The sequence below is a fragment of the Nansenia antarctica genome, assembly GCF_963989245.1.
Source record: "Nansenia antarctica genome assembly, chromosome: 7".
Lineage (NCBI taxonomy): Eukaryota > Metazoa > Chordata > Actinopteri > Argentiniformes > Microstomatidae > Nansenia > Nansenia antarctica.
In genome coordinates, this window is record NC_137677.1 from 6547349 (window position 1) to 6669930 (window position 122582).

A 122582-nucleotide genomic window follows, 5' to 3' on the forward strand; every position below is an offset into this window, starting at 1 on the left:
GGTTTGGGACTTGTAGACTAATGTCATCTTGTAAGGACAAAGACAGGTGAAGGAGGATGTCAGATCTTATTGATAAAGTTTATTCTTGCGATTGTAACGTCCTCACTCTGTTCTTGCTAATGTAAATTATATTATTTGGTTTTCAAACAATTTCCATTGATTGCTCTAAGGCCATCGTCTCATTAAAACATGTGACTGCATATTACCGTTTTTAATATGAAGGATTTTTATCAATTTAAGAAAAAAACTTTAAAAAGGAAAAAATACTAAGAGAACCTCATTTTAAATTAAGAATAGATCAAAAGTAATACTTATGGGGAAAAACTGTGTCCTTGCTATTCACTCCTGAAATAGCGTTGTATAGATTGATGCTCACTGATCCTCTCTCAGTCCTCTGTGTATAACAATTGTTGGCCATCTCTGTACTTCTATCGTGATGTATAATACTGTAACATTAGGAAGATTTGGGGTGGGTGGGGGGGTTGTGTGGGGTGGGGGTGGGGGTGGGGGGCTGGGGGGGGTCAAGGGGAGGTGATATAAAGATTCTCCTGTTCATTGTCCTTTCTGACGACACGGCAGTATTCAGTATGAAGCAGTCTGTCTCTTGGGTTTGCTTTGTATTTCATGGTAGGATAGTTCAGATCTTGTCTTAGGGACTTAGGTGTCTTGTGTAGGTAATAAAGATGTCCTTTGTATGTTTCTTTATATTGTAAAGTTTCTTTAGACTGAAAGAAAAACAGATAATTTGCTTATCAAAAAAGAAACAACTGCATCAATAATAAATGTAATTTGATTTTTTCCCGTTGTTTGAGTCTTTTCCTATGTGCACTTTGATAATGCAAGAAATTAATTAGATCTGACAGCTTATTTAAAACATACAGCAAAGAGCTATAATCTCAAAAATATATTTTATACTCTAATATTCATAAAGCTGGTGGCGGCCTAGTTCCCTTTCTTATAGTAGTAGGCTACTTTGTCATACAGTGTATAATTGTATTAATGCACAGTAGCACTGCAGACAGGCATATGCAGCCATTCAGCTTTCATCATATTCACACAATAGACATTTGGGATGGTGATTACCACCCTCTAGATCAGGACATTGTAGTGTTATTGTATCATATTACTATGGATATGGATCTATTCCCCATCTAACTGCACTGAGCTGATTAGGAATAAACCACAGTGGAAGTAATGCTGCTGCCTTAATCTTATTTTATGTGATGGCATTTTATGAGATAGGCTTTCATACATGAGGCTGGAGCTTTTGGCTGTAAATCAAACATGGCAAAACCAAAATGTGCATTTGAAGATGTTTGTCACCACCTGACCTGAGACCTGTTGTTTCACCAAAAAAAGAAGTTAGATACACTTCTAAATTGGGTTACAGAAGGTGGTAATTTCTGTAGCAATCCCATAATTTAATTTTATTTAATTTTATTAATTTGTGTCTTACCCTCCCCTGCTGTTGGCGGCGGTATGCCCACATTTATAGAGGTCCAGCCTCGAGGCTAGAGAGCAAGACATACCGTTTTATATGTATTTCTTACAGCAAAATAAAATAAATATTCAACATGTTTTTTTTATACAAAAATAAGTATTTTATTTAGGGATTAATTTTGTGAGGACGTTGTGACCCGACCGTCACCGCTATCCTTAATCTACATTAAGGGTGGCTGCGTTCGTAAATTCGCTACGGAAATCTGAGCAGCACTCACGGAACGCCTCTTGTCCAATCAAATCACTCGGTCGCTTTATGACGTCGGACCCAGTGTGCGCTCCGGCGCTCTCAGGGCGTATTTACGAACGCGGGAGGAATGATCCAATAAGAAGACACGGATTTCCAAGGTGACCAGGAAACATTTGCGAGCTCTCAACTGTCATTTGTGACAGGACCAAAGCAAAGCTCACACTCTCTCTGTCTGTTTACCAAGCCTAGAACATTTCACGGTAAGCTCTTAATTTACGGTCTGAACCCCTTAGTTGTTTTCTTTCCTGGTTTTGTTGAATAACGCTGAAACTAGTAAAATCTGTGTTGTTGTGTAAGCTAGCCTAAAGCAATGACTTGGCTAGCTAAGTTGCTAGCAGGCTAGCATAGCCAGGCTAAGATAACAACAAACTTCTCAGAAAGTTCTCGAAACACCCGCTGAACTTTGAACAGTTACTGATTTACCTACCACAACGAAACCACAGATCTAACTAATATATTCCATAGTTTGCTTGCTGTTATGTTTCTGATTGGACAGTCATTATTTAGCTGCTAGCCAGCTAGTTAGTTAGCTGAAGATGATGGTGTGAAAGCCCTGAATCAGAACAAGGAGTACATGTGTGAGTACTTACTTACGTTACGCGTGATAAGCAAGTACCATTCGTTCTGATTCAGGGTTAGTTAAAGCCACACAACCTCTGTGTCTGTCTGTGCATCCCATTACATTTTGACCACTTGATTTTTACCTGTAATAAACAATATCTACAGCTCTCAAGGAATGGCATTCCACAAGAGCAGCATTATTTTATTAAAGATATTTAATATTTTAAAGATTTGAAACTGTAGATCATAGTATGATGATGCTGTCTGACAGGAATTGAATAGATATAGCCATGATCTATTTATTTTCTATGTCTATATTTTCTATGTCTGTCAATTGCAGTGTATAACGGCTCTCCATGCAGCTTACTGTATTGAACACACAATTCATTTCCAACAGATGACTGACGTGGAAAAGACCTTTGGGGTCAGCGATATCCAGGACACGGATCTGTCAGCCAAGAAGTCGGGACACGCCTCGCTGCTGGACAGCGGGGAAGACTTTGAGATGCTGGACGAGGATGACGTCGACGATGACCCTCCGCCTCTGGAAGACGCCGGTGGTGGGAAGAAGACCAAAACAGAGGAGCCCAGAGTGATCGAAAGAGAGGAGCCCAGAGTGGTCGAAACAGAGGAGCCGCCCAGAGTGATCGAAACAGAGGAGCCCAGTGTGGTCGAAACAGAGGAGCCGCCCAGAGTGATCGAAACAGAGGAGCCCAGAGTGGTCGAAACAGAGGAGCCGCCCAGAGTGGTCGAAACAGAGGAGCCGCCCAGAGTGGTCGAAACAGTGGGGAGTCTGGACCAAGCTCCAGTAGAAGAGTGGTTGGATGTATTAGGTACGATTGGTCCATAAGAGAGAAGATTGACGGTGGCTAGATCGCTTGTGGTTGTCTTGGATGTTTTTTTTAGGTGGAGATGCTCATTGGTGTAGAACAAATACAAAAGAGTATGAAAAGTGAGAAATCAGTGTGTGTGTGTGTGTGTGTGTGTGTGTGTGTGTGTATGCTCCTCTATGGATTTGCAGGAAATGGACAGCTAAAGAAGAAAGTCCTGCAGGCTGGTGACGGGCCAGACAGTCGGCCCCAGAAAGGCCAGGATGTCAAGATCCATCTGAAGACGTCCCTGGCTGATGGGACTACTGTAGAAGAGATACCTGAGCTCTCTTTGACCGTGGGAGATGGTGATGTCATCCAGGTAAACTCCTGAGGGTAAATCTGACCCTTCTGATTCAGTGAAGGTGAAGAAGGTAAATCTGATGCATAGTAATACTGTGCATATAGTGATGCTGGTGGACGTAATGACACGGTTGCAATGGGTACTGTTTTTATGATCAGTGATTTTAATTTAAGTTTTAATCAAAAAAACATGGAGGAGCATCAGCTTTTAACTCTGTTTCTTCCTCTCTCAGGCACTGGATCTCGCTGTAATGCTGATGGAAATGGGAGAGACGGCCCTCGTCCAAGCCCATGCTAAATATGCATACGGTGCCCTGGGGAGGTAGGGAGTCTGGCATGAGCCTGTTTCATACTGCTTCCTTTTTTTTTATTACAGATCAATCTTGTTGTTCAAGTTAATGTCCAGTGTACTCTGTTGTCCCAAGAGTGGCAAATAAATTTGGCAAGCTTCCCATTGGAAAAACCACAACATTAGAACAACACTTACAGTAGAGAAGCAAAGAGGAGGACATGTTGGTTTCCCCTGGCATGATATTGCTGTTTCCTTTTTCAACCCCTCCAACAAGCTATTCCGAAGTGGTCGTCTTGTCGCTGTAGTCTCATAATCCCCTGAAAACACCCCTGAAAACACAAGTCTTTAATGTTGCTATGTTATATAACGAAAAGTGTAGGAGTGCTACAGTACTTAGTCGTGACTCTGCTCTCTGACGGTGTCCCCTGCCAGCCTCGCCCCCGAGGTGCCCCCCGACGCTGAGCTGTCCATGGAGGTACGGCTGCTGGAGGCCACGAACGCCCCCGACCTGGAGCTCCTGACCCCCGCAGAGAGGATCGCCCTGGCCGGGCAGAAGAGGGAGCGGGGCAACTTCTACTACCAGCGCGGGGACTACGCCTTCGCCGTCAACTCCTACGGCATCGCCCTGCAGATCACAGAGTCTAGTTCTAAAGGTCAGAGGGAGAGAGAGACCCATGCTTTCTACCGTTCAATGACGTGACCCAGGATGATGATACTTCGGTATGGTGATGGTAGTGTGTGACGTTCCTGTGTCGTCATCTGCTGAAGTGACGATGTCGGTTTGGTTTCTGGTGGTTTCCTCTGTCCTGCTGTCGGTTGACTGTTCTGCAGCAGAACAGTTGTGGCGATGATGATGATGATGTTGCTGTTGCTGTTGTTCCAGTGGACATCAGTCCGGAGGAGGAGGAGGAGCTGATGGACGTGAAGGTGAAGTGTCTCAACAACATGGCCGCCTCTCAGCTGAAGCTGGATCACTACGACGCAGCTCTGCGGTCCTGTGTTTCCGTGCTCGCTCACCAGCCAGACAACATCAAAGCTTTGTTCCGCAAAGGCAAGGTGGGTCTCACATCGTACATGGTACATGTATGAAGAGTGTGTCTGTGTGTCTGTGTGTCTGTTTATTTATTGGTTTATTTATTGGAAGGATCCCCATTAGCTATACCCATAGGCATGAGTTACTTTTAGTGGGGTCCACATTTAAAACATACATTACAAATAACATTTAACATATAAAACATACTTCAATTACAAATATCAAACATTCAAATATATCGTACATCATACAATTTTCGATTTGGCCTAATATAAAACACTGATATATCTAGTTGGAGTCCACATTTAAAACATACATTACAAGTAACATTTAACATATAAAACATACTTTAAATTACAAATATCAAACATTAAAATATATCATACATTACACAATTGTACATTTGGCATAATATAAAACACTTAAATCTCTAGTTACATAAAAATAGAACAAATTAAAACCTGTCATCTGTCTGATGGTGTCCTCGTCTGTATCTCTAGGTGTTGGCGTTGCAAGGAGAATACGCTGAAGCTATCGGGATTTTGAAGAGAGCCCTGAAGTTGGAACCCAGCAACAAGGTACGCCCCCCTCTGCTTGAAATACTTTTCGATTGTAGAACGAACAAACACATACCCAGCAACTCTACAAGTGTCGTAGTTTTCCCCGAAGTCCAGCAGGTGGCGCCACACACTTCAAATGTCGTTGAAGTATTACGCCAGGTGGATTGCCGACTCATCATTTTTTTAGTAGATCTGATTTCGTGTTGTGTGCTGTAAATAGGTTGGCCCCTCCGTCACAGTGCACACAGCCCAGGCCTTATCTGAGGCGTAGCTCCAGCTCTGCGTACACAGGGTGAGACATGAGGTTCTGTACACAAGGCCATCTGACGGCGCAGCACTGCGCGTGGGCTTCTTGGATGAGCTGCTTGCGCTCGTGTCCAAAACTCCCCCCCCCCCCCCCCCCCCCCCACCCCCACACACTCTTGCCCACTCTCAGTTTTTTTGTTTTTTCTTCTTCCCAGTCCCACACACCAATCTGGGAAACCGTCCTCCGCCTGGATGCTTTTACGAGCGTCCTCCATAAAGGCCCAGCATGCAGCTGTGTGCACCGGTGCGCTGATCCGATACGGACAGTTGATGTTGTGGCGGTTTCTGTCTGTGTTCGCGGTGTTCATGTCTTCGATAGGCTATTCTTATCCTCTATATCTAGCGTTACACTGCCGCAGGGTGTACTGTACCATTGACAAGAATCGGTTGCATAATCATTGAAGTGTGGCTTCCCCCCCCCCCCCCCCCGCCCCCCCCACCTGTGCTTGTCTGTACTGCTGTTTTTCACCCCCAAGAGTTTTAGAGTAGGTTCAACACAACATTCAAAATAGGATTTACCGGTAGGTTGCATATTCAGAGGCTAACACGGTGGTACCCTTTTCAGTTCAGATCGATGTGACGTGGTTGTAGCTGACCAAACTCATTAATGTCACACAGCTTTAGACCCAACAGTGGGGGACAGCAGTTACTGTCCTTAAACATGACCGGTGTGTAGATGGTCAGAGGCTGCCTCCTTGCAACGTGGGAATGTCCTGTGGAAGTCTGGTACTGTGTAAGTGTTACGGTACATGTGGGAATACGGTACATGTGGGAAAACTAGGGTTAGGGTTAGGTGCTAGGGTGCTACGGTTAGGGTTAGGGTTAGGGTTAGGATTAGAGTTAGGGTTAGACATGCCAGCATGTACCAAGTCGACGTAGCACCTAACCCTAACCCTAGTTTTCCCACATGTACTGTGTTACCACATGTACCGTAACATAAGCACCTCTTTTCGCCTTAGCAGCAGGCAACTGAACAGGAGCAGAGACTTTCCGACACCAACCCCCGAACCTTCTTCTCCCTTTCCCTGTCTGTAAACACAGTTAAGTGTGTTGAAGTGGCTTCTCAGGGTGTGTTCTGTACATTAGATTTCTGCCAGTAACATATAGAAGTCACAATAGCTCCCACGTCACCACCCCACTAGAGGCATGAGTCAGAGACTTCAGATGAAGGGTTGGTTCACACAATGACAGACTGCCGCTGCTTTCACTGTTAGATCTGCTCGATCTCGGCTGATTGGCTGGTTAATGTTGACCTTCCAATTTCCAAGTGGTAAGACCAATCAGCAATAAAGCCCCCTGCAATTGTACGGTGTTCTTATAATTTTAAGCATTCAGCAGACCCTTTTATCCAAAGCGACTTACAATTAGAGATTACAGGGGACGGTCTCCCTGGAGTAATTTAGGGCTAAGTGCCTTACTCAAGGGCACACTAGTGGTGGTGTTCCCAGGTGGGGATTTGTATGAAGACTGTAAGCCTAACAGTGGAAAGTGAAACTCGACCTACGATAAACCTCCCCCCATCTGAAGGACAACCACACTTCACCAATAGACACTGTGGTTAGTCGCTGTGAAACAGAACAACAATACATAGTACTCGTCTTACTGCATTAACAAACTAGAATACTTGACTAGCACCATGCTTTAGATATGATACTATGACACATTCTAAACGTTGTTGTTGTTGTTGTTGTTGTTGTGAGTGAACGCTTATTATAAACAGAACAGAACAATACATAGTACTCATCTTACTGCATTAACAAACTAGAATAATTGACTACCACCATGCTTTAGATATGATACTATGACACATTCTAAACGTTGTTGTTGTTGTTGTTGTTGTTGTTGTTATGAGTGAACGCTTATTATAAACAGCCCACCACATTGAGCGTAGGCAGGAAGGGCAGTGTCAGAGTACAGCACGCCCGCGGCTCATCCTTACGCTCTGCTGTCTCCCGGGGGTAGACGATCCACGCAGAGCTGTCCAAGCTGGTGAAGAAGCACTCTGAGCAGAAGGGAGCAGAGCAGGCCATGTACAAGAAGATGCTGGGGAACCCTGCTGCCAGCAGCGGGAGCATGCAGCAGAAGCAACAGGCCAAGCCCTCATGGGTGAGACTGCTAACACACACACCTAGCTAACACACACACACCTAGCTAACACACACACACACCTAGCTAACATATACACACACACACACACACCTAGCTAACATACACACACACACACACACCTAGCTAACAGACACACACCTAGCTAACATATACCTGTACACACACACCTAGCTAACACACACACACCTAGCTAACATATACCTGTACACACACACGCACCTAGCTAACATATACACACACACACACCTAGCTAACATATACACACACACACACACACACACACACACACACCTAGCTAACATATACACACACACATATACACACACCTAGCTAACATATACACACACACACACACACACACACACACACACCTAGCTAACATATACACGCACACGCACACACCTAGCTAACATACACATGACAAACACTACAGACATTGAACTTCTAACATTCCCGACAAACTTTCTTTTCTTTTTTTATTTGGATACAGTCACGACTTACTGATTTGTATGTAACCTGTAACTGCTCGATGTTATCAAGCCCTTCCACTGATTTTCTAAAACAATGTTGTCTGTTTTTGTATGGTTTGACGAGTAACAGCATGGGGGCAGGGGGGGGGGGGGGGGGGGGGACATTGGATAAAGGTCAAAGAGTGTACAGTGAGTTGTTGTTCTCTGACTCACTTCATGGCAAAGTGATGATGAAGCCAAGTCAACTTGATTCTTTTATTCTTTTTTTTTCCTTTCCACAGGGTGTCAGCTGGAAATGGCTGTTCGGGGCCACTGCCGTAGCCATCGGCGGTGTAGCCCTGTCTGTTGTCATCGCTGCCAGGAATTAAACTAGACCCACACTCTCTGTAGTGGTCGCCTGAGCCCCTCCACAGTGGGAGCCGCCAAAAAAGCACCTGGACATTTGGCAGTGCCTTTTTGAATCTGGTGATGAAAAAAATGGTACAGAAATGGTTTATATCGGTCACCTTTCAGTGTGACTATCTGATGGATATCTCAAACTTCTGGCACTGCTTGAGAGACGGAGAGATTATATGTGACAAAATACTATACTATCACTATTTGTAAAATGAAAAGTACTCATCACTTTTTAAATGTAATCCAGTCCAGTCATATCGCTAGACACTAATTGCTTTATTTGTTTTTTGCTACCAATGTCTTGAGCCCCTCTTTGAATGATAATACTAATTGAATGAGCTCTCTGAACCGAAACTCCTCCTTCATATGAGTAATCCACCAAAGCTATTCCAAACTAGGTATATGTGATATGGTCCTATATTTTTTAAAGCGTAAGATTGTACAATTCTGTTAAATGCTGACCAATTTTCTCTCTCTTCCAGAGGATGTATTGTTCTTGTTCTTGTATCCCTGGGTAGTGCTGATGTCGATATGGGTACGAGAGTATTCTAGATGCTGTATTATTAACTGAGACTGTGATCCACGCTTAGAGTCTTGGTCAGTGAAAATGTGCATTCCTTCAGGATGGCAGAAAGAAGAAAACCCAAGCTCTAATGAATGTTAGGTTTATTTTATTCTTTAAAGGCTATTGATGAATACCTCATTTCTGATCATCCTGAGACCAAACATTGGAAGGTGAGCCTTCAAATACCATTTACTGTACATGTTCGGTCTGACTCTTTTCCTGATTATTTTAAGTTAGTTTATTATTATTTTTATGTCAACGATTACATGTGTAATTTGTGTTTGTTTATTTATTAGATTTTTCTATGAGTTCAATATTTTTGTCACAAACAACACAGTTGTCACTTAGACTCGTTCCTCTACAGAAGGCAGTACGGAGACTCAGATGTTGCTGTGCTCTTAGTGAGTCAGTGAATATAAATCCTATGATACACGGGCAACTTTTTGGGTCAATCAATATTGCCCCAAAAAGTTGCCTGTGTATCATAGGCTTAATGGTTGCTTTTTGAGTTTCTGACATTTCCTGTCATTGTTCAATTTGTATTTCTCAATAAAAGGTTGTTTATTCCGTTATCAGACAAATATGTTTTGGGTATAAGCAACATGCAACTGACATACTGTACTGTTGACTAATCAATGTCAACTATCTGTCTCACCCACACACTCAGTCAAAGTCAAAGTTTTCCATGCTGTGATTTATCATAACCAGGATTAGTTCTTTGTCTGAGGATAATTTGCGGTTACGAGCGATTAACATCTAAGGTTGTAGAATGGCACTAGAGAGAGTATTGATTTTTCTTGCTATCTATGCAACTGTCAGATTGACAGGTTGGAAGCAATATCCACTCCGGACCTGTTATTAGTTTAGGGTACATTTGGTCAACTGGGGGCTTTCCACAGTCAGTGACATTTTCAGAAGTTAATGGATGCTGAATGTCCACAGGAGACAAAAAAAACACTGTGTTCCATATGACCCCTAATAGATAAGGTGTGTCATACTATCTTCTCTGTGTGGTGTTATGTGAAAATAATGGTTGCGACACCCAAGTCACACAACAGAATTGTGGGAATGGGATGTAACTCAATATATTGTTATTTAAGCTGTGTGAGTGATTATCAATTTAATTGTGTCAGGTGCTGCTTTTGCATCCATTCATTTTTCTAAGACCAGTAGTGTTACAGCTCATTCTTCCTATTTCGTTTTTATTTTACCCATTTGTTTTTAACTGGACATTCCCAATTAACTCATGGGTTTTGCCAGACATCATTGACGTCTGGCTGACGTAGTCCAGTGACCTAATGTTTCCCTCTTCCTACGCACGTCTCTGCTTCCCCCCAGCCTTTCCCATGGACGTGCGAAGTGGACTCATATTTCGCATAATTTAACACAATATCTCTTCAGAACCTTGGGTATTTTTTTTTGCTACTGAACAGATTCTCATAGACACTGACTATTATATGAATATAATAAACGCAGGGCATACATAACATATGTTTATTTTTAAAAAGTCAGCGTGCTTCTTCTATTTATTATTATCGTGAGACTTCATAATTTAACACAATATCTCTTCAGAACCTTGGGTTATTTTACTACTGAACGGATTCTCATAGACACTTAATGTTTATGAATATAATAAATAATAATGTTTATTTAAAAAAGTCAGCGTGCTTCTTCTATTTATTATTATCGTGAGACGTCATCACGCACAGCGCGCTGCGTCATGAATATTCATGTAAATCTCTGTGAGGATTTCTGCGTTTACGACAGCAGCCAATATCTCTTCAGAACCTCCGGTATTTTTTACTACCAAACCGATTCTCATAGACACTTAATATTATGAATATAATAAAAAATATGTTTATAAAAAAAGTCAGCGTGCTTCTTCTATCTATTTATTATTATCGTGAGACGTCATCACGCACAGGCGGCGCTGCGTCATGAATATTCATTAGAAAATCTCTGTGAGGGATTTCTGCCGTTGACGACACAGAGGCAGCAGCGCGTGAGCGAGCGTGGAAGGAGAGACGCTAGGCAAGATGGCGGCGTTGAAGGAGGAACAGTGCTACGGACTGTCCTGTGGCCGTGTGAGCAACGGCAGTAATGTCTCTGTGTTCCACGTCAAACTCACTGACAGCGCCCTGAGAGCCTTCGAGGGTTACCAGAACAGCAAGGTAAGCGGAGAGACTCGTGTTTTTAGACATTTTACACTGCGAAATTTCAATTTGACCACCAACCAAGTCTTCTGTGGCTAGCTGGCTAGCTGACACTGACAGGGGCTGGTGCCTAGCCAAGCAGCTAGTTGCTATGCTACACTACTTTGCTGCCAAGCCAAAGCTATGCCATGGTTTGAACCAGCTGAGCTAACTAACTAGACAATGTTTGTCAATTACAATTTCCTTTATCTAGGTGTGAGTGTTTGTTTTGTAGCCAGCTTGAGTGCCCTGGCACCCCACACTAACCGCATAAAAGAAGATTGTTTGATGAACAATTGTATCCCAAGACAGACCAGACATGTCAGAGCTAACTAACTAGCTAACTAGCTATTGAGAGTAAGCTAATGAACTAGCCTGGGATTGTGTGTGTTTCAAGACAGAAAAACAGCTTAGCATAGCCCAACTAACTGTTAGCACAAACGGTGGCTACTAAAATATGCCATCAAAGTTGAAATATGCCATCAAAAATGCCATTCACCAGCTGAACTAAGAATTCAGAAATGATCTTACTCTGTGTCAGCTTGAGAATTGCAAGCCAAGCATAGCTAAAAAAATAAAATAAAAACTTGTAGTCAACCAGTCGATATGCTATAGCTAACATATGACTTGTCAACTCAGAAGCTATAGCAATTAGCTACCTCCTGGTACTAACCCTAACCCAATTTGTTATCTATATATAGGCTCATTGTTTTAGTGAACAAGTCACTTGATCGAAGAAGTTTGGGTAGTTATGGTTTAGCAACTGTGCTGAGTGGACAGTCCCTGATCAGCATGCCAAAGCCATTAGTTCAACGTTATCCAGTTAGCTGGGCCATACATACATAAGTCCTCGCCCTACCCCCCTATTTTTCAGGGTTGATGCCAGCTTTAAAACACCTTATTTATGTTCTAATAAAGCTATATTATTATTATTATAATAGTGGGTTTGAACGTTTTTTTTAAAGAGATTTGTTTACTCTGTTAAGCTGGTTAGGTCATCGAAATAGAATTTATGGGTGAACCACTTATGGGTTATGATGTCCCCCCAAACGTACTGGTGTTGCCGGATGGCCATCTCGTGTTTCATATTCTATAAATATTTGACTGGGTAGAGAGAGCCCTGTAAGCCACCGATGCATTTTTCAACTTTCAGAGCCATGGCCCAGCTGAGATGGCTAGCTACAGCTGAGCCTGATCACCTGGGAAAACACATGTTTGGAGAGAAAAAAAAAGAGAGAAAGATAGAAAAGTGGTCGTTGGCTAGAACTACTGATAGGAGATGGGCCAACAGCAATTGATTGAGTCAAAAAGAATGAAACCTCCTTTAATTGGGTTTAAAGAAGAGGAAGTGGTCGACACAGTCTGTCAGCATTGAGCTGAAGAACTTATGAGTAAACGGTTATCTACCTGTAACCGTAATAGTGTCATGATGTTGAGCTGTAATGGATGTCGGTCCATGAAAGGAGACATGGGTTAAAACAGATGAGAAAAACAATCATCTTTGCGATAGCATTGCCCCTTGTTTGATTAGGACTTTTTTGGGGTTGCCACATTTCAGTATAGGCTATTTCATTTAGCACGTGCTTTCATCAGGGATTCGGTGTGTAAATATTTACTGTGAATGATGATTGAAGTCACATAAATATCCAGAATGGAACTGTGCTTGGAAAATGGCTGTACACAGCTAAACCTAACTGTCAAGGGGAAAACTGCCCAATTCTGTTGAATGAGGCATAAAACGTGCAGTGGTACAGTCAGAGGGGTTGGACTGCTGTGTGCTGTGGTAGGAGGCAGGATAGATTGTCTCTTTTATTAGCCTGCCCCAAGCTTGGCACTGATTTCAGAGAATGCAGACATTACGCGGCCTCATAGCTGATAAATAGTGTCACTATATGCCTTTCATCCCCAGGCTCCTTTGTCCACTGTGCTGTTGGATAATAACCCATTTTTAATTGATTTATTTGGGCGACTGCACTTTTGGCTAATCCACACTGGGTAAATAGAATATTTTAGTATGATATTATATTTTCTTATTGTTGGGTAGTAGTTTACTACCCTAGGCTAATTGCTCAGGAAACTGTGCTGAAGAATGTTGTATTTTTAGTCTTGAGACGAGATGCACCCCTGGAAACCCTCCTGTACAAACTAGCCTTAGTAAGCACTCGTGTCATTGTATACTTCGCTCTATATTCTCTGGTGATTTAGAACAAACCCTTAGTCACAGTTTGGCCATGCAGCGAGACGGTGTTGTTTTCCTGGGAGAGAAGCAAGCCAAAGCCAGTAATCCCACTTTGACCCTTCACTGGAATGGAGCCCTGTGGGCTGGAAGTTGAAGCCGGGAGGGGTGAGAGGTCAATCTCCTGCATCATTAAGGAGGTGTTGTCCCTCTCCCCCCCAGCCGCAGCCTAGGAGACAGCTAGCCACAGCAAAAGAGCAGCAAAATAAGATCAGGACTTTTAAAAAAGAAGCTCAGACACCTCACAGAAGGGAGGGAGGGAGGGCAAGAGTTGACAAGCAATGCCTTGTGTTCTAGTTTTTGATTTCTGTGCCCAGGACAAACAGCTGTGAAAGGATTTCCCAACGTCTGGCTTGCTTCGTGACTTGTTTTCACTGTCTGAGAGAGGCTACGGTCTATTCCAAGCACACAGTAGAATTACTCAACTCTTATTTTGTGTTTTTGCTCTGGAAAGACAAGTAGGCCCCTGGCCTATTTGGTTTACTCACCAAACTCAGCGCTGAGCACTGACAGGTCTGTTCAGCCCTGTGTACCAAGAGAAAATCGATAACATATGACATTTAACAAGCCTCGTTTAACAGAACGGCCTTTTTCTTTTTTCTTTTTTTTGTTTACTCATTATGGTTCTCTTCTCCTTTGTGTAGGGGCTTTGTCCTACGTGGCTCGTAGTGTGACTAATGCAGCATTCAGAGCGGAGTGGTCTCCTAGGTGTATTGTGTAATAGACCTCTCAGGTAGCGCGTGGCAGCGAGCTCTTATCCACGTCGTCTGACACGAGCAGTGCAGACGTCAGCCCCCGTTCACTCATCTGTTTGCACATCTGAGCGGAAGGACAGAGCGAACTGGAGCCACATCCTGGGGATTGGCAGTCTGGGAGACGGAAGACTGACTGACAGCAGTGAGGGAAATGGGTGAGCTTGACCTTGCATCCCCAATCCTCTGTCCTTTTTCGTTGCAGTGTGTGTTTGTCCACTCCCCTACACAGATTAAAACGCACATGATTGGTGTAAGCAATAGGCTGTATGGGAGTAGACACGACGAGTGCACCTCAGGGAAAAAGGATGGAGAGTTGGGAGTCAGGGTCTCGACTTCACGATTATGACGACAAGCCTACAGTGTGAAACACGATTCAGCAGAATGGACTTAGGGCCTACAATTGGATAACTTAAACTCATTAGCCTAGATCTTAACTATGGGCTTATGGACTCGGTTCTGGCCAGGAGCCTTTTGGTGTCAATGGGCGAGGTAATGGCCAGGTTATTCTTGGATTCTGTGGATGCAGTGTGATCTTTATTTGTACATGACATTCTTTACACAGTACCTCAGGCTCCTGCATTGCTTAGCAGTGAGCTCTGTGTAACATATGGATGAAGTGGAGCCTATCTGTGGCGAAAGCTGATCGACCATTATACTGTATACAGTACCGCAGTATCGCTTTTTTTTTACCACAGTAGAATATCGAGAGAGTTTTTCAAACTAGCAAAAGAGGCCTACCTTTTGTCCTGTCTTTAGGGAGCCATCTGTCTATAGCTGGTTTTGTAGCTTAAGAACAGACCTTAGTGCTCCTGAATGACTTCCTTGACACCAGAGACGAGGGGCTACTTGAGCTTTAATGAGAGCTGTCCTCTATCCCTCTTAGTCTGCACTTTTGTCGCATCTTCTCCAGATGAATGAATGCCTTTCGATTGGCTGTCACTGGAATCGTGTCTTTTATAGGGATGGAACACGCAGTTTCCACAGGTCACTCAATCCACCCGTGGAATCGAGCCTGGGAATGTGTCTCTTCTTGCCAATTGTTTCTCTTGGCACTTTCTACTTGGAGTGAACCAGAAGTTCACATTTGATTCCCACTATTTCTCTGCCAATTTCCTACCTTGACAGACGAACACATCTATCTAAGTTAGCCTATTATGATGTCTGTTGTTATACAGGTTTCGTACCCAGTGGTGGGAAGTAATGGAAGCTGACCTGGGTTTTGTTGCTTCACGTTGGTCAGCCGGGCCACCGGGGGTGCCATGGGTATTTAAGGACTGCTGACTCCCCAGTATTGAGCAGAACAAATCGGGCACTGCTCGAGACCATCACCATGGCCAAATAGGACTCCAAAATGTCATGGTGTCCCTCTGTCCAGTCACGCTGGCCTACCCTGGTGGTACTAAGCGTACAGAGCAGCAGGCCTGACCTGCATTCTTGGGTAGGTCTCATGTGTCCCGTCGACTCGCAGTGAAAGGACCCCCATGTCCCCCCTGCCCCCCCGCCTGGAGTCTTTGCACTGGGAGCTGCCCCAGACCATGTCCTGTCCTGCTGATAGGGTGTCCTGAGTGTCACCACTGCTTGACCTGAGCAGCTAGTCCCAAGGCTACTGACCTCAGGTCACATCATGAAGTCCTGGAAAGTTCAGGGCGATGACACATAACAGCATCTGTCCCCTTACTCTCTCCCACCGTCAGAAACAGGCCTATGGATGGATGGGGTTAGGGTAATAATGGTATTTTAGGCTAGGTGTAATTTAATTTAAGTGCTGATATTTAATGCCATAAAGTTGGCTGGGCACGTGGAGAATGGAGTCTTCCTTCACAACTACCCCACCTATGAGTAATGCTAAGTACCAACAAGTAAGATGTATGAAGGCCCCTCTCTCTCAAAGACAGATCTCAGATCATTGTAGAGAAGTATTCATAGAAATATTGTAACCTTTTCTTTCCCCTTGACATCTAGTCATTCTTATATAGATTGTGTTTTGTTTGCTCGACCTCCCCACGGCCGTTATCAAGAACTAATAAAGTCATCACTTTCACATTACTGGTTTCAACAAGCTTGTTAGGGAATCTCTGGGGGAACCCCTTTGATGTTATCTGAAATGAGTAGGCTTAATGGAATGCTCTTCCCTGATTAGAGTCTGTAATCTTGTTACCCTAGGTTGAAGCTTGGGATAGTGTCTGAATAAGTGTGTAGTTTTTTATTTAGTATTTCCCTTTTTCTTTTATTTTTTCTTCTTATTTTTATTGTTCACTCTGCAGAGATGGATGAGAGAGAGAGAGGGCTCCACCACTGCAGTGTTGAGTATCCTTAGACATTTAAAAGTTTAGGCTTGCAGCGTTTGAGCAGTCCTAACCGTCCGCCTTGGACAGCCTAGTGAAATAGCCCTTTGACAGCGATACAGGGTTACTGGTAGCTTCCTAGTGACAGGGATTAGGCCTAGGTCTAGCTATTTCTGTCTGTTCTATTGCCGGACTGTAATCCAAATAGAAAAGACTACATTGGAATGAGCGACACCGGTGAAACAATCGCTGCTGTGCCAGTGCTTTGACTGGAAGGGATCTGTGCTAGGCCTTCTATCTCTTACACACACACACAACTTTAGACTTTACTAGACAGCTGGTCTTTTCACCTTCTAGATACGGTTCCGGCTTGTCAATATTTTCCGTTTCCAAATTTCCAACGACGTCAGAAGTTAATTGTATGCTATCTCACTCAGAGATTGGTCTAACCTAGCCTTATCACTGTGCAAAGGTGGCCTACTAAGTCAAGTTGCCCCCCTCCCCTCCCTCCCTCAGATTTTTTATCAGATTTGTGATTTGTCACTAGTACTTTGTAGCGTTGGCTGTGACCAGCTGGTCCCCATTCTCTGGTGTTGTGTGAACCTCCATGGCCCTGTCATTGAGCCTCGGTCAGGAGCCACACTCTGTCCTAAGGTTAGCTCTGTGGAACATTCTGGGCTCCAGTCCCAGAGAATAGTGACATGTCAGCAGCCCATTCAAATGAACAGGCTGAGTGTTGCACTCTGTCAGTAGGGGTGGGCGAGGGGGAGTCGAGGGGGCTGGGGGGAGCTAAATTCGGTGCTCTGTTTTACATTACGTTGGTGGCAGAGAACGTGCGGGCTCCATTAAAGGGCTGGTCTGGCTGGGCTGGTCCGGACCGAGCACACGACGGTGTCTGGGTACCCTCTGGTTCCATACTCCATACATACTCGGGGAATGAGGTATCTGACTGTTGAAGAACGTCTGTCAGGTCCCGGTTAAAGATCTGAACTCTTGAGCTTGTGGAAATGACACGTTTCAACAACTCTATATGGTATTCAGGCTTACTTGGACAAGTGAAATTCCGTAATTGCATCACACATTCCAGATCCATCCAGTCATCCATGTCTGAGGACACCAGTTGGGTTTGATTTCTCTGGCCTTGTGTCATTGTTTTTTATTTCCCATTACTTTTCATTCAAATATTTATGATAAAGGCATACCAGTTAGGTTGGCATGGGCCCATTCATTTGCACATCTAGGCCTACTAAACACCCATCAGTGGTCGTGTCACTTGGCTGTGTCACCTGGTAAAGCTTTATTTTAAGTTTATTTGAACTGATTTTACCTGAAGGTCACAACACACTGTGCAGGTAGGCTAATTAAATAAAAGTAGCTCACATACGAAACAACATACATTAGCCTACAAGAAGTTTGAAAACACAGATTGCATAGAATCAAATCTAGGGATAGGGATATACATTTTTGTTTTGCTTTCAAATGCATACAAATACAGGTACATTCCCAATACAGAACATACACATCCTGTGAATGGACAAGTGTGTTGTCTCTGACAGTGTCGTCTAGTGGGGTAGTGGTGGCTTAGCCTTAGTGGATAGTGAGTTAGACTGGTGATCATGAGTTCAAATCCCACCTGGGAACACCACCACTAGTGTACATTTGAGTAAGACACTTAGCCCTAAATTACTCCAGGGAGACTGTCCCTGTAATCTCTAATTGTAAGTCGAAAAAAATAAGTTAAAAGCGTCTGCTAAATCTAAAATGTAAACAAAAATAAAATAAAAATAAAAAAGCCGCTGCGTAGCTCCTACACCCAAACTATCATGACCCCCACCACAGAGTGAGTGTCAGTATTATGTGTTGGCAAGTGAGTAAGTGTTTGTGGGTTTAAAATATACAGTTTTAAGTACGTAATATAAGGGTTTAGATGGGGGCTTAAGCGTTTAAAACGGGGCAGAAAAAAAGTGGGTTTTTTAGCCTGGATTTGAAAGCTGAGTTTTAGCCTGGATTTGACAGCCTCCCTAACATTGATTGGCAGAATAAAGTAAAGGCCTTCCCATGACTGTCCCCTGTGGTTTTCCTGGTTCACATCCGATCTCCAAGAGCGTAGATGAGGAAGGAAACCGAGGGACTTCCTCTATTGCCTTTTAGAGAGATCTCCATGTTGTTCCCTTCCCTGAAGCTGTTGCTACTTCATTCCATTAGTGTGTTGGTCACTTATTGGCTCAGTGAAGAGGATTTCGGTCTCAGTTTTTTATCATACAAGCAGCATTTACTTATGGGTGGGATTTGCGTGTTACTGGCTAGGTTACCTTGATGTACACACACACTAGGGGTGCAACGGTTCTCGGTTTTATCTACAGTTCAATACGCACTAGTGAATATCGGTTTTTCGGTTTATGATGCGTTCCATTGAAGCTATTTATTATTTATTATTATTTATTTTAAAAAATAAACTTCAGCAGGTCATAGTTGACTTGTTCCTGCTGATTGCCCCCCCCCCCCCCACACACACACACACACACACCCCCCGCTCTCTTTTCACACATAGGTTAGTTGACTTTGTTTCTATTTGTTTTCATTTATTTATCTTCACTGTCTTTGCCGTTCTCATGTATTGTATTCTTCTATGTTGACGAGTATTTCTGTTTATATGTTTCTTTTTATTCTTGCTGGGGCCTCTTGGCCAGATCATCATTGAAAATGAGAATTAGTTATCAACTGATTTTATCTGGTTAAATAAAGGTCAAATAAATAAAATAAAAAAGTTGGAGGTCGAGCTTGTCTGGAACGCAGTTACTTCTGTAACTTGTTCAAATGTTTGTTCATGGCGAGCGGAGTTGAGAACATGGCAACAGTTTGAGGAAGCCTCGGATTGCTACAAATCTTTGTTGTGGAGTCATTTCGTTTTTTGCTACATGCGTGTCTTATTTTTTTATTTTATTTAACCTTTATTTATACAGGTAAAAAACACATTGAGCCCCAAGGGCTCATTTTCAAGTGTGACCTGTTCAATGCGCATAATATGACATAAAGTTCCATAAGTATAAGCAAAATACATTTAAGTAACAGTTTATTATATATAACTAGTAGCATTTTTCTTTTCTCCTTATGCACGAAACCGTGACCCAAAAACCGAGGTTCATACCGAACCGTGGGCCAACTGAACCGTTGCACCCCACACACACACACACACACACACACACCACATGTGTCCAGCTGTCTTCAAACTTCAGACTACGCTGCTCCCTTCACTGTAGCAGTGTAAACTGATGTGTAACAGGTTTAAAGGTTTACCTAGGTTAAAGGGGACACTTGTTTGAGTGTAATGCCAGTGACAGCGTTTGTTCTTAAACCAACTTATTTCCTCCCACACCGTCAAACACGGTCAGGCTGGTAGGTTGAACGATGATTACATGTCTGACGGCGCTACAAAGCCTCGCTCTACGAAAGGAAGGAATGCTTCATTAGCCTACAACCTGTTGTTTAGAAAATAGTTTTCTCTCTCAGACGACCGTTATCTGTTTTGTTTTGTTTTCAAAAATCACAATTGGTCATGTTTTTGAGTTTGTTGATTCTATGCTCATCTCATTTTATGGGTGTGGCAAGCTTAGGCATGTGTTAACTATCTATTATCACGTGTTAACTATCTCTATCTCGAAATTTAGGCTACTGGCAGTGTTTGCCTATTGTAATCTGAATTTATGGGGACTTCATCTGGGGGTTACTAACTGCTGAAAATATTTTTTTCAAATGTCAGCACCATGAAATGCTACTCTGATTGGTTGGCTCGAGACCAACTGCTGGCTGTTGCACTGAATAGTCGGAGTGATGGAAAACGAATGAGGACACCTCACCAGTTTTACTGCCCAGCAACTGTGTGTGTGTGTGTGTGTGTGTGTGTGTGTGTACACAAATATGATAACTGGGAAGGAAGCTGATTGAAGTTGATGCCCTGCTGCTTGCTTTGCATTTCAATCCCGTCTCCCTGTAAAGAGAGAATTTATTGGCTTGAGCATTGGCAGAGCCTCTGTGTTTAAAAGAGAGAGTTTGAAAAGCACTGCTTAGTGATTTCCTTCACACAGGAGGGGCAGGTTCACAATTAACTCTGGCGCCTTGTGTAGAACAGAAGCAGGCTGTTGTGCCCTGCCTCCCATCCATAAATGACATTTCGAACGGCTGTAAAAAGCGGCCGTAGTCGCAGCGTGCGTGACTGCGTGCGAGAGTGGTACGGACACGAACGGAGGACCGTACTACTTCCTCATCTAGCCGATTACCCATGAGGAGAAAGGGGAAACTGCTTGATAGATTTGTCCCATTGTGAACTGCAAACGGATCGTGGGATCATCCGGTATTAGGCTAGATTAACGAGATCGGGTTTATGAATTTTCTTTTTTTTTCTTTTTATATCGTCCTTTGATGAGTTGTAGTAGTAGAAGAAGTATTACGGGGGTGGGTGATTTTTACGGGTCGTCGTGTTACGACACTCCTCAGTCCGCCTGTCACATGAACGGGCTCCTCTCACGGTAGTTTCCACACCAGAGGGCCCCGTTTAATCCACTTGTTTTCAAATTATGATCCCAATTTTTCCTCATTAATCGTCTTCTCTTATCTCCCGCAGGGCCTGTCTTCACAACCGCTGATCCGCTTTACTGGAAACCAAGGGGTAAGTCCACTCCCCGCCCGCCCCGCTCGCCTGTGTCTCTCCGCAGGTCTCCGGTGTCTTAATCCCATCCTGATTCAGATCAGATGATCCTATCAGTGTAAAAAAGGCCAGAGATGTGAAGAAGTTTGCTGCTCAACTGCTTTCATAATGTTTTTTGCGGCTTTTTTAACAGATTCAGACTCTTTATCATATGGTGCTCATTAACTCTGTGACAGACAGGGCTTTGTGTGTAGGCCGGGGCGTCGGAGGTGGCCCTCTGTCGCTCCGCGGGAGCCCTATTTGTTGTCTGTCAGACGCTGGTGGAGGGATTAGATTTCCTGCCATATTTTGGCAGCGATACGCACGGCTGCAATTCCATCTGTACAGGCCCGGAAGAGCTGGGCTGCATGCTGGCCTAGAGGTTCCTTATGGAGCGCTTAGGTGCATAGTCATGAGTCCCTCAGGAGCATTGCAGTACAGCCAACGTTCAGATAGAAATACGTGGCGTAGAACCAAAACATTCTTTCCCTTTTTCACGGAGCCTATGCAATTGTCAGTGTTTTTTTCAGTTTTTTTTTATTTCCATTTCTCTCTCTTCTGCAAACGGTTTGAACGTTTTCGCCCCCTTCTGTTTCTGGAACGTACCCCGTAATCTTCCCACTGACGTGGAACCCTGTCTCGTCAGTGTGTCCAGACCAGACGACAAACCCCACCATCATCACCGTCAACATCATCATCATTACGTGCTCTCTTCCTGCAGCATCAGCCCTGTAGAAATGATCCTGCACACACTGCAGTGGCATTAAAATGGATTTTCTGTAAGGCCAGCATTGTTGTGATTTTGGCGACAGACACTGTACGCATTCCTGGCGTTTAAGGCCGCTATTAGTCTGCATACTGTCTTGTCTCACAGATGTGGTTTGAACATAGAGTCAGCGAGTCTGTAAAATGTGCTCTTCTCCTCTTGCCTCAAACGACAAGTGATATTTACTCTCGACACGGTCGGATTACAATGATATGTTTGCTTTCGTGTCAGAAGTCAAATGCGGTCTCGAGCAGCCGTTCGGCGCACCAGGGCTGACGTGTCTGAACCAATAGCGTTTCAGATAAGCCTCGCTAAGGCCTCCACTGTTTCCTGTGTGGAGCGCGTGGCGGAGGGGAAGGTTATGCTGATGTGTACAGTGCTGTCAGGATCCTACCCCTGGAGTCTGTACTCATTTGGATAAACGGTGGAGAGGAGCAGGTTTGTATTATCTCTCCCATCAGCCTGACTCATCTCTCTCTCTCTCTCTCTCTCTCTCTCTCTCTCTCTCTCTCTCTCTCTCTCTCTCTCTCTCTCTCTCTCTCTCTCTCTCTCTCTCTCTCTCTCTCTCTCTCTCTCTCCCTCCCCTCTCGATGTGGGTGTGGTGGGTGTTGAGTGATCCATAATTGCTCTTATCAACTTGAGAGATCAGATGGTTCCCAGAAAAGACTGTTTTTATTTTTACAGGCAGTTTTGAAGTGGTGAATAATGGAGGTGTTTAATGGTTGCTGGATCAGACTGACAGAAGTGAACCTGTTCTATGAGTTCTCTGGAATGCTAATGAGAAGCTAGGGGGGGGCGGGGGGCTCTGGGAGACCCAATAACATTAACATTCATTCATATCGGCGGAGCTTCCATTCAGGGCCTCTTCCAGGGGCCAAGGTGGCTAAATAGAACACGCTCATAGAACACCCGGGGAAGGTAAAAGTGTGTGTGTGTGTGTGTGTAGGAGGCCATAGGGGCTGCTGCCAGCCATGTATCTCCCCCCCTGCCTCGCCTCTCCCTCAGCTGTTTCATTAGCGGCGTCGGAGGAGGAGGGCAGTGGAGCTGCTGTGGAGGGCCAGGCCCTCGGCCTGAAAGGAGGCTTTGTCTGCAGGACACCGTGCAAAATGAGAGAGGGGACGAGGGCAGAGAGGCAGAGGGAGAGAAGGGGGTTGGAAAGGGCTGTTAAAATCCACTTGCTTTTCAGAAAAAGAGATGGGGATAGATAGATGGATAGATCGGGTGTGGGGGGGGGGAGGATGGAGGAGGGGGGGCGATGGGGCTGGCAGAGAGGCTGCAGTTGGAGTGTGCCGTTTCATTCAGGGTTTTTTATTTTTTGGTTGAGGTTGAACTACCCCCTGCCCCCCCTCTTTGCCGTGCATTTTCTCTCCTTATTCAAGTGCATGTTCCCTTTTTTGTTTGGGTAATGAAATGCGTGATTTTTATCTTTAACTTTAATTGCCGCCGGAGGTAAGATTTGTTTTCAGTCAGTCTGTCTTGAGCAATGACTCTCCAAAATGGCTGCTGGGTTCCTAGCTTCAGAGCAGTGGGGGGTTAACAAAGCGTTACTGATGTGGATTTTTGATGTGGAGACTTTGAGCCTTTTATAGGAAGGTCCCTCCACCTTGCGGTAGCGCGCCTGTGGGAGGTTCCTGTAGGTCCAGGCTGTGCAGTCCTGTCATTGTTGCTGGTACTGCAGTACTGCTGCCTGGCTCCTGGACTGGGATCAGGTCATCTGTTGTGTGTGGAGACTCAGCCCACAGACCAGACCTGGCTCTGTAATCCTCTAGTGTGTATGTGTGTGTCACACACTACACCCCCTTCTGCTCTGCCTTCCAGTCAGCTCCAGTCAGCTCCAGTGCCTCTTAATCATCTCAGGTTTCACATATATTATGTGTGTGTTCCCCCTCAAAGATACTGTATATGCCATTTAGCACATTTAACATTCTAGCACCTTTATCCCAAGCAACTTACAGTACAGTTATCAGGAAGTAGTTGAATGATGACATTCATAAGAGAACCTTTGAATGAGGAAACATGAGTGCGTTTCCCTGTATTTGTTGTCTTTTTGTGTTGTAAGATTGATATGTAGCCTTAACTTAATCAGAAATCGAATGTCTGAAATGGTCCCATTCACATTGGTAAGCTAGAGTACACGGGTGTGAATCTGTGGTAAGAAATAGCTTTAGCAGTGGAGGGGGGCCTAGCTGGGCCTACATGTCTTCATTCGGTGCATGTAAGGCTCTTACCGGAGCTGCCTTGCCTGGGCCTTCTCGCGTAACCGAGAGCCCTGGGCCTCCAGAAAGGCAGGGACACGGTGTTTATTTATAGTTGGCCACCTGCAGGCTCCACACGTGTTGGGACCTTGGGTAAACAGAGCCGGGCTGCTGGCGTCCTGAGAGAGCAGAGCGTCAGCCCTCCGGTGTCTGCCCAGCGGAGCCGTGATTACCTGGCTCACACGGCAGACGACAGGCCGTCCCCGACTTCAGACTTCAGAGTCTGGCGAGGCTCTTTGATGTTGTCGGCGTGACGCTCCGATAACGAGACGGCCTGGTGTGCCCCTGCGCCGGTCGCTGTACCCCCCCCCCTGCATCTTGTGTATTTTTTTTATTATATTTTTTATTTGGACGAACCACGATGTGTTGGTCTTTAATAACTGCCCCCTCATTTCAAAAGAAAAGGAACAAGGGCCTCGTTCAAATGCAAACACGAAGTATGTAAGAACCGATCGGCGTATCCACACAGGAATTGACTAGAATAAACTCCCCTTAACACAGGACTTAAGGGTGAAAATAAATGGCCTCTCCAGACCCTAGTGGGTACAATGCTTGCTGTGTACCACTACCACATGGTCTAGACAAGAGCACTAAAGCGACCCGGCAGTCGGCAGACCAGGTCAGCCCTCAGCCAGGGGTCAGCTAGCTAACCAGCCCCCCAAACCTCCCCTCTCCCCCACCCCCAACTCACAGCACTCTCCCCGGCCTCCACCTCAGCCTTAGTCAGCCTCAGGCCTCTCTGTTCTCCTGCCCTGAGCTGGAGCTCCATTCCTGTCAGACTCGTCCGACAAGCTGGCAAACCAAAACGAGGTTTATTTTGTAGCATTACGTTTCCATGGTTCCGTGATCCAAATTTTCCTGTTCATATTGATGGGCTGTTGACTGAGGAGTGAGGATAGCTGTTGACTTGAGGAAAGAAAGTGGAGCGTTTCTCACCCCGCAGTCAACATCACATGACGTTAGCCTTCTCACTCTCTCTCTCTCTCTCTGAGGAGATTACCGGTGGACACGCTCGCTTTACACTGACAACTGAAGCCTGACAGCTCGACACCTGTCTTCTCCGTGCACTGTGGAATGTTCTTCTTCCTGCAACGGGGGTATGCGTTTTACAACGGAGCGGGGAACATCTGCATCCCATTGGTCACTTTTTTAAAAGCCGTCCAGTCAGTGTTGCTCGAGGGAGGGAGGGGGAGGGCGGGAGAAGAAGAAAAAAAACAACCAAATTATTTTCCCTCTTTAAAAAACAAAAAGTCCAACTAATGTGTGTGCCAGCTGCCGGCTCTGTGATGAGAGGCCTCCGGAGGCCCAGGGCGCTGGCTAAGTAGGTGGTAATTTCACTCTTTCCCCAAGTTTGCCTTCAGGCAACACCTGTAATGTGGTAGCAGGGGCAATTACGGTGGTTTCTGTCTGCCTCTGTTTTATGCTGTGAACGAGACTTGGGCGGGGGGGGGGGAGAGAGAATGCCAGAATGCCTTTTTTTTACTAACTAATCTAACCTACCTTACTTAGATAGGCCGCCAAGCTGAAGCACCACAGACACTGGTTGTTTTGACTGTGAAGCGTATTGAAGTGCGTCGCTATGCCCGATATGAACGCAGTTTGACTTGTCTCAGCTATGCAGCCCGGGCCTTCGGCCACACACCACACCCAGCTACTCCTCCCTCCCATACTGACACTGAACCATGCAGGTCAGCTGGAGGCACCTTCCCGCCTGTATGTTTGTGTGCACAGGACACTTCCCTTGCTCCTAAGCTACAGGGTGCTTGGTGGGTTGGTAGGTGGGTAGCTGTCTCTGGAGTGCCACCCTAGAACTACTGAGATGTTAGGTAAAACACCTGGTGTAGGTGCTGTTGCTTTATTCTCCTAATCGGTCATCTGGTATCTGGTGTTGCCAGGAACAGGACACCCTTTACCTGACCTTTTACCTGACATCTCGTAGAGTAGAGATAGAGTTCGACGTTTAGAGGATCGCCGGTGTAGCTTTGATTTGTAGAGCTGATGTTTTTCTACACACCAGAGACCGTGAATGATTGATGATCTAAACGATACCTTGGCACTCACATTTTTTGGAAGGGTTGTCAAGTGAAGCTCATGTCAACCTTTTTTTGAGTGTGGAGAATGGAACGCTGTCGGTGTTCCCTATCCTTCATCACCGTGGTGTTTATTTAACAAACTGTGTGTCACTGATGTCGTTTTTCTCTCCCCCTGTCAACAGAAAATCTCAATACCACGGTCGGAAGATCCGAATGAGTTACGAACGTTTACTTTCTACTTGTCCAATGTGGGTAGAGACAACCCACAGGGCAGCTTTGACTGCATCCAGCAGTACATCACCAGGTGAGACACACATACACACACACACACACACACACACACACACACGATGCATACATACAACATATATACACACACACACACAAGATTGAAGATGCATGCATACATACAACATACACACACACACACACACACACAAGATTCATACATACAACATATACACACACACAATGACACAAACACAATACAGTACTTGTTTCAAATTAGTTCTTCTAGAATGAATCATGTGGGCAATGCCCTCTCTGTCTTGGAGCCTGTGTGAAAAGGGTTTCTCGCTTGACAGTGTAAATTGATAAAGGGTTAGGGAAATATACTAAAGAGTGAGTATATTGTTTTGTGTACGGAGGAGTTTGTTAACGTAGTTAAGAGCTGATCTGGATCACAGAGGACTGAGAGATGTGACAGAGAGCGCCGTTCATGGTGATCATGAGCTTAGCTGCCGTCACTGTGAAAGGCCATCTGCTCAGATCTGATGTGCTCGCTCTCTCTCTCTCTCTCTCTCTCTCTCTCTCTCTCTCTCTCTCTCTCTCTCTCTCTCTCTCTCTCTCTCTCTCTCTCTCTCTCTCTCTCTCTCTCTCTCTCTCTGTCTCTGTCTCTGTCTCTGTCTCTTTCTCTCTGTCTCTCTGTCTCTGTCTCTGTCTCTCTCTCTGTCTCTGTCTCTGTCTCTGTCTCTGTCTCTGTCTCTGTCTCTGTCTCTCTCTCTCTCTGTCTCTGTCTCTCTCTCTCTGTCTCTCTCTCTGTCTCTCTCTCTCTCTCTCTCGCTCTCTCTCTCTCTCTCTCTCTCTCTCTCTCTCACTGTGCCCGTTTTTCCCCCTCGATCAAAGACAAATGTTGAGCAGATTAATTGAATTTGGGCCAGATGTCTGCGTGTCAAAGCAGAAGAGAGAGGACCGCTCTGTCGAGTTTTTTTATTTTCATTCTTTTTTTCTTTCTTTCTTTTTTTTTTTTTTTAAACACCCATGATGTCGACGCGCCGCACAACCGATTTCTAATGAGACACTGTGTGGGTCAGCACGAGTTCATCCCTGGGCCTGGCTGGATCCTCATGAGCCCCTAATTCCAACATAAACCAAAGGCAGAGAGCCACTGAGGGGCTGCCAGCTCCATTTCATCCTCTGCCAAACCCTCATCAAAGTGAAGAGGAATCAAAGAGAGGGAGAGGAGCAGGAAAGAATAGGATTTGATGCAACGTTGGTTCGATAATGTGGGAATCCACAGTTGAATGAAGAATAATGTTGGTAATAACGCCCTCAAGGCAACGGTGTATCGCCAGCCATGATATTAGCTTGGCTAGGTTTGACAGCAAAGCAAAGCGAAGCTAAACAGTAGTAGGCACTGTACAATATGTTCTGTGTGAAAAATGCTTCGGACTCTCTTCACTTCAGGTTACATAAAACAATGGTTGCTCGTGTTCATCACTGTTTAAGCTCTTTGTGACAACTGTTTTGCTATACAAATATATTTGACCTGTGTAATCCAACCATGCCTGTTTTTAAGTGTTCTAACACTGCACTCTTTTGATAGTTTGTTTCTCTGAGAAGGTCGTTTCCCCAAATGTGACAATCTCCAGTGTTAGCCAGGACTGCTTTGTCTCGTCAGTCGTCACTGAGAGCCCTGTGACTCACTCCCTCCCTCCCTCCTCTCTGGTGTCCCCAGTGAAGGGAGCATTCAGCTGGACTGCCTGGGTGGGATCCAGGACAAGATCACCGTGTGCGCCACGGACGACTCCTACCAGAAGGCCAGGCAGAGCATGGCCCAGGCGGAGGAGGAGACCCGCAGCAGGGGCGCCATCGTCATCAAGCCCGGCGGCAGATTCGTGGGTAAGGACACGACACCCGACACCCTCCAGATCACTTTGTCAGATCACTCGCGTTGCCACTGACGACTTGCCTCGAAACCTTCACTGGTGTCAGTTCACATCGAGGTTGCACACTGACAGGTTGACACTGATAAATAAACGCTGATTAAAAAAAGTGGCGTTTTCATGAGGATGTGTCGGCTCCCTCTGTGAGATGTGTCATCGAATATGATGTCGGTTGGTTCCACATCGGGCCGTTTACATTTACATTTTTCTCATTTAGCCGACGCTTTTATCCAAAGCGACTTACAACAATACATTTGTCTAAGTAAGTGAATCATCTATCCGTCAGTCATCGCAAGAAAAAGTAATCTATGCTAGGGCCTGAGGCTATTGGCAATGCTAGAAAGGAAGAACCGTCGTTATTTATTTGATGTTTATTTTATTTTTAAATGTTTTATTCACGGTACAGAAACTCGACAGGGGGGGTAGAGGGGGACGGAGAGGTTTCAGGAGGGACGGTTAAGGTGTAGCCTGAAGAGATTCAGAGTCTCTTGGGGCCAAGGCTCTACTACTAGTTTCAGAGGACCTGGGAGGACTGAATCTCACTCTGCTGCAGTCAAGTACAGAGCAGCAGCAGCAGCAGCCCTGAACAGTGAGGCTGCAGTCTCAGAGAAAGAAAGCGCCACGCTGTCGTCGCGATGCCGTTTTGTGTTCTGACTTGGCCTCCATTACCTGATACGCAGCTGCGGGAGGAAGTCTGACAGCGTGTGGTTTCATCGAGCTGCGCTTCAGTCACACAGTCCCGCTCCGCATGACCTTAATGTTGGGAACAGGGCATGTAATAATAAACCTTTTGGTCTACCAGCCGAGGTGTCAGATTTCAGCCCGAAAATTCACCAGCCAACATTTCTCTTTTACACATAAACACACGTTAGCACGAGTCCTAACGCATCAGAGATGACCACCCGCACAGAACGAACCTCCTGTCGTAGGCGTGACGTTGGGCACCTATCCCAGTGTCAAAAATACCACAAAATATTTCTCCTGCATGTTTTCTGTCTCGTGCAGTCGTGTGTAGTCGAATTTCACTCGAATGCCTTATTTTAAAGAAAGCACGAGAGTCAGCTGGCGGAGGCAGGCGCAGCAGGACTGTCGTCACAAATGTTGAATTAACGGTGATCATAATTACGGACCACATCATTTTCTACTGATTTTTAAGTAGAAGTATAGTATTCACAAACCCTTGTTAGCTAGGCGTCTGCGTGGCTGCTGGCTGGTAAGATGGGACCGATTTACCTGTCTGGACAGTACTTGAGCGCCACGTGTGTGTAGGGGGTAATTACAGGCTCATGGTTCTTCCATGTGTGAGCCTGAGCAGTGGGGGAATTCTAGTAGAGGTGATCGTACTAGCGGCCACTTCGGAGTAGGGAGCTACAGAACTTTCACACGGGGTGACTCCGCAACAAATGCCAAAACACCCGTCCTCCCTCCCTCCCACCACAGACACCTACTCATAGGTTCACCAATGACTCACTGACCTGTTTTTTTTTTTTTGACCAGGAAGCAGCTTAGTCATGCTCATAATGTAATTAGTCTGATGTTCAGAGTTTGAAAGATAAGAAGTTCACTCATAGTTCACGTTGTTTATTATCGGTCCCTCCGTGGCTCTAGTTGGTAGAGCGTGGCGCTAGCAACGCTTCGGTTGTGGTTTGGATCCCTGCTGTGCTGGGACCGTATATACTGAACAATGTGTGCATTGTAAGTCTTTGGATAAGTGTCAGCTAGATGGCATATATTTATGTTGTTTGTGTTGCTCTTGCTGTAAAGCTTTGAGACAACTGTCATCGTAAAAGAAAGGGCTATACCAATAAATGTTTGATCGTTGAGCTCCACTTGACAGAAAAGGCTCTGCTAGGGGTTCGCATTCCGTTGTCAACAATCTGTCGACTGCCTGTATCCTCCTGAAGGTCACCTGAAATGGCATATATATGTCTTCACTCCAAACCAGTTTGCCCAGCCTCTCTGACACCCAACGGTTTCTTCTCCCCCCCGCCCCCGCCCCCCTGTCCTAAACCATCCAGGTAAGAAGGTGCAGATCCGGAAACCGGCGCCTGGCCTGTCGGACATCGCTCCGTCGCGGCGGACGTCGCGGCCGGTCATCATCTCCAGCAGCACAATAAAGAAGAGCACGCCGCAGCATCGGCCCCTGCGCGAGCGCCTCACCCACCTGCTGGCCCTCAAGCCCTACAGGAAGCCGGAGCTCATCCTGCGCCTGCAGAAGGACGGCCTCTTGCCCTTCGACAAGGACTCCCTGGACGGCCTCCTGCAACAGGTTAGTCGCACAGCAGGCCTCCCGCAGCCACTTACAACTGGTCAGACCCCAGCAGCCAATTACAACTGGTCAGACCCCAGCAGCCAATCACAACTGGTCAGACCCCAGCCTCTCTTCACACAATACTGGCTGAACTGGTCAGTCCTGACCAAGGGACTTAGTCTAGGTTAGGGATGGACGGTTTCCAATTATTGAAACCGAAAAACCGTCAGAGAGTAAAACCGCGGTTTTCCGGTTAACCGAAAAATACAGTAAAAAAAAAAAAAGTGCACATTTTTTTTTTTTAAAAAGAGCGCCAATTTCAAATAATTGAGCCCTACTGCTACAATACACTCATGTTGAACACCATTAAAACACCGTAAGCACAGTCGCAACACATTTAGGCTACTTAGTTTCACAAATATAAGTGGAAAGGCAGACTTTTGTAAGCTACACCATACATGAAAACACATGAACACTTAACACACCAGCTCCGCTGATCCATGGTGCACGCCTGCACGGAAGATCATCTCTTGGAACAGCGTCTTCATTGAATGAACTGCTTTCTCAATATCTTGGTTCTTAGACAAAGTTTCAGCTGCTGCTCAATGTATTTAAATATTTGAATACTGCTCAATAATCACTGAAATATTAGACTTAGAATTATGCAGTGAACATACTTAAAGCTTTTCATAAAAACCACATGCGCGAGACTGACTCGTCCTGAACTGTCGTAAGTCAATCAACAAAGAATGCCCCATCAAAATAAAAGTGCCCATGGTAGAGCTGTCAAAATAGAGCTTTCAAAATAAATGTACTAATACAGATAGAGATAAATACAGAACTACCTTTGCGTCACTAAGTGACCGCGTATCTTCTTAGACATGCGTTCTGTCATCACTTTCAGTAGCGCCTTCACACACAGTGGCGCTGTGCACAAACACTCTTGATCCGTATAGCTCTTGTTTTATTATATTGTGGTTTAGTAAATACTGCACTTGGAGTTACATTCAATGCATGATTTGTGCTATAGAACATAAATAAAGTTTGATTGATTGATTGATATCAAATCAAATCACATTTTATTTCTATAGCGCATTTCTCACAAAAGTGACCCAATGCGCTTTACAGAGAGCAGCGAAAATGATCTTATTAAATGTAAGCGAGTAATTGTAAAAAACCTTTCCTATCTACCAATAACTGAAGGCAACTATCTTTCCCATAGAGTGATTCGTTACCCTTAAATATAATCCCAATTAGATATTAATCCTCAGTTATTCTTCACAACTGACCAAACCTCTCACTCATTGCGCGGCAGATTCAGACTATATCATTGTTATTTTCACACACGACAAACATGTGACATGTTCCAGTTTTATTCTTATTCTATTTTATTCTTCCAAAAAAAAAAAAAAAAAAACGGTTTCAGACGGTTTTGATAAAAAACCGTTTCTATTTTTATAAACCCCGGTTTTCGGTTTAACCGAAAAACCGTCCATCCCTAGTCTAGGTCCAACCTCACACATGCACCCTCCCTAACCTCACTCACACACCTTGGCTAGTCTCATACACACACCCAGTGTTTCCCATTAACTACCTAGACTGTGGCGGCCCGCCATAGTCTTAATTTGTCCCGCCGTAGTCTCATAACAAACTGAACAGATCTGTCCACGTGAGCCGCCTGATTTTCACACGTTAGAGACGCGTCATTTGGGACTCATGACGTAGCGCTATCGACAATCCCTGTCGACAAAAACATTCTCTGCTAGCGACCCCCTCTCCATCCCCCCCGTTGACTAAACACTTTAGGGTCTGAGGTCCACCCACCACAGTCTCACACAAATCCTGTGGGAAACACTGCACACCCTGACCTAACCCTAACCCTATGTGTTCCAGGTGGCTAACCTCAACGGGAAGGACAACACCTTCACATTGAAGGACACTTTGTTTAAGGACATTCAGAAGGACTGGCCGGGCTACACCGAGGGAGACCAGCAACTTCTGAAGAGGATCCTCGTTCGGTATGTTCAGGGGGGGGGGGGTCCTATATAGTCGCCTGTTGTTCAGGCTCGCCTGTCCTGTTGAAACTAACGGTTTGTGTCTTCTCTCTCCTGGGTCTGTGTGAAGTCAATAACTACCAGTTGCCGTCAAAACCAGTTTAGACGGAACCGTCTTTAGGTTAGTTGTCTGTCACCCGAGTCTCGGACGGCAGTTTGAATCAACTCCACATTCACTAGACTCCCAGGTGTCTCCGGATCTCCTCAGGGATGGCCGTCTCTGCTCTAGTCTGCAGTCAGACACTGCCTCCTCTCAGTGGATCCCTGCCCCCGGAGTGGTCTCTCTCTCTCTCTCTCTTTACCCTGGCGTGTTGTTGACAGGGCCTAACTGGCTCTTTTTTACTGGTTGGAACCCACTGGAAAAATCTGGTTCCTCAAGAACTGGGGCAGTAAGGAAAAGCAAGCTCCCAGCTAAATATAGACCAGAGCATTGCAGAGTGCTTAGTGTGGGTTTCCTGAGATGACCCAAAAGAAAAATAGTCTGGACGCCATAATCGGCGGAATATTTCACATTCTCGGTTATTAAAGATGTTGCCGTGGCACTCATCCCGGAGGCCGGAGATCTTAACCGTATGTCTTTTCCGCTGTGCACTTTGAGCCTTTGCCAACTTATCAGCTGACCTCCACCCGCCCCCCACCCCACCCCACCCAAACCTCCACCTCTCCACAGACCCCTGGGTTGGAACCAGCGGTCACGCAAGATTAATGCAGCAAAATGATTGGGAGGCCTGTGATGCAACAGGGTTCCAGCACATGCTGATCCATGTGTGAGCTGGCGCCGGTCCAAGGTCCAGCCGTGCCTGCCCTGCACCGCCTGTCTGTCTGCCTGTTGCCTGGCCTCCTCCATGGGCTTCAGCTGGGACAGACAGTACCCCCCCCGACCCCCCTTCCCTCGCTGTCTCTGGCTTTCTCTCGCTGTCTCTCACTGTCTCTCTCTCGCTCGCTCTCTCTCTCACTCTCTAGGGGTGTGGCTTGTGGAAACTCCCCCACTGTATCCCCACTGCCCCCTGTTGACGACACACTACAGGCAGTACGGTATAATGTCGCTCTTTATATACACGGCCTCTGTTTAGTAGTCCCCCAACAGAGACGTCTCCTCTCACTCCAAGGCTGTTGTTCTCAGCCGATCTTATCCGTTTGAAGTGACTGACTAAGAGGCTGCGCTACAAAACCAGGTCACGGTTTCGTTTGTACATTTGGCACGTAATGGTCTCGTAAAGAGGAAACGGAATGTAGAGCAGAACAGAATGTCGAGCAAGGTCCACGGTGACGGCGGTAGACAGATGTCATGACATGTGCTGCTGATAAGTCGAGTCATGTCGAGTTCAAACGGAACATTGTTTATACAGCACGTTTCATACACGGGGTTCAGTACAACGTGCTTTCTTTACAGGAAGAAAGAAATCTCAATGGTTGAGAGTTAGTTAGTATGGTGAGTTGGTAACGTCCTCCGGTCCATTTCGGAGACTTGTCTCATTATGACGCAGACTCAATGGGTTGAACCCAAAGTGAGGAGTCATCGTCTCGTCGTCGTCCCCCCCACAAGTAATGGATGTCTGAATCGGACACTCAGCGATGTATTATTAATGTCTGGACTGTGTGGTGACTCAGCTTGTGTTCTGTATGACTTTTTTCTCTTTCAGGAAACTGTGTCAGCCCCAGAGCACCACGGCAGCCCCTGGCCCAGCCCCTGCCTCAGGCCCAGCCCCCGCCCCAGGCTCAGCCCCATCCTCAGGCCCATCCTCAGCAGAGATCCCTGTGAGCCCGCCCAAAGAGCTGGCCAGCAGCTCCCCCTCTCAGGTGAGCCTCGTCCTCCTCTTCCTCGTCCTCCCCCCTTCCTCTTCCCCTTCCCTTCTGCTCCTACTTCTTTTCCTGATTCACCCTCCCCCCTCCCACCCCCTCCTCTTCATTCTCCTTCTGTCTTTTCTGGCTCCTCCTACTCCTCCTCCTCCTCCTCCACCTCCTCCTCCACAGTCACCTTCCTCCAGTGCTGACTCGTCACAGAGCCTTCCAGTGTTTCTGGTCCCATTAGGATGAAGGAGGAGTTTCTGCTGTGGAGTTTTATTATTAGCTGCTTTCCCCTCTGGGCTTTTCACCTCAGACACCTAATGTCCCTTTCCCTTCCGCTCCCTCCCTTCTTTACGTCTTAGCTCGCGCATGCACGCACACACACGCACACGCACTCACGCACACACACACGCACACACACACACACACACACACACACACACGGACACACACACACACACGGACACACACGGACACACACGCACACACACGCACACACACGCACGCACACACACACACACACACACGGACACACACACACACACACACGGACACACACGGACACACACATACACACACATACACACACATACACATACACACACATACACATACACACACACACCCACACTCCAGTAGGTTCTGGTGTTCATTCAAATGAAATTCGTTTGGGAACATTTGCTGTAAACAGAAAGCCACAGCGGAGCAGTTGTGTATGTGGACAGTCTGGGTTTTGGTGAAAGACGTTTCAGGAAGTCCTGCCAAACTAAACAGGTTAAGGAGCTTCCTGGCCCCGCAGCTCCATACAAGCTCAGAACCGGGCCTTGTGTTACTGCAGAACCAACGACTTCCTGCTTGTGGACAACCACGCAGTGATTAGGTCAGCCACTTCCAAAGTCGTTAGTGTAGGCAGGCTCAGGCAAATGGTGCGTGTTAGTAATACAATACCATGCGTTGTGTGGAAAGGGCACGGTCATCATAGGCCCGGTGTCGCTGAGAGATCCTTTCTCTGCTCGGCTCCAGTACCGCTTTAACACAGATCCACCCCATAAACAGTCCATGCTTGACTTTATGCTCGTGCTTTTCCCATCACACTTACTTGAATTTTTTCACTTTTATTTTTAAATTTTTAGCCACTTGCATAGTTTAAATAATCCTTAACTGCATAGATGTTCTGTTCTTTTTTTTAGGGGTTGAATCGAGTTCGCATTCCCTTGTTTTTTATTTTACTTTCTACCTCTAAACCCCTTGTGTGTCTGGCAGAAACGGCCCGCTGCGGATTTCATCGACCCACTAGCCAACAAGAAGCCCAGGATATCACACCTAGCCAGCAAGCCGGCGGGGCCAATAAATGGCAAGCTGAGTTCCTCCAACGGGAAGGAGGCGAGCGCAGCCCAGGCGGCGGACAGCGTGACGTCCAGCTCCCAGCTGCCCCAGCTGCCCCTGCTGGACATCCCGCGGCCCTTCGACCCGCTCTCCGACGTCAGCAACGACTCCAGCCACAACGGCCGGGACTGCGAGGGCCAGGAGGCGGCGGTGGCCGAGAGGCTCAGCCAGCCGCCCGTCTTCTCGGGCCCCGCGGCGCTGACCGGCGTGCCCGGCCTGGTCTCCTCGTCCCCCGGCCACGCGGGCCTGGACGGGCCCCGGGTCAAGAGCAGCAGCCCCCCCTCCCAGCTGCACGGCAAGTCCAAGAAGAAGTCCAAAAAACACAAAGACAAGGAGAAGTCCAAGGAGAGGGAGAGGGAGAGGGAGCGGGAAAGAGAGCGGGAGAGGGAAAGGGAGAAGGAGAGAGAGAAGGAGAGGAAGGGAGGAGAGGAGCGCGTTCCCGAGCCTAGAAAGGCCTGCGAGATCGTCACCTCCAGCCCTGACAACATGAAGAACAGCAGTATTCCACACAGGAGCACAGGTGAGAGGGCCGCGTAGTCATCCTCACTGTCCAGGAGGGGCGTTGGGTCATGTCAGCCTTTGTGTGCAGTAGGGTTGGCCGCTAATACGGTGTCCGTTTCAATAGTCATAAAAAACAATCTGCTGCGCATATTTATATATATATGACCTTGCAGAAAAATGTTTACCTTGCAGACTTGGTCCACGTTTCACCAGCCGCTGTCACAAATCCACCATTTGAAATTGACAGCTCCCTCAAAGCCCTACAATGTGATTTTTTAATCCCACGGTAATACCGTATACCGTGGTAACATTTGGGGACTGTTTAACAGTAAAAAATTGGATACCACCCAACCCTAGTGTGCAGACATGTTTTAGTACATGGGGAGAAATGTCTTCAATAGAATCACTTGACACCAGTCGTTGCATTGCTGCTTTGTGCAATCAGATGTTTGATAAAATGAGTGATGCGAGAAATGGGGACCTCTACTGTCAAACCTTATTCTGTACAACATATTTTGCACAATGGGAAAACAATGACCACTCGAGGCTTCTTTTACACGTTGCTTTGTTTGTTTGTTTGTTTGTTTGGATCCCCATTAGCCATTAACCAATGGCTACTATTAGTGGGGTCCACACAAAATCAATACATTACAGTATAATACAATACAATTCAATATTAGTACATTCTAATACAACAAAATACAACATAGAAATAGATAAATAAAAATCCCTATATTTCATGCAACCATATCCAGACAAAATCACAATTTACATTGTCAACATGAATAAGTTAGAACAATAATATATGATAGAGCATGTTAGTGAGCTGCATTCCATAATTTAACTGCTCTATGGATGAAGATACGCCTTCCCATTTCAGTCTTTATTTGTGGTGTTGCAAACTAATTCTGTTTAAATGCGTACCACTTATAATCAATTGACAACACGTGTACTAAGCGTCTTCCATTATCTTGAATAGAAAGAATGACGTCAGTGGTCGACTGGTCGTGAGCTTGTTCATACTGTGTCAAGTGTGGCTTCATGTGTCAGATGTTGTGAATAATCCTTGAGAACCTCCCATGTCAACTTAGTAACCTTGTGCCTCCTTTCAGATCTGAATGGAATGTGCAACAATATCAGTATTCCTTCGTCATCATCTGAGTTGGCTGACTATTTATCGTAAGGACTTCCTCCTCCTCCTCCTAAATAACACACACTCATGTCACGAAAGGAACATTCTTGTTCCACAGTGATGTACAGTACGAGTGCTGTTGGAACGTTTACATTTGATGTCACACCACCAGTCGGAAGCTCTGCATTCTTTGGGTCCCCTCATCTCTCCCCTCCCTGTGTCTGTATTCTGTAAACAGGAAGTACATGGTGATTGGCTCCCAGGAGCAGCGTCAGACCTACAAGAATGACTTCAATGCCGAGTACAGTGAGTACCGGGGCCTCCACGCCAGGATAGAGGGCATCACCCGACAGTTCACTGTGCTGGACACCGAGCTGAAACAGCTCCAACATGGCACAGACAAGTACCAGGTACGCCTAAACCCCATAGACATAGACCGAGGATGACTAGATAATAGCTTATCTTTATGATAATAGCTTATCTTTATGATTAGTTATGTTGATCCTTCTGTGTCCAGTCCTACACGCTGCAGCTGCACAATAGGACTGGGCACCTTAATACTTTTGTTCCAATCAACTTCAAGAACAGCCGACAGTACTACAGATCTGTCAATCGATGGCTGAACGATTATCAATTCTTAAAATGTCCTCTCTTTTTTTTTGTGTCTTTTCTTTTGACAGACAATCCACAATCAGATACTCCAAGAGTATCGTAAAATAAAAAAGGTAAGCGTTGCGCTATTGCTTATTCGGTTCTCTCATAAGCTGTTCGAAGTCCTCGTTGTTTCAAATGCTGACGATGTGTTTTTCTTTCCCCTCGCAGACTAATGCAAACTATAGCCAAGAGAAGAACCGCTGTGAATATCTACACAACAAACTGGCACATATAAAGAAACTTATAGCAGAGTATGATCAACAGCATCTTCACAACTGGCACTAGTTTGTTTGATATCGTTTCCCTTTCCTCTCTGGAAACCAGACAGAGAAAGAGAAACCTCTGGATTCCCGCTTGCTCTAAAAAGTACTTATTAAAGATGCCATGAAGGGAGGTTTCCCCTCATTGGGGCCAAAAGCACTAGTGAGGACAAAGCAGACCACATTATCTTTTTCTTCCTTTATTTTTATTTTTTGAAAAATGTGACTGTGGCATGTTTGGCCCGATCTCTCTGTGTAGCTACACTGCATCCGGAAAAAGCTTTGTGTGGCGTTTCTCATACCCCCAGCCCCCTTAGTGCACAAAGGTCTCTCAAAGGGTAGAAATGGAAAATCCACATCCTTTGGAAATCTTCAAAGAACCTTTCCTGGCTTGTAGTCTTGGGGGTGTGGAGGGCAAGGGGAGGGGGGCGAGTACACTGAAATGGATTCAGCAGATTGTATGCCAAATGCAAATAGTTTGTTTTGAGTACAGAAAGAATTTAATTAAATGGATGATTATGATATCACTTTTTTCCCATATATTAAAATGGAAGGTTCTGATGTTGAACTCTATTTTACTATATTTTCTTTATTTTTTAATTTATTCTTTTATTTTTTTGGACTTCCATAGGGGTAACAAGTTCTGTTTATAATTTTACACTCCTCAGTATCAGTACTACAAAGCAGTGTCTCTTGTTTTTGTCTTCACATCATGAATGTTAGCCAGTATTTTATGCAAAAGCTGCCTTGGCCATCAAATTGTCCATCTGTTGCAGTTCATGAATTCTTTTTTTTCTTCTTTTTTTTTCTCCTTTTAAAGAGATACAGATATCCCCATTAATTAATAAAGACAACGCTACAAAAATTCCAGTCAGGCACAGGTGCCCGTCTTTGGCTTTTCTTACATCTCTTTCTGATGTCTCGACTGTAAAGACAGAAGGACAGCCGCAGGCTCCCATGGTGTCAGAGGACTGGGTTTTATAAAGGCTCCGTATTGGCTGTTAAAGCATTTCTTCAGTCAGCCCGGGCCAGCTGTAATTCTTGTTTCTCAAATCGTTACAGTGGTGGTCCTTGGCTATGCTGATACAGTATATTGTAACACACGGTTATTTTCAGTCCTCTGTTGTGGTCATCCCCATGCATTTGTCCGAGATCCAATTCACCATGATGTCAGTTGGCATCAAGCGTCAAAACGTTTCTTATTAAATTATTCGCCAGCCCTACTCAATGTGTACACATCAGCCAAAAATTTGAAATTGGGTGGGAAGATCTTCTGAGGGCTTTTTAAATATGAGAATGTAGTATGGCTTCAGCATAATCAAGCATTTGGAAGATGTCAGGATATCCCACACACAGCAGCAGCTTCTACCATTTCAACCTTTCCTTTCGTTTGACTGTGTGTTGACAGTATACTGGAACATACCGGTAGTATCCTTTGTCTCTCCAACCCATGCAGGCAGTTTGCTTTTAATCAGCAGTTCTCTTTTTACGTCTGATGTTTTGTCTGTTTATCACCATGATTGTCAAGACGACTGTTAACCCAAGACCAGCCTCGACCATCTTCCAAATGGATTGGACGCCTCACTCCACCAACCTTATTGTGTCTCTGCCAGGCTGAAGTATTCCAGTTTTCCAACCGACGGGTCCTGAAATAATCAGAAACTCTGTAAAACGTTTTTTGTAAAAGTTCTCACGAGCTCTGCCGAAAATAAGTCAAGTGTTGGTCTAGTCAGCTAACGCATTTCTTATAATGACCTTTTTATGTGAATATGAAAAATCTGCACTTTTTCCAGTGAATCTTACTGTTACCTAGGTTTTGTCAAAAAAAAAAGTTGACTTTTCCCTTTTGTCCATCAGAGTGCATGCTTTATGAATGTGTTACAGTGGCCAGTATTTGTATCTTTACTTGAAACAGCTGCCCAAGGACATACAAACCCAAGCAAAGGCCTGATCAACCAAAACCAATATAGAAATCAATTCGACCATCTCGCTGACCGGCATGTATACCAATACCAAAGTACTTAGTTGGGTCAAACAAAATGCTCTCTCAGGACTCAAGCAAAGGGCAGTATCCATTTCACAGTATTTTCTACTTCCATTATTAGTGGTTTAAAAGATAATGATTTATTTCCTATAGTATTTTACCTTTCCTGTTGAATTTCATCAAACCTTTGTCTGAGGTGAGAGAGCTCTTATTCACTTCTATTGGGACTTTGCATGACTCGGCTCAGACGTTTCAACGTAATGTGAGTTTATTGTCTCATCACCTCCTGAAATGCAAACACTACACATGGCCAATGCGCAGAGAATCATCACAATGCTGAACACTGGTGTTGACTTGATCTGGAGAGAGGGGATGTTGTTAGAGGGGGGGGGGGGGATCTTGTGAATGTTATGTGACCAGAATCAACTCTCAGCATCACCCCAGTACTGGAAACCCTTTAAAGAAGAAGCTACTTTTCACTGGTCCTCTTGTGAGTTGTTTTATAGAGACATTCTGATATGATTATACTGTGTACACTTATATTGTGGTCAAATATCCATTTTGACTATCAATTCTTCATCAATAAAGATGGTAAAGGCATTTGCTCAGATATGGAGCTAATTGTGTTCAAGTGTGAATTGCCAGCACAGAACACCATGGTATGAGTTGAATGTGCCAAATTACCTGTTGTATAGGTTTTCCTCTGATTAAAAACATGCTGCTGTATAAGCAAAGGGGGCTTTGGAGAAAGAGTCTTGGATGTTGGTGACAAAACCCAAAGCACGCTTTTTGAAACCATAAGGGACTGGGACTGAAATTGATCTTTATTTCAATAAAATTCTTTAAAATCTGTTTTCCCTGTCATGTTCTGAAGCAGTTTTTTTTGCACATCACAAAACACAGATATATTCAATAGCCTGAATTAGTTTTCATTTAGATTATATTGTTTAATTGTAAGATATTTTCTAACAACCTTACACAGGGTTCCTACAAGTTTCAACAAGTCAAATGTAAGACCTTTTTAGACCTCTTTGAATAGAATTTTAGACCTATTCGTGACACTATATGATAGCTTTTCATCCTTGTCATCCTCGAGGCGATGAAATTAGGGATTTCACTGCCATGCAACACAAAAGGAAGCGAATTGGCATTTCTTTCGTTCCAGCTTGATTCATTTCCGCGTAAATAGATGTGGTTGGACTGATTTCCTTGCAGGATCTCATTTTTTTAAGACCTAGCACCTCATTTTTAGACCGAATAACTGGAATTTGCTACCTTTTTGGGCCTTATAAATTGGATTGCTGGATTTTAGACTTTAAGGCTTTTTAAGACCAGCGCGGGAACCCTGCTTACAAGAGGCCATTTTTGCTCCTGTGCATTCAGATGATGGAATCTGCTGTATTTCAATTAAGATGTGATAGGATTTATATTTATATCTTTTTTTTATAGCATATAGCCTACAATTATTGGATTTATATACCATATAGCCTAAATATGATAGGTAATATACCAAACTCTCAAGGAGTGCACACTACTGCTAAATATCTGGACCGTTTTTACTCTCCACAGCTTTTCCTAGTGGTTTCTCCTAACTGGTGAATTGTGACACCAGTGTAAATCTCTTGCCCTAGTTCTCAGTATGACTCTCCCATGACAATTGGCCAGGGAGCCTATATTTAGCCCTGTAGAGATGAGTTATTAGGTAAGACATCCATTTGCAGAACATGCATGGAATATGATGTCCTGATACTGTCCCACCCCTTATCATATTTCATTTACTCTTCATTTAGTTCAGTTGTTGTTGTTGTGTTTATGTCATACTGACCATTGTGCTCCTAATAAGCTATATTATTACTTGAGTATATGTGACGTCTCTCCTCAGAATCCTATAGGGGGCAGCAGTGCTTCATTTCTTCACCTGTAGATGGTAGTCAGTGTTCACGACATTGTTTTCATCCAGGAGCCACAGCCTGCACAGCAACAACTCAACTCAGACCCTTGGGGTAATAGAGCAAAAACAATGAGGCTTCTTGTGGTGGATATGCTTTATTATAATTCATAACCACAAACATCTCAAGTATGACCGAGATCAGAGGTAAACAAAGGATAGAGAAGCACACTTGAGTATTAAAACAGAACACCAGATTCTCACAGACCTTCACGCTTCATGCTGTGCATGTGCGGCTCTGTTGGGTTTCACTATATCCCACAGGAATGTTTACTGCTCTGCTGGCACACTTGTGGGTACACCGACTGAACTGTTGGATCCCAAAAAAGGCCTTGGCATGGCAGCAGGCGGGCAGGGAGAACCAGGAGATGGATCAGTGAGGCGACAAGGGGGGGACAGGAGGGCAGCAATCTGACACACTGTGTGAAAGACCTCCGAATCCACACGGTGTTCCAGTTGGCCTGGCCTGCCTTGCGCTGCCTCTGGCCCCCGGCCCAATATTGGCCTCAGTCAGCCAGAGCGAGAGCAAGGAGCTTCTGGAGCCAGTGTCAGTGAGTTCACTTTGGCAGACTGCCATCTCCCTCTCCCCTCTCCCCTCTCCCCTCTCCTAGTGGTGGAGTCGTCCTCCAGGTCCCGCCCCCTTCCCCTCCCCTCACCGTACAACAACACTACACTCTGAACAGAGGCCCTGACATGTTTACAACCACACCAAAAGATTGAGGGCTCCCCCTCCTTCCAGCGTTTCCATGGGCCCCAGCTTGTAAAGGCACAATCTATCATTTTTGTGTCTGAGTGTAAAGTGTCCAGGAGGAGGTCATGTTTAACTGTTTGTCAATCATTAACATCCTTACAGACAAAAGGTGCAATGTGTGTGTGTGCAGGCTATGCATGCGTGGATACATACAGTATATATACACAATAACCCAGAGTCTTTAGGGGTTTCCTGTGGTCTCAGGCCAGATGAAGCCAGAGATGTAGGGAGGATGTGTGACAATCCATGATAACCACATCCACAGCAGCATTTGCAACCTCCCAACACAAGAGCACACCGGTTGCCTGGCAAATAGTATCACATTGATTTCAAGGCTAATGGAGCATGGTGTGTCTTTCTTGGAACATTTACTCCACAAACCACACATTTGAGATGCCTTTCCTTGAGTCCATTTTATTCCGCAGAGAACGTATGCGATACAGTCAAGAATATACCAGCAAATCATTAACTTTTTCACATGTTTCACAGTTGTTGTTCCAGTACGTGTTAGTGCTGAGTGGAGGTCTGACCAGTCAGGTGTGTGTGTGTGTGTGTGTACACTGTACAGTACAGTAGTACATACAGACCATAACAGGGGCAACATGGTTATGTAAGTGAAAGACAGGGACACACAGCAACCATAGAGTCAAAACATTTCCATTGTTGTCAAAACGGACATCCTCCAAATGGATCATCAACAATCGTATGGCCTTCTCAGACAGAATATAGAACCAAACATTTAAAAAAAGAAAATCAAACAAATAATTCCAACATCACGGGGCAACATACACCCAGTCAATCAACACAACTGAACACATTTTGAAACAAAAATAAACACGTTTCGTAGAGCGACTAGGACGATGTCCCATCTAGTCTGATTTCTTCTGGTTGTAGACGGTTTTAAGGTCTCCTCGGTCCTCCTGTGCAGTTTAGTTGCCGTTCTGAGCAACTTGCTTTCCTCTCCTTTCTCACTCAGCTGGTAGGGACAACCTGATCCACAGTGTGGAACTGACTCCTATTCAAATCAGACAGCCTACAAAAACAAAGATTTCCATTCCACATTAATCACATCAAGTATTATTTACGTTGCACTCAGATGGACTAAATTGAGCTTATTGTGTAACTTGTTGAAGAAACGGTTGCATTTGAGCTCATTTGAATGTCATGGCAACGGGGGTGAATATGTATTGGCTCAAGACATTCCAGCTTTTCATTTGGAAACTTAAAAATAAAATGTCCAGGGGTGGTGTGTGTGTGTGTGTGTGTGTGTGTGTGTGTGTGTGTGTGTGTGTGTGTGTGTGTGTGTGTGTGTGTGTGTGTGTGTGTGTGTGTGTGTGTGTGTGTGTGTGTGTGTGTGTGTGTGTGTGTGTGTGTGTGTGTGTGTGTGTGTGTGTGTGTGTGTGTGTGTGTGTGTGTGTGTGTGTGTGTGTGTGTGTGTGTGTGTGTGTGTGTGTGTGTGTGTGTGTGTGTGTGTGTGTGTGTGTGTGTGTGTGTGTGTGTGTGTGTGTGTGTGTGTGTGTGTGTGTGTGTGTGTGTGTGTGTGTGTGTGTGTGTGTGTGTGTGTGTGTGTGTGTGTGTGTGTGTGTGTGTGTGTGTGTGTGTGTGTGTGTGTGTGTGTGTGTGTGTGTGTGTGTGTGTGTGTGTGTGTGTGTGTGTGTGTGTGTGTGTGTGTGTGTGTGTGTGTGTGTGTGTGTGTGTGTGTGTGTGTGTGTGTGTGTGTGTGTGTGTGTGTGTGTGTGTGTGTGTGTGTGTGTGTGTGTGTGTGTGTGTGTGTGTGTGTGTGTGTGTGTGTGTGTGTGTGTGTGTGTGTGTGTGTGTGTGTGTGTGTGTGTGTGTGTGTGTGTGTGTGTGTGTGTGTGTGTGTGTGTGTGTGTGTGTGTGTGTGTGTGTGTGTGTGTGTGTGTGTGTGTGTGTGTGTGTGTGTGTGTGTGTGTGTGTGTGTGTGTGTGTGTGTGTGTGTGTGTGTGTGTGTGTGTGTGTGTGTGTGTGTGTGTGTGTGTGTGTGTGTGTGTGTGTGTGTGTGTGTGTGTGTGTGTGTGTGTGTGTGTGTGTGTGTGTGTGTGTGTGTGTGTGTGTGTGTGTGTGTGTGTGTGTGTGTGTGTGTGTGTGTGTGTGTGTGTGTGTGTGTGTGTGTGTGTGTGTGTGTGTGTGTGTGTGTGTGTGTGTGTGTGTGTGTGTGTGTGTGTGTGTGTGTGTGTGTGTGTGTGTGTGTGTGTGTGTGTGTGTGTGTGTGTGTGTGTGTGTGTGTGTGTGTGTGTGTGTGTGTGTGTGTGTGTGTGTGTGTGTGTGTGTGTGTGTGTGTGTGTGTGTGTGTGTGTGTGTGTGTGTGTGTGTGTGTGTGTGTGTGTGTGTGTGTGTGTGTGTGTGTGTGTGTGTGTGTGTGTGTGTGTGTGTGTGTGTGTGTGTGTGTGTGTGTGTGTGTGTGTGTGTGTGTGTGTGTGTGTGTGTGTGTGTGTGTGTGTGTGTGTGTGTGTGTGTGTGTGTGTGTGTGTGTGTGTGTGTGTGTGTGTGTGTGTGTGTGTGTGTGTGTGTGTGTGTGTGTGTGTGTGTGTGTATGCAGAGGTGCAAACTGGTGATGGCCCAAAAAGGTGACTTCTATTTTTGCCTGAAAACAAAGAATGACCAAAGTGCAGTGCCCAGGCCCCGTCCCGTGATGCATGCTACATTTTTCTATACACGGTCTGTTCAAGTGACGCATAAAAGCCTGCCGGTGACATTCAGACCTCTATATGAAGTGCTGACAATAATAAAAACTCAGTCACATCTATTCGAATTTTAAAGATGTATTTATTTTGTGAAATGACAAATGAATTACATTAGGTGACATACAATACACCCCCTCCCCCAACCAAGCAACCAACCAACCCAATACCACCCCCCCCCCCTTTCCTTGCCTGTACCAGTACTTCCAGTGCCATTTTTCCTCTTGTGAGCAGCTATGTGCCTCACTGTGGCTTGCCCGTCCTCCTCCACTGCAGTCTTCCTGCTTTGCTCGGGCACTGGTTGGTTGGCCGTCACGTGGCGCTGACTGATGATGATGATGATTCCACCGTGGGTCCATGGGAAATGGAGAGAGCCCCTTGGACCACGTGGTTCAGGCCCGGGTACCTCCCCGTGTCCATCACGTCGGCCCACCAGTTCACCATGTCGTCGCCCTCCACGTACCGGGGAAGGGCGGAATCCACGTTGAACTTGACCACTTCCAGTGGTACGTCACACCGGGGCGGCACCAGGTGGCCCATCATCCCCGCCAGCCGCTTCAGGAGGACGCCCGTCTCCGAGCGGCCTCTCGCCGACGGGTCCAGAGCAGACAGAGATCGTAGGGTCCTGCTGTTCAGGGGCAGCTTCTTCTGCATGTAGGCCGCCGTGGACACGTACGCCGTCTTCACCGTGTCGAGAAACTGCAGCACACTCTGGAAAAACATCATCGAGATAAAACGATTATTGTCATTCAGTCATTTTAAACCTAGAGAAATGGATGAATGTTTGATTCGCCGTTTTCAATACATTCACTAACCGGGTGACGTGGATTTTCTGCCTTCAGTTTCTCAGCCACCGGTCCGACATTCAGCTCCCAGAGAGGCAGCGTTTTGTACCTGAAGTCCAGCTCCATGAGCTTCTTTGGTGTGGTGTGAAGGTGCTTAGCCTTGACAAAGCACGCCATGAAATTGGCGACCACTCCGAGCTGCTTGTCGTGCAGCTTGTGAACAGGGGTTTGGCTGCCCTGTGAAAAAGGATGACATGTTATCCTAAAATACTACAACAATTGCATTACCATTTCACAGACATGACTCGCAGTTGAGGGTCTGTTTATATCAACAATTGCATTACCATTTCACAGACATGACTCGCAGTTGAGGGTCTGTTTATATCACAATCTAACGGATGAGACCATACAAGGATAGGCCTATTTAGTTTATCTATCAGAGATTGATAATGAATTTATAAGGTGTCATAAGGGGTTCAACAGCGAGATTTTATAAAACATGGGGTCGTTTCTTTACCTATGTTGGGGAACAGTGTTCAATTGACACCCCATAAGCAATAATCACTTTTATCCTAATATCATCTGGTTGGGATAATCTATATACATGTATGGGGAAGGTTTAAACCCAAGGTTTACCGTCTCATAAAAAAAACAAAAAACAAAAACTTTAATTTTTTAATTTTTTATTTCTCCTGTATAATCCATGTCCTAAGTATACAATCAATGTGTTTTCTATTTTGACTACATATATGTAGGTATGTGCAATATGTCTAGCGTATATATGTACAGTTTGACCTACTGCTCATTTTGTATTGTCATGAAAACTTCAATAAACAAAGTTGTGGGGAAAAAAAAAAGATTGATAATGAATGTAATGTAACACACACCTGGAACACCATCACATACTCCTTCAGGATGGGGAGGACGGCGAGGTAGACGCTCAGCTGGAGGTCCATGGTGCCACTCTCCAACCAGAGCTTCTCCACCACCCTTTCTTTCCTGTCCTTCCCAGCTCGTGTCATTCCTGGAAGAGAGCGATGAAATAAAACATGGCTTTTGGGCTTCATACAGTATACAAGAGGACTAATCACATAAGTGTGGGGGGGGGCTAAACCCCCCTTTAAATATGCCTAAATAATATTAGGTCCATTTCAACAATTTAACCTTTTTTTCTGAGTTCCTGGTGGAAATATTGGATCCTGGCCTTTGCCCGTTCACCGACACCGTGGTCCTTGTAGATCTCCTCTAGGACGGCTTGGTAAACGATCTGGTCTGCCTGACTGAACAACCCGAAGTACAGCACCTTGTACGCAGGCAACATCTGGCGAGTGCTGATGCCCACATCGTACGCCGAAAGCCACCGATGCGCCACAAACTGCTGTGGGTTGGTGCCTGGAATGCCCATGAACTCACAGATCTCCATCAGGTATTCTCTCTGAAAACAGGCACAAAAAAAGGGCTTACTCTTTATTTAGCCTATTTGCCATTATGCAACGAATATATTTCCGGTGTAGGGATATATATTTAATCATATCTAGGAGAATGACCTGGTCTGACGCCCACTGGTGGTCGGCGTGGAGGTCAGTGAAGAGCTGCTCCAGGTAGTGGCCGAAGGGCGCAGCAAACTGTTTGGCGGCGTTGTGGATGTGGTGGCAGGAATCTCCGTCAACATCCAGGAGGTTCTGGCAGTTCTTGGCTCTTATTCTGGTCTCCAGCCCGGCCTTGCTCCCTTGCATGACGTTACAGGAGTCCATCGTCATACTGACCATGTTGGCAAATGGGATTTTATGGTCACTGAAAAACGTCTGTAGGGCCCTTTCCAAATGATCAGCAGTCCCCTTTACGACTTCAACAGAGCCAAGGTGTTCGACGACCACATGCTTCAGCTCCTGGTTGAAGTAGCTTCCTAGGATCGACAGCACCTTGTTACTGGAGCTTGATGTGCTCTCGTCCAGGTTGATGGAGAATGGGCTCGACCGTATGCTCTCCAACGTCCTCTCTGAGAAGGTGTGCCCCAGGCCCTGGGCGGCCTTGTTCGAGGCAGCCGTCCGGGATAGCTTCAAGCCCCCCAAAGCTGGAATATCCAGAGCCAGCGTCTGGGCAACCTCAACGATGACAGGAGCGACAGATAGGGGGAGGGAATGTTCTACAATCGTTCCAAGAACCATTGCCTGGGAAGAAAAAATCCCCACTATGTTACTACTTGCAAAACACATAGTTTGTGATAAGTAAACATTACATCATTTATAAGAATAATGAAGAATAATCACTGTACTATGAGGCATCTATGCCTCTATTATCTATCTATCTATCTATCTATCTATCTCATCTCTCCTGCACTTCTCTCACAACAGTTATCACTCAAGGTCTCGGGATCTCATCAAACTCACCATCCCAAAAGCCTGCACTGTTTTCGTCCGCAACTCCTTTAGTTTTGCGGCAGCAAATGATTGGACTACCTTACAGAACACTCAAACTCACAGCACTCGCATCACTAACCCATTTTCAAAAATAAACTTCAGCAGGTCATAGTTGACTGTTGTTCCTGCTGATTGCACACACACACACACACACACACACACACACACCTCTCTCTTTCCACACATACATGTCATGTAGGTTTGTTGATTTTGTTTCTATTTGTTTTCATTTACTTATCTTCACTGTCTTTGCCGTTCTAATGTATTGTATTGTTTATGTTGACGAGTATTTCTGTTTATATGTTTCTTTTTATCCTTGCCGGGGCCTCTTGGCCAGATCTTCATTGAAAATGAGAATTTGTTCTCAATTGATTTTATCTGATTAAATAAAGGTCAAATAAATAAAATATGGGGGATTTCCCATTCAGCTTATCAAAGTCGAGGCTTATATTGATAACAACTAGCACATACTGGCTAACCAACACTCACCTCTGCATTTGCTACCCTTTCAAACAGATGTACTAGCTTTTTCAGTCTTCCCCTTATCCGCTGTGATGACCCCTGCTGTGATGACCCCTGCTGTGGTGGGTCCTGCTGTGATGGGTCCTGCTGTGGTGGGTCCTGCTGTGGTGGGTCCTGCTGTGGTGGGTCCTGCTGTGGTGGGTCCTGCTGTGGTGGGTCCTGCTGTGGTGGGTCCTGCTGTGGTGGGTCCTGAGTTTCTGACACTGATATGACACTGTGTGGGGTCACAGGGCTTAAAGTGGGAAAAAATCCTGTGCCTGAAACTTTTTCTTGGGGAGGGGGGTCACAGTTTGAGATATTGGGAGAGCGGGTACAGAAGACAGCTTCTTGTCTCAATGTTTAAATGCATTAATACTATTTTATAGTCAATACAAAATATATGTCTCAATGTTAAAATGCATTAATACTTTAAATGAATGTGCAACAATACTATGTGCAATATGACAACCCTTGTGTACATAAGGTTCAGATATAGGAAAAGTTAGGATATTTATAGCATAGCATAGAGTACAGCACAGTGTTTTATTGTATAGTATAGTAGTATAGTAGATAGTGTACATAGCCTTTATTTATGTAAACCAGCTCTTTTCCCTTTTTTATTTTACCCTTGGCCCTCGTGTTTTTAGTCTTTTTCCAAGCACCAGGGGAGCCCCCCCTCCTAAATGTCGTTGTATGGTACCTGTACTGTATTACAGTTTTTCTCAATTGCTAAAACACATTTCACAAAACTTTCCTCCATTTCCCCAAAACTCTAAACACAACACACTTTTCTAAAGCTACATAAGCAAAACCACACCTTCTCTCTTCAAAACTCAAACGCAAACCCTACCCCTAATCCTAACCCTAATCTTACTGTAACCCTAGCACCTAACCCTAACCCTAGTTTTTTTTTTGTATGATAGTCATGCATAAAAATAAATCTGCGCTCCCTGTTTAACGTTATATCTAACATTACATATTTTACATTACAGTAAGGCAGATTTTGCATGATAGTCATGCATTTTTAGATATCTATTTCCCCCGTTTAAATGGCATATGATGTCCGAAATTTTACTAAAGTTCAGCCGCGAAGTTGTTGCACTGTTGTCCTATCGAGTTTTACGTAAATAAAGGTTTGAAAAATGTTACCGTATTCCCACATGTACCATAACATGTACAATACTGTACTGTATCACAACTCAATGCAAACACTACAGAGGATCATTACACACAACAATACTCACTGAAAACAATGTTCAGGGTGTGATGTTTTTTATTTTATTTATGGAACTATACCACACACACACACACCACAATCATTTGCAACAAGTGTCTTAAATTTTGAGTCGTTATGTTTAATGAATGAAGCCAGGTGTGTTCATTGTGTTAACATTTTGCTGACTGTGGCAAGCCTTTTGCATCACATGAGCTTTAATTTGAGAATTTGACATTTTGAGCAGAGTTTTTTGCAACTTGTGTTTTAGCAAGACAAAATGTGTTTAGATTTATGAGAAAAGGAGGATTGTGTTTTGTGAATTGTGTCTTCATGTGAAATGTGTTTATGGTTTTGGCAAATGGGAGCTAGTTTTATTAAATGTGTTTAGAGAACTGGTCATTTGGTTTAGAGAATTGGCTTTTGTGTTTTAGCAATTGGGAAAAACTGTAATGACAATAAAGACCATTCATTCATTCATAATACTGTTTTATACTTAATAAAAAATAATAATAAATAGATGTCTTTAAAAGGCCAAACTGATTGCATCACTTATTAAGCCACTATCACTATAACAATACAGAATAAAATATATACATGTCTTTAAAAGAACAAACTGATTACTTATTAAGCCACTATCACTTATATTCTCCTTCTTGGCACCACGTCCTCCTTCTAAGGCTTCCCGTCACTACTCAGGGTTTTTCCTGGCTCAAAATGAGGCGGAGGTGGTACCAGTGGTGTTTGACATCGGGGGGGACCCATGAAGCAGGGCTGTCTGGGGGTCCTTAAACGAGCATCAAACACTTTCTTGCATTCTGGTTAATTGATATGCACCAATTTGTGCCCTTTCGCCATCAATTTATGGTGGAAATGTCATTATATATGTAAAGGAAAAAACAATATTCAGGCACCAGATGGCCATTCAAAATATAATGTAATATAATGCAATATAAGGCTCTCAGGCATTCTGTACTTTCAAATATGTATTCTCCTTGAGCAGTCAACATCAACTATCAGCTGTTTCGCTAGCAAACACGAAAGCTAAGTTATTTGTGAAACAGCGCCCCCGCCACCACGTCGGCGCAATGCCGCAATTGCAGTTTTTTTTTTTTTTTTTTTTAATTCTCCCGCGCCGGAAATCCGGCACTGTGCCGGAGTACTTTAAGCCCTGGGGTCATAATGGTCACCACCTTTTGGCTATGTTTTTCGGATTTACAGTGCATCAAAAGGGCATTGGAGCCCTTGGTAGAATAATTGATGTCTTTGCAGCAGAGGCAGCATTGGGCATAGCCTGGTTTCTCTATTTTCTTAAAAAACTGTGACATGGGGAACACATATTCTTTTCCCTTCACTTTACTCTTTGAGTCTAGCTTCAGCCAGGACCAGTTCCATTTGCACCGGACTCCTGCCTCTAGTTGAGCCACAGTAAGGGCATCCTCCTCTCCAAAGTCTCTCATTCTCTCATTCTGAAAACAAATGGAAGTGGGTGAGTGGTAAAGTTAAGCCCCTTTCACACACAGTTCCCTGTAAATTCCATGGAATCCCGACCAGGGTCTGCCAGGCATGTGCACCATTCACACATGACCGAATTACCCGACAATTACCGGGTTGCTCCCTTTCACACATGTCGGCGATTCCCTGGTTGTGCGATCTACTAGAACTGGAGCAGGGCAGGTGCACGGGACCGCCACACACCATATATATCTGCCATATCATGCCTCCGTTCAGTGGTGTAGTCTTGTTTTTTCTAGTGGGTATACTGTGATTCTTCCCTCCCAGCCTCATATCGTTCATTTTGGAACGCCATAAAAATAAATCTGCGCTCCCTGTCTAACGTTATATACAGTATATCTAACATTACCTTGTCATTTGAAAAAGAATGGTGTGATGTAAGGATCTTGTAACTTCGCAAACAATAGCAGCATTTAAATAGTTTAGTTTATGTTCAACTGGAAAAGGTAGTGAGCCTTGAGCACAGAATTTCTTGTTTTGACTCTGCTGGGAGTTCGTTAAAAATGCCTTCAAAAAAAGCCTTTAATATATATAAATGTGCCATATATCATACCTCCACTATGATTGGAAATGAAGTAGTGTCCAGTTGTGGAATTATATTTAGCAGTAGCGATATTGGGGCAGTTCTTGTGCGCTCTGCCCTGCGCTCTGCCCTGCTGGTTGCGCGATGCAGGACAGCTGTGAAAGGAGACTGACCAGGCAAAAATCAGGGTCTATTCAGACATGCAGCGACCCTGCAAATTGCATGGAATTATACATGGTCTCGACCAGGGAAATTGCCTGTGCGGATTTCCCTGGTCAGTCCCATTCACACTTAAGTCGACCCTGGAAATTGCATGGAATCTACTGGGAAGGCTCGTATGTGTGAAAGGGGCTTTAGTAAGTTGACAAGTCAAGCTAACCGTACCACCTGCAGAATAACTTTGAAAACAGTTGCTTACCCGAGTGAGTGTGAACTGTGATGGGTCCTGCTGTGATGGGTCCTGCTGTGGTGGGTCCTGCTGTGATTGGTCCTGCTGTGGTGGGTCCTGCTGTGATTGGTCCTGCTGTGATTGGTCCTGCTGTGATTGGTCCTGCTGTGGTGGGTCCTGCTGTGATTGGTCCTGCTGTGATTGGTCCTGCTGTGATTGGTCCTGCTGTGGTGGGTCCTGCTGTGGTGGGCCCTGCTGTGATTGGTCCTGTTGTGGTGGGCCCTGCTGTGATTGGTCCTGCTGTGGTGGGTCCTGCTGTGGTGGGTCCTGCTGTGGTGGGCCCTGCTGTGATTGGTCCTGCTGTGGTGGGCCCTGCTGTGGTGGGCCCTGCTGTGATTGGTCCTGCTGTGATTGGTCCTGCTGTGATTGGTCCTGCTGTGATTGGTCCTGCTGTGGTGGGTCCTGCTGTGATTGGTCCTGCTGTGGTGGGTCCTGCTGTGATGGGTCCTGCTGTGATTGGTCCTGCTGTGATTGGTCCTGCTGTGATTGGTCCTGCTGTGGTGGGTCCTGCTGTGGTGGGTCCTGCTGTGATTGGTCCTGCTGTGATTGGTCCTGCTGTGGTGGGTCCTGCTGTGATGGGTCCTGCTGTGGTGGGTCCTGCTGTGATTGGTCCTGCTGTGGTGGGTCCTGCTGTGATTGGTCCTGCTGTGAAGGGTCCTGCTGTGATTGGTCCTGCTGTGGTGGGTCCTGCTGTGGTTGGTCCTGCTGTGACGGGTCCTGAGTTTCTGATACTAATATGACACTGTGTGGGGTCATAATGGTCACCACCCTTTGGCTATGTTTTTCGGATTTACAGTGTCTCAAAAGGGCATGGCAGCCCTTGGTAGAATAATTGATGTCTTTGCAGCAGAGGCAGCATTGGGCATGGCCTGGTTTCTCTATTTTCTTAAAAAACTGTGACATGGGGAACACATATTCTTTTCCCCTCACAATACTCTTTGTGTCTAGCTTCAGCCAGGACCAGTTCCATTTGCACCGGACTCCTGCCTCTAGTTGAGCCACAGTAAGGGCATCCTCCTCTCCAAAGTCTCTCATTCTCTCATTCTGAAAACAAATGGAAGTGGGTGAGTGGTAAAGCTAGGCTACCTGGACTGGAGATGTTAACATAGCTAAAGGCAAGGCAGGTATATTTGTATAGCACATCTCATACAATCTCACACAATGGCAACTCAAAGTGCTTTACATAGGAATAAAAATGCATATTATAAAACATTAAAAAGGTATTAAAAGGCATTTAAAGATAAATAAGGCATTGAGTGGCGCTTCTCCATTACCTTGATGTGCAGACAGGTCAGATCCCTGCTTGCCATCCTGTACCGTGCCGGTCAATGGAGAAGCGCCATAGCTAACTTAGTAAGTTGACAAGCCAAGCTAACCGTACCACCTGCATAATTACTTTGAAAACAGGTTGCTTACCCGAGTGAGTGTGTTCTCCACGCTGCCTGGAAGTGGAGCTAGCTGCCTGAAGCAGCTAAAAGTGATTTCGTCTTTGCGGCACGAGGCGGTCTATCCAGCAGCAGTGGAGTTTAGCCGACAGAGCAGACAGGAAGATGTTAGCTTGCGCATCGCTTGATGACTCGGGGTGAAGTAGATTCACGACACGACAGAAAATGTGTTATGCCTACTCACAGATAACTTGGATGACACGTAGACCCCCCCCCCAAATTCTATATATATTTTTCCAGATCTACACAATTCATGTAGATTACCTATTTTGAGGTAAAAACTGCGGATTTCGCTGAAAGGTGACAAGTTACTGCGATTTACTGTACTATGAGGCAACTATGGGGGATTTCTTACTCAGCTTATCAAAGTCGAGGCTTATATTGATAACAACTCATTGATAACCAACACTCACCTCTGCATTTGCTACCTTTTTAAATAGGGGTAGGCCTACTGGAATTTCCTTCATCTGCTCAGGGCCTTGCTGTGGTGGGTCCTGCTGTGGTGGGTCCTGAGTTTCTGACACTGATATGACACTGTGTGTGGTCCCAATGGTCACCACCTTTTGGCTATGTTTTTCGGATTTACAGTGTATCAAAAGGGCATGGGAGCCCTTGGTAGAATAATTGATCTTTTTGCAGCAGAGGCAGCATCGGGCATAGCCTGGTTTCTCTATTTTCTTAAAGAACTGTGACATGGGGAACACATATTCTTTTCCCTTCACATTACTCTTTGAGTCTAGCTTCAGCCAGGACCAGTTCCATTTGCACCGGACTCCTGCCTCTAGTTGAGCCACAGTAAGGGCATCCTCCTCTCCAAAGTCTCTCATTCTCTCATTCTGAAACAGAGCAGACAGGAAGATGTTTGCTCGCGCATCGCTTGATGACTCAGGGTGAAGTAGATTCACGACACGACAGAAAATGTGTTATGCCTACTCGCAGATGACTTGGATGAGACTTAGACCCCCAATGATTATAATAAAACAAATTCAGATCTACATAGTTCATGTGACCTATTTTGAGGTAAAAACCGTGGATTCCGCTGAAAGGTGACCAGTTTGCACCCCTGGACTGTGTGTGTGTGTGTGTGTGTGTGTGTGTGTGCGTGTGTGTGCATGTGCGTGAGTTTTTCATTGCATTACAGTCAGATCGACTGTCAGATATCACTGTTCATTTCATAAATCATACATCACATCATACAGTATGTTCGCGTGAGCTCAGTTGGAGTACCTGTTGGAGAGTCGTCTTCTTCTTCTTCACACGTTTGACTTTGACCACAGAGTGGGAGCGCTCGTGCTTCAGCGCGTTGGAGCGCCGGTTGTAGCTGCGCCCACAGACCCGGCAGCAGTGGCTCTGCGGCGGGCGGTCGTGAGCGCGGGAGTGCTGCAGGAAGGAGGAGCGGTAGGTGAACCTCCTCTCGCAGCCCTCCTTCGGGCAGACAAACGGCTTCTCCTTCTTGTGAGCCATCACGTGGGCCTTCAGCGAGGCCTCCCATTTAAAGGTGCGCCCGCAGATGGTGCAGCCAAACGGGAACTCCGTGGAGTGGGCCTTCTCGTGCTTGGTCAGGCAGGCTGCCCTCTTGAAGCCTGAACCACACTGACCGCAGACAAAGGGATACTTGTCTTCATGCACCACCTTATGCTTCTTGACACACCCTTGAAGCTTGAAGCGCTTGCCACATATAGGGCAGGGGTACGGTCTTCGGTCAGAGTGGACCAGTTTGTGCTTGATGAGGTCACAACATCGGATGAAGCTCTTGTGACACGTAGGGCACTCGTACGGCCTTTCACCTGTGTGTATCCGCAGGTGCTCCTAGAGGACATCATTCACAAGTTAGAAGTACACATGATAGGACGCCTCCAAGGTCACCTGGCTTGAGAATGAGTGCTTTTGAGAAGAGCTTTTGATTAGCATTGTGAATAATTGACATTTGACCAACAAAAACGACTTTTAACTGACCTGATAAGATAATAGGTGTTTGATATCCTTGCCACAGACACCACAGCGAAACACTTGGGGAACCAATGCCTTTCTCTCTTGTTTCCTCTTCTTTGCCTTCACTTTACAAACTAGAGATGAGTTTCTGATCTTAGTCTTTTGTTTCGTTACTTCCTCAGTAGCGTCCATGTCATCATTTTCAATCTCAACCGTGATCTCCGCATGACCATGGGATTCTCCATCTCTCAGGTTCTCACCACCATCATGCGCTGTATTTGTTGAGAGTGTCAAGTCTTCCATTTGAGGTTCCTCTTTTAAAGTGGTTGTACAGTAAAGGTTGATCACCCCCCTGTATTCACTAGCGTTATGTCCTGCATTTGTAGGGAGATCCTCCATTTCTTCTTTCTTTACGGTGGTTTGAGATTCCTCAGTGGCATTGCATTTTCCGGAGTGTTCCGACTTCACTGTGATATCCGAGTGGCCTTCAGGTTCACGTTTCACCGGGGTATTGTTTACCGTGTGACAGCTGCTGGTGGCTGTGATCACACCTTCTTCCTCTTCGGTTTTCACCGTCGCCTCCAATAAACTGCTGCATCAGACAAAGAACAACATTTGGCTGAGCATGATGAACTCATAATCTGGGGTGGCACTATGGCTGTTATGCCACAAAATCTGAATGTATGTTACAGTGTAACGATCATCGCCATACAGATGGCCATGTAGAGCCATGTAGATTTAATTCACATCCATGTTTAGTATCTCTGTATATTGCAAATCATAACCTGTTATCGTCATTGTGTGCTTCCACCCTCCTCTTCTTCGGTCTGCTCCTAGGCATGATGACAGTTTTACCCTCAGGATCCACAGGCACAGGGGTCTCTGTGTCTCTCTTTTGGGGTTCCCTCAATGAAATGCTGTGTCAATAAAATGCCAGTTGTTAGTCAGTTTTTATTGGGGTTGCATACAATCATATGTTCTGATCAGAATAGCTTGTGAAAGCATAACTGTTGGCGATGTGGTCCGGCGCATGTGTTCCTGTTCAGGTTGTCTGCCGTCTCCTGTCACACGACAGGCACGAAACTCAGTTCCAGTTTCTGAGTCCCATGACTTGGGATTCGATTAACAAGTTAAAATACAGTATAGAAGAATAGACATGTCGCTCAAAAGCAGAACCTCTCTTTTGGCTCTGCGTGACCTTCCCATTTTTTCCTCAACTGACCTCAGTCACATATTATTTAAATGAGCACATAGTACATGATTTATCACTTCTAGTTATTTGAATGCAAATCCCCAACATTAGTCAGTCTTTATTGGGGTTGTTGCATACAATCATAGACACAGACATAGGCTATGCATCATAGATCATTGATAGATGAATAAATGATGGAGTTATACGTAATCATAGATGTAGTCATGCAAAGTGTTATATGGTTATAAGTCTGTAACATTTGCTGTGCAGAAGAGATGGGGGTAAAAGCTAGACCAGACCAAATCCATTGAGGCTCAGACAAATAGCCTAAGCTATGTTGAATCCAAGACCCAGACCCTGTCGTCACTCTAGGAGTCAGAACCAATTAACAATCCATTCAGTCTGCATCAGGAATCATCTCAGCCAATGAGCTTTGGGTCTTGGGTGTTTAGTTTAACAGCATGCATGCCCCTCATGCATGGCCCTCATGCATTGTTACACATACTACTACGTTAATTGATTGATGATAACAACAACAACACGTGGCTAGCAAAAACATAGGCATACGAAAATACATATTTTACAACATGTTGTATATGTTTAGCCGGATAAGTTATCGACTTAACATAAAGTCATGTGACACTACTCACCTAAACATACTTATTACGATCACATATCTCTAAGTTTTAGTTTACCTACCGCAAAGTTTTATCCAGCAAACATTTTTCTAAACGTATCTCCGGGTTTTTGAAAAGGATTCAAACTTTACACCAAAAACTCTATCAGGATAACGTGTGTCAGATTTGCAATCACCCACCCCATCAACATATGTTAACCATGTTCACAGTTCATGAATGTGGAATCGAATCACATGCATAGTTGCTTGATTATCGGTGAAGGAATTCGCGCAGCGCTTTTCGCTTTAAATGGACTCTCGTGAACATGCACACAGAGGTTAGACGATCTCGAAGAGGATTCCATAGACCTTACCATAGACCTTACACCTATCAAACACTCTCAGATCTACACAAAGTGCCTAGAAAGTAAAGAAGGGGTTAATCTAAAAGTGGTCTAGTCCCATCCGGTCCACCACAACGGGGGACGCTTTCATTGTTCACACACACACACACACACACACACACACACACACACACACACACACACACACACACACACACACACACACACACACACACACACACACACACACACACGCACACACACACACACACGCACACACGCGCACACACACACACACACACACACACACACACACACACACACGCACACACGCGCAAAAGTGACATTTCGTGAGCTTAGAATGATAAGGTTCTATCTCCGTTTAGGGTAGTTCAGAGATATTCAGCGTCAAAGTTTTTACATTCCATTATGTTTTTTGTGAGATGGAACCTTTGTATTTTATTAATTACTTTAAAATAACACCACACAGGCATTAATAAACACCTAATGGATCAGATTATGTAAAAAACTCAATTTTGACAAAAATGGAGATAGAACCTTATAATTCTAACGTCACGATTCGGTGTTGTCCCTAGTCTTCCACACCCCTCCCTCCCTGACGTCTTGGTCTCGCCCCTTTTTTTTTTCATTTCTCACGCCGGGTCGGGAAGATGGCGGCGGTACTGCCGAGGTGTAGCAGCAGCCGCTCGGCATGAAGAACAGTAATTCTTTTTTTTATTTTATTTTTTCTTACAAAATTGATCGAAAAATAATTTACAACAACCCCTGGGCTTGAACACCTCACGCGCACTACTACTACTACAACTCCATTACGTCACATTTGGAACGTTCAGTTTCTCTAAAATCGTGTTCGAGAATTTTTTCGCTTTTTCGATAATGTTCACATTGTAGCTCTCCTCGCTAACCCCCAGGCTAAGCTAACTGTTAGCTAACCTTTAGCTTTCACCATAGAGAACCATAGAGAAAAAGTGGTTGTAGAATGGGTGAGAGGCTCGAACTCAAACTGAAGTCACCGGTCGGAGCCCAAGCCGCTGGCTACCCGTGGCCGCTACCGATATACGTGAGTATTTTAACCGTTTCTTAACCGTTATAAGGTTCGCTAAGCTACTTATTCAATAGAAGTATACGGAACCAAAAGCACCTGGTTAGTTAGAACCTCATTTATGTCTTAATCTTTTGTTAGAGATACCGAAGGGGGGGCTAGCTTAATGTCAGCTAGCTTCTCCTAGCGGCTAGCCAAAACACCATGCAGGGTCACAGACAGACAGGCGGTCTGGTCCCACCAGATCAGCCAGAGAGACAACAGAGGAACGAGGCTGAAGGAAGGCAGCTAAGGCTCACTACTACATACGTTAGCTGTGTCCTTTCTTTCAACCTGGCTAAGTGGAATAAAGAACAATAACAACAATAGCAGCGAAAGCTAAAACGTTTGATGTTTTTGACTGTTTCTGGTCCAGTTTGTAAGGCGAAGTTGACTACGCACACACACACACACACACACACACACACACACACACACACACACACACACACACACACACACACACACACAGATAAGCTGCTGCCTACATCAGTCATGTATGTAGGCATGACTATTGTAGACTATATAAGCTTTGCATAGATACAATGCAATTGTCAGTAGGTTAGATTGGTTGGAATTGTAACTTTGCATGTGTTAATCTATGCAAACTTAAGTGATTGCATGACTATTGTAGACTATATAAGCCTTGCATAGATACAATGCAATTGTCAGTAGGTTAGATGGTTGGGATTGTAACTTGCAATGTGTTAATCTCTACGCAAACTTAAGTGATTGCATGCTACTACAGTGGCTGTACAGTTAGATATACATACCCAGCCATCACCTTGTCTTGAGATGTCTTAATTAACCAAAATAAGACATTTTGTCTGTCAAGATGTCTTAAGATGTCTCGAGACAAGGTGATGGTTGGGTATGTATACAAAGCTTCTGTAGTCGACTTCGAGTCAGTAGGTTAGATGGTTGGAATTGTAACTTAACACACATGTGTTAATCTACGCAAACTTAAGTGATTGCATGCTACAGTGGCTGTACAGTTAGATATATACAAAGCTTCTGTAGTCGACTACTTCCACTATGTCCAGTTGGTTCCCCCTGATCATTTTGCAGGATGTCACAAATCATCCATGGCTTGACAAGGATTGCCTAGAGATGGTTGAGGTTTGGTTTTCGAAATAGTTTTCACAGTCCATCATCATCATCGGGCTCAGTTATGTATCTGGCTGCTTGCTATCTGGTACAATGTCAATCAGCTGTTATTCCTGAAATGTTTTTGGTGAATCTGTGATTCGTGGCCGTTTTTAGGAGTCAACTAACTGTCAGTTGTACATTTGTTTTTTTGCAAATCCTATGCATAGCTACAATGCAATTGTCAGTAGGTTAGATGGTTGGAATTGTAACTTGCATACATGTGTTAATCTATGCAAATTGAAGTGATTGCATGCTGCTACAGTGGCTGGTACTAGTAGGGGGGCTGGGCTTCGCTCACAAGGTATTCCACACTCCTGGCAGCCCAGCTGGGGTTGTGGTTTGCATGGAACACCTCACTTGCGATCTGAGATATGGAACGGGAAGTTTGAAAGATAGTTCCTTGAGGAATGACTCCATTTGAATTTCACTGGGCTGAACTCTGTTGTTCCATGGGTTTTGGAACTAGTTTAACTTGTAAGGTCCTGTCCCATTATCACTTATGATCTTAAGAGTCATCATGGCCAAGCCTTGTTTTGAGGCATGCATGGATTCACAGCACCCAGACGAAAGTGTGACCTAGATTGAAGGAGAACATAGTTTGATTGCACCTAGTAGAAAATGCTCCAACGATAAATCACGGGTGTTTTTTGGCCTATTGTGCATGCTTTGAGCATATGTTTTAGCTAAAGTTGAGCAGATGATTGTACCCGACTTACCAAAGGGGGAAAGGAAATGGAAGCAGATGAGAAGCCTGTGGTTTATCCAGTGCCTTCAAGTGTGTGTCAGCTGTCGTTTCTCAGAGATAGCAGTGAGACAATGTGCTTGGAAAAAAAGCTTAAAGTGCATTTCTCAGAACTCTGTGTCTCATTAACCTGTGGTCTGTTTTTACGCCTCCACCCTATGATTGAAGAGGTAATGTGGTTCCTGAACTCGAGTCAGTAGTACTATTGTTGACGCAATCACCTTCTTTTCAGTTGGCCTCGGGTGACTATGCTATTACACTAGTGTACTGATAAGAATACTACTGCAATAATGGACTCCTCTCAGGGAAAGGCACACCAGAGTTGCTTCCTCGTTTATGGTCCTGAGAGACAGGCCTACTTTACTATGCATTGACTGGTAATAGCATAGGGACGCTGGTCTTGTATTGACTAAAACAGCAGCGCGCCGCTGATGGTCCTTGTTTTGGATCTGCGGTGTGCTTTAGGTCTCTACACACAGTGTGGAGTCCTCCTCTGGTTTCCAATAAGAACCCCTCCCCTCCTCTGTCCTCTGTATGAACGAACGACTGGGACCGGGTGGGGCAGGGAGGAGATAAGACGTCTGCGTTAACTCACAGAGCGCTTGGATCAGCTGCTGGATCACATTATGTTTGGCTCAGCACATCACAATGCCTGTCAACGTTGCGTTTGTGGTCAAATCAATCTCTCGCACTTTGATCTATGCAAGACGAATGTATGGCTTTTGAATTGATTTGTTTGTACCTACGACATGGCTTTGTGAAGCCGCAGGCGTTTGAAGTACGGCTCTCTGTTATTCAGGGGTTTGGTTTGTTTGCGCCTCAGCCCTCTGAACAACAATGCATAGGACTACTACTGTTACAGCTCCCCCGCCAGCGATCCATCATAACATGTGTTCCAATGCTCCTCACTCCCACAGTGTTCAGGCCAAATTGCTCCTCTCACCCACAGCAGGGACACACACTCATTTCTGTGTTGGTGTGCACACAGCATAATGATTGTAATGTATGCTGCTGCTCCCACACTGAAGCTGGTACCAGTGCTGACCACATGCTAAGACTTAGGGTGCTCAATACAGACATCCTGTCTGTCCACAGTATATCTCTCTCTCGCTCTCTCTCTCTCTCTCTCTCTCTCTCTGTGTGTGTATGTGTCTTGTATGTGTCTTGTCTGTCTCTCTGACTGTCTCTCTCTCTCTGACTGTCTCTCGCTCTCTGTCTGTCTCTCACTGACACACACAGACACTCACACACACACACTCACACACACACACACACACACACACACACACACACACACACACACACACACTCAAGTCGCCACCATCTGTGGATTTAAATAATGTTTAACTGCTTCCATATGAAGAACACCTCTTGTGCTGCACAGACGTTTGTAAAGCCACTGTTCCTTTCAACAACACCTTTCGTTTGGTAACACTTTATTTCATTGACCTGCTGTTGCACTACAGTTTCGGTATCTACCAAGTTGCATTTGTTACATGGCAATTATGTGGTATGTGGTACTACTCACTTAAAATAGTTAAACACAATTGGTAGGAACCCACCTGGTCCCAAATGGTACTGAGTGGTGACACGAGAAGTTGCTTTTTTGGTTATTACTATGTAATTAAGCCTACCATTTTACAGTGTAATTGCTATGTCAATACATAACTAGCGATCTCTGTACTGTATAAAGGGCCACTCCACTTTTAACATCCAGCTGCCTAAGATTATGTCTGCCAGTCTCGTGTGTGTTCCCTAAATTGTATACGAACAACAAGCCATTCATTGATGACAAGAAGCAATGCAAGCCAAGGCCTGAGGCCACACCCCTTGAGCCAAACATGTGACCTGCGGGTGGTATCATCGCAGGTCATCAACCCAGACAGACGTGTAGACTAGAGGCAGTTCTACCTCACCAGGCGCTGACCAGCAGTCAGGCAGCATGCCTTAACGCCATAACCCTCCATCTTTGCATCAGCACGCAGGTGAAATCAAACACAAGATCAGGGAGGAGAGAGTGAGTGAGCGAAGAACCAAGAGTCAACAAGTACGGGTGAAAAAAAAAAGTCATCCCTTATTACCGACAACCCCTTTGATGGAGGAGAGGTTTTTGAGAATCTGGTTGTTATTTTTCTTTTGTGTGATGTGGTAGTGATAACAATCACAAACACACCTGAGCGCTCGTCATTGGCTCTGTGGCCGTGAGTCACGCGTGGTGGGGAGGCGTGACGCCCCCCCTCTACGCCTCCACCGTGCGTCATGGCGAATGAACGGAGAGGGGGAGGGAGTGGCCGTGGCTGTGGCTGCCTCGTTGCGTCAGTTCCGACACCGTGCCCACAGCACAGGGGGGCAGAATGAACGGAGGAGGAGGAGAGAAGAGGGCTGACTCTCTCACACACACTCTGGAATCCCTTTCTCGCCGTGTCTCTCTCTCTCTCTCTCTCTTTCTGTCTCTCAGCCAGCGTTATTTTTAGCAGCAGCTCTGTTGTTGCTGCGTGCCGTCTGTGTGTGAGCGGCAGGAACACCCCCCCCCCCCTCCAACCGCCTCCGCTTACACACACACACACACACTCACACACACACACATACACACACCCACCCCGTCACCCCCCCTCCCCCCCCACACACACACACACACACACATACACACACTCACACACACACATACTCACTCACTCTCACACACACACACACACACACACACTATGACGGGACTGATGGTACGTGCCCCCACTGATGTCTGTCTCGATCACAGCATTAACCCCTCGCACAATTGTAGAATACTAATCTTCTTAGGAGCCTGGCTGTCTGTTTGGGCTGCCGTTTATTCAGTCCTTATCCTATTCTATTCATAGCACCTTTCTCTGTTGACGACAGGGTTTGCTTTTTCTTCACGTGTGTAACACAATTTAATCATTTCACGCCCTCTGTCTTGTGTGGCAGTCACACTACAGAGCTGAGCTGAGCTGTACTGCGCTGGCCTGTTTTTAGATTACATGACATCACATCCATAGTTGCTGTAACAGTGTCCAACAAAAGCCCAATGTGAAGAGAAAATGCCTTCAGTTGGGGTGTGCCCCTGTGGTGTGTGAAGCCTCAGTAACAGTGTTGAGCTGTGTGCCGTAGCCCTGCCCTGCCTTGCCTTGGCGCGGGTTGCGGTGGTGATATTGCGCGGGAAACGGAGGGAGCTCTAGGCTGTGAGCTGAGGCTGTTGTGCCAGAGCTGGTCCAGCTGAGCCCAGCCATGTCTGACTGGCTGGGGCTGTCTCCTCTCTCTCTCTCTCTCTCTCTCTCTCTCTCTCTCTCTCTCTCTCTCTCTCTCTCTCTCTCTCTCTCTCTCTCTCTCTCTCTCTCTCTCTCTCTCTCCCTCTCTACTCCTCACCCAATCCCTCCCTTTCCCGCACTTTATCCCTTTCCTGCGTTCTCTTCTTCTCTCGCGCTCTCTCTCTCTCCGTTCACCCTCCCCTCCCGCTCTTTTCCTCTCTCTATTTCTCTCCCGCCTTCCTTCCTTCCTTCCTCCTTCTCCTCTCTCTCCCGCCTTCTCTGTCGTCTCATCTCTTCCTTCCTCTCTCTCTCTCATTCCATTCCCTCATTTTCTCTCTCTCTCTCTCTCACTCCCTCCCGGTGACAGCCGCCCGAAACAGGAGAGAGAGAAAGTGGGTCACTGGGTCAACACAGACGACCGTCGGCGTGATCCGAATCCCGCACTTCCTGCTCTGTAAACAGCAGCAGCCCTCTGACAGAACTCTGCTCACCCCACAGTGACACAGCCATCCTCCTCCCAGGCACATAATACACAGACAGCCATGAGCCACACGCACACAGACCGCCGACTGTTCACACAGACCCATAACAGTGACACATTCACGGTCACATGTGTCTCTGGGATCGAGTTGTTCCGAGTCTGACGGTAGTAACGGAGGATGGAGTCACGCTCCGTGGAGAGTGCGGTATGTGGGTCGGCAGTGTTTGGGGGATTGCCGAGGACCCCTATCTGACCCGGCTGTGAACTTGATTGCAGACAGTGCAGGTTTGCTGCGAGGGGGAACTGGAACACTACCGTTTAGTGGAATGTCCTCAGTGTGAAGTAGCCTTGAGAACCGATGGTCGATTCTCGAGCCTAATGGCCCATAGGGGCAGGAGCCTATCTCCTGTTTCTGTAGCGTGAGGTAGAAGTACACTAGCTGGACATGACGCTGGTATGTCGCAGGGTCTTACCGCCCCAATCCAACCCTTAACGCTGAGTGCCCAAGCAGTGAGGCATTGGGTACCGTTTCTATAGTCTTTGGTATGACTCGGCCAGGGATTGAACTCACAACCTCCCGATCTCAGGGCGGACGCTCTAACCAGCAAGGCCGCTGAGCTCAGTGTGCAGTGGGACTTCGTTAGTCAGGTGATAGATAGTCATGTTCTGTTGAATGGTCTCTCCAGTGTTTGGATATGTACTCTGGCAGTGAATGCTTTTTTTGCATAATCAAATTATTTACAAACTGTCGTTCTCTGCCTCTCTCCCCCCTCCCCCTCTTTCGGCCTCCCCCTCTCTCTCTCTGTGTGCGTCCTCCAGGATAAACACCATGATGCTGCTCATGAAATCATCGAGACCATCCGGTAAGTAATCCCCCCACCCCCCCCACACACACACACCCACTCACACCTACCCACACACCAACATGCGCACACACACACATCGCCGCTGTCAAACTTGCAATAGAAGCAGAGGCTGGTACAGTGTGTCTAACTCACTGTCCCTGTCTCTGACTGTGACTGGAGCTGTGTGACTGTCTAACACCCTGTCCCTGTCTCTGACTGTGTCTGGAGCTGTGTGACTGTGTCTGACTCCCTGTCCCTCCCTCTGACTGTGTCTGACTCCCTGTCCCTCCCTCTGCCTGTGACTGGAGCTGTGTGACTGTGTCTACCTCCCTGTCCCTCCCCTCTGCCTGTGACTGGAGCTGTGTGACTGTGTCTACCTCCCTGTCCCTCCCCTCTGCCTGTGACTGGAGCTGTGTGACTGTGTCTACCTCCCTGTCCCTCCCCTCTGCCTGTGACTGGAGCTGTGTGACTGTGTCTACCTCCCTGTCCCTCCCCTCTGCCTGTGACTGGAGCTGTGTGACTGTGTCTACCTCCCTGTCCCTCCCCTCTGCCTGTGACTGGAGCTGTGTGACTGTGTCTGACTCCCTGTCCCTCCCTCTGCCTGTGACTGGAGCTGTGTGACTGTGTCTGACTCCCTGTCCCTCCCTCTGACTGTGTCTAACTCCCTGTCCCTCCCCTCTGACTGTGTCTAACTCCCTGTCCCTCCCTCTGACTGTGACTAACTCCCTGTCCCTCCCTCTGACTGTGACTGTGTCTGACTCCCTGTCCCTCCCTCTGACTGTGACTGGAGCTGTGTGACTGTGTCTACCTCCCTGTCCCTCCCTCTGACTGTGACTGTGTCTGACTCCCTGTCCCTCCCTCTGACTGTGACTGGAGCTGTGTGACTGTGTCTACCTCCCTGTCCCTCCCTCTGACTGTGACTGTGTCTGACTCCCTGTCCCTCCCTCTGACTGTGACTGGAGCTGTGTGACTGTGTCTAACTCCCTGTCCCTCCCTCTGACTGTGACTGGAGCTGTGTGACTGTGTCTAACTCCCTGTCCCTCCCCTCTGACTGTGTCTACCTCCCTGTCCCTCCCCTCTGACTGTGACTGGAGCTGTGTGACTGTGTCTGACTCCCTGTCCCTCCCTCTGACTGTGTCTGGAGCTGTGTGACTGTGTCTGACTCCCTGTCCCTCCCTCTGACTGTGTCTGGAGCTGTGTGACTGTGTCTAACTCCCTGTCCCTCCCTCTGACTGTGACTGGAGCTGTGTGACTGTGTCTGACTCCCTGTCCCTCCCTCTGACTGTGTCTACCTCCCTGTCCCTCCCTCTGACTGTGTCTGGAGCTGTGTGACTGTGTCTGACTCCCTGTCCCTCCCTCTGACTGTGTCTACCTCCCTGTCCCTCCCTCTGCCTGTGACTGGAGCTGTGTGACTGTGTCTAACTCCCTGTCCCTCCCTCTGACTGTGACTGTGTCTGACTCCCTGTCCCTCCCTCTGACTGTGACTGGAGCTGTGTGACTGTGTCTGACTCCCTGTCCCTCCCTCTGACTGTGACTGGAGCTGTGTGACTGTGTCTGACTCCCTGTCCCTCCCTCTGACTGTGTCTGGAGCTGTGTGACTGTGTCTAACTCCCTGTCCCTCCCTCTGACTGTGTCTACCTCCCTGTCCCTCCCTCTGACTGTGTCTGGAGCTGTGTGACTGTGTCTGACTCCCTGTCCCTCCCTCTGACTGTGTCTACCTCCCTGTCCCTCCCTCTGACTGTGTCTGGAGCTGTGTGACTGTGTCTAACTCCCTGTCCCTCCCTCTGACTGTGTCTAACTCCCTGTCCCTCCCTCTGCCTGTGACTGGAGCTGTGTGACTGTGTCTACCTCCCTGTCCCTCCCTCTGACTGTGACTGTGTCTAACTCCCTGTCCCTCCCTCTGACTGTGACTGGAGCTGTGTGACTGTGTCTGACTCCCTGTCCCTCCCTCTGACTGTGTCTAACTCCCTGTCCCTCCCTCTGACTGTGACTGGAGCTGTGTGACTGTGTCTGACTCCCTGTCCCTCCCTCTGACTGTGACTGGAGCTGTGTGACTGTGTCTGACTCCCTGTCCCTCCCTCTGACTGTGACTGGAGCTGTGTGACTGTGTCTGACTCCCTGTCCCTCCCTCTGCCTGTGACTGGAGCTGTGTGACTGTGTCTGACTCCCTGTCCCTCCCTCTGACTGTGACTGGAGCTGTGTGACTGTGTCTGACTCCCTGTCCCTCCCTCTGACTGTGTCTGGAGCTGTGTGACTGTGTCTAACTCCCTGTCCCTCCCATGCTGTGCCTCAGGTGGGTCTGTGAGGAGATCCCAGACCTCAAGCTGGCCATGGAGAAGTTCGTGCTCATCGACTACGACACCAAGAGGTGAGTCCAGGGGGACGGGGACGGGCCGTGACTTTCCTCTGAGGCAGCGTCCTACCACCAGAGAGAGAGAGAGAGAGAGACAGCACCATCACACACAGTCCAACACCACTAACGGAACACACAAACCTACCTACGGCCAGGACAGACCCTCCCTCCTCCACGTTTCTCAGGCCCTACTGTACACAAGCCCCCCCCCTCCCCGAAATGAATAGAACTGTCCAAGGGTTGCTCATTTGGGAATGATTCGATTTCACATCAGCCGATGACAGTCCCCGGAGTGAAACCGACTGATTCCCAATTAGCATTCCAGTATCCATGGTCGCTGGCCAAACATCCACAAACATCAGCGTCAACAACATTGTTGACTGTCGGCTACCAGCAGTTCCTATTACTGGCGCAGCCGGGGATGTGGATAAAGTCATCCATGTATGGTATTTATTTTGATTGCGGTTGTTGTCGTTGCAGCTTCGAGAGCATGGAGAGACTTTGTGACAAGTACAACAGAGCCATTGACAGCATCCACAATCTGGTGAGTCTTGCGTGGGTCCAGTTAATAAAGAATACAGCAGACTCAGCTGCACCAGAGATAAGAGAGAGTTCATCCACTATAGTGTCCTAAAGTCCTGTGTGTGTGTGTGTACGTGTACGTGTACGTGTGTGTGTGTGTGTGTGTGTGTGTCTGTGTCTGTGTGTACGCGTGTGTGTCTGTGTGTACGCGTGTGTGTTCCAGTGGAAAGGCACCACCTGTCCCATGAAGCTGAACAAGCGCCCGTCTAACGGGCTGCTGAGACACATCCTGCAGCAGGTGTACAACCACTCGGTCACCGACCCCGAGAAGCTCAACATGTACGAGCCCTTCTCCCCCGAGGTGTACGGGGAGACCAGCTTCGACCTGGTGGCGCAGATCATCGGCGAGATGGAGATGATGGAGGACGACACCTTTGTGGACCTCGGCAGCGGTCAGTGTTTCTTACTCTCCCTGACTCTCTGAGGTGTCTGGGTACTGACAGAAGAAAGAGATTCTCAGGGATTGTTTTTATGGTGTTTATTGCTTTTTCTTTCTGTTCTTAAACTTTCGATGGTCTGTTTTTGACAGGGGTGGGACAGGTGGTGCTGCAGGTCGCAGCGGCAACGAATTGTAAACACTACTTTGGCGTGGAGAAAGCAGACACTCCAGCCACCTACGCAGAGGTAAGACCCCTAAGAACCTACCAAACACCACATGGACCTACCTAACACCCCTAAGGCCCTACCTAACACCCCTAAGAACCTACCTAACACCACATGGACCTACCTAACACCCCTAAGGACCTACCTAACACCCCTAAGGCCCTACCTAACACCCCTAAGGACCTACCTAACACCACATGGACCTACCTAACACCCCTAAGGAGCTACCTAACACCCCTAAGGCCCTACCTAACACCACATGGCCCTACCTAACACCACATGGACCTACCTAACACCCTTAAGGACCTACGTAACACCACATGGACCTACCTGACACCCCTAAGGCCCTACCTAACACCACAAGGACCTACCTAACACCCTTAAGGACCTACGTAACACCACATGCATGATGTCTCTGGTCACATCCAAATGGTGTGTCAGTCAGCAAAAAGTCAACAAAATAGAAAGACACTGTTTTTAGAAAGTCCGGCATTCTAACTATATTTTATGACTTTTTCCTTTCAGTCCATGGACAACGAGTTTAAGAAGTGGATGAGGTGGTACGGCAAGAAGCACGGGGACTACACGGTACGTTAGTGTCTTCACCACGGCTGTCCCAGCCTGTTGTCATGAGAGCTGTGTGTGTCATTCAAAGAGGAACAATTTGAAATCCTCTGCAGCTCAAGTTCGCTCATGCATGCACTCCCTGCAATGTAAGTCGCTTTTGGAGAAAAGCTATATATTATATTATGTATGTTCCTCTTTGTGTTACAGCTGGAGAGGGGAGACTTTCTGTCTGAAGAGTGGAAAGATAGGATAGCCAACACGAGGTAGACTACCCCCAGACTACCCCCAGACTACCCCAGTCACCCCCAGACTACCCCAGTCACCCCCAGACTACCCCAGTCACCCCCAGACTAACTCACTAACTAACAAACTCAGAACACATCAGAACTCAAACTCAGAACACATCACTGATACATGAGTTCATCAAATAGGCAGCCTGTGTATCAACTCATATTTGAGAGATATACAAAAAAAATACGGAATTTGACACAAAACTGTTTTATGTGTTGCAGTGTTATCTTCGTGAATAACTTTGCCTTTGGTCCGGAGGTGGACCACCAGCTGAAGGAGCGCTTTGCTAATATGAAGGAAGGTTGGTAGCCAACACTGGAGTCTATGGGAGTTTCTTTGTGACCGCGCAGACTGCTGGGATGCTGTGGAAGAGCCTGCAGGCCGGTTGTACATGGAGAGAAAGGGACTGGGGATCATTTCAATTGGTTATTGATTCAGCTGCTTTCATTCGTGATACCCAGAGAGTGAGAGTAGGCAGCAGTAGCTTATGACAGCTGTGTCAACACAACACTTGACCTCCTCGACCCCCCCCGCCCCTCCCCTCCCCCGGCCTTATGTGGTCTCTTCCACCTGACCCCTGTGTTTTAAAAGGCCAGCGTGACAGGATGATGAATGGTTCCATTGATTATTTGTAGCAGATTTGTAGATCTGGTGTCTATTATGGCGTTTTGTTTGGGTGTCGTCGTAATCTCTTGTTTCAGACATTCCTATCGAGAAGTGCCGTCACAATATTGATCTGTTCTCTCTTTCAGGCGGGAAAATTGTATCCTCGAAACCTTTTGCACCTCTGAATTTTAGAATAAACAGTCGAAACTTGAGTGGTAAGTGTTGGAATCCGTGGAAGAAAAAGCATACTTTTTCCTCATGTCACGTTGTGAACCGAAACCACTCGCTTTGATTCCCTTTTTGCTTTTGTTTTTTTCCAGACATTGGCACAATAATGAGAGTGGTCGAGCTGTCTCCGCTGAGGGGGTCAGTGTCCTGGACGGGGAAGCCTGTGTCCTACTACCTGCATACGATAGACCGCACCATAGTGAGTCCACGTTTCCTCACGTTTCCTCTCGTGTCCTCTTAAGGCCGGCCTCCGCTGGTCCCCCCCCCCACCCCCAGTGAGCTCCTCTCACAATGTCTAACGTCCGACCTGCCACCACCCAGTCCAGTTCACCCCTTACGAAGTGACCCCTGGCCTAAAAAGCTTTTGCCCTGTTTTTTGTTGTTGTTGTTTTTGTTTGTTTGTCCATATGTGCGAGCGCTGGTGTTTCTATCAAATATCATTGTAAACCCAAACACTGTGCATGTCAGATATGGTCAGCCCCCCGAAACACATTGGCATGATATTTGGTGATAATGCCTACAGAGAATGTTCAGTCGGACATATCCCTGCACTCTGCAGGAAACGTCTTCCTGTCAGGTCGGCTGGTATGCACCTGCTGTGGACTGGCACAGCGAGCCACTGCCCCGGCAGCGCTGGTTCAGCCACAGGTGATGGCAAACAACATTCATTACTACTCAATGTTGTGGCTTCATTTGTTTTCAAGACTTGGAAAACGTTGAAAACATCCAAAGCAAAGGCTCGTGTCCAAAACCGGAATCAAAACGTGGTTTGTAAAGCACATCCAGCCATGTGTGTTTTACAGGACGACATTTGAGGGGAGAACAAAAAAACCTGACAACATTCAAGCAGTCCCCTTTTCTTTTTTTTCTTTTTTGCCCAATCTGTGAACTGTAAACAGAACAACCAGAAGTTTGTCTGCCTGTTTGTTTGGACTTACGTACTGAGCCGTCATTAGAGCCAAGAATATCCTTCTCCTTGTTTGGGTACATGTTGTTGTGTCGCTATACTGGTCCGTGCCAGTCTGTAGCCGCCTGACTGCGTCATGTCTGTGCCTGAATGCGCAGCAGCGGAAACAACAGGCTAAGTGTTTAATGTGTCCATCTGCTTGTGGCCGTGGAAACGGTGAGGTCATTGCATTGTTTCTGTAGCTCCTCTCATAGGGAGCTGCGGAGTGACCAGAGGGACTGTCACCTCTCTGCAATCCCTCTGTGTCCTTGTTCAAATGTTAACACCTGACCCCCTCTCTCTCTCTCTCTCTCTCTCTCTCTCTCTCTCTCTCTCTCTCTCTCTCTCTCTCTCTCTCTCTCTCTCTCTCTCTCTCTCTCTCTCTCTCTCTCTCTCTCTCTCTCTCTCTCTCTCTCTCTCTCTCTCTCGGTCTCTCTCTCTCTCTCTCTCTCTCTCTCTCTCTCTCTCTCTCTCTCCTTTCAGCTTGAAAACTATTTTTCTAGTCTCAAAAATCCTAAACTCAGGGTAAGCCCACCTTTTCTATTATTAGCTTTTTTTGTCTACACTCCATCATTGCTTAATAAGATGTCATTTTAGATAATGGTGTGTGATCACTTTGTGCCAGTATTTACACCTGTTCCTACACGTCCTACACTCCATCATAGCCCTGATCAACAAGGCACCGTAAGACGGTCCTGTCTGTGGTCCTCTGTGGCTCAGTTGGTAGAACATGGCGCTAAAACGCTTAGGTTGTGGGTTCGATTCCCGCTGGGACCATATATACAGAAAAATGTATGCACTCACTGTGATGTAAGTCACTTTGGATAAAAGAGTCAGCTAAATGGTATATATTGTTGTTGTTGTTCTTGTTAATAATAATAATAATAATAATAATATATATGTATATCTGTTACAGGAGGAGCAAGAGGCAGCTAGACGTCGTCTGCAGAAGGATACTAAAGACAATAAAAGCAACACCACCACGCCAACCAAGGCCAAGGAGCACAAGGTGTGTTTTATTGATTTGTTTCAACCTTTATTTCTACTGGGGAAGCACACAGAGTCCAAGGACTTCTGCAGGCACCCTGTCCACAATATATACACCATAACAAAACAACACGTACACAAACACAACACACTTCAGTACAGAAATCAAAACATCCTATAAAACCTACAATATTAGAAGAAACTCTTCTAAAATCGAAATCTTTCATTCACCAAGTCTGTCCTCAAGTACGCCACTCATAGAGGCCTTTGTTCCAACCCAGCAGTATCAAAGCACAGATCTCCTTTGTGTCTGCAGGAGTGTGTTTGTCTCGCTCACTCTCTGTGTCTGTGTGTGTGTCTGTGTGTCTGTGTGTGTCTGTGTGTGTGTCTGTGCGTGTCTGTGTGTGTCTGTCTGTGTGTGTCTGTGTGTCTGTGTCTATGCGTGTCTGTGTGTGTCTGTGTGTCTGGGTGTGCATGTGTCTGTGTGTGTCTGCGTGTGTGTGTCCGTGTGTGTGTCTGTGTGTGTGTGTGTGTCCCAGGAGTCTTGTGGGGAAGACGAGAGGCCGGGTGTGTTGGCGGCGGCGGTGGTGAAGGTGGTGAAGGCGTCACCTAAGCCCCGCCGGGTCGTCCTGGCTAAGGGCCGCAAGCTGAGCAACAAGAAGCGCGGACGCCCCAAGAAGGCCGCGGAGACGGCGGCCGAGCGTAAGACCAAGAAGAGCCAGAGCGCCCTGGAGCTGCTGCACGCCAAGACCCTCTCTGCAGCACCCCCTCAGGGTGGGCCACCTGCCACTACACACACTCACACATTCACATACTCACACTCACACACTCACACATACTCACACTCACACACACACACACACACACACACACACACACTCGCACACACACACACACACACACACACACTCACACACACACACACACACACGTTCGCTTTCTCTTTTCTATCTTTCACACGCGTGCACACACACACACACTCACGCACACACACACACACACACACACACATACACACACACTCGCACACACACACACACACACGCAGCTCCACATGCAACTCCATAGCCCCCAAACACTTGATTTGTGTTGCAGAACAGTGACATGTTTTCTCTCCCCCTGGTTGTTTCCAACAGATGCGTACAGGTCACCTCAGAGTCCCTTCTACCAGCTACCTCCCAAAGTTCAGCACTATGCGTCTGGTCAGCTGATCCTTGGCCCCACCCCGCCGGCCCTGCAACAGCTGCTGGGTGAGTCTGATAACCCCCACCCCACCTCCCCTAACACTCATCACCCTCATGTTTTATGTCTCTATTTGCACGTGTGGTTAGATGCTGAACTGCGTTTCGTTGTCTGGTACTTGTACTCTGCAATGACAATAAAGTAGAATCTAAAAAAACTAATCTAATCACACCGACGTCATTCAGGGAGCTGCTACCGCTGCAGGGACAGATGTGATAACATCTATCTTGTCTCTTCCCCTCCCCGCTCCCACAGACAACATTAAGGTCCAATACCTGCAGTTCATGGCCCACATGAAGACACCTCAGTACCGCACCAACCTGCAGCAAGTTCTGGAGCAGGAGAAGGTAAAAAATTTTTTAAAAAAAATAAAATAAAAGATGGACTTCTCTCCGGTTCCAAACAGAAAGGCCGATATTAGCCCCACGTCCGTTCACAATCCCTCAACTCACTTTTATGATGACAGTTTAATCTGTGGTGATTATGCACCCTGTGTGCTGTGTTGATTGAAACTCTACCTCTAAATCTCCCTTCCTCCATGCCCCTCCCCCATCTCTCTCTCTCTCTCTCTTTCTCTCTCTCTCTCTCTTTCTCTCTCTCTCTCTCTCTGTCTCTCTCTCTCTCTCTCTCTCTCTCTGTCTCTCTCTCTCTGTCTCTCTCTCTCTCTCTCTCTTTCTCTCTCTCTCTCTCTGTCTCTCTCTCTCTGTCTCTCTCTCTCTCTCTGTCTCTCTCTCTCTCTGTCTCTCTCGCTCTCTGTCTCTCTCTCTCCCTCCCCACCACCACCGTAGCTGAAACACAGAGAGTTGTCTGGGCAGGCGGAACAGCTGCAGTCAGTGTGTCAGACCCACAAGGAGAAGATCAAAGGCCTCTTCGACACCAAACTGGATGAGGTACGCGTCTCTTAACTCTTCTCTTTAAAGCCGTGAATGTGTCATGCGAGGAGTGGTAATTGTGAAGCGCAAATATTATCGTGTTTTACAAGTGGATGTTGAAACGCTCCTCAGGAGGTTGCGAGGCGAACTTGCGTCAGTCATCAAAGCCACCTGTAGCTGTTTCTTATCGAGTCTCAGCATGTCGCTCCACCCGCCACCACCACCACCACAACACTCAACTGTACTGTGTTCAGTAGGCATGATATAGTAGATAGAAGAAGATAACTTGAAACTGAACTAGCCAAACAAGAAGTTATTTCCCCCCCCTTTTTTTTTTTTTTCGTTTCAAAAAATGTTCTCGTCTCGTGCTCACTGAACATGTGTGGTACAGAAGGGCCTGAGCCTGCTGTTTTCTGACCCCCCCCCCCCCCCCCCCCCCCCCCCCCCCACACACACACACACACATCCCCCTGTAACGGGGCAGGGGCAGCCCTAAAGCTTTCCAACACCCCTGCCTTCTAAGAGGATACTGTTGAGGAGCCAACCAAGGTTACCCAGACAACACCCAGAGACCAGGAACAGTCCACAATGAATCTTTATTAAAAGGAATTACAAAAGCTAATTAAAAACAGAGTCTTTAAAAACAACAGAGTCCAATGGGATGGGGTAATCCGATGGAGTCTCGACTCGGGCTCCCCCCAGGGTTAACTCCCGGCCGTATCCCGTCGGTCAAGGACCCTAAGGTCCGGCACGTCTCTATCCCGGCGTGGCGCCAATGGTCTCGCTGAGGACAGGAGGGAGAGGGACTCAACAGGTGGTATATAGACGACAGTCACTCTCACGGTGCGCCCCTCCACTAACTCCCAGCTACGCTAGACCATAGGGTTAGCCCTCGATCTCCAAAATAATACAACTCAAAACTTCAAAAAGATACTTAAAACTAAATGATCAAAGAAAACCACACAACTGTCGAGAAGACAGAAATAATAAACCACACAAATAAGGAGCTTGCCACTAGCTCGTCATAAACAACACTACTCAAAAGAATAGACACACCAAGCAAAAGCAAAATAAAGTTCACAAGAAACACTGGAGAGGCTAACCCTAGAACACTATGGGCCGGTTGCTCAGACATGGCTTAAGCCTAGTTCCAGACTAAAAAGCCATTTAACTAAAAACGTCTTGCAGAGACATAGCTTAAAACAAGACAGATTTAGGGCCGGTTTCACAGACAAGGCTTAAGCCTAATCCTAGACTAAAAAACATCTTCAATGGAGATTTTACATTGAACGTGTGATTTAGTCCAGGACTAGGCTTAAGCCTTGTCTCTGAAACCGGCCCTTAGTCTATTCTGGTTTAAATTAAGATGATTGCAAGAAGGAAGTTTAGAGCTATTCTAGGACTAAATTTAACCAAGTTGGAGTCAGTTTAACATTGTCTGTGAGGAAGCATGGAGTACTTGGATTATCTCAATGAAGACCAGCATGCCTTACAGAGGCTAGCCAGACGGGTACTTACTTACTTTGATGAAATAACTTTTAGAGACCGCTTTCGGATGCACAAGGAAAATGCATCAGAAATAATTTCTTTGCTTGAGCCTGGACTATCCATTCAGCTGTCTCAACGAGGAAGGCCTGTACCTATTCCACTCCAAGTCCTCATTACCTTGAGGTTCTTGGCATCTGGAACCTTTCACCGGGAAACAGGTGATCTGTGTGGTGTCCATGAATCTGTTTCTGAGGGGACAACATAGTGGACTAATGCTTGGTGACAGTGGATACGGCCAGAGTACATTTTTATTCACACCATACATTAATCCCATAACAGCGCCACAGAAGAGGTACAACAGGTTTCATATCCGCACTAGAGGTATGGTTGAGCGTATGTTTGGCGTATGGAAAAATCGATTCCTGTGTTTACGCAACTGTAGCAATGATCACTATGCAGCATCTTCTTGGGTTGAAGCGTAGTGGTGGTCTAGTGGATAGTGAGTTGGACTTGTCATCGGAAGGTTGTGAGTTCAAATCCCGCCTGAAACCACACCACTACTAGTGTGTCCTTGAGTAAGGCACTTAGCCCTCAGTTACTCCAGGGGGAATGTCCCTGTAATTCGTAATTGTAAATCGCTTTGGATTAAAAGCGTCTGCTAAATGGCAAAATTATAAAATTATAAGCGGAGTGCTGTGCTGCACAACTACCTGAGGAGGCAGCACTGTCCTGAACCTCCACAGGAAGGTGAAGATGATGCAGATGTGCCCATGGTTGTGGCAGTCGGTGACCAACGAGGACTTGCACACAGGAATGCCTTCACATTGCAGCACTTCAACTAGGGTGAGATGCATTTATTGTTTGCTTTGTACATAATTTAAGAGTAAATTTAAATGAGTGACAAGGCTGGAATAAAATGGTCAGTACTCGTGTAAATACTCTTGGGAAATTACAAGACACTTTTATTGTGAATCACAAGAGTTAAGCACAATTGTCTCAGCACTGTACTTCATTGTGTTCATAGCTTTCTCCTCCAACTTCATTTCCAATTCAACCTGGAGTATACTCATTTTAAATTCATGTTCTTCCTTTAGATATTTAATTTTCTCTTCATGAAATTCTCTGGCTAACTTCATGCATTGTCATCTTTATTCTTCTTCGCTGACAAGTGCTGACAACTTCAGTTATGGCGGCAGCAGATGTGCACGTCATTGTCATTGTGCACTGGCTCTGTCACTTGGGTCACAATTGTTTCCTCTGGGAAAATGAACAGTGTTAGAAGCACACATTTACTTATATGAACCTTAGAATGAAGATTGACAGTTGAATATGGAGGTTACCATTTGGGCTCAGGCTCAGTTCTTCATTTGCACTGTCCAAATGGTCATCATCTGGAACACCATCCAGGGGTTGCTGGTGCTCTATCATTCCAGAAAGCACATCACTGAATTCATCAGTTTGGTGATCTTTTGGTGGTCCGCCACCAGTAGTGAATCGCTCTCTTCTGACTTCTGCACTCTGTTTTTTTAAAGTCAGTTTGATGTTCTTCCAGAGAGTCTATAAAAGCAGATGTCATTCAATATGAATTATCTTACACAAATATGATTTTTTTATTTTTATTTATCCAGGGAAGTCACACTGAGATTTGCATCTCTTTTACAGGTGAGCCGAGGCCAAAAAAAGAAGTGAAATGCTGATAATCTCATGAAGAGATGAATGAAGATCTCACCTGAAGTTGCTGTACTGTTCGTTTTGTTACTTTTTCATTTGCATTAAATTCACTGCTAATTGCAATCCAACTACTCTTCTTCTTTTGCTCGGTAGCAGCAGTATGGTTTTTACTTTCAATGATTGGATGGTTTGATGCAATTTGTTTTAGTAGCGTCTTTTCCAACTCAGTGTAGTTCTTTGAACGAATTCTGGTTGCCACTGCCATTGTTCCATCTCAAGATCCACATCAGTCACATCAGTTGCTTACATATTTTTCTGACAATTAAGATAAAACCATTTGCTTTCAAAATAAAAGCTCCTGGTATTGTTTTCTATCAATGTTCTCACTAAAAATTGTGTTTTCTGTTCCATTCCGGGTTTTCATGGGGACCATTGTATGAACTAGCCTGGCTCCGCCTCCCTCAAATTTAATTTTAATTAACTCATTGACTGCCAAAGACGCCAATTGGCGTCTTATAGAATAGTAACGTTGACTGCCAAAGACGCCAATTGGCGTCTTATAGAAAAAAAAAAAATTCCCGCGGGGATCGCGTTATTGACATGTTCTACACCTAGCGAGTGAATTTCAGACTTGGGTGTAATGTATTTCGGTCCCAGATGGGGGCAGTAGTTCGATAAAAGCCTGGAGAAGGAAGTGGCTTGCTGTGGGTTGTAGTAATGGCGAAACGGATCAGGGTATGTGCCAAACGCGGCGCGGAGCATTGCGGCGCGGAGCATTGCGGAGCAGCGCGGCCATCGCGCGACTCTTCAAACAGTTCAGAGTCGGATGATACAGAAAAAGTGCAGAAAAAAAAAAAAGTTCTGCAGAAAAAGCTCGTTTTCTCTGTTTATTGGTCAAAATCAGGTGTTTTTGCTGAAACCACCCTATGTTCTACGGCCGATTTCTAAACACTCAAAGAGGCTAGAAACAAACTTTCTTTTTCTGACGAAAGAAGAGAGTCTAAAGTTTTGGTAGATATGTTCAATGTTTATGTTGTCCGAAAAGTCAATATTTGGTGGGTCTTCAAAGTTCAGCGAAAATGCCCCAAAAGTCTGGCAGTGTGGAGCTCTCCGCTCTGAACATGGCTGGCAGTCATAATTTTTTATTTTAATTTTGCCATTTAGCAGACGCTTTTATCCAAAGCGACTTACAATTACGAATTACAGAGACATTCCCCCTGGAGTAACTGAGGGCTAAGTGCCTTACCCAAGGGCACACTAGTAGTGGTGTGGCTTCAGGCGGGATTTGAACTCACAACCTTCCGATCACAAGTCCAACTCACTATCCACTAGACCACCACTACCCCTACCCTCAAATGAGGCTTAATCCAGGTGTTTGCAATAAGGCTTACTTAGCTTACTCCAGGACTCCATAGTCTCCGACTTACTAAGCCACAGTTGAGATACTTTCATGCAAGCGGCTTAAATGACCTAGTTTAACTAGTCAAGATTAGGCCTAGTCCTGTCTTTATTTAAGCCCTGTCTGAGCAACCGGCCCTTAGTCTGTATAGGAGGCGAGCTAATAGTCCGGACGTTCCCGTCAACAACAGCGGGACTACAGTGGCCCACAGGCCGCGACAGATGATGAGGTAAGGCGTAAAGTCCACTTAACTCTGGGAAGGGTGCTTTGTGCCACACCCTCCCTTATCCCCAGTCAGGCGTTCTCTCGATTCCACACGGGTCCCTCTGGTATCCAGCAGGGGTTCGTCTAGTGGTCGTCCTATCGGCACTCGGTGTCTCTGTACTCCCGTCTGGCCACTCGTTCCCGAACTGCGCTCTCCTCCTCTGCTTGCTGGCACCTTAAATAGAGAAAAGGGGAAGAGTGCCACTCCCAGTCCCCAATCACCATCAACCAGCACCAGGTGTGCACAGGAGGGGCAGCGACCACAACACCAACGGTGCGCCCGACCGAAGGGAAACAAAACACAGACGAAAAAGGTTCCGCATGCAAATGTCACCCCGTGACACCCCCCCCCCCCTCTGCCCTCAGCTGGGAGTGAAGGCCCTGACCATGGAGGACCTCCTCCAGGCCCAGAAGGAGATCTCGGCCCACAACCGGCAGCTGAAGGAGCAGACCAAGCAGCTGGAGAGAGACATGGCAGAGCTCCGGGACCACAGCCTCCTGCTGGTGAGACCCTCCCTCCATCCCTTCGTCTCAGACCTCCGCTCCTGAGCAACCATCACCACCGTTCTCTCTGCTCTCAAGTTGGGCTTTGACCTGCTGGCTCTGAACTCTTGTCAGACAAACAAACAGCCCCAGGGGCAAATAACTAACAAGAGAGATTTGTTTGTTTGATAGCATGTTTGTTAATCTCTTACTGACTCTGTTCCTTTCTCTCTCTCTCTCTTTCTCTCTCCACCATCTCTCTCTCTCTCCCCCCCACCTCTCTGTCCCCCCCCCCCGTCTCTGCGTGTGTACCCCAGTTGAAGACGCGGTGTGAGGAGCTGAGGCTGGACTGGGGGTCTCTGTGTCTGGAGAGCCTGCTGAAGGAGAAGCAGGCCCTGCGCAGGCAGATCTCAGAGAAGCAGAGACACTGCTTGGAGCTGCAGGTACGCTTCTCACACCTCCTCTCCCCCACCCCGCAGACTCTCGTCTCTCACCTCCCCCTCCTCTCACCTCCCCCTCCCCTCGCCTCTCACCTCCCCCTCCCCTCGCCTCTCACCTCCCCCTCCCCTCGCCTCTCCTGGCTGCTTCTGCCTCTCCTTCCTACTCCCCGTCTCCTCTCCCTCAGTCTCATGACCTTGTGGTCCTCTGCGGTGGCTCAGTTGGTAGAGCATGGCGCTAACATCGCTTAGGTTGTGGGTTCGATTCCTGCCCGGGACCGTATATACTGAAATGTATGCACCCGTTGCAATGTTAGTTGCTTTTGGATATATGGCATATATATCCAATATATATATATATATATATATATATATATATTCATGATTTGATACTGCATTTTCAGTGCTTCGTTTTAGGGAAAGTTTAGTTTCATATGTCATTACGCTGGCATTTCTATTTTATGTGAAATTAACCGAATGAATCAACCCCCTCGAACCGGTTCTCATCTCCCTTCCTCACTTCCTTGTCTAACGGCGCCCCCCTGCTGTCGGTTTTCAGATCAGCATCGTGGAGCTGGAGAAGAGCCAGAGGCAGCAGGAGCTGCTGCAGCTCAAGTCCTACAGCCCCTGCGACGGCTCCCCCTACAGGAAGGGCCTGCCGGGCCTGGACCACCACCGGCCCCACCTGGACCCCGACATCCCCAAGCTGAGCCTGGCCGCCGCGGCCTCGGGCCTCCTGAACGGCCTCAGCCCCGAGCTCTCCATGAACGGCACGGCCTCGCCCTGCTTCGACAGCCGGGTCGCCTCCAAGGGCGAGCTGCTCTCCCGCTACCTGCCCATCTCGCCCGACCACGAGATCGTGCCCCCCACCCCCGACGCCCGCCACAGGCAGCTGGGCCACGCCCTCCCCGACTACACCCGCTTCTCCCCGGCCAAGATCGCCCTGCGCCGCCACCTGAACCAGGACTCTGGTGCCGCCCACTTCAGAGGCCTGGCCCTGGGCCTGGCTGGACACAGGTCAGTCACATGACCAGGCTGGTCTCTGGCTGTAGAGAGGCCCTATCTGTTATTATTACTTTACTTTGTTTATTATTACAACAAGTTATAGACAATACAACCATTTTTTGGTTTAGTTTATTTATTTAGCACATAAAAAAACAAACAGTGCGAGGAGTGAAGGAAGCCCAGAGGGCGTGTACATAGTTCCACTTCCGTCAACAGCCAAGGTTCAATATACTACAAAGAACACTTAATACATGTAAACAAGACAAGGGAAACCACAAACAACATCATATCCATGGGGCAAAACGGTAGGATAGCACAACAAAAACTAAAAAAGACACGAGGATACATAGCTTTGCTCAGAACAACATCAAGAAAAAGAAAAACAGAAATAAGAGCAATAATCCTAATAATTCGCTGAATCCATTTTGATTGTCAGTTCTCTCTCATCCCTATCCCCCCTAGCCCACTCTCCACCTCTGTCTCTATATGTTATTGTATCGATGCTCTGTCTGTTTGACCGTAGAAGTCAAAGAATAAAGGCCTTATGTAAGACCTTGAACAACCCCATGGTCTTTCACCTAAACCCCTCCGGTTTGAATGTGAACAGATCTCAGGAAATGATCTGGGGTCAGCTCTAACAGTATTTCTGACAGGTCTGCGAATGTGGCAGAAGGGCAGTAGTACAGAGGGTGTAGTACAGAGGGTGTAGTACTACAGAGGGTGTAGTGCAGAGGGTGTAGTACAGAGGGTGTAGTGCAGAGGGTGTAGTACAGAGGGTGTAGTACAGAGGGTGTAGTACAGAGGGTGTAGTACAGAGGGTGTAGTACAGAGGGTGTAGTACAGAGGGTGTAGTACAGAGGGTGTAGTGCAGAGGGTGTAGTACAGAGGGTGTAGTACAGAGGGTGTAGTACAGAGGCTGTAGTACAGAGGGTGTAGTACAGAGGGTGTAGTACAGAGGGTGTAGTGCAGAGGGTGTAGTACAGAGGGTGTAGTGCAGAGGGTGTAGTACAGAGGGTGTAGTACAGAGGGTGTAGTACAGAGGGTGTAGTACAGAGGGTGTAGTACAGAGGGTGTAGTACAGAGGGTGTAGTACAGAGGGTGTAGTACAGAGGGTGTAGTACAGAGGGCGTAGTACAGAGGGTGTAGTACAGAGGGTGTAGTACAGAGGGTGTAGTACAGAGGGTGTAGTACAGAGGGTGTAGTACAGAGGGTGTAGTACAGAGGGTGTAGTACAGAGGGTGTAGTACAGAGGGTGTAGTGCAGAGGGTGTAGTACAGAGGGTGTAGTACAGAGGGTGTAGTACAGAGGGTGTAGTACAGAGGGTGTAGTACAGCGGGTGTAGTACAGCGGGTGTAGTACAGAGGGTGTAGTACAGAGGGTGTAGTACAGAGGGTGTAGTACAGAGGCTGTGCTGTTTACAAGTGTTCTGTGTTTGTCCTGACTGTGGTCTGTGCTCTGGCAGGGGGGACCTGGGTGCTGTCACCTCTCCTCTGGGGGCCAAACAGATCCGCCTGTCACCCCAACCGTCTGACACACTGCAGGGCGCCACGCCCAAGAGCGCCGCCGAGAGGGTAACCGTCTGTCCGTCTGTCTGTCTGTCCGCCTGTCTGTCTTGACCACACACCGCCTGACTCACGGTCTGCTGCTATATAACCACAGTTTACTGTCTGACCCGCGGTCCACCCTCTGACTCACACTCCACTTCCTCACACACACACACACACACACACACACACACACACACACACACCCACCCAGTGTTTTTCCTCTACCTCACTGTTCCTCCCTAAGTTATTGTGTGAGTGACTTTGAGTGCGAGGGGGTGTGTGACTTTGAGTGCGTGTGTGTGACTTTGCGCATGTGTGTGTGTGACTTTGAGTGCGTGTGTGTATGTGTGACTTTGGTCTGTGAATGTGTGACTTTGGTCTGACTCTGGTCTGTGTGTGTGTGTGTGTGTGTGTGGTCCAGGGGGGTAAGGAGAAGAGCCCGGCGGGCGGGGGCGACACCATCACCAGCCTCCCCATCAGCATCCCCCTCAGCACGGTCCACCCCAGCAAGCTGCCCGTCAGCATCCCCCTGGCCAGCGTGGTGCTGCCCAGCCGCGTGGAGAGACTGGTGGGTACCTCTCTACCTCACCTCCCTGCCCCCCCTACCGCTCCTCCACACCTGCCTCTCCTCCCTCCTACACACGCCTGCCTCTCCTCCCTCCTACACACACCTGCCTATCCTCCTACATAAAGGCTTTTTTTATAAGAGCGTAGGTTGTGTTACATGTGTAAATATCGATCGACGACGTGGATTTCAAAGTAGCCGATATATATATAGCCGTGCGGATTCACAAACCGCTTCTAAACAGAGAAGCGGCGTGTGCACCTTGTGTGTGTACGCACAGTCAACAAGGGTCATGTGAGGCGTGCGCCTTGTTTAGCATCGGTCGCTAACCCCGCCACGTTCTCTGTTGTTCCCTCTCTCCAGAGGAGTACGCCGAGTCCTGTCCCTCTTCCAGCCGGTCAGACCAACGGTAAGCAGCCCCTCGCACCTCCGTTCACACGCTCATTCACTACGGACATCCTATCTCCTTTCCGCAAACCTTCCAAAAAAAACGGAACAATTTCCGTAACAGCACGAGCAGTGCTGAGAAATACTTTGGGTTTGTTATGACAACTATGGTGGGACAAATGAGACTCTGGCGGCCCGCCACGGTCCCGTCTATCTATGGGAAACACTGTCATGACGTCTCACTCACTGAAGCCTGCTTGTCAACATATTTGCCAGGCTTGAACCAAATGAAATGTGTATTTTTAATACGATTTAGATTAAATGCACATTGCCTTTGTGAGTGAAGACTCACCAGACGTGCTGAACCAGAGTGTCGTGGGTACGGTCGTACATGCACTCATCCCCTCCGCCGTTCCCCTGTGTTGCTAGGATACTGCTCAGGCCTGGTGAACGGCGGTTCTCACTCCGGGATGTCAGAGGACCAGGACGGTGCTGCCCCCTCTCCCCCCCCCCACAACGCCTCTCTCCTGGGCCCAGCGGGCCGCGGCCCCGCTCACAGCCCCCCTCTCAACACCGGGGGCGTCCTCCAGTACGCCGACGCCCCGCCTAGGAACTCCTCCTCCTCCGGGGACGGGACGGAGCGCCAGGGCGAGTCTGACAGCGAGCCCCACGACAGCGAGTCGCGACGCCGCATGTTCTTCTCTTCCTCCTCCTCGTCCTCCTCTTCCTCCTCCTCAGGCGGGGCCGCTTCCCGGCTCCACGGCGGCGGCTCGACCAAGCAGGGCCAGCACCACCACAGTAACCACGGGAACCACCACCACTCTCCCGGCTCGCAGAACACACACTCACACAACAGCCACGGGTCTCAGGAGGGCACGCGCAAGCGCGGCCGGAGGAAACGCAGCTCCACGGGGGGCCTCCCGGCCAGCGGCTCCCCCAAGAGGAGGTCCTTTCCTGGGCTCAACTCCACCAGTCAGCCCTCGGGATCCCCACTCAACATCAACACCATGGTGAGTCAAGCCCCAAGGTCCTTTCTCCTTCACAATGTCATTGAGTGGAGTTTAGAGAGTGATTAGTCTCAGAGGGGGTGTAGTGGATAGTAGTGGAGCCCAAAGTGCCATACAGGAAATACAGTGAAAAAGGGGACGGTGGAATACTCTCTGGTCTGAAGGTAAATCTGTAATTTAATCAACCCGCAGGGTCAAAAGTAGGCACAAGTGGCGCTCTAGACAACATAACCAATTGGAAAAACACTGTGAAAAAAACAGTTAAATAGAAGTGGAGAACCCTCACGGAGCGCTCTCCACCCTGAGAGTGTTCCGATTGTTTTCCGTGCGCTCTGACCAGGGTGTGGTCTTCACCAGGCCAGGCCTGACGCTTCTATTCTATGGTCTTTTGAAGGCGTCTGCTAAATGCGCAAAAATGAAAATGTCAATGTTTTTTTGCGTTTTTTTAAATCGATGTTATCTGGAGCGCTTCCATCCCAGTAACCCAGTGTGGGTACTTCAGCCTCCGTGGGTCATGATTCAGTCACACAGTCTGACTTGTAAACCAGAGAGTACTCAGAGTGCTCCCCTCAATCTCAGAGGTGCTTTCCAGTGAGCAGCTGAAACACACCAAGGCCCATGTGGTCATGAAAAGAGTACAAAGGAATACAAAATGCGTCCTAAAAACAAATGAATGATAGATCCGCCACTGCATTCTTCATCATCCGACCCTGAACCTTTCTGGGTTTCCTGGGGAAACGCACAGGAAGGGTGCAAGGGTCTGCCACCCCTCAGCCAACCCCACGCTCGCTGCGGATATGAACATATTGCAGTATAATAAACACTGCACGCTACTGGGTTACTTGTATACCATTGGACTCATTCACTACCGTACCGTATTGTATTATATTGCATTTCATATCACCGTACTCTGCACAGCATGTTGAAGCCACTGTAAAATCCATCACTTTATTACTTTATCAATGTAGGTATTTTTTTTTACTACTTGCGTTACTTATTATTATTGTGTTATTGCGTTTTGTATCTGAATATTGCAATGCCAATGTTGAGGAACCAAAGCCAAAGAGTTGGACTCTTGTGTAAGTGGGCTACAGTACAGTAAGACGTAATAAAAGCGGTTCTTTTTTTGTGATCAAGATTTTTTATTGCTTTTATCAACACATAACAATGACAATACAGAACAAGAAAGGAAGGGAGGGAAAAAAGAAAGAAAACAAAAAAGAAAAGGGGTAATTTAGCAGACAAGTCACAGCCAAATAGTAGAAATACAACACAATCCGTGACATATGGAGAAATGAACCCGGTGTGGGGGTAGGGCAGAATTGACAGTAGTAGTTGGGTTGTAGTTTCATTAAGTATCTTCTATGGTGTAGCATAGGCCCTGTGGATGACTTTAAAATGAATTAACTGATGAGCTATGTTTTTGGAGGTTGAATTGAGATTAGACCATATTGTGTCCCAGTTTGGGTGGAAATCCAATTCACCAAGCTCTCGGCTCCATAAAGCCTCAACCGCAAGTGGTTTTTTAATTGCGTCCATTAGATTGCGATATATTCTGGATACACAGCCACGAGAGGTTGGGGTATGTTCAATCCAGGCTATCATGGGGTGAGTTGGAAGTGGGGAGCGCCAAGGCACTCCATAGGCCTTGAGTGAGGACCTCAGCTGTAGATAGACAAAATATGACGCTGGAAGGACAAACTTAGTTTGGAGGTGCTGAAATGAAACTAGGCCATCATTGTCATACAGGTCTCTGAGAGTATTTACCGTATTTTCCGGACTATAAGTCGCTCCGGAGTATAAGTCGCATCAGTCCAAAAATGTGTCATGAAGAGGAAAAAAACATATATAAGTCGCACTGGACTATAAGTTGCATTTATTTAGACATTTATTTCACAAAATCCAAGACCAAGAACAGACATTTAATCTGGAAAGGCAAGTTTATTCAATAGAACACGGAACAACAGGCTGAATAGAAGTCCGGTATGTTAACGTAACACATTAACAGTTATTCAGCAACACAATAGCATAAATAAGGCGCACCTTCAATGAATGGCCTATTTTAGAACTGTTTTCATATACAGGGCGCACCGGATTATAAGGCGCATAGAATAGAAGATACTGCAGTCAAACGTTTGACTGGGGTTGCGTTACGCCCAAGCTCCACCTACTGCGTTGCGTCACCTCTCCATCGGTGTTGTGTCAACTTCCCGTTGTCCATGCTCCACCTGAGCGTTGTCACCGTCAACGTTCTGCCTGCTCCACTGTCAAAAATATATATTTTTCCACCTCAAGTATCAGCCGTTCGTCATCCATTTTTGCAACAAGCGTCAAGGACCTGCGGTGATTCACAGCTGACTCGCGTGAATAGCAATTCGCAATAGCTGCGACCACGAGCTATAGAGTAGTTAGCTACAAGCATTTTCAATCTGGTATTATCTCTATTAGTGGATCAACCGCTGTGGTGATATAACAGCTGATAAAAAGACATCAAGTAGACTACAAACAGAGCAAAATAAGAAAACAACACCAGAAAACAACCAATAGGCTATACAATTATAACCAACAACCAATATGTGACAGCTCCTGGTGAAATGTGCAACGTAATTTTTCAGTTTTTACACATGCTTAAACTACAGATTGTAAGCTTTCAAATGATGTGTCATACATTCAAATCAGAGAAAGATTGAACACGACAGGCGTATTTGAATGTTGGTTCACCTCAAACACTGAATGGGAGAAAAGTGACTCTAAACGCAGCCACAGCTACGAACGCTGCTAACAAAACAAATCGCTACGAAGGTCTCAACTGTATTTTAATAACATGACAACATACTGGGAGAACATCGACATGCTAAAAACACATAACTACACATAACTAGATGAACACACAGTTCTTGCTTTTGAACACGAGCTAAAACGAAAGTATGTTTACAAGTCAATTTACAAGGCTCGTTCATTGCAGACGTACTGCTGTGATAGGCCATTTCATTTCTGCTTTTTTTTTTGCTTATTTAAAAAAAAAAAAAAAAAAAAACTTGTTTCCAAATTATTTATATTTTTACGACGCACATTACGCAAGTCGGCGTATTGACGTAGTCGACAACGTTGACGAATCGTAACAGCCCTACTTTAAATAGCTCATTAGAATAGAATGAATAGAATTCCCAACCATATTCCGGGGTCTATGTGCGATAATGAAGCTGTAAAACAAACTGTTTGAAAGCTTCAGAGAAAAGAAACGTGAAGTCCCTTGGTGTTGTTTTTCCTTTTAGCGACGTGAATTTTCACGTGGCGGTGTGATAACCGTGATAACCGTGCGATACGCGGTACGCGGAATGAAAGTACGAGTTACGATACTTTCCGAATGTTTTCGTGAGGGGAGTCGCCGTGGTCGTCGGCTGAGGGGACGGCAAATAGTTACTTAGTGGGGCTTGCCTCAGTGATGCAGCAGTCAGCAGTCAGCAGTTGGATTTTGAGGAAGTAAATTCCTCTCCCAGCGGTTCCAGCTGTTGGTGCGCAAGAGCGCGTTCATGCAGCATTTTGGCGACGCATGCGCACTGGCGCACCAGTTGTGTGCACCCCTGATCATAATCTATGTCAGATTGGTACAGGTTGGAGTAAAATGTTTGAAATATACTATTCACAGCTTGGGGAGCAGTATGAACAGTGCCCGCAGAGTCTCTAATAGCATTTATAGAGGCTTTGCTTTCATTCTCCTTCAGTCTCAGTGCCAATAAGCGGCTGGGCCTTTCAGCATCAAAATAATATCTCTGTCTCGTTCTATGAAAGATAAATTCAGCCTTTGAGAGAGATATAGCATTATATTCTCCTTTGAGACAAGCGAGCCGTGTGGCTTGATCTTCTGTAAAATCTTGTTTTTGTAAATTTTCTAGTTTTTATTTCCTTCTCTAGCTCATTAAAACGCTTGTTACGTGCTTTAGAGAGAGTGGAGGAGAACGAGATACAAAGGCCCCTGAGAAAACATTTGGTTGTTTCCCACAAAATTTGAGGATTGTCACACTGTGCTCTGTTTATAGCAAGAAATACTTCAAGTTCAGCTTTGAGAAAGATCGAAAAGTCAGGGTTTGTCAACAAAGTGGTGTTAAACCGCCACCTAGTGGCCTTGTCAGTATTAGCAGAGAGCTGAATCTTGCATGCCACAGGTGAGTGATCAGACAACAGTATTGGCAGAATATCAATTGGGGACATGGAGGGAATGAGGGATGGGCTTACAAAAATAAAATAAATTCTGGAAAAAGATTTATGTCTGTTAGAATAAAATGTATCATTTCTGGCCTTATTATTCTGAATTCTCCACACATCAACAACGTTTAAATCCATTATAAATGAATTTAGAAATGCAGTTGATTGTGAGCTTACATTAACTGGAGAGGACCTGTCTAATGAGGGATCGAGCCGAGGACAGAATTGAAGTCACCACCTACTATTAAATGATAGCCTACAGAGTTTTCTATCAATGTGTTACTGATATCTGGTAGAAATTCTGCGTCGACTTCATTAGGGGCATAAATGGAGGCTAGCATCAATTTAACTTGGTTTATTCTCGTCTTTATGTAAACAAATCGGCCCTGTTTGTCACTTATCTGATCAAGAGTCAAATGCAACCTCCTGTCAACCAAGACGAGCACACCCAGGGTCTTATTTTGAGCGCAAGAGTGCGCAATAACTTTAAAATGTTTGTTCTGAAAACGTGTAACGTCACATTCCTTAAGATGTGATTCCTGTATTAGAACTATGGAGACTTTCTTACGGTGGAGGAATTCTAGAATCCGCGTTCTCTTTATAGCCGAGTTAAGCCCGTTCACATTCCAGCACATAACAGTTAGGTCAGACGCCATAGGATTCTAATGAGCAAATACAGAATATCTGAATGAAATGATAGATCTGGTCATGACTACTTAGTATTTCTATCAGTACAGTAAAAGTCCAATCCGTTACGCGACTTGTCCGTTGGGAGGGGGAGGGAGAAAAATAAATGAAGAGAAAAATACAATGTACAAAAAAGTTAGCAAACCGCGAAGGTAACCTACAGGCTTGCCAAAACATCAACATTCTCTGAGACGTGACTCAGTCTATTGCAACGCTGTAGCCCACAAATCGGCTCAATACACCACCTGCTAGTTATAACAACGAGTCTTTATCGAACTTAAAGAATCATATCATCCCCTCAAAAAAAAGGTAGCCTAGACATGGCATTAACTAATGAAAACAGCGGGATATCAGCAGGCCATCATAATGGTGAAAAAGGATAGTTTGAGATAGGGGAACATAACAGCCATACCTCGTTAGACCCAGCAGCGTTAGTCAAAGTAAACATCCATTTTCATAAGTAGGGCTGCAACTAACGATTATTTTGGTAGTCGACTAATCTGTTGATTATTTTTTCGATTAGTCGCGGTTAGTCGTGTGGCTTTCCGCTGCGCGTAAATGGCGACGCAGAAGCATAAATCCGGCTTAACTAGCTATCTAACCTAACGTTACGCCAAGCTACAGCTGCTCACAGAGCTAGTTGATTGGCTAGCTAGCATTGCTGGCTAGACTACAGACAGCTCACGTTAGTAGGCTACGCTTGGCGCTGTTTATCTTACAGACAGCTCGCTGGTGGACTCAACATAATTGAAATAGCATTCACTTATCAAGCATCATTCATGATCATCCACCATGACTACCTGGTATTTTAGTAGCGACCACCCCTCACTTCATTTCATCTCGCGTTCTCCTGGCTTCAACATGGAAAACCCCTGCTACGTAACGTTACATACAAGCGCCTCTGTCTGTCACACGCGTGCCACAGGGCAAATAAATTAATAGCACAAACGCTCATAGCATGTACAGCCCTGTCCATGAGACGTTGTTTTCCAACATGTAACAGTAAAGCTAACAAAAACATTACGACCCTAACAATATAACGTTAGCCAGTTGGCTAACAACGTTAGCTAAAACTTACCCAGCTGATTCTTGCATGGCTCCCGTAAAAAAATTGTTTAAAAAAAATCCCGTTTTTTCTGATTCTTTTTTTTTATATATACGATTAGTCGACACTAAAATTCCACGTCGACGAGTTTTTATGATCGACGTCGTCGATTATGTCGACTAATCGTTGCAGCCCTATTCATAAGCAATTGCATATCCTGGGGGAAAAGAAAGTAAAATAGTCATTTCTATCGTTGAAATCTAAAGCAGTCCCCATGGCAGTGTCGTGGCTGATTAGGTGGTCAGTTCCATCACGTCACCATCCTCGATCCCCGGATCATTGACAGCGGTAGAGTCCCCTCAGCCGGGCCGCCTGGCAGGCGTGGATCGCACGGGTCCTGTAGACAGCTTCGGTGTTGGGTCGCACGGGTCCTGTAGACAGCTGCTTCGTTGTTGGGTCGCGCCGCACAGCACCGGCGTAGGATTCGGATTGGTGTGGCTGAAGTGGTGACTACTTCAAGGATCGGATGAAGTCCTCTGCTCTGGACGGACAGTCGAAGGACATCTTTTTGCCATCATGCTCCATTTTGAGAGTAGCGGGGTAGATTAGGAAAGGCTGCAGACCCACGGCATGGATGCGCATCCTTGATAACCGTGTTGAACCCCTTCCTCTTGGTTGTAGTTGGGGCACTGTAGTCTGGGAAGAACAGGAGGGTGGATTTGTCTTGCTGCTTCACTGGATATATCTTCCTAGCTTCTTTTAGGATGGTGGTCCTGTCCTGCCATCTCAATAGACGGAAGATGAGGGTACGTACGGGTGGTCCTGTCCTGCCATCTCAATAGACGGAAGATGAGGGTACGGGGGGCGATTGCTGTTTTGCTCGCGGCCGTTATATATGCGGTGAGCACGGTCGATCTCGATGACTCGGCCAGCCAGGGAGGGAATCCACTTCACCAGGTTGGCTTTGAGGTAGCCTGCAGCATCAGAGCCCTCCAACTACTCTGGTAAAGCCTACCAGACGTAGATTATTTCGCCGAGCCCTATCTTCCATGTCAGCTGTTTTCTCTGTGAGTTGTTCCACCTGCTTTCGGAGTTCAGCAATGCTATCATGTCTGTCCTCGCGCACAGCCAACTGAACGGAGTCGATGCGGCTCTGGGGGTCTTTTGGGCTAGCTTAGCTTGGTGCTCGATATCCGTTTTCATACCTCGGACATATTCGTTGGTCTTTTCAATGTCGATTTTGATTGAGCAAAGCTGAGGGGTTACTAGGATGGAATCCACAGCATCTTTGATGGCCGAGGTGATAGTAGCTGTGTTCAGGATGGATTGCTGTTCTTGCAGCGCTAGCCTGATACCGTCAGCAATGGCGGCGTCGAGGTCTTCTTTAGAGATGGATGCAGCTTTCCATTTCTTCTTAGTTGGAGAGTTTTCACCCTCTCCTTTGCGACTTCCCATAGCAGGGGATGTGTTCATTGTTGTTTCTAATATATTATTCGATAAATTGTAAAGTATTAGTGCAATTAAGTGGCAAATTGAGCAGACAAGAAGACTACGTGTGCATCGTCAACGAGTGGTCACGTGACTCATAAAAGCGGTTCTGATTGTAAGTAAGTAAGTAAGTAAAATGTATTTATAGAGCACCTTTCCCAGACCAAGGGTCACAAAGTGCTTTACATAACAAGGAAAAAGACACAATAAAACATAATACAAGAGCGAAAGCCACAGCAGGTTAAAACAGACAAAACAAGTGAAAATAAAAACAAGTAACAGACAACAGGTGTACAACAGCATCAACAAGACACAGAGAGACAAGCCCTTGGGGCTTTTCAAAAGTCTATACAAGACAGTTGTGAACCCTGAACCCTGTGGCCTGTGTTGTGTCTGCTCCGCCAGGTGAACAACATCAACCAGCCTCTGGACATCGCTGCCATCTCCTCTCCGGAGCAGTCTGGCCGCAGCCCCGGTGGGCCGGACATGGACCAGCCCCCCGTGCTCAAGAGAGAGCGCCCCCTAGAGGCCAACGGCTCCGGACGCTACTCCTCAGCCCCCAGCTCAGACGACGAGGACTCGGGCTACCCCGCCGACAGCTCCAGCTCCAGGTAAACTGGCAGGTTGTTGTTGTTGTTGTTGTTGTCGTCTGTCGCTTTGGATAAAAGTGTCTGCTGGATGTCAGAAATGTGACATGTTTAGCGGTGGCCATCTTTGTGTTGCTATTTGAATCTGCCACTGATACATTCTCCTGTTTGTTTGTTTTTTCTCCTCCCTCGTGTGCGGTATGTATCCATGGCTGAATAGTAGCTTTAGAAGTTTGGGGAATGACTTTGTCTTGTTTTCAGAATTGAAAGGAAGATTGCCACTATATCGTTGGAGAGCAGAGATGGGTCAGGGAGATCTGGTGATAGTGAGAGAGGTAAGAAGGACCAACTTCTTGTCAGCTGATATCTGTTACATGCTGTGCTTTGTCCTGTTAAACACTATATATGTATTTATATTAGCTCATGTTAAACACTATATATGTATTTATATTAGCTCATGTTAAACACTATATATGTATTTATATTAGCTCATGTTAAACACTATATATGTATTTATATTATCTCATGTTAAACACTATAGATGTATTTATATTATCTCATGTTAAACACTATAGATGTATTTATATTATCTCATGTTAAACACTATATATGTATGTATATTATCTCATGTTAAACACTATAGATGTATTTATATTAGCTCATGTTAAACACTATATATGTATGTATATTATCTCATGTTAAACACTATAGATGTATTTATATTATCTCATGTTAAACACTATATGTATGTATATTATCTCATGTTAAACACTATATGTATTTATATTAGCTCATGTTAAACACTGTATATATGTACTTCTGCTTGTCTCTGTGTGAACTAGGAGGCAGGAAGTCAGGAGGCAGCAGTGGAAACAGCACAGGCAGCGAGGTCTCCTCCTCATCATCCTCATCCTCATCCTCCACCAGCAAGTGGAAGTCCACCTTCTCCCCCATCTCCGACCCCAAACAGTCTGACCTGAGACAGGGGGGCTCCCCCTTCGGCATGGGGGGGTCCCGGGGGGGGCCGGGTACGGGCACAGACTCAGACTCTGACCACAAACAACAACAACAACAGCAGAGGCGAGGGGGGAGCGAGGGGTCCGCGGGGGGCGACCAGACAGGCTCCTCCCAGTACGTCCCCTCTAACCCCTTCCTCAGCCAGGAGCCGCCGGGGGGCCGTGGGGGGGGAGGGGGCGCTCAAGGGGGGGGCGGAGGCGGCGGCGGCTCGGAGCGCCAGGCCCTGCAGAAACAGAGGGACCGAGAGTGGGAGCTGAAGGCCAGCAGCAGCCTGGGCAGCCAGAACCTCTTCATCTCTGCGGCAACCGGCGGGGGGGGGGGCCTCCTGAGCAGGAAGGTGGGCAGCCCCGTGGTGGCAGGGGCGTCGTCGTCGTCCGCGTCGGCCTCGGGCCCGTCCGTGGGACAGTACCTGGGGGCCCAGTTCCCCCTGGGGGGGGCGTCGGTGCTCCAGTCCCTGTTCGGGGCCCAGACGGCCAGCTCCACGGTGAGCGGCTCCCCGCGCCTGGTCAACGGACACTCTTCCCTGGGGGGCTTCTCCAGCGCCGGGCTGGCAGGGGGTGCAGCTGGAGGTGAGGCCCACACGCGCCAACACACACCGCGCTATAACCACACCCCGTCTCCTCCCCGCTCAGTAGCGCCTCAGGCTTGGGGGCGGAGGAGGGCGGGGGGGTTGGGAGTAGAGTTAGAGCCCTGGGTGTCAGGGCTGTTGTGTTAGAGGGGGGGGGGGGGTATGGGGAATGCGGGCCCACTAATGGACACAGGTAAGTGGGAGAACCCTGTGACTGACTGACTGACTGACTGACGGCTCACTGCTTGCTTTGCCATTGACTGGCTGCACAGAAGCTAAGTTGGGGAACACCCTTGGAAAATGGTCTCATATTCCATTGAATGAGCAGAACCTTGGGGTTAATAAGCATGTTGACCGTGTAACCACGGCTACGGGACGTACCCGGCTTTGTTAGCATGGTCATTTTCTTGGGGTGTTTGTTTCAGTGTCGCTGGTCTTGTGTGTAAAAGAGACATTTCACTGCGATTAGCAACTTAGCACTTTCCTCACTTAAATGGGTTTTTTGATAGCATCAAATGTAATATAATGTGGCTTTTGACGTATGATATGTGATCCTCTGTACCTCTCATAATCGTAAGTGAAATGGCTCCGTTTGCTTTTTGTGTGCCTGTCTGTATGACGTGCTTGCCGCTATGCATATCCTGGCTCAGTCCCGCATTCTCTCTCTCTCTCCCACTCTCTCTCTCTCTCCCACTCTCTCTATCTCTCTCTCACTCCCACTCTCTCTATCTCTCTCTCTCTCTCTCTCTCTCTATCTCTCTCACACTCCCACTCTCTCTACCTCTCTCTCTCTCCCACTCTCTCTATCTCTCTCTCTCTCTCTCCCTCTCCCACTCTCTCTCTCTCTCCCACTCTCTCTCTCTCTCTCTCTCTCTCCCTCCATCTCTGCTGTGTGATCCGCAGGTATATTTCACCACGTGGTTCCCTCAGTGTCGTCCCATCAGTTTGGGGCTGCGCTGCCGGCCTCCGGAGGCCTCGGTTCTCTGCTCAGTCTCTCCTCCTCCCCCTCCTCCTCCTCCTCCACCTCCCAGCAGCCCCAGCCACCGCACCAGCACACTGCCCCCCAGTGCGCCTCCTCCTCCTCCTCCTTCATGGCCTCGGTGTCCTCCTCGCTCCCCCTCTCCCAGGCCCAGCACGGCCGCACCCAGACAGTACTGCACACCCCCTCCCCCTGCTCCTCCTCCACGCTCTCCTCCATCCCCCCTCCCCTGCTCAACGTCTCCTCCTCCTCCTCCCCTAGCGTGTCCTCTTCAGAGCCCCTTCCCTCCTCCTCTCGTTCCGACTCCTTCCTCTCCTCCCGACTGCCCTCCTCCTCCTCCCTCCACCACCAGAGAGCAGTCTCCTCCTCCCTCTCTCTCTCTGTCTCCTCCTCCTCCTCTGCTTCTGTGTCTGCTGCTGCTGCTGCTTCTGCCTCTCTGTCCTCCTCCTCTCTGTCCTCCTCCTCCTCTCGCCCCCACTTCACGATGCAATACCCCCCTCATCTGGCCCCTCCCCCCCCGACCAGTAGCTCCACCGGAGGTGGGATGAGCATGTGGAGGACTCTGGGGATGCAGAACACCTACACGTCCCCTCAGTTCCCCGGCTCCCGGCCTAGATAGGGGCAGGCCTGGGGGGGGGGGGGTGAGGGTGGCGGGCATGGGGGGATAGGGAGGAGAGAGAGGGCGAGAGGCGTAGGTCAATCAGGGGGATAAAGGGGGGAGAGAGACTGGTAGGGATGAGACACAGGCTACCTGGTTTCTCTGTGCTCCCCCAAGCTGCTGTTCGGTTTCCAAAAAGGTACGTAAAACAAACTCGCTCGTCCTTTTTGGGCTGAGAAAAAAACACTGAAAAATGTTACCCAACCTGTTCAACCTGTCTGTGTTTTCGATGTTGATCCTTTTGAGCCGTTTTGTCGAAAACCTCTGACCATTTGCTCTCCCTTGTCGTCTGCTGTGTGCTTTCTCCTTCCGTGGAAGTTCAGGGTCATAGTTTGAACCTGCAGTGATGTCGTCCTATGTCATGCTAAACACTGCCCCTCCCCCCCCCCTCTCCCTCTGACAGGTAACTGAAGATATCTACCTCAACCCAACGTAACCTATGCAAATGGACAGGCGTGGACCAAGGGGCTGTACTCACTCAATGGTGCTCAAATGCCTGCAAACACCACAGCTGCGACCGGCATCTGTACTGGGACTCGATACACACACACACACACACACACACACACACACACACACACACACAACGACACCACTGCGGACACACTGACGGTATGGCATCCTGAGCAGAGTTGAGAGGTCATGTTTGTGTTGTGGGTGGAGGCTGAGTGTAAACACACACACAGGAGGGACGTAGAAAGGGAGAGGTGTATTCCGTAGCTGTATGGGAAGTCCCTAATACAGCATGCATCCGATCCTGAATGAATCTCTGTAGGGTGCCTGTACAGTAGAATAGCTAGTGGCTCTTTTTTTTATGGCAGTCAATTGTTTGTCACTGGTGCTGATGATATTATTATTATTATTATTATTATTGTTAAGGATTTTATTTAAGGCTTGGAAAAATAAATAATAAATGACATTATTTTTAAAATGTATTTAAGTCTCGATTCTAACATTGGAACGGCAGAAAATAAAGCACAGAAACACCCTTATAAGCTTAAGTCATGCGGTCACATCTCAGAGTCGGGGACGGTGTGTACGGTGCAACTCCTGTGGTGCTACTCTCCAGATGGACGTCTGACACCCGGGTGACCCACCCTCCCTTTTAGGTCCAGCCCTGCACTAACCCACCCCATCGGCGCGTAGCAGAATGACGCGGTGTTAGCGCTGGGCTGGAGTAAAAGTCTGCAGGGTCGGTCACCCCTGACGTACACACTCCGCTCTGTCGTTGTCTGACCAGGTGTTGTGGAAACTCCCAAATCCCACTACACACACACACACACACACGCTGCCGCGTCCCCTTTCTCTCCACTCTTCTCCGGACATATGCGCTCGTGCACTCCCCACGCAATTGGATTTAAAAGCTTAGGCTCGGACTCTTACAGATATCCATTTCCAGTGCACAAGTGCTATGCTTTAGGAGACGGGTGGCGAGTCGCGGACGCAGGCGTCGTTGAGTCTAGCAGCTCTGCTCAGGACCGGGAGCCGTGCAGCCGCGCCTCACTGCATCTCTCCACTCTCTGTGACCTTTAACCCCCTCAGCGTTCTTATCCGTGAATGACACATAACCTGTCACGTTGTTTGATCACAACTGTATTTGAATATGAAGCGAGATGGGGGGCGGGTGGTGCTATCAATCAACTTCACACTGGATAATGATCACATACAGTAGATGTGTACCCTGTGACAATGACTACCATGGTGCTGGGGAAGGCTGTATAGTCAGCAGTTAGCTTCTGTGTAAAATAGTATACAAAGAAATCATGGTTGTTGTGACACACGATGTTATGGGTTGGCTTTTTTAACGAGGGTGCTGTCTGTAATGTCGAAGGCTTGTGTGGACTTGTGGTCGAGCGGGCTGCAGACTTTGGGGGAGGAGGTGAACAGCAGACATTGGCAAACAAAATGTAAAATAAAAAAAGAGAGATGTATACGGAAACGGGATTCATCAGCTTAGTCATTGCAACCACCATGTCAGTTAGTTTTATAATCACTACTTGTAGACACACTGAGTGCTATAGGACCGCAACGTCCTCTTTGCAATTCTTTAATACTTAGGAATCTCCAAGCTCTTCTCTGTTGTTGTGTGTTCCTGAACAGAAACACTGTCGTGATAAAAAAAAAGAAGAAAAAACACACAGGCGCAATTTGTCTTGACTCCCAAGTTCTGCACGGCGTGTCCACTCTCTGGTGTCTGTCTCAGTAGCCCGTGGTCCACTGTCGAGCCAGTCGGTCCGGCTGAACCCTTCTATCTGACTCTGTCTTGTTATCCCGGGTAGTTGGACCCCACATGTGTTCGTCTGCCCGGGGCCTGTTTGCTCACATGTCCTCCGACACTAAACTCTTCTAATGTAGGTCAGGTCCGGGCCGCGAACACCCGTCCAAACAGCCGCTCCGTTGTTTATCAGCGATCGGCGACACGTGTGGTTCTACCCACACCTGACCTTGACCGCCCTCCTCTAAGAGGAAGTACAGAGGGGAGTTTTTTGGGGGGCCGCAATGTTTATCCACCAATCAAACAGCGAGCACCTCCCCCAAACCTGACAGTTCCAGCGGTACATACAGAAGGTACTAGAAGGCTGGCCTAGAGAGATGGCTCGATAGTGGAGAACAGGCTACTGTTTGTTAAGGGACAACTAAATGCCATTTGTGTACGAGTCACCCTGTCCACTAAAATGCTGTAACGGTGCTTTCTGTAGCCTAGCCAGTCCAACCAGCACAACCAGCACACACTGATCCACACAAACATCCTCACACACTGGGACTGCACGAGTGGCGACAACAAAACTACTGGGCAACTGAATTTTCACACCTTTTTATGATTTTTTTTTTTTCTTTTCAAATGTTGTACTGTGAATGGGATTCATTCTCGGACTGTATAATTGTGTATAATTTAGATTATTCTATTTATGCTGTCTTGTTTCTCCATTTGTAATGTTATGTTGGTTTTCCTTTTTTTTCCTGAAATGTGTAACAGTGTAGAATTGCAATAGTGTGTGTACTTGACTCACAGTCTGACAACAATGGTGCTACAATCTGTATAACTCTGGACTGTGCCTAATCTTATTTATACAATATTAAGAACATCAATAACTATCAATACTTGGTGCTTCTTGTAAACAGGGACATTTTAATGCTATTTTGTAGCATTCTTTTTCTTGTATTTAAAAAAAACAAAACAGAAAATGTAATTATCGAATTGTTTTGAAAGCCTAGTGTACAACTGTAGACTGCAGGTTAAGCTGCAGCGGCTGGCTCAGAGTTAAACATGCAGGTGAAAGCTCATTAGATGCGTTTCCACACAGTGTTTTAGTATACTGTGAACACCCGTCGTTCTCATACAGTTAAAACGTGCTACCTTGTTCAGGACTATTTGTAAAATTGCATGTAACACACTGTGTTTTGTACATACTAATTTTGTGTGTGTGTGTTCATTTTCATCTTAAAAGAAAGGGTGTGTGTAGGTGAATAAGAAAGTTTTTTTCGGGCGGTGACACACATCCAGCCTGTCAGACAGGTCGGGCCAGGACCCCAGGGAGGGAGGGAGAGAGTGAGAGAGACCGCCCAGGGCCTTAATAGAGTGTGAAATACCGTGACTGTTCAGGGTCAACAAGGGTCCGTATCGGTCACATGGCACTGTCTCCTCTCACACCCACAGAAAAGAGAGAAAGTCAAAGCTTGTACTAGACGTATGTGCTTAACACACAGCCTGCAGATAGAGATACGTTTGCCGTGAAAGCAATTAGACTAAAAAACGTGTTCTGGATTGTTATCAGATTGACTTTTGTTTTTGTTTTTACAAACCACATGTAGTCTGTGAACATTCAACACAACGCCTCCTCAGCCATTGTGGGGGGGGGGGGGGGTGGGGAGATGATAAGAATCGGTGCTGTTTGAAACTATAGGAATTAAACTTTAAAAGAAAAAAGTTCTTGGTGCATTCAATACCAAATTCCAACTTCACACTTCCTGTCTGAAATGCCTCCATCCCATAGTAAGGGCATACTACTACTACTATCTGTTGTGAGTGAGTCAATATAACCGGTGGTAGTATGACTAGTACTGTATGCATTACTTACACCCAGGCTTCCTCTTATCTGATCTGCAGTAGGACTTGCTCTCTGTCCATAGTTCTGTGCGTTTGTCTCTTTTTGCAAGGGAGAAATAAGACTCATCCAAGCTTTCTAGTCCCAATGCTGAGCGGTCCGGTAGACAAGTCAGTGCTTTGTAACCAGGAATGTGTCTCTGTTTTAAGTGAAGTGAGGACAATGATTTGCTCATGTAGGACATTGCTCAGAAAAAGCTAGTCCTTTGTTACCAGCACTGAGAGGTCTTTTGTAATTATTGTTATTATTGATGTTGTTTTTCCCCTTTTTCTTTTCTTGGTGTTTGATATAATTGCAGTTGGTATCTATGATGCTTTTATTATGACTTAAGATACAGATCAAGTTTTAATACTATTTAGTCAGTACGGTGCTCTCCTGCACTTTAAACAAGGAAAATGCAGCTATGTGATTAATACACTTCCTCTCCTGTTGTGCTAGAGGAGGAGGAACGGGTTAATAAACTTCAACACAAGCTTGCTTGTTGGCTTTTTTTATGATCCCATCTTGAAAAGAAAATACATCTACTTTCCCAGTCGCAGGAGTGTGTGTGGGAGTGAGAATGGGATTGGCTAGTGATTACTGTTGCCATTGTCACCGTTTTGAACCGGCTATCGCGTTTATACCCCCATTTTAATCAGTCAATGGATGGAGGGCAGATATTTGTTCTCTCTGACAAATGAGGATTATGAGGATCATAGTTGAAGCTGGTCGTGCAGTATGCTGCATTGGGAGGTTTCTTTCCTCGTGCTGTGTGCACTTTCATTACTGTACAAGACTGTTCCACACACCAAGACTCTGAATCCTGCCAAAGTTGTTACTCAGGAAGTTAACAGATCTCTTGAAATGACTAATCACTTTTTAACTACTGTTGTCACAGTCTTACTCCTGACTAATCAACTGTGACATGATTTCTATCTCCCATCTCAGGACCAGGCCCCCCCCAATATACAGTATTTGGACATAATAGGTGCTTTGAGTTGACAAACTGCCTTAAGATATATGTTTATTTGTCCTTAATACATATCTCGCTCGTCACATACATCTTGCCTCATCAGCAATATTTCACATATAAGCTTTATTTATGTTTGACTAATCTGAAGATGTTAAAAAAGCCACAACGTTATCTTCCTTCTCTCTCACAAATGCCTCAGTCTCAATCGGTCTCTCAGACAAATTAATTGGATGTCCTTTAATTGCAACCCCTTCACCAGGAGAGCTGTGTTGTTAAAGGACGTGTCTGGACGTTGATTAGTGAAGCCAGGGCAGGTTTGCGGTGCACTAAGAGCAAACCTACTTTCCAAAAACACCCAGAGTTTACATGGAAACTTGCTATTTGGTGTTGGTGCTTTTATCTTTAAGATGTTATAATGACAAATTGAATTGAAATTGTTTTTATTGTTTGTTTGTTTTCTGCTTTTTCTGATAATTATTAATAAAAATGGTTTCTTATGAAGTATTTAATTTGAATCTGTACTTATTGATGGTGTTATGGAATTGGTAAATCCGTGCTCTTACAAAGATGAAACGGGAAGCATGCTTTTCTTCACTGCAGCTTTATAAGTTGCACTATCAGTAGGGGTGGAAGTAGTTCAATATATCTCTATTCCTATTACAATTAGAGTAGTACATTCTGTCCAAACGTAGGCTTGTCATGGCTGACCAAAAATGGACTGGGATGTTTTGAGAATATGCCCTTTATTTTCTGTTTTTGAGGACACATTTAAGTCTATAAATTAAAAGAGTATTACACGCCATTATGTTTTGTATCACTATGTGCCTATTTTCAGGCCATTCAAATTGGTAAACAATTCTTGTAATTATTTTTGAAGATTTGTGAATCCTTTCAGGAATTTGTAAAATGAACCTTGGCTTTATCTCTTGGCTGCTTGGATACCAAGCATAACAGGCTCCATGCTGAGAGACCTTGATCGTCTGCAAAACAAGATTGCAGCTGTGAAATGTCTCCATGAAATCGGGTCTGTGAGCCTCTCCTTAAGCATGGACGTCTCATAACCAGCCTCCTATAGTCTGTCACATAGTCTGCATCTGTCTGCCATGCACATTCCTGTGTGCCACATCGGTTTCCTTTGGCCACAGTTCTGCATGTGTTTGAAACCCACTTTGTCTAAAATCCAGTCTAATCTTTAACTTTTGATGCAGGTAAAATTGTTAGATTTTCAAGGAAGAAATTAAATAAAAATGACTAGATGTAGATAGAAGTGGGTCTAATATAGGGCAGGAGACAGAAATGGAAAGATAGTGTTGCTAAACTGTTGGGTGGCTGTCGAAGTCAACAAATGCACTTCATGGGAATACGATTACATCAATTATTCGTCGGCTTTGTCGTGAATCTTCTCTCCGTTTTTCAAGGCCCTGGAGTCCCCCAGTCTTTCCTCCCACATAACATAGCAACAGAGATGGCAGGTGTGTGCCTGCTGAGCTCAGTTCACACACACGCACACAACACTTCATTGTTTTCCCTTTCTGCACTCTCCTTTCCCTGGCCTTATCTCAGCCCACCATAGTCCTCACAGCATACACTGTTCCCCTGCTCAGACAAGACCCTTGTCTCCCAAGGACACCTCGCTGTGCTGTGAGTTTCGCAGAACTGTCGTCCAGGGGCGCGGGTGGGGGGGGGGTATAAAACCCATCTCCTGTGTGGACCCTGACCAGACAACAACTGAGCTGACATGTGGACGTGGGGTGTGTTCTACTGCCTGGTACTGGTGCTGGGGGTCCAGGGCACAGCGAGGGGCAGCCTGCCAGGCCAGAGTCAGGACCCCATCCCAGACAACCGAGGGACAGGTCGGTCTCGCACACACACACACACACACACACACACCGTCACCCAGCACACATTCAGAACTGCTGTTTGTAAGTTGTTGTGTTTATGAATGTGTATGACCTTGATTACTTATACTTTTTAGGCTTTGCACATATCACTGTATGTCTGACTCTAAAATAACATTTTGCAATGTTTGTGTGACAGTGGTACTCCATATTTTTTTTATTAAAAGGTTAGGCAGATATTGTAGGATGTATGCTGGTGGTGATGTTTTATTTGGATAACAAATACAATATATTTAGGTAGTTTTGCCTCTTTTTATTTTTTTTTTAGGAGATGAAAACAAACCTAATGTTATAGAAGTTGGGGAAGGTTTGGGAAAGAAGCCAGCCTTTCCCACCACTCCTCCTTACCTTCTTCCTGGTGACACTCCGTGCTTCAGAAGGGCACAGGGGCACGGGGAGGTTTTTGAGGATATGCTTGCAGCACTTCGTGAGACCTGGAGTCAGGAAAGTGAGCTGAGAAAAGAAGATCTGACCCGGTTTGGAGTCTGCTCACACTCAGATGGTACTTCGATCATGTCAGCCTTATCTGTGTTAGCTGAGGACGCCGACAAAGAGATACACGGGCATGTTTTGCACCCAACCAAAGGTAATTTTGTTGTGTGTGTTTCCGTATTGAATGTTTGGGCCACATACAGGTATGGGTCATGTGAGGCTAATGAAACTTGCAGTGGAGGCGATTGAGATGCTACTTGTTGTTGTCGTCTTTTTCCATTAGAGTTCTTGGAGAGTGGAGAGGAGGGAGGACCGGTTGTGATGAAACTTCACCTCCCAAGGTCTCCCCTCCTCAGGCTGAAGCCTGTACTTCTGCTTGCTTTCGGAAGCCCCATCAGAGCACGGCACCTGGACATCAACTTCACCAGTCACTCTCTGAGCCCAAACCTACAGGTTAGGCCTAAATGAAAAAGGGCTACAACTTTCCTTAAGTTCTTGCACATTTTTGACGTCCTCATCTTAAAAGTTGGTAGACCGGTAGTTATAATCACTGTTCTGTTATGTCTGTCTGATTGGGTTCCCCCCTATCCTAGACAGTGTGCATTTCAGAGGGAACCCAGTACTTAATCCTGACAGGAAAGCCGTCTGAGGGAAGAAATCACCAGAAGTGGCTGATTTCTGTTGAGACTGGTAAGAAAATAGCTGAGTTTTCAGTTCATGTGCTTTGTTTTTCCTAAGTATATGTAATTGGCTAATACTACTAATAGCTTATTCACTCTTCGCAGGCCAAGAGCTGGCTGAGCTACGAGGGATCCTGATTGGTGAAGGAGCAGGAAGTAACATCAGTATGATCCCCCTGGTGCTTTTCTCAGAGGACAGAGGAACCGACGTAAGGTCAGGTTTGCCTGGACTCTCGTGTGTTGTTACATGTCGCTTCCATTACAGTTGGATTTCTTTTCTTACTGTAGATTGAAGTCATAATGGGTCAAATCTTTGCTTGGTCGTTTTCTTTTCACAGAGTGGCAGCAGAGCCTCATCCCTCCCCGTCTCCCTCCGCAACCTTCGCCTTCCTGTGTGAGCTGCAGAAGTTCCTCAGTGACGTCCTGCCGCAGACGCACCCGGAGGCGGCGCCGGTCCAACTGGACTCTCTGCACACCCTGCCTCCCTTGTCCCTAGGGGTGTCGTCCAGCGAGAGCCTCCTGGTCGGGCTGCTCAACTCCTCCTCGGCCCTCACCCTGTTCTCCTTCCCCAGGCAGGGCAGCGTGCTGCGGGGGAACCACGGGGAGCTGGCCCTGCAGCCCGCCCTGCTGGAGATGCTCCGGCTGAGGCTGGAGGAGGCCGTGGCCCAGATGAGGGACGAGGAGGTGGGTCTCAGGGGGATGGACAGGCTGAGGAGGCTCAGGGAGCTCAGCACCCTTCCCAGGGAGGGAGAGGAACCACCGGCAGGTCAGCAGCCCGGGCAGACAGTCGATGTGTCATTCAAGATACATTCATGTGCATTTGGGGTGCAGGGAGGTGCAGGGGACTTAGCGCTAGTTAGCTAGTGCTAGTTAGCTCGGGCCCCTGGGTGAGCTAGAGAAACGCGGTCTTCGCCGTGGGATGCAGTGGAGTGGCCCGGGGAGGGGGCAAGCACATTTGACATTTCCATTTACATCTGGGTTTGAATTGACTCAGTTCATCGTATTGTGGAAGAACATTCCCTTGTAACGTTATTATGTCGTGACACATTCTCTTCTCTCCAGGTGTGGTGAGCTCGAGGAAGAGGCAGTACCGAGCCCTGGTCCTACTGAAGGCCCTGCAGACGGTGCTGAGAGCCTGGGAGGTGGAGAGGGCCCAGCGGGCCGCCAGAGCAGACCGAGAGGGCCCGGGGAAAGCCCACCCGTGTCGCCTACACAGCCTCACCGTGTCCCTGGGAAAGAAGTACAAAATGGACCCCCCGACGGCCAGCATCAACAACTGCCACGGGGCCTGCGGTTTCCCCCTGTTACTGGCCAACAGTAACAATCATGCCATCCTACTCAACAGCCAGATCCAGGCGGGTAAGACACTAGAGCGCTCGCTCTGCTGCGTGCCTGTGGACTATGGGGATCTCCTGATGATGTTCCTGGACAAGCCAGTGATAGAAATCTCCATGAGATCCAACATGGTGGCTAAGGAATGTGGATGCCGTTGACTCCTCCATTGGGGTTCCGAGAACTGAAACCCATGGCAAACCTGGCTTCACCGCATGCAACTGTTATTATTCCGAATAATTTGATACATTGTCAAATTGTATGTTTTAACCGATAGAGCACCTTTATTTGTACAATGTAAACACATCAGCACACATCTAATGCTATGTATTCCTCACATGATACCAATATCCACTTGATATTTGCTGAATTGAACACAGTTATGTTCACTAATGTATGTACAGTACATACATGTTGGGTAGTCCTACTACAGTATGCTTAGCATGCTGTGTTGACATTTAAATGATTTGATCATTTAGCAGCTAAACTTGAACCGTTTTCCTGGTAGAAAAAGCTGTAAGAATTGTAAACATTTCAAATACATTCATTTCAATAAGACCTATTTCATACTGTACAGAGTTATGTATGTTTTCATCATTATTCTACATCTACAGTATTATGTCAACCATCCCATATGAGATAGGAAACCGTATGTGAGCTTAGAATGATACGGTTCTATCTCCGTTTAGGGCAGTTCAGAGATATTGAGCGTCAAAGTTTTTACATTCCATTATGTTTGGTGAGATGGAACCTTTGTATTTTATTAATTACTAACTTAAACATTTCAACATTTTAAAAATAACACCACACAGGCATTAATAAACACCTAATGGATCACATTATGTAAAAAACAAAATTTTGACGAAAATGGAGATAGAACCTTATAATTCTAATGTCACGAGTAGTCAGTGGTTTTCAGCTGTATACCCGTTGTATGGTGAAGTTGTCCAAACGTATAATAAATAACCTTTATTTTGAATGTTAATATCAATAATAAACAGAGCATACTGACCAACCAGTGACTAATGTAAACTGCATTCAACCTCTCTCCTTTCCTTTCGGTCGCTCCATATCTTATCTTTCTATCCTTCTCTCAACAGTCCTTTAGCTCTGTTAGACATTTCTTTATTTCGGATCCTTAAGACTCCTCCTTTCCTTCTTCTTTTCGCTTCGTCATCGTCCGACCCCCAGATATACCCCAGCAGGTTGTCCCACTGCGTAGGCTGGAAGGAACAACAGGGGTCAGGGGTTAACTTAAGGCACCCCGGTCTCTATCAGCACTCAATCACTTGTTAATCTGTGTGTACATGTACGGAAGGACACACATGTGTTGTACAATACCTGAGTTGAGCTGCCCAGTAGACCAAAGGACAATGTCCCTACTAGATTTGTCTCCTCCAGAAAAACATCCATGGAATCTTAAGCACAAGGGGATACTGTATAAGCTAATCTGTATTCATCATGGAAAGAAGAGATTTTTGAGCTAGTATTTCTATCAAAACAATCGTGTTTCAACACTCACCGTGTAGGTCATTCACACGTGAGCTTACGACCATGATGACCATAGCCAACACTAAGCATCGGTTCATTGTGACCCCTTTCCATGGGTTCTCAACCTCACTCAAACTTTGGATGGATAAGATACGTTCATATGACACTAGGGATAGACAGAGCAGTAAGTCACCATGCAAAATCAGGTGAATGTATATTATTGAATGTTGATGAATACAGTAGGTTAAAGAAATGTATCTAGGTTAAATTGACATTGGAATTAAGGTTATATTACTTCTGATGCCTTTGGTTGAGGTGTGTTGTTGCTCTTGCTCTTGTTTTGTCCTGCAAGGTGAGGTATTGAGGCTTCTGTTAACGTAGTGATTTAAAAAAACACATAATTCAGATTTGCATTCAACATATTTTTCAGGGTAGGCCTACATAGATGCAGGCTGAGCACATGGCTATATGTGTATTGGGTTGCATTGGGTAGCAGTTAAGGCTGAGGCGGTGGACATGTCTGATTAAAACATATGAGGCTTCGACCAATATAACACCACTTAAAATAGACATTTAGGCTACAGTATGAACAGGGGGCGGCAAAGAAAGAGACATAATTATTACCACACTAGGTTTCAATACTATATTTTATAGGATAGACCCATGCATGACAAAAAGTAACGTACCTGGGTTAAACTTTGTTCTCCAATGGGCGTCTGGTGTGTGTGTGTGTGTGTGTGTTGATATTGATTTCGTTTAGTGCATCGGGGAGTGTCTTATACCCTGTGCCAGTGACCACGACCCCTGACGGGCAGGCACAGCTGAGAGGATGTGAAAAAAGAGATGGCACTGGTGTGACGCTTTCCTGTTGGCTAAGAATGTACACACCCTCAGCCCTGGCCTTCCTCGTAAACAGAGATGTTTTTGACTAGTTGAGCAAAGTCAACATTCTGAACTAAGTGCACTACTTTAATTTGACAGACAAGTTGAATGGATTCAAACTTGACATTTCTAGTTGTCTCAATTTTTTTGGGGGAAAATTTGGCTGATCTGACTCACAAAAATGATTTAAAGGAACCAAAAGCCATGTAACATTATAACTTTATTAACATTATTATTTTAGAAATCCATTATTGTAACTTTTCAACTTATGCATTGTGTTTTGTTGTTAAATGCTGAAACCACGGGATTGGTTGAAAGTCCTCTGATTGGCCGAGATTTGGAGCAGTCTGATTGGCTGAAAGTTGGAGCCCTCTGATTGGCCAACATTTTTAGCACTTTGATTGGCAGAGATTTTGAGCCCTCCGATTGGTTGTCATTTGCAGCCATCTTATTGGCTGAAAATGGATCCCATTTGATTCCCCAAAGAGGGAAGGACAGTAAAAGAGATCTGTGGCTTCAGCCCATCCGCAGAGAGGATGCGAATGGTAAACAGTGGGACCCTTCCAGTCAAATCCTTCCAGACTTGCTTTGTGAATCCCTAGATGAGTGTTCCATTTGTTTTCTTAAGATAGGATAATGAATACATCTGTTCAATGGGCATAGCCATATAGATGATGCATTTGCCAATGTGATGAACTGTTAATCAGTATATAGCCTGCATAGTATATTATCTATATATATATATATATATATAGATAATAATAGATATATTATCATCAAAATAATGAATAGCAAGCTATAAAACTAGGTGCCGGTGGAATACAGACTTACTATCAAAACAGAGATTCAATAAGGTAGTTGTTTATGTCAGAATATGACACCTCAGGCCATTGGGTCGGGTCGTTCCTCCACTGACATTACATCATTGTTTCAAATGTCGGCTCCGGATAGCTAAAAAGCAATACTGTTTACTTATGTTATGCTATGTAAGCAGATTGTTGACAGTGGCAGGCTAATTCATTCATCACGTCACGATGTCGGGACACGCCCACCCCTTTGTCACGGCTCTCTCTCTCCCTCTCTCTCTCTCTCTCTCTCTCTCTCTCTTTCTCCCTCCCTCCCTCCCTCCCTCTCTCTCTACTCTCTCTCTCTCCCTCCCTCCCTCCCTCTCTCTCTCCCTCTCTCTCTCCCCCCCTCCCTCTCTCTCTCTCTCTCTCCCTCCCCTCTCTCTCTCCCTCCCTCCCTCCCCCCCTCTCTCTCTCTCCCTCCCTCCCTCCCCCCCCTCTCTCTCTCTCTCCCTCCCTCCCCTCTCCCTCTCTCTCTCTCTCCCCCCCCCCTCTCTCTCTCCCCCCCCCCTCTCTCTCTCTCTCTCTCCCTCCCTCTCTCTCCCTCTCTCTCCCTCCCCCTCTCTCTCTCCCTCCCTCTCTCCCTCCCCCCCCCTCTCTCTCTCTACTCTCCCCCCCCCTCTCCCTCTCTCTCTCCCTCCCTGTCTCTCTCTCTCTCCCTCCCCCCTCTCTCTCTCTCTCTCTCTCTCCCTCCCCCCTCTCTCTCTCTCTCTCTCCCTCCCTCTCTACCTCCCCCCCCCTCTCCCTCTCTCTACAACCCTGCTCAGATCCTCATTCGGCTCAGAGAGGCAGCGAGAGGAGATCTGTGTGTTGGACGTTGGCCGGATGGTTAAATCCAACCTTCAGACGATATTAAATAGCCACTGTTTTGTAAGGGAAAAAGAGAGACATTTATCATCCAAAATGCCATTAATCGAGCTGCTCAGTAACGACCCCGAAAGTGAAAGGTAAGTTGTTAATAATAACATAATATAATAATAACAACAGTAAGACGCCACTCATATCTGCCATAGAGGCCTGTGGGCCTGGCTATGCTAAGCTAACAACCCTGTGGGCCTGGCTATGCTAAACTAAGCTAAGCTAAGCTAAGCTAACCCAACCCGTGACTTGTTTACTCTTCTCAGAGGAGATATTAGACATGGAACACGATATTGACACGATATTACACGTATGGTTATCGTTAAGTAAGGTACTTGTGTTCAATTCTCTATTGAGATAAGTAACACCGAGCTCGTTACCTGGACGATATCATTGGTTTTAGTTCAACAACAAAAAGCAGAAGTGTGGGTCCGTCTAATTGCTGGGATGGAATGGGGGTTGCTCTAGTTCTATGAAACTAAATAATTTCAGTTACTCGTGTTTTGATTAGAAGTTGGCTTCTAACTGTGTTTTTTCCCTTTATATTAGGTTATTATTATCAGTATGTCATTTAAAATATTTGTTTTTTTAATATGGAACGGTCCATGGAACATTTCGTTCCAGGGATTAACCATAACCCATAATTAGCATTATTGCTTGTTAGCTTCGTTTTGTCAATCGCTGCCTATGGGGTACGTTCGTAAACACGCTCTGGAAATCTGACCGGCACTCATGGAATGCCTCTTGTCCAATCAAATTACTCGGTCGCTTTATGACGTTGAAGCCAGTGTGCGCTGCGGCGCTCTGAGAGCGAATTTACGAACGCCCCCTATTACAGGGTTCAGTCGTTTGAGAGAGTGGGTCATCGAAATAAGTCCACACACACACACACACACACACACACACACAACGGACTTTGAGGTCTTGTTTTTGCTTAGTTACTAGTCATGAGGAAAGGCATGACGATTCCTTGTATTTTTTTTAAATGTCAACATCTCCTTGACTTCCATCCATCCACTGTATAATAACTGTATAATATCCTCCCTGTTTGGAGCTGTGTTGATTTGATTTCAGTGATATCTTTCAGAGCCTTTCCCAACACTTGGCTAGAAACCGGCCTAGGCTGTCTCTTTACTAGGAGAACTCCAGGTAGCCCTATATAAGTTTTTTTTTTTTTTCGCAATTGTTTCATTGGATCAGCCTGCGCACTGGTTATCTCTAGGCTGTTATCTTATGGTAGGATCGCTTATCTTGTAGTTGTCTCATTAAAAGATACAGCCCTCTCTGTATGGTTTGTTTTGGTGTAGGGCCCGCCCCCCCTGCCTAATGCGTGTTACATGGAGGATTATTTCTGGTCGGTTGTGTGGGTGTGGAGTGTTGTTGAGCTGTGTTGTCTCTGTCTGTGTACCAGTGGACGTCTCTGACAGCCAAGCAAGTCTATGGCATCAGAGGTGCGGGATAGGGATAGTACATAAACGGGTACACTTAATATTTCCTTTTTTTGTTTCCAAATGATCTACTGTATTTCCTCTTGGGGGGGGGGGGGGATGGCATTCATTTTTTTCCCCACATCAGATTCATTCAACTGTAAAAGCTGTTACGCAAGGGGAGACTATTCCTCCCACGTGACCAGAGCAGCTGTCTCCAGTTAAGCCTCTCTGCATGGATGTGTTGTGTTACCGAGTGCCCGTGTGCATGGGGATTTTAAAGAATGTTGTGAATGGCGTAGAGAGCAGAGCAGTGCTGCTGTTGTCCAATCTGTGGGAACAAAGTGCAGGTGGAATGTGAAGCGGCCAGATATTTTTTATGAGGACCCAGGCGTCCATTATCCCTGATAATCTGGTTATGTTATTTTAGAGAAATTGTATAGCCCCCCCCTGTATAGGCCCTCTGTTTATGGTCAGCGGCCAGCGTTGCCGCAGTGACCCATCATGCCGGGAAGGTCTGAATACCACTCAGCTCGCTTGACCTGCAAGCGGTGGACAATGCACCTTCGCTAGGCTTTCACACATCTGCTCCACATATAGCACAGGAGTGGCGTGTGCGTAAGTGAGCGTCGGTGTGAGGAGCGCGCTAACAGACCCACCGGCTAATGGGTTTTGTTCCCCCCGGTGGAGACAGGAGCCCTGAGAATAGGCCTACTTTCCGGGCGCTGCTACTACTACCGTAGCTAGTGCAGAACCTCACGCACTAAAGCCAGGGCTCTTTTAACTGGAACACGTTCAGCTTGTCGGTGGCTTAAGCAAAATGACTGGTCAGTGGAGTGGTTAATCTGGTGTTTTTCCGCCACTTATGCCAGTGGTAGGCATTACTGATTAATGTCACTGCTACTGCAGGGAAAGCTCGAATCAGGCTGACAACCAGATAGCGTTCTTTCTTACCCTACCTTCTTGTTTTTTTCCGGGTTAGCTGAAACTTTCACACTCTATTATTTGTTTTAATGCCTCACCAGAAGTGTTACATTTTTCCTCCCGTCCTGTTTACCTGTTAGCGTGAGTGTGCACTCTGATTAATCAGTGAGCTGTCAACTGGGAATCCGTCACTAAGATGGCGTGTCCCTCTGACGACCGCGCTGCATCACAGCAGCCTCTCGGTTTAATGAGTCACCTCTGAACAGACACTGTTGTTGGCCAATGTGTTGTGCAACGGATTGAAATGTCTGTCTGTTAGTTATTGTGCCTCGAGCAGCCAGTGTTGCAAGCAAGCAGCAGCATCAGACATGTACCGATTTACGATTTAGGCTAGTCAGCTGTACCGTGAGTGACCTGTTTAAACTTCAACCCTTGTCGTGGGAACGTTATGTGCAGATTTTAACTCGAGGCAATGTTTGACTATATGAGTAATGCAGCGAAGTTACATTGTCACAGTCCGAAGGGACTCCTTGTCTTGTCTAGTTTGCCCCCGCGTTCAGTTGAAACCTTGAGTCATGGCTCCGTTCTCGTGCGTGACCTCCTCCTCCTCCTCCTCCTCCAGCATCTCCAGCCCCAGGCGGTGCTCCCGCTGTAGCAGTAACCCGTGTCCGGGGCCTCAGTGGTGTTCCTGATGCCCCTCACCCACCTTTGAAGATCCCAGGTGGGCGAGGGAATGACCAGCGGGATCGCAATCTTTCAGCTCAGCTATTCTACTCGGTGAGTGTTGTAGTACTCTCTCTCTTATCTGTCACTCTGTGACCTCACACTCTCTCGTGTTGGCCTTAGCCTATCTTTTACTCAGAAGCACAGCTGTTTCTCAGGCGTTTGTTTCTTTTCACACGCTGATAAGGTTTTGTTCTTTTGCAATTTTGTACAAGCTTGATCAGATTTGTTCTCAAAGAGAATCTTTTTAATTAATCTCTCTCTTGCTGTGCTCTTTATTCCAGTTTTTTTCCACTGTTCTGAGACTGGTCTCACATGCTCATTTCTAATTCCGTCTCCCTTTTGCAGGACGCTCGGTTGCTGGTTCTTGAGGAGCCCCCCCCCGCCAACGGTCGCGTGCGTTTCCTGCTCTTCGAGCCTCGCCGCTCGGATGGCAAGCACTGTGTCTGGAGGGGGGCGCTGAAGGGCGGGAGCATCTACATCGAAATCCCCCCCGGAGCTCTGCCCGAGGGCAGCAAGGACAGGTCAGTCAGCTGACCTTTGTTTTGTCCACTGGTGTGAATTAGAATCGTGTGGGATAGTTATTTTAAACCTGTGTGGGATAGTTATTTTAGACAGACTTGACTCCTAATTTTAGACCACAATGACTCATTGACCTCTCTCTCTGTCTCTCTCTCTCTCTCTCTCTCTCTCTCTCTCTCTCTCTCTCTCTCTCTCTCTCTCTCTCTCTCTCTCTCTCTCTCTCTTCAGTTTCGCTCTCCTGCTGGAGTTTGCAGAGGAGAAGCTGAAGCTCGATCATGTGTTCATCTGCTTTCACAAGAGCCGCGACGACAGAGGTAAACCCTTTGTATCCCGCCCCCCCATATCACTGTCCCATCTGTCTGTCTCTCACCCTTTAAGGTCAAATGGATTTTCTGAAATCAAAACCTAAAACCACCACAGCCCCCAAAATCCCCAATTCGTGGAACATCAAATCAGTTTATTGGGCTTTGATTGTGTGTCAAGTCATCTAACTCTGCCTCTCTCTCTCTATCCGTCCCTCCAGCGACCCTTCTGCGTACATTCTGTTTCCTGGGCTTTGAGATTGTGAGACCCGGTCATCCCCTCGTCCCTACCCGCCCTGACGCTTTCTTCATGGTTTACAGCATCGAGAGAGATTCCTCAGACGATGAATAATGCTGAACAAACACCCCTCCCCCCCCACCCCACCCCCCCACGTATCATTTGGGAAAAATAATATTATCAAAACTCAGTATGGTTGAGGTTTCCTGTGAAACTGTTTCTGTTCGTTTTACCCTTGATGTGCTGTATTGCAATGACATTTGCACTAGTGTAAAATGTTAAAATCAGGAATGTACACCCATCTTTAAAATCTGGGAAATGTTTCCTCACCACTGTATTGCTTCCCATGTTATGTATAGTGCTGATTACCTCCCCTCTCCTTACCACCACAATGATCATCTCTAGGATGTAATATTTATGGGTAAAATCTCCATGCATACTCATGTAATTAGTTACGTTTTCTTGGCTATTTCAAGTTGATTTACATGTTGATATTGATTTTTTTAAATGTGTGCATGAACTTTGATTTCTAGTTTTGATTCACTTGACTGAGATCTGCATGTTGTAACAAGTGTGCTAAATAAAAGTGCTCACCTTAACAGGTGGAATTCACCTGTCGTCATTTCTTGTTAGGGGTTGACGCAATATCATTTGAAGGGTACAAGGATAAGTCCGTTATAGGGACATACCACATAACCACAAGGTTCTTGGTTCGATTCCGACCCTCAACATGTTTTCCATGTCATCCCTCCTCTCTCACACGTCCTTCCTGTCGACTGATGACATGCAAAACATGTACTATCTACTGTCTATCCCAAAAAGCAGAAATGCCCTAAAAACATTACAAAAATAAAACAATAAGCCCATTATATCATTGTATGGGTACAAGAAGTGAATAGGCTAACATGAATGTAACACATGAACGGGCGTATTCTGTTTGGGTCGATAGAGATGTTCATCTCAGATTTCACTTGGTTCACAGTAACGTGATAGTTTCTAGTGGTTTCTAGGAGGCCAGCCAGTGGCCACTACTTAGACCCAGGGAAGGTTATTGATTATACATAATGCATTCACATTATTAGCTGCAATTTTGGAGTTTGGAATTGAAATGGCTTGCTTAATGACTGGCACATGCTAGTCTGACATGCACACATTATGGAGCTAGAATCAGGGAGACAAGTTTGCATATGATTATCTTGGATGAGACATAGCCTGAAGGCTGTTTTATGCTTTTTAATGTGTCGATCAAACAAAGAATAAATTAACCTTGAGCTTCAGCCCAGCTTCTGAGTGGGATTACATGAGAGAGAAAACCAGTGGTTATGTCAGAGGACTTTAATAAGCAAATACAGTACAGAGCAGTTTACACTCAGGTGATAGTGCTATTGAGAAGGGGCTTTGGCATAGCGTTTGTCAGATTCAGCATTCTGTGTTCCTAATCGCTTTCCTAAAAAAATAAATCTAATGGTTAAATTGAGGAAAAAAACAACAAATAGAAACAAAAGGTCACACATGTACACTACTATACTATAAACATGGGGCTACATCTGTATGGCTGTATGGCTATGGATAATATTGCAGAGGACATGTTTATTTCAACCAGTTGTTATGGCTCAGTCTAAGCCTGTTGTGTTGTGGAGCTCTAGTCGTGCTGTGGTCCTCATCACTGTGCCTGGGTCAGCAGAGGAGAGGTACTGCAGGCACAGGCGGTCTTCCCAGTCCAGACTGGACCGGTCCTGGCTCAGGCCCCTCTCTGCTAGCTTCAGCAACAGCAGGGCGCGCTTGACTGACAGCCAGCTGTGAAGAGTGGAGGCGGGCTCGGTGTGATTCAGCCTGAAGAGCTCAGCACGCGGACCCCAGAGCAGGGCCTGTAGGACCCCCACTGTGTCTGCTATCTGAGGCCCACTTCTCTCATCCTGGAGCCAAGATGCTAACCGTAGCAAGCCTGGTAGGTATGGGGAGCTCTGAAGGCTGTTATCGGAGCCTTGTGTGCGAGAGGCAGCCTGCTCGTGGGCGTGGAGAGGCAGGCAGTACTGCAGTAATGCTCTGAGCTGAGACTGGAGGGTTGGAGCAGCCTGAGTGTGCAGGGAGAGAGTGGCAGGGCGATGGGTCAACACCAGACGAGGGGACCCCCATTTCCTCCATAGCGTCTGGGTCACCTCATTTAGCTTCTCCTTCTTTCCACACTCCATTACTTCATTCCTCCCATACCTTTCCTCCGCTTTCCCTGCCATGGGGCCTGTCCCCGATTCTCCTCTTTCAACTGTGTCATTTATCTTCCCTGCTGCCTCCTTCTCCTCCTCCCCCTCTCTCTCTCCTCTCTCTCTCTCTCCTCTCTCTTCTCTCACACTCCCGGGCCACACGAGAAAGATGTCTTGCGGCTTCAGCTCGGCACAGGTGGTTGTGCTAGCGTTGTCGCGCAGGTGTTGTAACCCCAATGCCAACTGTAACAGCAGAAGACACAGTCGCCTCTCGTACACCAGTGGCTCGGAGCTCCACAGGGACGACTGTCCCTCTATGACAAAGTCCTCCAAAGTAGCCTGTGGAAAGTCTCTCTCAATAGTCACTGTGAATCCCTGTCGCAGGAGTGATGTCACTGTCGGCCCCGGGGGGTCCGTCGCCGCGAGCCGCCCTCGGTCCACCAGCTCGACGCTGCCTTGACTTTGTGGTTTCGGTGTTGTGTGATGAGACTGAGAGGAGAGTGAGGGGGTCGTGGTTTCCTGTGTGTTGACTGTGTTGAGCTCCTTCTCCGGTGTAGGGCACGGAGGGAAACACGCGATGACCTGCCGGACGTTGCCGTGCGGCGGCGGGAGCTGAGGGGAAGGAGCCGTCGAGGGGGTGACTTCACGGACGACCTGGGATAGAATCAACAGGAGAGAGATTTGGCACGTTCAAAAAACATTTTCCTTTCCTCTGAGGTCCAGTGACTTTCGGAAATAACGGTTTGCAAACTGCCTTGTACAGACTCATTCTAATGATTTGACAGTTTCACAAAAGAGTGATGCCTATGCTACTAATCTTTTCCAAGTCCAACCCATGGATGTTTTTGCCTTTTGGCTGCAGTTGGATTGCTCAACACCTGTTGACAGTTCAGAGGAAGTGCGTTCAACAGGGGGGTTTGAGCTAGAGTCAGGGGGTTGCCATATAAGGGTGCAGATCAGAACAGTGTTGTTGGTTTTGGCTGATAAAGATCTCTTCCTTCTGGCCTTATCGTTGCTTTGTGATTTCGGTGCATCTGACTTTGCATTCTGCTTGTGTACTGTGCATATGATTCATTTACGTCAAAGGGCTTTAGTATGACTAATACAAAAACTGGGAGGGATTCAATACAGTACTTGATTTTTACACTTGTGTGTCATTGTATCCAGCAGAATAACTGATACAGCCAGTGGCTAACCTTACCTTAGCACAGAGCACTCTCCTTGGAAACCTTGGACTCTGCAGGCTATAGTAAACCCCTACCCCTATATGATTAGGCTGGTGGCCTTCACACAGCAAGAAATCCTGGGGCTGAAAGGTAACCTCACGGTACTCTCCCTCCAAGGGAGGCCCAGCCTCCAGACTCTGTGCCATACTCTGTAGGAACAGTAGGTGGCGGTGTTGGATGCCCTGAGAAATGTCCTCTTGGTTGGAGAAATCACAGAAAAAACAGGGAAGCTGTTCGTCAGGGGTGTCAAAATGGAGTTGGGATAGGGGCTGCAGAGGGAGCGGACTCTCCAGGATGATGTGTCTCTCCTCCTGTCTCTCTAGGTAGGGCTGAGTGTCCGCGACAGAGGTGAACATGTAGAGAGGGTTGTCGTAGCTGTGTTGATCGTAAGGGAGCGGGGAGAGGGGACTCACATCCACCCCTGGGCCCGGCAGGGACAGGGCACGGGCCACCCTCTTCTTAGGGACCGGTGGTGGGGTGGTGCTGTCTGAGAAAAACCTCTCATGATGACAGTACGAAGGGTCTGGAAAGCCAGAGAGGAGGGACAACGTTAATTTCCAGAGCATTCACATGAAGAAACCAATGAACAAAGAAGTCATATCAACAAGTAAAGCACGATGATTTAGCCACAATTGCCCTCAAAAATAAGAAAGCGAAAATGTAAAATATCTATACTAAGATCCACTAAGAACGATATATAGAATAAGCCTCATCCAAACACTGAGGTGCCTTTAGCTGATCCTGTGACAGAAATGTGGAGTCTGTGGCTAAGATGTGAGTGTATTTGAGAGAGTGGTGTAAAGGTCAGGTTTCAGGTGTCACTTCCTCCCATTCATGTCAAAGGGGAACCAGGGCCAGAGAGGACAGGGAAGGAAAATCACACGCTAAGGGTTAGGGTTTTCTACTAACTCACCATAGCGCTGGTGTATGGGACACTGGGGTGCGTGGCAGTCTGTTGGTGCTGAGAACACATCAGTGTAGACAGAGCCCTGGTTCTGGAGGGCAAAGGGACTGGACGCACCTCCATCCAGCTCCATGTCCACACTGGAACCCACACTGGAGTACAGACTCCTGAACAGACACACACACACACACACACGTCAGATATTTGAATAAGTGACAAACTAAACGCAAGGTATCATATATCCTATGATAGGATATCCTATACAGTAACACATTTCTATTCACTTGCTCTGGATGCAAGCTAATCTTGAAGGATGCCCCACTTTATAATTGATCAAATGCAATTCACCTTTAGAGAACAGATGCTCTTCTCTAGGCTAAACTGCTGACTCACTACAAGTGCATTTCACAGAGTTAGTTAGTTAGTTAGTTTATTGTTTATTTCACAGGGACAGTGCATATTAAAATACATATGAGACACAAATGCAATATGCCGGAGGCCGTGCTGAGGACGTGCTGTCTCCGCGTGTGAACCCTCAGATGTCAGTTCTATCATACAGTCTATGGCAGTCAAAGCACATTGACCTCATGAGGGAAATCCTCTAGTTTCCGCCGGAGGGGTCTTTGTCTTACCTGCGCTGTTTGACAGGCAGTGCCGGAGGCCGGCTCTGTCTCTCTGTCGCTCTGGTGTCAGTCAGGTGGTCCATTGGTGCAGAATCCACTGTGTCACAATCCCTCTCAATTACAGCTCAGGGTCACCAATATTCTCCTCTAGGTCTGTACTAATGACCCATTTCTCTCTCTCTCTCTCTCTCTCTCTCTACCTCTCTCTCTCTGTCTGTCTGTCTAAAAGGGAAGAGCTTCGTGAGAATGTCGTTATCTCTCTGCAGTCTGAGGTTGGCACCGGAAAAGTTGGTGTCTCTGTGAGGGCATATCGGTACTCAGCACTTAACCTCAGAATGACACTCAAAAACATCCCCCCCAATTATGTAGTTTTATTTTCTCACTTTTCTTTTACTGTAGTAAGGTCCTCTGTCTCACACTTCTCATTTTGCCTCTACTGTGTTTTGTGTGCATGATATGCATCTGAAATAGTTTCTCTTATGTATACAAATCATCTCACTTTTATTTCACGTATGAATGTGTCTGTTGTCTCAAGCATGTACTGGAAATGCATGTTGAAGGAGGGGCTTCCATACGATCCGTACAGAACTATTAGCCCTTGTTGTCTTTATTTGACAAACAATTGAGAAAATAACGTATATCATATATAATATCATACTGTCTGTGTTGTTTTGTAAACTCAACTACTGTCTCTGACAGTGATGTCATGATTGCTGTAGTCAAAACATCATAATCATGACATAATACATATATGCATGTAAATTATCATTAACCATGATCTGTCTAATGGTGATTTGTGTTGACTAGCTTTGGAAAAACACTTTGAGAAGAAAAAGCATGTGAGTTCTTATGTAGGTCTGTGGTGGAACTCCCACGCACATGTTGACTGTGTGATGGTCGTGCGGCCAGGAGTGCGTATAGAGTGTGTGTGTGTGTGTGTGTGTGTGTGTGTGTGTGTGTGTGTGTGTGTGTGAGTGTGTGTGTGTGTGTGTGTGTGTGTGTGTGTACACTCCTGAAGTAGTCCTCTCAATTGAAAAGAGTGAGTGAGTCACAGAGGCTCAAAGCAATGGGCCATTGTCTCTGACAATAATGTATTTTTACCATAATGGTTGCTCTCCTTGCAGAACATAATAATGCATGAGGAGACATGTTTTATTTATCCCTTTAGGTTTCTGGGGGGACTAAAAGATCCACGTTGGAGCTGTGTTTAAACCTTGTCAGTCAAATTGTCAGTCAAATTGAAATGATATTGAGATTCGATAGGTGAAGTGATCCTTAAATTAGAGGTTTCCATGATCCGTTTTTTGAATTTACGGAGGTCCATTTTCATTACTCCACAATGGAGCACTATCCCTCTTGATTATGCGTATAGATAGGAGAGGAGGGACAATGAGTCTCATTAAAGGGCTGCAGAGGAGAACGTCATAAGGGCCTAGCATCCTGTTTGTTAAGAGACCCTATTATGCTAAGAACCAGAGAGAGCAGCGTGGTCTCCCTCCCTCACAGCGGCCAGTCATTCCAGCTTTGTATACAGATGTGGGGTCAGATGGTGGGAGTCTGTAGAACAATCTAGAGTAGTCTATACTGAAATGAGACAGAGGGCGGAAAGAGGCTGCTCTTATGATGAAATAAATTACGTGGGATAATCCATCGACCAACCTCAAAAGTCTGATCAGTGCAACATAAACACACGGACACACACACACACACACACACACACAGATCTGTATAATTACATAATATCTTTGTTAAAGATCCACTTTTGGACTTTAAAATAAATGATAGCCATTGATTCTTGATGAATTAACTTATAAATGCTTCATTAGCTTAGTTAAACTGAGAGTGTCTTACCCCATCAGAACCCAACATATTAGCTTATTTTACTCCATTGTTTGTAAACAATGTTATTGTAAACAAACAATGCATAGCTTCAAAACATGATTAACACTATCATTTTGATCTCATGGATGATCAGTCCGATAGCTCACTCTATGAATTTAAGAGTGGTTATATATCTCCAGCCCCATCCATCAGCTGTCCATCAGCTGTTTACCCCAAAAAGTTTCTCTTTTAATGACCGGTAAATGCACAGAAATATAATGCTATTTTTATAAATAATTAAATACCAACTCATTTCTGAGTCATTCTGAGAGACTGGAGTTATTCATGACACAATTTCACCAAATGTTTTCGGAGACTGATATCCATTATGCAGTAGGCTACTTCATTTATATATGGCCATGCAGTATTTGAGGTTTCATGGGTTATTGTCTGTGTGAGGAGATTGAGAAGAGAATGTTAATGAAAGGTTGTCACTTGCACTGATAGCACAGGAGAACACAATGAGGAATTCAGGATGTAATTCAGTTTATAACACAATATTTTATTGTTGAGTCAGACAAACCAGTCATATAACGCATGCATGTGAGGAAACTGCGGACGCTGAACATTTTTATAGGACATATGACAGCTATGTCCCCCATAATAATAAGAAATACATTGTAGAAGCTGTTCTTAACAATATTGACAATGACAACACACCCACTTTTTTTTGAGTGGGGCAGTCCCACTCATATTTTTAATTTTTATTGACAGATACAGTAGAGATTTAGACAGGAAGGATGGGTGAGAGAGAGGAGGGGTGACATGCAGGATATGTCCCCGGGCGGAATCTAACCGGGAACCCTGCGGTTACATGGTCAACGCTTAACCCGCTACGCCACCTAAGCGCCCCAAGGG

The 122582-nt window shown here is 46.4% G+C and overlaps 7 protein-coding genes across 7 annotated transcripts; 5 read left to right on the forward strand and 2 right to left on the reverse strand.

Moving 5' to 3' along the window:
• Positions 1-1844: 1844 nt before the first annotated feature.
• fkbp8 (FKBP prolyl isomerase 8) lies at positions 1845-9733 on the forward strand. Its single transcript, XM_080536084.1, has 9 exons — positions 1845-1950; positions 2709-3144; positions 3333-3502; positions 3717-3805; positions 4208-4428; positions 4659-4831; positions 5309-5386; positions 7637-7780; positions 8535-9733. The coding sequence occupies exons 2-9, from the start codon at positions 2709-2711 to the stop codon at positions 8619-8621; spliced, it is 1398 nt and encodes a 465-aa protein (XP_080392210.1). The 5' UTR covers positions 1845-1950; the 3' UTR covers positions 8622-9733.
• Positions 9734-11250: 1517 nt separating this feature from the next.
• On the forward strand, positions 11251-38987 carry ell (elongation factor RNA polymerase II; the record flags this gene model as incomplete). Its single annotated transcript, XM_080537220.1, has 12 exons — positions 11251-11385; positions 21304-21348; positions 26603-26724; positions 28378-28541; positions 30604-30854; positions 32730-32854; positions 34534-34690; positions 35942-36584; positions 37678-37744; positions 37936-38107; positions 38378-38422; positions 38520-38987. 12 exons carry the CDS (start codon positions 11251-11253, stop codon positions 38634-38636), a joined length of 2043 nt encoding a protein of 680 aa, XP_080393346.1. The 3' UTR covers positions 38637-38987.
• A 7280-nt stretch (positions 38988-46267) lies between these two features.
• Positions 46268-48949, reverse strand: LOC308161952 (uncharacterized protein; the record flags this gene model as incomplete). Its single annotated transcript, XM_080536033.1, has 5 exons — positions 46268-46707; positions 46812-47018; positions 47669-47805; positions 47946-48216; positions 48329-48949. The coding sequence occupies 5 exons, from the start codon at positions 48947-48949 to the stop codon at positions 46309-46311; spliced, it is 1635 nt and encodes a 544-aa protein (XP_080392159.1). The 3' UTR covers positions 46268-46308.
• Positions 48950-59930: 10981 nt separating this feature from the next.
• On the forward strand, positions 59931-102819 carry dot1l (DOT1-like histone H3K79 methyltransferase; the record flags this gene model as incomplete). The annotated part of the gene is made up of 28 exons (XM_080535439.1): positions 59931-60011; positions 66487-66530; positions 68806-68880; positions 69346-69409; positions 69611-69839; positions 69977-70071; positions 70576-70638; positions 70825-70880; positions 71130-71209; positions 71661-71729; positions 71835-71941; positions 73172-73213; positions 73605-73697; positions 74215-74449; positions 74812-74925; positions 75173-75264; positions 75706-75807; positions 80978-81115; positions 81412-81537; positions 82091-82548; positions 83999-84107; positions 84505-84651; positions 85012-85057; positions 85465-86045; positions 93874-94079; positions 94317-94390; positions 94898-95641; positions 97681-102819. 28 exons carry the CDS (start codon positions 59931-59933, stop codon positions 97686-97688), a joined length of 4278 nt encoding a protein of 1425 aa, XP_080391565.1. The 3' UTR covers positions 97689-102819.
• Positions 102820-104073: 1254 nt separating this feature from the next.
• Positions 104074-107546, forward strand: amh (anti-Mullerian hormone; the record flags this gene model as incomplete). The annotated part of the gene is made up of 4 exons (XM_080536035.1): positions 104074-104188; positions 105451-105559; positions 105684-106111; positions 106408-107546. 4 exons carry the CDS (start codon positions 104074-104076, stop codon positions 106836-106838), a joined length of 1083 nt encoding a protein of 360 aa, XP_080392161.1. The 3' UTR covers positions 106839-107546.
• A 3107-nt stretch (positions 107547-110653) lies between these two features.
• oaz1a (ornithine decarboxylase antizyme 1a) lies at positions 110654-115501 on the forward strand. Its single transcript, XM_080536407.1, is given in 6 exon segments — positions 110654-110842; positions 113727-113793; positions 113795-113881; positions 114176-114351; positions 114578-114663; positions 114873-115501. Coding segments are annotated over 6 exon segments (669 nt in total). The 5' UTR covers positions 110654-110720; the 3' UTR covers positions 115004-115501.
• Positions 115502-116268: 767 nt separating this feature from the next.
• LOC308161955 (uncharacterized protein) lies at positions 116269-119926 on the reverse strand (the record flags this gene model as incomplete). The annotated part of the gene is made up of 4 exons (XM_080536036.1): positions 116269-117752; positions 118417-118839; positions 119230-119387; positions 119853-119926. 4 exons carry the CDS (start codon positions 119924-119926, stop codon positions 116503-116505), a joined length of 1905 nt encoding a protein of 634 aa, XP_080392162.1. The 3' UTR covers positions 116269-116502.
• Positions 119927-122582: the final 2656 nt, after the last annotated feature.

Coding starts and splice junctions, on each gene's coding strand:
- fkbp8 (XM_080536084.1), top strand. CDS start 2,709: ATGACTGACGTGGAAAAGACCTTTGGGGTCAGCGATATCCAGGACACG. Junction 3,503..3,716: donor GAGATGGTGATGTCATCCAG/GTAAACTCCTGA, acceptor TTCCTCTCTCAG/GCACTGGATCTCGCTGTAAT. Junction 4,429..4,658: donor CACAGAGTCTAGTTCTAAAG/GTCAGAGGGAGA, acceptor CTGTTGTTCCAG/TGGACATCAGTCCGGAGGAG.